Raw genomic sequence first — 144,179 nt, 5'->3', positions numbered from 1 at the left:
CGCTATTGTTTTTCTTGTGGAAAGTTATTAGATTGTTTGTGCAGACGTTTAGACGTGGCGTGTGCATCTCTAGATAGATACCGTCCGCTCTTCTAAACATCTAAGGAATTCCCACAAGAACAACAAAAGCAAAATAATGAAAATAATTAACACAAAATGGACAAAACATTGTTTATTAGGGACGGAACATTTGATACCGAGGCTTTAAATCTTGTTTCACTTTTGTAACACTGGACTCAGTGTATCGGAGCTTATATTAAAGCAGCATGTGCGGGACTGATGAAGCTTTGGCGCTGTGTTTTATCTCACTCACTATATAAGAGACAATCAAACCAGGGTTACCCACCGTCCTGTAAAATACAGAATCCTTCTTTATTTGGAGACTAAACGCCGCGTTCAGTATTGAACTGATACAGGACGCTTTGTTCCATATTTTTATCAATGGGAGACTGTGGTAATTATATTAAGTAGTGTTCACTTTTATTCTTAGTAACGGTGTGTGTGCGCTGGTTATAGCAGCATAACCTGTTTAATACACCTCTGTATGAGTAGCACAGTGGGCAGAGTGCGTTGTTTTGCCTAAAATATGGTTCTGACTTATTATTATAAAGAATAAAAATAATAAATGTTAAACACCCTAAATAAAACCTTTGTTCTCATGACTGTGTAAGGTGCCCCCCCCCCCCCCCCCCCTTATATAGTGAGTGAGATAAAACACAGCGCCAAAGCTTCATCAGTCCCACACATTCTGCTGCTTTAATATAAGCTCCGATACACTGAGTCCAGTGTTACAAAAGTGAAACAAGCTTTAAAGCCTCGGTATCAAATGTTCCGTCCCTAATAAACAATGTTTTGTCCATTTTGTGTTAATTATTTTCATTATTTTGCTTTTGTTGTTCTTGTGGGAATTCCTTAGATGTTTAGAAGAGCGGACGGTAGATAGAGATGCACACGCCACGTCTAACCGTCTGCACAAACAATCTAATAACTTTCCACAAGAAAAACAATAGCGGATCAACTGGATAAAATGATTTCCACAAACGAGACAAAACCTTGTTTATCGTCACCATCACAAACTCCGTTCACTTTACCGCTGACAAACAGTTTGATTGACAGCTGGTAAGCAACACGCACTTCCGGTTTATTGTCCCTACCTTTTCCGTCAGAAATGTGCAGCCGAGAAGTGCAAAACAAATTTACATTTTAGAAAACAAATTACATATGCCGAAAACAAATTTACAAGTGCTGAAACACTTTTACATATGCCAAAACAAATTTACAAACACTGGGTACCCAACACTTGTAAATTTGTTTTTGCTTTCGTTGTAAATTTGTTTTTGTTTTTTTGTAATTTTGTTTTCTGAAATGTAAATTTGTTTTGCACTTCTCGGCCACCGTAATACATACAGTATATTTGGTCACTATTAAAAATGTACAAATGTATTCACCCAACAAACACAACTAAACGTTAGCCGCTGTTTGGTGATATGCTATGATGGTAACTTTGTGAGAAAGTAAAGCACTAGAAACAAGAAATCAGACTGAATTTATCAACATTTACTGTGATTGATAAACTCTGTGTGTAATGATTGCATCACAGATAATGTGTATTTAATACAGCTTCTCGAATTTTAGGCAGTTTACCATACGGTTAATTTTTTAAAAAGATAAAGGAATGCATGCAGCCATTTTACAGGGACAAAAACATGAAAAAAGTGACTTAAGACAATATTTTAAGAATGAAATATTGTCTATTTTAATAATAATGTTTTAAAATTATGATCTTTTGAGGTCTGCTCTAGAGTTGATTAGCTCTGTTAACCATGGAGCTAAATGTATAAATCAGATTGACTTTTAAACTGGTTTATTTGTTCCTTCTATTTTTATTTGCTCAGTTTGAGTAGTTTTATTTGCACTTATCTACCAAATCAATTACATGCATAAACTCATGACTATTTGGATACTTTTAGTCGTATGATCTTTAAATATGACTAAAGCTGGCTGTACGATAAACTATTATGTAAGCCGTACAATTTACCGGTTAAGTAAAACCTGTTTAATCCGTGGATATGAAAATATTTATTTGTTTTTATATATGTTAAGAGTAAAATAAAGCATGTAAACTAAATCATTGATCTGTAACTATTAATGGCAGATTTATTAAACACTACTGTAATTTAATGTAATCCATGTTTATAATGATAAACTGAATGGCACAATAAAATTTTTTACTGTATATATTTTAATAAAAAATGTTTTGTATCAAAACCACATGAGAGTTACATTTAACAATCACATTGCATGTTCCCCTTGATGAAATCAGTTTTACAGTAATGATCAGTAAAAGTTTGTCTGTTTTAATGAAGCGATGATGAACAATGATAACTGAATCTGGTAATATCTAGTACTGATATCAAGTACAATCAGACATACGTATCTGATACCTTGCACCTGACTTTCTCTTGTTACAACCAGAAAAGTTTAACACTGCCTGCTTTATGATGATATTAAAATAACCCATACTATTGTTTCTAAGGAAAGAGTAGGGGGAAATCCTGATGTCTCCTGTGTCCTGTTAAGCTCAATTTTCTTGTTTCATATACCCATCATTCATGGTGAATGTGTTGAAAATGCTCACCTTATCTGTGTGTAAAAATGTATGTCTAAAATAAACATAACTTCAGATGAATCCGGCATTTCAAGAAATAGCTTGAGCAGTATTTTTATTGCTTCTAGTAACATAGTCTGAACATTTCTAACAACAGTCTAAAACAGATCTATGGCCTAATACATTATGTATTGCGATGAAATAGGAATTTTAATTGTGTCAATACAGACACATTTTATTTAGAAACCGGTTATATTTAATGATAAGCCCAAATTGAAAACCTTCCAACTTCTAAAAAAAATGATATCGAGCAACAAATGAAATTAAGAAGAAATGAGTCTTTACATTCTTTTGAAGAATATTAAACTCTTGTGCATCATATTATTGAGCTAACAAAGTTTGCCAGCTGTTTTGTAGGCAGAACGGTATGAGTGAATGTTTATACATTTCCCTTCTTGAGTTTGAGGTGTAAATATGTTATTTCACTTTTTTTTCTCTTTTCTTTTTTTTTTTGTTAATCTTACAGTTACAATCATGTATTTCACCATAATCTTTTTTATTTCAAGCAAGATTCTAGATATGATAAACTTATTTAGTTAAAAACAATAGATGATACTTTACAAAGTCCGAATTACAAGATCAGTCAGTCTTGTTAATTACTAACTATACATAATTATATGAACAATACATTTTTAAAGTTTATTTGTTCACTGACATCCGCTCTAGCAATTTGCATGTCTTCAGTTGCAATCAGTTTGCATGATCACAAAGTGACCTTATCTGACGAATATGGCCTGTCTTTCTTGACTGTATTTTTCTTTGGTTTTATTGCATACGGCAGTTTGTAAAATGGTTTGTATTTAGTTGCAGCGAGAACTTATAGCTTTATCGGTTGATGTAAAAACATTTAAATAATTATTTAAGACATTTAAACTTAAAGGCCTTTCTTCTACAACATTCTGTGTCAATTCTGTAATACTATGGATGATTATAAATCTAAGTTTTTAATATTTATAAACAATAATAATAACCAAGTGCAATGGACTTAACAAAAAACTTCACAGCATTATTGATAACCTAGTATATGTAGTGAACAATAATTAACTACAATAATTAAACAACATATGTGATGCATGTACTGAGTTTTGTCACTTTAAAAAGTGATCCTGTGTGACTTTTCATACTTTGGATTGTACTACTGCTGTGTTCTGAAGAATATGTTAAAAGTATAACTGTGTCAGCATTAATGTTTCTCATTTTGATGTAAGCAGGAAAATGTGTGCTCTTATGTTAAAGGAATAACCTTATATTATGTACCATTCTATAGCATTAGTGATTACAATGGACAAGAATCTTAAATCATTCCTGTACCAAGAAAAGAACAAAAACAACAAAAAACAATGACTTATGTAAATGTCATTTGAAGAAAGAGATGGAAGAGCAGAACAGAAATTGTGGGAGAGAGTGGGCTCCAGAGTTTGAATGCAGTAGATCTGAAGGACGGATGCACCATCCACATTCGAACAAAGACTGGAAAAGTTTTGGGGCAACAAGCAAAATTTCAGTTGTATTTTAAGTTGTAATTGTTTTAAGTGTAATTACTGGTTGAGCAATACAGCTATAGGTGTATTATGAAGTTATACATGTGTTATACATGTATAAAAAATTTATTTGGTAAATTTTTCATTTTGGGATTAAGTATTTATCTAGTGTGTAGTTCTATAGGTTAATAAGCTAATAAGAAAATGTATGTGGAAGCTTTATCCACATTGTATAAAACTAAATTTGACAGCACAATCACTTGCTAAATCCCAGAACCTGTAGAGGAGGTGGGAGATAGGAGGTTGATAGCCAAGCTGTCATCCATCCTGGACATCACCACACATCCACTACATGAGGAGACCTACCAAGCTCCTTCAGTACCAGACTTCTCCGCCCGCCCCTGTGTAAGAACGAGCACTACCGCAGGTCCTTCATTCCAGCAGCCATCAGGACAACAGTAATAATATATAATAATCTCACTCATACCAAATCTTACATGTTCATGGTGTAATAACAAGTGCAATATGTAATTTATTTACAATAAGTGCAATAACCTAATATATTATGCATATTTCTAATGTATATATTATTGTTAGACACTATGTGTGCAATATTTTAATATTTCTTTCCGTTTTTTCCTGTCTTCATACTGCTGTAACAAGTTAATTTCCCTTTGTTTCACGAACACTAGAACTAACAGTAAAATATCTAAAAAGATTGACCAGTCTGTGTGACATAGGTGTCATAAACCTTTGGAGGCATGTTTGTGTTCACCATTTGTGGGGTGGGGTGTACATCTGTAAGTCTTTTGTAGTAAAGATAAACCCCGGCCTGTCTGCCGGCCTGACTGTTGTTATAAACCCTTAAACATTAACATATATAGATACATTGTTCCTAATTGACCTTTTGATGTTAGAGACCTAGGGGAGCCCTAGCCAGATAAACCCTTGAGGTGTGGGGTGTGTGTGTGTGTGTGTGTGTGTGTGTTTATGCTTGTTGTGTTGGCCTGTGAAAAAAAACTAAGTATCTCATTTATTTGTTTTATTATACATTTAATTTAAAATATAATTTTATATTTAGTTAGCATTAATCAAATGATGTTTGCTTTAAGACACCAACTTAAATCGCTTTTTTGTCTGAGTAGTGGTGGAATGTTGTGGGGTGGTGTAATTGAATGTGGTTGATGTTTCTTTTAACAGACAAAACAGGGTATGTCATGCTACTCTTGTTCAACCCACAAACGTCATAAGCCCAAGAATCAAATAAGTTAATTTAGCTACCTTAAAGTGATCACGATGTCGGCTGTCATATGCATTGACATATCTCGTCTATCTTGGAGCAAAAACCAATTTGGTTTGACTTGACCATTGTTATAAACCTTAAACATTAACATATATAGTGACATCGCACCTAAATGATCTTTTGATGTTAGGGATCTTGGGGAGGCCTGACCAGATAAACCTTGAGGTGTGTGGTTTGTGTGTGTGTGTGTGTGTGTGTGTGTGTGTGTGTTTGTGTGTGTGTGTGTGTGTGTGTGTGTGTGTGTGTGTGTTTATGATTGCTGTGTTGGCCTGTGAAGAAAAACTAAGTATCTCATTTATTTAAAATATAATTTTATATTTAGTTAGTATTAATCAAATGATGTTTGCTTGTGGGTGTGTGTGTGTGTGTGTGTGTGTGGGATGGGGGGGTGTGCTGGGGTGTGGGGTGAGTGGGGTGGGAGAGGTGGGATGGGAGAGGTGGGTGGGATGGGAGAGGTGGGTGGGATGGGAGAGGTGGGTGGGTGGGTTGGGGTCTGTGGTGTTTTGTTGGCCTGTGAAGAAAAACTAAGTATCTCATTTATTGTATTATTATACATCTAATTTTAAATATAATTTTATATTTAGTTAGCATTAATCAAATGATGTTTGCTTTAAGACACCAACTTAAATTGCTTTTGTGTCTGAGTAGTGTGGAGTGTGTGTGTGGGATGGGGGTGTGCTGGGGTGTGCTGGGGTGGGAGAGGTGGGATGGGAGAGGTGGGTGGGTGGGTGTTCCATACCTATGGCAGTCAACATGACCTGTCAATCAAACTACCCAGTCACTCACATTGGGGGTCATAATTCAAGGTCATAAATCATATTTTGACAGATAGTGTATGATACTTACTACTATTGTCTGACATTCGGCATTCCGATCTAAATAAGTGCTTCAAAATACACATAAGACCCACTTGTTTTATTATTTCTTACACGAATAAAAATAGTCAACATACTACAAAAACTATTTTATGTTAATTTTAAGATTACGTCTATTTATCTAAAGAAAGGTTATAATGAAACCGTTTATCAAGCTCCCACTTCATCTAATGAGTTAGGGACCATCATAAAACTAACTGAGAAACGTAAGAGACATTAACTCTGCACTTATCCAGACAAATAAATCCATTTAAATCTTGTATGATTTGATGAATTAATGTCAAACAATTTTTACACAAACACATCAATGTTTCTCACCTATTACACACACCTTATTTTTTGAAATAACATAGTATTTCTTTTACATTACATTTAAATAAAGATCAATAAATCTGTAATAAATTTATATTTCAAATATACAAATTATATATAAAATTTAAATGGATTTATTAGTCTGGATAAGTGCAGAGTTAATGTCTCCTACGTTTCTCAGTTAGTTTTATGACGGTCCCTAACTCATTAGACGAAGTGGGAGCTTGATAAACGGTTTCATTATAACCTTTCTTTAGATAAATAGACGTAATCTTAAAATTAACATAAAATTGTTTTTGTAGTATGTTGACTATTTTTATTCGTGTAAGAAATCATAAAATAAGTGGGTCTTATGTGTTTTTTGAAGCACTTATTTAGATCGGAATGCCGAATGTCAGACAAATGTTGAATAATAATTTATAAACTAAAAAGTTTAGACATTGTTGTTCCTAAAGGAGAATCTTGATCGGCACGACAAGCTGCAAGGTTACACAAGCTACAGCATCATGCATGTGTGCAAACTGTCTCTCCATCAGCAGATACGCTTCCATCAGCTATGCAGCGTCATCTGAGGTAATGAACTTTTCTCGTTATAACGACATCCTTTTCTCATTATAACGACATCTTTTCTCGTTAAAACGACATCCTTTCTCGTTAAAACGACATCCTTTCTCGTTATAACGACATATTTTCTCGTTAAAACAACATACTGATGGCTTTTTATTTTATCTTTGTGGCAGCAATACGCTTCCGTAGATTACATTGTAGTTGACTCTAAATTTAAAGTAAAATCATAATGTCATGTTATTACCAACTCTTTTTTCAAAGCTTGAAATTGTATCCCAAATACAGTTTGCAGGAAGAAATGGGTTTATTTATTTATTTATTTTTAACTGATATATGTATATATACAGTATATTTTAATTGATACATTTATATATTTTTTACTGATACATTTATATATTTTTAACTGATATATTTATATATTTTTAACTAATATATTTATATTTTTAAGTGACTTATTTATATATATTTTAACTGATATATTTATTTATTTTTAACTAATATATTTATATTTTTAAGTGACGTATTTATATATATTTTAACTGATATATTTCTATATTTTTAACTGATATATTTATATATTTATAAGTGATATATTTATATATTTTTAACTGATGTAGTCATGTTCAGGTCGTCAGTGACTCTTTTTTTTTCAGTTTTACCAGACGCTATTACCGTAATGTTTAGTATACGCCAGTGGCGATTTCTGTAAGACTGCAAGGGAAGCTCAGCTTCCCCTAAAATGTCCAAAATTAAATGGTCAAATATGTACAGTTGTGTTAACATTTCATTGACTACAAATGCATTAGAGCACGTATATCTCGAAGACGAGTTCGTTCAGAATCAGCTAATTATCACAAATCGACTCGATTTTCTTAACTTAACTCATACATTCCCGTAGCGTCAATGCATTTGCCCACAGAAGCTGAGCGTCTCTTCACTCCTATGAGACTGCGTTGAGTTTTTTTTTTAATGCTCCGAAACTCGCCGGTCATTGGATAAATGCCTCGATTTTGTCCCGCCCCCCGACGCTGAGCGTCTCTGGGGGTGAATGGAGCTGCAAGATGATTGGAGGATCAGTGGAAAGGCTGAATCCCATTTTGATTGACAGCTCGTTTGAGCGCTACACTGTCACTTCTCAAACTCAAAAGAAGCTTTATTGGCATGACAAATAGGGACATTCGTATTGCCAAAGCAATACACTTCATTAGTCACTTAATCACTGTGAGTGAAGTCGAAAGACAAACTGCAACCCATTTCAGGCCATTTTCTTGTAAAAGGAACAGAGGGCAGAATTTATGTGTAAATAAATTGACAAATTTTATGATGTAAGCCGACAATGAGCTTCCTCTCTTTGAAAGACCAGCAGCCGCCACTGCACATCCTCAGAAACAACATGGGGGCTGATTTGACTGAGCATTTCGAAGTGGAGGCTTGCTTGACTGCAGTCATTTAGCTGTGGGCCAAAGAGACAACTTAAACATGAAAGAAGACAAGTTCAGGTAAGGTTCCACAATATATGTTTTGTTATATATAAATGACTATTGTCAGCAAGAAAATAGGTTTACAGTTAGGCTATGTTTTAATTAGTAGACCAGTTTGGTGTGCTATGCAACAATCATATAAATTAGGATTTACAGTAATCGTATTCTTTGTCTTAAATTTTTCTAAATAAACATAGGATTGATGGTGCCACATGGACATGATTTAAAACCTGCAAGAGGCAAAACACTCCCATTATTTACAGACCCGGAAATAGCAGCCCCTGATTTGCTGAAACTTGCTGTCCAGAAAATGAGAGTGTTTAACAAGGACATGGATGAAGGACCATACGTCGTTTTGTTTCCAGATTGCTCTGAAGTGGTCCATGTGCCTGGAACAGAAAGGCCATTCATATTGGCTGACTATAAAAAGGAAATAGGAAAGACATATTGCAGGATTTGTTTTTTCATATGCCAAGACAAACATTTTAGAGGAGGTTTGTGGATCTGAAGATTTTTTAAAATAATTTAAAACTGTTGTGACACATAATGTAATGCTTTTGTTTCTTTTAACTGCAGTGGATGCTAGATCAGAATCAGACTCTGATTCTGAAATTGTCATCACAACTAGGAGCAGAACTGAATTCAATCAGGCCGACACTGTGGTGAGTTAACATGAAACATAATTTAGGGAAGAGGTACATGGGAGAATTGAGTATATGCGTAATGCTGGCCAGTATTTTGGTTCAACAGTGTGTGTGTGTGTGTGTGCATGCGTGTGCGTGAGTGTGCATGTGTGTGAAAAACGCACCACCAGTTCACTTCCTTGTATCTACACTCTTTGTTCATTTTATCAGCTCCACTGAGTAGAAGCACTTTGTAGTTCTAAAATTACAGTTTGTAGTCCATCTATTTATCTGCATACTTTGTTGCCCTGCTTTTCAAAAGTGAGGACCACCATAGAGCAGAAAAGTGAGGACCACCATATTTAGGTGTTGGATCATTCTCAGCACTGCAATGACACTGACGTGGTGGTGTGTTAGTGTGTGTTGTGCTGGTATGAGTGGATCAGAGTTTTTAAACACCTCATTGTCGCTGTTGGACTGAGAATAGTCCACCAACCAAAAAATACCTTCTCTGTGGGGGTCCTGACCATTAAAGGACAGCACGAAAGGGGACTAACAAAGCAAGCAGAGAAATAGGTAGACTACAGACTGTAATTATAGAACTACAAAGTGCTCCTATATGGTAAACAGAGCTGATAAAATGGACAAAGAGTGGAGATACAAGGAGGTGGTTTTAATGATATATATGTATATCTCATAAGGGAAGAATAATACAGGCTATATAAATTTGTTGAAAATTGTATGTTTTAACCCTCAGGTTTTTAAACCCCAGAACCAAAGTACTCCCAAAAACAAACCCGAAGATGAAGTGTAAGTACTAACATGTAAATTTAGTTTTTTTCTCTGACTAAATTAAGTATGAAATAGTACAAGAATAATGTGAAACATAACAAAACTATCCAGATTATTATGGCTTACCCTGTTGCACTAAGTAAGCAATTTTAACATGTTTTTAGAGATTCAATGGGACATTCTTCCTCTACAATATATGCTGGACAGGTATTGAAGCAGATGTTACCTCCATTTCTTTTCTTTCAGTTTTGTTGTGTTAGACATTTAGGTTCCTTCATGTCCTTCCTTATTTTTTAGATTCTAATATCAGATTCTGAGGATAATCTGGATCCAATCTGGCCAAGTCTCTTTGCTACAGGTAAGCAAAAAAAAAGACTCGCTTAATAGAAACTTTGATTATATAAATTTAGACTAGATGGAAAAGAAACTGATAAATTGTTTCTAAAACATCTGTAGAATTGTTAACCTACAGAAAGCACTTCAGGGATCTACACAAGTTGTAAATCACTTAAAAAGCATGTTTCAGTGTAAAATGGATATAGTACCTTTTTAACACAGGAATGATAATTTCCCTACAGTAAATACACAGACCACGTGCACCATGTGTTGAGGATGAGGAGGATGAAGAGCCTGTTCCTGTCAATGTTCAGAATATACCAGACTTGACCATGTAAGCTGGCAGTTATTGATGGTGGCAATTCAGTTTTTCACACTAAGGCGTTTGAAAACTCCAGCAGCACTGCTAACTGCATAACACCAGTTAAAAAGGTGTTAAGGTATGCCAAGAAACATATTGCCTATACACATTTAAAAAATGTTTTTTAAGGGTTTTTAATAAATGCAGTGGTTATATTTATAATGCTGCATGAGCATGCAGAAGTAGTTTTTCATATTGATGAAGTGTTGTATATGCATGCAAATAATTCACTATTGAACCTTTTGTGAAATACAGCCTGAAACCAAAGAACTCCTAAGTGCATCTATATGGTTTGTTGAGCTAATGAAATAGACAATGATACAAGAATATTGTTTCAATGAAATGGTTGATTACTGTGTGCCCCATTTTTGTCTTTTAGATTGAGAATGCTGCTTCTGGGAAGCTCTGCAAGACTGTACTCTAAGGCACAGCACAATGTTACAGACAGCTGGCTGTCTGAGACATGTGGCTGCTCTTGAAGAAAAGAAAACAGTTGTGTCAGACTATCTCCGATGGTATATTATTGACTGCAACATGTGTGTAATCGACAGGTAACAGCATATCTTGGTCTTTTTGGTTGGTTACCTTCCATGTAATTTTCCAATTTTCGGTTGGTTACCTTCCATGTAAAAAGCAAATATAGTCTGCAATTCAGCTGTTAACTGGTAACTTACAATAAGTACTGATGTCAGTTAAGTATAGCATCAATAATGTACTGGACATAACACTTTTTAAAAAATGTTTCTGGTGATTGTTTTAATGGATAGTCATTTTAGAGAATTTTTATCATATTGTTTATACACATACTGTATGTGTTTGGCATTATACAGCAGTGTAACTGTGTTGTACTCTTTAGATTTAAGGTAGGTCTTTCAGACCTTCAGTTTTTGACTGCACTGCAGCAGTACCCTACATTGCTGGCCCCTGTCCTGTGCTACTCAGAAAAGAAACTTACTGCTCTTGAACTTGAGAGACTCTTCAAACCTGACCTCAGTCCATCAGGGAGCAACAGGAGGCTCAGAGAAGGACAAACCTTGGGTTACTGGGCAGACTATCTCCTTGATTGTGAAGGTGTGCAAAAGATTGCATAATAAATTAAAATTTTTACTACTAGGATGTGCATGATTATTATATTCCTTCACAGAAGGCCAGGCTGCTGTGTGTGTGGAAGATGTTTTAATGTTTGCAACTGGACTAACTTTACTTGGATTGGAACCACTGCCAAAGATCGAGTTCCTGGATGATTCACCATTCCCAATGGCAAATACATGTTCAAACACATTAAAATTACCACTCCTAGATTCTTACAATGTGTTTAAATCACATATGGATTTTGGAATTCAGAATTCCCAAGGATTTAGCTGTTTTTAAAATGTGTGATCAGTTTGTAGATATGAGCTGGGGAAAATCATGTTTGGTTAGTATGTCTATATGCACATGTGTGAACATGTTCTTGTTCATGTTAGGTTACATTTGGACACATTTATTTAAGTCCTGATATCTCAAAGAGGTAATAGGAATAACAAAATACAGATAAAGAGTTAAATGTTTATTTTCCATTTTGACAGTTTAATAAATATTTTGTACTATGTATTGCTGTTACTCAATTTATTTCAAACTTTTTCAACATTTTTTTCTTGTGGTAATTGAGGTCAGATGTGGGAGCTTTTCCAGTAAAACTTAAATCATGGACAGCAAAAGTTAATTTAAAAATGTACTCAGTTAATTTATGTAATTTAAACAATCATAGCTGAGCAATTTCTTTAAGCTGTAAGTATAGTTCTGATGCGGACTCCCAGTTATTTGGCTTCTGTAGTTGACTGCACTCCATAACAAAGTCCAAGTACTCCTGGATGTTTTGGTCACCACATGAATTGACTGACTGTCTTGATTCAGGGAAAACATCCAGTTCTGTTTGTTCAATTCTAAATCCACAGTCTCTGGAGCCAAACCTAGATTGAGGAATGGATCTTATTAGTAGCGTTCATTTACATATGAGCTACAAATAAAACAATAACAGCTACAGGGAAATAGCAGTCCATCACCAATCAATTACCTGTGTGGTAAGTAGTACAGTTCATTGGGCACTCCTCCAGGACATAATGCGGTTCTAGAAGTGCGAATCCTGTGACTGTTCCACAGTGTCACACATTCATCCAGGTCCTTCTGTATGACATCACTGAAGCAAAATCTCAGCAAGCACTGATGTTCATGACTTCCATTGAAGTATCCTGCATCTCGGAGGTCTGCAAATAACTCCATCCAGAACTGAGACCTATAGAAATTAACATTAACGGTCTACAGTGAGGTTAAATATACTGTAAAACAAATGTATTAACCGGTGTGTTTTCACGCACTTAACTATTGAATTTAGGTTCTTTATAGTGAGGTTCATGTCAGTTAATCTATGAGATTATAACTGACACAGCAAAGCGGCAAAAACCTATAGTCTTAACAGTAATTATGAAAACAGAATCTCAAAGGTACATACCTTCCCTTTCTGAATATGGACCACCATGACTCGATGCGTTGATTGTTTAGCCATATGTATGGTTCATCAACCATACATATGGCTAGACGCTCCAGAGTAGTAGTCAGTGTGCTGGTGCCGTAGGGTACACTGAACTGCAGCCATAATGCCGTTCTCCGTGCCACAATCAGTCCTCAATCTCATGGGGACAGCACCAAGGTTTCGCACACAAGTGAGGAAATTGTGAGCAATAACTGACGGATTGTTATTTGTTGGTCCACATACAAGCCACAGTACTTTCCGCGAAAATCTGTCTATGCAAAAGGGCCAAACCGAATGGCTTGAGTTTGTCGTAACCGTCAGCATGCCACATGTAATTCGGCCCCATTGAGTGGTAGGTTCTTCTAATAAACCTTCTGTGTGCTCTCATCTCACATCCTCGAGGATTAAGCTCCCGGAGTAACACCATAACATCACCCCTCTTTACTCGCAAATTGTACTTTTGCATGAGTACTTGCCACATTGTTCGATAGCCAAAGAGCTGTCCAGGTCCACGAAGCTCCAACCTTATAGCATTCCTGACAACGTGTGTAGAAGAATAGCCCTTTCTACGGTACAGTCCAGCCTGTTTAAGTTTAGTTTTAAGAGATCGCAAACTAATGTTTACACCATGTAAAGAGGACATCATGTCAACGATAACATCGTAGGAGTGGCCTTTGTTGAAATATCCTATACACAAATTTATTATGTCTTCTTTCGTCTGCTCTTCTAAAAATTCTAACGATTTACCGTAAGAACAACAAAAGCGGACTAACTGGCTAAAATGATTGCCACAAAATGGACAAAACATCGCTAAGCATTCACCGTCACAACTGCGGACACAACAAGCACTTCCTGTATATTGTACCTACTCTTTCCATCAGATCGGCCGTTTGTAAATTTGTTTCGGCACTGGTAATTTTGTTTTTACCTTTGTAATTTTGTGTTCTAAAATTTTTTTTTTTTTACCTTTGTAATTTTGTTTTTACTTTTGTAATTTTGTTTTCTAAAATGTTAATTTGTTTTGCACTTCTCGGCCACCGTAGGACACAAAGGTGGAGAGATTTTTTTCTTTTTAAAAAACACCTCTTACATATGCACTGGGGCAAATATATTAATAATTTGTAACTCATACCTTTAATATATAGTTTGAATTTACCTGTCCTACTCTCTAATACATATTATATGCCGAGGTCTTCTAACTTTAGAGTTCATCCTAATAGTTTGTATTTGTTGTTCTCTGTTTTATTTGCTTAACTGACAACTGTATTGTGAATTAATTACTAATTCTAATAAACCAGTGTATCTAGTAACCAATGTGTTATATTATTTTGTGCTTAAAGATTAATAGGGTTTCAGTCAGCAGAATATTTCTATATTTTTCCATCACAAAATATTTGATCCTTCTTGTAGGGCTTTTGGCACAGTACTAAGACATCGTCCATTGTGCTCCGGTTGCTATTCAGGAAGCCTAACCGAAACCTTACTGGACAAAACCAGAGAACAGTTCACACCTGTGGTATTATGCAGTTATTAATTAGCCAGGAATTTCTACCAGATGTTCTGTTTTAGCCTGCATACACCTTGTTTGATAGTTAGAGTCATTTTTTAGTTTCTACACCCAAAAACTTGATCTGTAATCTTCCATCAACACATCTTTTAACTTGTATTGTATACCTTCTGCATTTTGAGCAAACTACATCTGCTAATAAACAGACAATGTGTGTGTGTGTGTCCATTCTTTCCAATGTTCTGGTACCTAAAAGGAAACCAAAACAGACCAAAACAATTAAGTTACAGTGATCAGGCAAAAAACGTAACATTGTTAAAAGAAAACGAGATGCAACAACGGTAAAAATGCCCTGCACTCCTATTATGTTGCTGGTGTAAAATTACAGATTAAGCCATGAACAGAGGCACGTTTAGTGCAAAGTTTGTGTAGAGACTGCAGCAGCGGATACTGTGTTTGTTTTGATTTTGAGGTCATACTTTATTAACAAGCTCATCATCGCCTGTTTCATCCGGAATTAAAGCCGTTCTTCTGTGACTACCAGCAGAAGCGCCGGTGAATCCAACATAAACATCATCTCCAACTCATCTTGTAAAGCTAAGTATATTTCTTTGTTATTATGGCCCCAGTAGGAGCGCTGTATCCATGTTCCGAGTGCAACATGTTCAGTTATTCCTTCTCCGTGTTTAGTGATAACTTTACATGTGATAAGTGTAGATTAGTTGTTAGTCTGACGGAGAAGATCTCAGTGTTAGAAGGGCGCATTCGGGCATTAGAACAGACTACTACTAGTGAGTGTTTAGATTCAGCTGTAGCAGTCCCGAATGCCAGCAGTTCAGGTGTAGAACCCCAGACTCCGGCATTAGAGCCCTCACAGCGGGGCGACTGGGTGACGTCTCGGCGACATAGTCGTAGGGCAAAGCACCGACCATCTCAGTTGCACGTGTCCAACAGGTTTTCCCCACTCAGTGAGCCACCCGCTGAGCAGCCTGTTAATGTAAGTGCTCTGGTTATAGGAGATTCTCAGCTCCGACACGTGCGTATTGCAACCCCCATAGAGACACCAGCAACCATAGTCACTTGTATTCCGGGGGCCAGGGCGCCTGACATCAGAGCAAACCTGAAAGTGCTGGCTAATGCTAATCGTAGATTTTCGAAGATTGTTATCCACGTCGGCACTAATGATGTTCGTTTACGGCAGTCTGAGGTTACTAAAAAAAATGTTAAAGAGGTGTGTGAGTTAGCTAGGTCGATGTCTGAGGCAGTAGTGTGCTCTGGCCCCTTACCGATTCGACCCAGTGGCGAAACCTACAGCAGGTTGTTGTCGCTGAACCGCTGGATGTCTAAATGGTGCTCAGAAAACTGCATTGATTTTGTAGATAATTGGTCCACCTTTGAGGGAAGGCCTGGTCTTTTGAAGCGGGATGGTGTCCACCCCACGTGGGAGGGTGCTGCTCGCATTTCTTGCAGCATAGGTGACAGGCTTTACCACCGCGTTAGTGTAGCGGCAGATAGTGTTAAATGACTATCCAGAGCCAAGACCAGGCAGCAGACTAACAGGCCTAACCAACTGTCTGCGAGTCGTCATCGGACGTCACCCGGAATCCTTAGGTCACAAACCATTGAGACTGTGTCTGTTTACCATGGCAGGTGTAAGCCAAAACAAAATCAAAAAGTATGTCATAATAACTTAATTAAAATTAATCTAAATGAGCATCATGAAAACCATAGTAAAGCTAAACTAAGTTAGGACTTCTAAACATCAGGTCACTTGCATGCAAAACAGTAATTGTAAATGAAGTAATTACAGATAATAGTCTTAGTGCACTTTGTTTAACTGAGACCTGGGCTAGACCTGATGAGTATCTAGGTTTAAATGAAGCATCTCCTCCGGGTTACAGTTATGAACATAAGCCACGTCTTAGTGGTCGTGGTGGAGGAATAGCCGCAATTTATGACAAGGACATAGGTCTCACTGTAAAATCAACTCCCATAACAAACTCGTTTGAAGTTCTTATCTCTGACATAGCCAATAAATGTTCATCTGATAAAACTAGTATGTTTAAACTGGTTACTGTTTATCGACCCCCTGGTCCTTACTCAGAATTTCTTAACGAATTTGCCGATTTTCTTTCTAAATTAGTTTTATCAACTAAGAAAGCTTTAATTGTTGGTGACTTTAATATCCATTATGAGGATAAATGTAATCCACTCAAAACTGCGTTTGACTCTATTTTAGAATCTTTAGGCATCACCCAAAATGTAACAGGACCCACTCACCGCTGTAAACATACCTTAGATTTAATACTTACTTATGGTATAAACATAGACAACCTGGAAATTGTACCACAGAATGACTTAATCTCTGATCACTCTCTACTAATTTATGAAGTGTCCCTGTCTAATAAGGTACAGCAACCAAATCGTTTTAAATGTAAGCGCACTATTACATCTGCAACTGCAGCAGCGTTCATAAACTGCCTACCAGAATTACCAAATATATCAGCATCGGAACCTAAGGAACTAGATCAGGCAACTCAAAACCTAGAGACTGTATTGCGCGCAACCTTAGATAACGTAGCCCCACTTAAAACTAAACTGATTAGGGAGAAAAAACTTGCTCCTTGGTACAATGACCACACATGCGCACTTAAACAAGCAGCACGAAAATTAGAACGCAAGTGGCGTCACACTACACTGGAAGTGTATAAGATTGCTTGGAAAGATGCTCTAACTGAGTATAAACATGCACTTATAAAAGCTAAATCTTTATATTATTCGTCCCTAATAGAGAAAAATAAAAACAATCCCAGATTCCTTTTTGAGACAGTGTCCAAATTAACTAAAAACGTCAATGAAACTGAATCTAATATACCGCCTGACTGTACCAGCGATGATTTTTTAAAATTCTTTAATGACAAGATAGAAAAAATACGACTTCAGAGTCAGAGTGTGTCACCTGCCAATGTTAAGTATGGACTCACTCTGAGCAGCATTGGTGATAACAGTGATGATAACAGTAACGAGTTAATCCAACTAAATTCCTTTAATCCAATCTCCCAAAATGAACTAACTGTGTTGATGAAATCATCGAAGTCATCATCGTGTATACTCGATCCTGTTCCAACTCGTTTACTTAAAGATTTACTCCCAGCTATTGTAGAGCCCCTGCTTACATTAATCAATGCATCCCTTAGCCTTGGGTATGTACCTAAATTGTTTAAAAGTGCTGTTATTAAACCCCTGATTAAAAAACCTAATCTTGATCCACATGTTTTATCTAATTATAGGCCAATTTCAAACCTTCCTTTTGTCTCAAAGATATTAGAAAAAGTCGTTTCCAAACAGCTATGTTCTTATTTGAATGAAAATTGTATTCATGAAAAATTTCAATCAGGATTTAGACCCAACCATAGTACCGAAACCGCATTAATTAGAGTAGTTAACGAGTTGTTAATGTCTTCTGATAATGGATGTGTCTCTTTTCTTGTTCTATTAGATCTTAGCGCAGCGTTTGATACGGTCGATCATAACATTTTACTGGAGAGGCTAGAAAATACAGTAGGTGTTAAAGGACTCGCACTCTCTTGGTTCAAATCATATTTGACTGACCGTTCTCATTTCGTTTATGTAAATAATAAATGCTCGGAAACTACAAAAGTAAAGTATGGTGTTCCACAGGGGTCGGTACTGGGACCGCTATTATTTACACTCTATATGCTTCCACTAGGTGAAATTATTCATAAACATGGCATAAACTTTCACTGCTATGCAGATGACACACAGCTGTATATATCAGCCAAACCAAATGATACTGACACAATCAGTAATTTAGAAGATTGTGTAAACGACATAAAAAACTGGACGTCGTGTAATTTTCTTTTACTTAATTCAGATAAAACTGAGGTTTTACTTGTTGGCTCTAAAGCTGCAAGAGACAAGTTGTCTAACCTGGTGCTAAACCTAAACACTTTCTCTGTTACTCCCAGCCCAGATGTAAAAAACTTAGGTGTCACAATAGATTCAGATCTCTCATTTGATACACACGTTAATAATATTACTAGAGTTGCTTTCTATCATTTGCGTAACATTTCTAAAATAAGAAATATACTATCTGTTAATGACGCCGAAAAACTGATCCATGCGTTTATAACTTCTCGGTTAGATTATTGTAATGCTCTTCTAACTGGATGCTCTGGTAGATCCTTAAACAAACTCCAGTTAGTTCAAAATGCAGCAGCTCGAGTGCTAACTAGAACTAAAAAATTTGACCATATTACTCCGGTTCTATCGTCTCTACACTGGCTGCCAGTTAAATTTCGCATTGATTACAAAATACTTTTACTAACTTATAAAGCGCTACATGGTCTGGCTCCACAGTATCTGAGTGAGTTTATTAATTACTACAACCCAGCACGTCCACTTCGTTCACAAAATGCAGGGTTACTTATAGTTCCTAGAATTAAAAAGATCACGGCTGGTGGAAGAGCGTTTTCTTACAAAGCTCCACAACTTTGGAATAATCTTCCTGCCTCTGTTCGGGATTCGGACACAGTCTCAATGTTTAAGTCTAGACTGAAAACATATTTATTTTCTCAGGCTTTTGATTAGTATAGACAAAGGCGCAGAGCTTGGGGGTTCTTGGTCATAGAAACTTGTGGTGATCAGGGATGTTGGGTTGCTGTCGTCCTGCCTCTCTTGTCCGATCACTCAGGTTTGATGACGGTGGGGAGATGGGCGCTGATGTCCTGTGAAAGCCTTCATGACCTTGTTACCTGCTCGCTCTCCCTTTTAGTTATGCTGTAATAATTAGGGCTGCCGGAGTCTAAAACTCTCTGTAAAACTGTTTGTCAACTAGCATTGTACATTATTAACTACGTTCTCTGTTGTTTTACCCCGAGGGCATTCTGATGTTAACCTGTTTACCCGCCGAGGTTAAGGATTAAAGTCGAGACTGCCGGGACAACGATGCTGCTCCTGTCAGATGTGACGGGTCTGGAGTAATTGCAACGACAAGAAATCACTACAGACTTTATTGAAGACTAGAGCGGATAACAACTCTATTATTATTTAATTGTTTATTTATCTATTTATTACCAGTTATGACTTTTAGATCATTTAATTCTGTGTTTGTATGATTTGTGTAAATCGTGTATTTATTTAAAGTACCCTCCAGGCCACCCAAGAAGGATGGGCCCTGCTGAGTCTGGTTCCTCTCAAGGTTTCTTCCTGTAATTTTCAGGGAGTTTTTCCTTGCCACAGTCGCCCTCGGCTTGCTCAACCGGGGTTTTTGTATCTGTTGGTCCTGGATTTTGTAAAGTTGCTTTGAGACAATGTGTATTGTAAAAAGCGCTATATAAATAAAGTTGACTTGACTTGACTTGACGTTTAGCACTGTTTCATCACCTTTCCTATTAATGGATTGGTATATAAATGTGTGTGTGTCCTGTGATAGACTTTGCCCAATAAATTAGATCCACTGCAACCCTGACCAGGATAAAGCAGTGGTAAATAGTGAATAAGATAGTGAATTAATTAATTAATAATTGTTGCAGTTTTGCAAGTGATTTTTTTCCATTCTTTTTTTATTCTTAACAGTCCAAGATCACTATTGTCTAATTCTCCTCTTCATGATGCAACAAATATTTTCAATAAGAGACAGATCTGGAATGCAGGCAGGCCAGTCAAGCACATACATTCTTTGTGTAAAAAGCCATGCTTTTGTAGCACATACAGAATGAGGCTTGGCATTGTCTTGTTGCCTTGATGTTCAAGGCATCACATTCTAAATATAGTTATAAAATACAATGAAGTTGATGAGTGAAAACACTGAAAATCTTTTTTTTTTTTTACCTTTGTCAGTTAAATAAAGATTCAAACGAATTAACAAATCACAACCTATTGCATTTTACAAAATGTCTGCAAATAAGATTTGTGTATACATTATATATTTGCATTCATGGTCAGTGAAATTTGGATAGTTTTTTGTTGCTGTTTTTGTTTTAACAATTTTATGTTACATCTTTTTAAATATATTTTTTCAGAAATAAATCCTTATTCAGCTGCTGCAGGACCCCTCCCCATACCATGACTGATGCTGCAGACTATCACGGTGTCCACAAAGAGCAGTATCGCTGAATTCCATCACTAATGCAGACATCTTGACTAGCCAACAGAGGCTCTAACTGCAGCAGCAGCAATGACGAACACATTCAAACCTTTCTACCTCAGGCCAGTAGCACAGCTGAGGTTTGACCTTGCTTTTAATGCATTAAGGAACTGTATAAACTATGTTCTACTTTTGTCAGAAGGGTTTGAATATGCGGACCTTAGGACAGGTACTTCTGAAGAACACATGTTTTTCATGACCACATATTTGAACAACATGTTGCCTGATCATGCCCATTTTTTGCGTTGCACTGTGAGGATTGTCATGACAGTCTGAATAATTTTCTACCAGAGTGTGTGAGTTGGAGGCTGCTGGGGCTTTACCCAGTGGTACTCACAACATAAACACTGCTTTTGCTGTTAGCAACTGTTGTGTTCTTTTATGAAAGAAAAGACATTTACATTTTCAGCATTTAGCAGAAGCTTTTATCCAAAGCAACTTATGCAGTGAGCAGAACACAATGAGCAATTGAGGGTTAAGGGCCTTGCTCAGGGACCCAACAGTGGCAACTTGGTGGTGGCGGGGCTTGAACCGGCAACCTTCTGTTTACTAGTCCAGTACCTTAACCACTGAGCTATCACTGGCAACACCAACTAAAAAGACCAAAAAGACTCAGATCACCAACTAACAGTTACTTATTTATTCAATATGATGAAAAGATCAAAAGTGTGTTCCCAGCTGGGGACTCTCTATCTTCAACCACCATTAGCACACAAGCATCAGGAAAGTTGAGAAGAGCCACGCCGAACCTTCCTGACAGGAGTTTAAGTATTCTTAACCACACCCACAGTCCATTTGTCCATTTCTTTGTTTCAGTCCATTTCTTCTCGTCACCTCTTCCATGGGCCCGCTGCCAGTTCCAGAATTGTTGTGCCCTTGTTTACACCATATATGGACTTCCTCTGGTATATTGTCAATTCATTATCTTACACAATGTTATCCGACTCCGCTTATCCTATACTGAACATCCTGCACACATCCTGAACATACTGTACATTGAGTTACTTTGAGTGCCCTCAGCTGAGAATGGTATACCATAACAATTTTGATAAAGAAAACACCCATGTAAAGGGTTGAATTGCCACGGTTGACAGTTGGACTTTCAAAACCCCAACAGTTCAAAACCCCAATATTTCAACAGTCCCCCCTTCCATACCATTTATGGTGTGGAAAAATAAATCCCGAATTACGGAGTAAAAGGACACCTAGGTAAATCGTATAATTCTATTGTATGCAGGGTATCTGCAGCAGTGTTAATTTCGTTGACGAATGATTTTCGTCATAGTTTTCGTCAACGAACCTTTTTTTCATGACGAAAACGAGACGATGACTAAATAAAAACTACAAAAAAAGATAAAAACTATGACCAAATGAATCGACACTTTCGTCAACGAATAAAAACGATACGAAAATGTTTGGCAGGGACGACATCCAATAACTGATTTAGTTTTGGGACAAGGTAGGGACAAGTTAGAAAGAGATCCAATCAGAACTACTTTAGCGTATGTGGAGGGGCGGGACAAGCCGATTAGCCATCCAATCAGTACTAATCTTTTGCAGTACCGCGTTAAGAGCACACTCGCACAAGTTTGATCCAAACCCGGGAAGACCAGACTAGCCTGTGAGCTTTCTTTACTCATGGAACTAGGTTAACTCCACAATGTCAACAGGGAGAAAGAGGAGAGCCGATATATGGACACATTTCTCATTTGACGTCGTGAAAAACAAGACGATGTGTAAACCATGTGGGGCGATCTCGGGTAAAAACACAACACATCTGAAACATCTGGCACTGCTGGCAGTATAATGGCAACATAATGTCACAGCTGCTTATATGGTACCCAGTTTTATAAATAATGTAATATGCAATTTGTTATAAACAATGCATACATTTTTCAGGCAGAGCAGACTTACTGGTCATTAATATTTTGTTATTGTTATGCTCAATAAGCAAGGTCAGTTAAATAAAGATGTTTGAAATAAGTTAAATCTGTTTTTGTGTGTATTGCACATTCAAACATTAATAATATTCCATACCTGATTAAAAATGTTTCATTTTGTGTAAGTGTATATAATGACTTAAATAATTTAAGGGAACTGATGAAAAGCATTTACATTTTACACCCTTTATATTTATTTTAGGGCGGCACGGTGGCTAAGTGGGTAGCACTGTCGCCTCACAGCAAGAAGGTCCTGGGTTCGAACCCCAGGTGGGGCGGTCCCGGTCCTTTCTGTGTGGAGTTTGCATGTTCTCCCCGTGTCTGCGTGGATTTCCTCCCACAGTCCAAAGACGTGCAAGTGAGGTGAATTGGAGATACTAAATTTGTCCATGACTGTGTTCGATATAAACTTGTGTAATGAATAATTACCGTTCCTGTCATGAATGTAACCAATGTGTAAAAACATGACGTTAAAATCCTAATAAACAAACAAATATGTATTTTAGTCGACTGAATCGACTGTAGATTTAGTCGACTATATTCTTATGATAATAAGTCGACTAAAACTAGACTAAAACTAAAACAATTCAGATGACTAAATTATGACTAAAACTAAATTACATTTTAGTCAAAAGACTATGACTAAAACTAAATCAAAATTTACTGTCAAAATTAACACTGATCTGCAGGTGTTGGGAAATTTAATTTAAGTCTTTTTAAGACTTTTTAATACCACTCTGAGAAAATTTAAGACCACTGTCGCAGTAACAAAGCAGCAAAAAGCACACATCAACATTATGTTTACAGACTTTATTGTAAGCATGCGAGTGCTGTATTTTCTGTTTAACCAATATTTAATTATTTAAACTTAAATGAACAGTTTTGTATAACCAAAACCATTTATACTTACAGTATATTTTGTATAAACCAAAACCGTCTGTACACTGAAAACGGGGTCTCAATTTTCTCTAATTTTTCAAATACATACACTATATTGCCAAAAGTATTCACTCCAAGCACCTTGGCATGCAGACTGCTTTTACAAACATTTGTGAAAGAATGGGTCGCTCTCAGGAGCTCAGTGAATTCCAGCGTGATACCGTGATAGGATGCCACCTGTGCAACAAGTCCAGTCATGAAATTTCCTCAATACTAAATATTCCACAGTCAACTGTCAGTGGTATAACAAAGTGGGATTGGGAATGACAGCAACTCGGGCTCCGAAGTGGTAGACCACGTAAAGTTACAGAGCGGGGTCGCCAAGTGCTGAGGCGACTGCATAAAAGTCTCGAACGCTCTGCTGTATAACTTGTAGCCTAACTGGGCTTACATTTCTAGCTTAAAAAAAAACAATTAGAAACACAAAAATAATTAAATTGCAGCATTTAGGGCAAGTTTGCATTTAAAAAAACACGTTCTCTGACTTCACTTGATTTCTCCGCTCGGGAATAATCTGTCCTGTTACATGTTAGCATAATTAAACAAGTTTATTGAGCACTGCTTATTTTTTGCATTTTCTATCTGTAGCTCTGTTACAGCTCTCTCTCTCTCTCTCTCTCTCTCTCTCTCTCTGTGTGTGTGCGTGCGCGTGTCTCGCTCGCTCTTTATTATGACTCTCATTATGACTGATTAATTCCCTCTACTGATGTGAAGCTGAATGGATGGATTACAGTCGATAAGAATTGCGCAAAATAAAAAAATACACATAGCAGCTCCCAGAGGCGCGACTCGGTTCCTTTCGTTTATTTTCAAGAGCCGTTCAATAGAATCGGATCGTTCGCGAACGACTCATCACTAAAAGTCACCCACTGTCTCTTCGGACGGGTCACACATGAAAACAGACTGGCAGATCGCAGTCACACACTAACTGTCAGTCGCGAACGAGCTCTTTGAGCCAACTATTTTTTACGTGAACAATGGGAGCCGACTCCCGTCCAAGAGCTGTTACTTTCTTTATTTCCTTTTGTAACTTAAAACAAGGCAGAATGTTAGGGTGATCTTCTCAGTGGCACGGGCAGGCACTCCACAGGCAGAAGTGGTAAAATTGAAGAGCCGTTTTGGGGCAGAAAGAGTCGGCTCTTCTCGGTGAGCTGAGCCCATGGCTGAGCCAAATGGCTCACCAAAAAGAGCCGGAATTCGCATCACTCTTACACACAGGCGCAAGCAAGGCGCAGGCGGAGCAGTTTTCCTTTTAGGCTCTGCGACTTTTTTATTTCTCTAATAAGCGAACTATTCGGTCAGATAGCTATTTGTAGTGAAAGAAATACTGTTACGATTTCAAGCATTTTCAAGCACTATACCCAAAATTCCAGCACTTTTCAAACCTGGAAAATACGACATTAAAATTCAAGCATTTTCAAGGATTTCCAGCACCGGTACGAACCCTGTAATTAAATGTACACTTCCCCATGGCAGCAGTGGCGTTTAGCAAGTAATGAGCGTAAGGTTACCTCAAATTAGCGCCCGTCGGAACCAAGACTGCCGTTGGTTCTGCTTAGTTCAGTCCGCCATTTAAACAGGTAAACTATTTGCATACGAAATCTGGAAATTACGAGATACAATCCGCGAAAATAAAACCAAAATTATATTTACACTCTGTGGCATTTTTAAGACCAGTGGCAGATGAATTTAAGACTTTTTAAGACAAATTAAGGCCTTTTTTTAAGATAAACGAATTTAAGACTTTTTAAGACTTTTTAAGGATCCTCGGACACCCTGTGTATGTTTACTTGGATAAGATTATATGAATATGTGCGTGTGCATGTACGAACTGGGTGCTTCACTCAAGGACATAGGAGGCGAAGGTTTTCGGTAACAGTCCTTTTCTCTCTTAAACCTCAGAAGGGTGTGATACTCTGGCAATTCACCGATCACCCAGCCCCCAATGTGAGATACTCCACCCTCAGGATTCATGATTCATGATTTACTGCAAAGTTAAGCATAAACTATTATGTCTTAGACATCCTCCGGATCAACCTCGTACATTTCAAATCCCTCATTGGTTAATACTGTCACTTTACTGGCCTACAGGGTAATTTTTGTTTTATTGTCACCCCCCTTAATCAATACAGTTTTTAATAAACCTGGTCACCAGAGTCCTAATGCACGGTATGCAACAACAACCACAGACAACTAACAAGGCCGCACTTATGGTGATGGAAGTCAAAACACCCAGGATCAATGACTTGTACTGTCCAAAAGTCTTTGTCAACATCGTGTTAAAAGGATTTTCAATGCCACTATTTTCAGCCAACTCATTGCTCAGAGAAATCAACCCCTCCAATGCTGATGGAACTTTCGGGGGCGGTGTTGTTTGGTATAAAGGTGCAACAGGTATACCCAAACATTTTGCAAACACCCCCCTTTTTGGCTAAAAGGAGATCTAAAGCTATCCTGTTTTTCCAATTCATTAAACTAGTTTTATCCAATTGCTCATGAATGCCTATTACTGCATCTCTAGTGTAATTTACAAACCTTTTTTCCTATCTAGATTATCACTAGTCAACATTTCTGTCCCCATTGGTAGCACGTACAACGGTAGGATCACAGGTACCCCTCCAGTCCTAGGCAATATGGACCTCAGTAGTTTAGGAGCGCACACCCACCAAATATCAGTCCATCCCACCGTTTGGTGAGTGAACCAATCTGCCGAGAAGCCATCAGTGTCTTTGCCAACGTTCATAGAGTCTCCACACCATGGAAGTCAACTCACTTCTGTCTCCCCCGTGGTTCTGGTGAAACACGTATAGTTACCTTTGTAGGGGGTGTATACAGGTGGGATGGCCTTTCCCCAACACCACTGGGAACAGGTAATGCTCACTGGTGCTGCAGTTCTGCTGAATGGGGAAACAACACATTTTAAACCCTCAGGGTCATTAAATCTATTAAACGAGAGAGGCACAGTTCCAAGATGGGGTCTGGCAGAGGAGTATGCGTAGCAATTGCTCAGGTTGGCCTGCTTAGTGGTATACATTATCCAATTTAGTCACTCATTGTGATCCTCTAACCTAGTTTCTATAGCAAAGGTTACTGTTGAAGTAGTTACACTAAATACCTTAATACTTTTTGGGCCAGATTCAGTAGTAATGGCTGGCACACTGTTACCAAATGATTCGGTGGGCCCCATCTTAGGTGTAGATATTACATTTAATCGGAAAACCCAGATATTGTCAGAGCCTGATTGGTGGCTGAAAATATGATGGCCAGTATAATTCCTGCTAATATGGAAAGCACACACAGAGTAATTTCATTGAGGCAAAACCCAGGGGCCTACAAGCCTGTTCAGTTACTTCACTATGGGGATTAAAAGGCATTTCTAAGGTTCAGAGGGAGATTAATTAACAACAGTAAACAAATATATCAATGAGGTTGTTCCTTCGGAGGTAAGGCACCTTTATTCAGTGGGATTAACTTCCACCTCTACTCCAGCAGCCTGATCACAATTTTCAGAATTATCCTTGTTTTGGTTTAGGCTGCTGATGGCCAAATCATTTCTAACCTCCTGGAGTGTCCTGGAGGGTGCAGGTGAGGGTACACAATGGGTTAGGTGGTGCCAATTTGCCCCGTTTTTACCTTTGCGGCGTGGTTCATGACCTCTATCACTTCCCACGGTCCCATCCACCTAGGCTCAGACCACTTTCTCTTGTGGACCTTGATCCTTACCCAATCACCTGCTTTGATGGAACAAGATTGGGTCTCTTCCTCCTTCCTGACCTCTTGCTCACAGTTCTGGACCTGCGTGAACAAAACTCGGGCAAGGTCAGTCAGTACCCCCTTTTTTTTTTTTTTTACTTTGTGAAGCCCCCATGGCCATCAAGGCCAGGGGCAAGTCATCAATCCAGTTAAGTTCCGTGCCATTGCATGCTTTTGCAATTTTACGTTTCAGGGTCTGGTTGCTTCTTTCAACCAGGCCCTGGAAAGCAGGATGGATAAGAATGATTAACAAAGTAAAGCCAGAGCCTCATTGTTTATTATTATTATTAGCATTAACATTGTTCAGATATCTAGCTACCATTTTTGTTTACATTTGAATTTCACTAAATTTGTTTGTAATTAATTCAGTGCAGACGTGAAGACGTGTCCATCATTTTTATAAACATACCTACAGACAAATATTTTCCAGATAACTTCTGTACACCGGCATAGGAGAGATTCATGGTGCTGAGGAAAATGCACGTCTTTAACCCTTTAATGGTCTCAACAAGAACTCAACTTATCCAACTTTTTATGGATGATTTTTCAGATGCTGACTTCAAGTTAACATAAGTTAGAAATGTTTTTTTTTTTAGAGTAAGAATACCAATATTTTTTAGTTTAACACATGCCAATATGGGAGTAGATACGGCCCAAAGAAAGATTTAATACAGCTTACTTTACCCAAATATTTTGATTTAAACTGATGATTGAACAGATCATTAAAGGCTAAAAATGCCACATGTTTGTTAAACTTTCTTGAGTTTTGCTTCAAATGAATTCTATTCTATCTATTCTATTAAATGTTTTTGGTTATTGGGATATATACAGTATCTATGACTTGGATGTAACACCCAAATAAAAATAAGACAGTATAGAATATGCAAATAAAATAGATTCAGTGTTTCTTACATTTACAAATAAAATTTAAACTGGAAAATGTAGGGCTAATCATAAAGGCTAAAAACAAATAAATATGTAAACAGCTGATTATACTCATGAACTGGCACAAATCATGTTCAGATGGAAGGAAGAAATCAGGTTAATTATTAAGGTGGTTTACAGGCTTAAAAGAAAAAATTTTATATTCAAAATGACCGAATCTGTTTATACTAACATAATTTACTTTTACTTCTACTTTTAATATTTAAGTATATTAATCATCAGATACTTCTAAAAGGTGCAAAGGTGGGGGCCAGATGCGCTCTGCTCTCTTTCTTCCTATTTATCTTTAGGTCAGAGGAGTAGGAGAAGCGAGGGTGGAGGCCACCCCTCCCTCCTGCTCTCTGTTTCTGCCACTCTGGCCCATTGAATGTGTGGTGTCAGGGATTTTAACACTTACTGCAATTTCAAGATGCATTAGCAGGTCAATCGCTCAGTCCAATCGAGATTTAGAGCTTCCAATTCTCTTTCTCCTGTTTTCTCCCATTCTGCTTTAGCCAGAGCAAGCTGGCCTTGTTCAAAACTTATTCTAATTCATTCAAACAAAACAACAAACACAATGCAAAATATAATGTAACACATTATTATAAGGGATCAATTATACATATCAACGGGAAAATTACAATACCAAATACTAAGACTATCCCACAGACTGACAGCAGACAAAGTAACTTATACTACCGGTCGTCACCAATAGTACAGTGTTCCAGTTCCACTGCCACACAATGACGCTCATATAGCGATTTTGTCCGTGGTGATATCTCTGTCTTACATACAGTAGACAGGCATCCCAGACGTCTTTACTGTTAATCCTTAAACTACAGGTAAGGTGGAACACACAGCGTCACCTGTTCTAGTACTATAGGTCAGACGGGATCACACAGATTTGTCTGATTCCCACCGGGGTGGAACACACAGCATCACCTAGTACTGATACAACACAGGTACTATAGGTCAGACGGTATCACACAGCGTCGTCTGATTCCCACTGGGGTGGAACACACAGCATCACCTAGTACTGATACAACACAGGTACTATTGGGCAGACGGTATCACACAGCCTCGTCTGATTCCCACCGGGGCGGAACACACAGCATCACCTAGTACTGATACAACACAGGTACTATTGGGCAGACGGTATCACACAGCCTCGTCTGATTCCCACTGGGGTGGAACACACAGCATCACCTAGTACTGATACAACACACTAGTTGACCTTCTCACCCACCTATTCTAAAATTTTAGCCGACTTACCGCGGTACTTATCATCAAACACTCACACCCTACTCTAATTGTTTTCACCTATTCTAGCAGAAATTCGAAAAAACAGGCTTCTGCTTACCTTTTTCAGTTTGGGCGCCCGGTGTGAGTGTCTGAGAATTACCCCCGCGGTTGTCATCTGCACTGTTGTCCAATCTCTTTCATCACGTCCGGGGTCACCAATTGTTGTGTTCTTTTATGAAAGAAAAGACTCAGATCACCAACTAACAGTTACTTATTTATTCAATATGATGAGAAGATCAAAAGTGTGTTCCCAGCTGGGGGCTCTCTATCTTCAACCACCATTAGCACACAAGCATCAGGAAAGTTGAGAAGAGCCGCGCCGAACCTTCCTGACAGGAGTTTAAGTATTCTTAACCACACCCACAGTCCATTTGTCCATTTCTTTGTTTTAGTCCATTTCTTCTCGTCACCTCTTCCATGGGCCCGCTGCCAGTTCCAGAATTGTTGTGCCCTTGTTTACACCATATATGGACTTCCTCTGGTATACTGTATTGTCAAATTCATTATCTTACACAATGTTATCCGACTCCGCTTATCCTATACTGAACATCCTGCCCTAGTACATTGAGTTACTTTGAGTGCTCTCAACTGAGAATGGTATACCATAACAATTTTGATAAAGAAAACACCCATGTAAAGGGTTGAATTGCCACGGTTGACAGTTGGACTTTCAAAACCACAACAGTTCAAAACCCCAATATTTCAACATAACTCTGGAGATGTTAGTGGTCCAAAAAAGGGCAAGTGTCATTACTGTGGTAAAATTGGAGATTGGGTAAAAGAATGCAAAAAGAAACAAATTGATGAGGGTAAATCTAGGGGTAAACTGATGAAGTAAATTTAAAAAATAAGCTTTTAATAAAATAAGTCATTGGAAAAGATCTAAAGAGCCTCTTTTTGGAACTGTTAAACTTAGAATAAAAAAATATTGGAGCCATAAATCTTATGGCCAGCTAACAAAGTTACTCTGTTTGTTAAAATATTAAAAACACCAAACACCTGCAAGGTTAGAAGGGCTGAAGTTACTGTGTTTTTAAAACACAGTTTTTTTTGTAAACAAAAAGAAAAATTAATTAGCATACTTGCTAGTTAAACATAAGTGTGGTCAAATAGGTTAGGAAGATGATGTCAGAAATGGTTTAAATGATAAAGAGCATTTAAATTTAAAGATGAGATGCAAAAGAAAGGTGGGGTGATTCAATTCCCTGCGTAGAAAAAAGTTATAAATAAGTATTTTGTGAGTCTGTACTTTGCAGAATCTTTGGATTGATGCCAAGTTATGATCATATCTGAAATAAAATATGGAGGCTTTTTACTAATTAACTGAATTCAGTCTCTGGAGTTTTTCTTTATTAGTTTTTGTAATAGTTTAATAGTCAAGGTGTAGGAGATTAGTCTCTTGACTACAACATTTTGGTGACCCAAACCGTCAAGCTATCGGCAAGAGCTGACAGGGAAAGCTAAATCCACATGTGCCCAAACAATAAGGTAAGCAGATACCTTTAAAAATTCTGCACAAGTGAAAAAAGGAGTGGTGTATAAATGTTGTGTAAAATGTTAGGAAAAGATGTTAGCAATTAATTAATTGTATCAATAATAAGTCATAATCAATTACGGAGCACCACTGGCATTTTTGAGGGAAAATTACCAGGAAAACCAAATTCATATTAGATCAGTCATTTTCTGATGAAGTAAATTTCGTTAGGTTCATTATTCCTCTTTCCTGAAAATTAAACTCACAGCGCTAAGTTTTGGATTATAATTATAATGTTTATTGAACAAATATAGCATAGACAAAGTGATTAATCAGGGAATAAAACAACTAGGTAAGATGAATGTGTAGGTAATAAATCAATGCTAAGAACTTATAACTGACCTTTACCTTGGTGGGAACATAAAAGCACTAGAGTCTAATTGAGGCGCCGGTTAGCAGTCATCGATAGATGTACGTAAACAAAGCAACAGAACCAAGCCCTTCACGGAGCATCGAAAAATTCTACCTCTTGTAGTAGTCTTTAGAAGCCAGCAATGTTACCTCACCTCGGAACTTTCAAACAGGTCTTAACAGAAGAAGTTGGGTTAAAGTTTTTCCTCCTCTGTCCCAGGTTAATTTCTATGACGCGAAACGTTGAACTTTGGCATATCAGCAGACGGCTTTTTCTCTCCTCTTGGTTGGAGCACAGAGGTTTGTGGTAGGACTCACACAATGCTTCAAGTGAAGAGGTTGAGTTCTGCATGCACATTCAAATTAGGATTGTAGGTTCAAACTCTACCTTGGCCAGGGCAGAGTTTCAGATGCTGACGATTGAGTTCAGTAGAGGCGACCAATTTAGAGTGCATTTACAGTAGATTGCACTAACCCTGACCAATTTACCACGAAAGTAAGATTTGGAAGCCTTTAGAACTAAAGCCTCCAAGTGATGTTTTAGAACGGCACTGATCTGAGTCAATAGTAATATAATATAGTAATATAGTGTAGATCAGGGTTTAAATGTTTATTTAGAGTTGTTATAGTAATATAGTGTAGATCAGGGTTTAAATGTTTATTTAGGGTTGTTATAGTAATGTAGTGTAGACCAGGGTTTAAATGTTTATTTAGCGTTGTTATAGTAATGTAGTGTAGACCAGGATTTAAATGTTTATTTAGCGTTGTTATATTAATGTAGTGTAGACCAGGATTTAAATGTTTATTTAGGATTGTTATAGTAATGTAGTGTAGACCAGGGTTTAAATGTTTATTTAGGGTTGTTATAGTAATGTAGTGTAGACCAGGATTTAAATGTTATTTAAGATTGTTATAGTAATGTAGTGTAGAACAGGGTTTAAATGTTTATTTAGGGTTTTATTATAATATACTCCGCCAATGCCTGTCCCAAGCCCGGATGTAAAAGGAGGAGGGTTGGGTGTCGGGCCAGCAATCTTACCCTGTAAAAAGAAAGAAGGAAAACTCAAACCTCCACTGCCTTGAGGAAAAATCCGGAGCTGGATTCCCTAAATCAGTTCGAGGTTGTTACAACAACGTTCTGGCAACTCCTGCGACGGCTCTGGAACCACGTGTACTGACACTGCCTTTCCAGTGGACCATTTCAGTGCCGTGGAGAGGGGGGACCTACTGCATGGGTAACAGTTTGTCTCTCATATCTTAATACCCAGGCTTTGTGCACTGGAGAGGATACTCCAGCTACGCTTTACAGAGTAGACACAACACGGAAGGAAGCAGTTTACCGGTTATAAGTCCAGTGCTTGATTGGCGTAGAGCTGGACACCATGGGCTACTTTCGACGGTGGGAGAGATCATCGCATCTCATTGGGCCAATAAGGTGCGTTCCGCTTACCTCACAGGGTGCGTGGGGTGTAGGGCAAAATCCGACAAGCGGTTCAACAACTTTGCACCTTTCAACAGGATGAAGAAACAGCACAAATCCTCAGCTTTAAAGCTGGGCACATGGAACATTAGAACAATGACACCAGGCTACTCTGATGACTTGGAAGCAGTTAATGATGCTCGTAAGACAGCGGTCATAGACAAGGAACTGAACAGACTGCAGATGGACATAGTTGCTCTTCAAGAGACCAGACTTCCAGGATCAGGATCTGTAAGGGAAAGAGATTTCTCATTTTTCTGGAAAGGAAAATCGCTGGAAATGTCCAGAGAACATGGAGTAGGGTTTGCTGTCAGAAACAGCTTGCTGGGGTCCATCACCCTATCTACCAAGGGTACTGAGCGAATCCTGTCTCTCCAGCTCCATACCTCAACAGGACCAGTCAGCTTAATTAGCGCCTATGCGACGATCTGAACACCACCATCAAGAACATTCCTGAAGATGAACCTCTTTTCATCCTTGGTGATTTCAACGCCAGAGTGGGTGCTGACTACAACTCTTGGCCTACCTGTTTGGGCCAGTTTGGCATAGGCAAGATGAATGAAAATGGGCAACGTTTGCTGGAATTCTGCTGCCATCAAAGACTCTGCGTCAGCAACACATTCTTCAACACGAAGCCCAACACAGCACTGGTCCAAGCACTGGCATCAGCTTGAACCGCCAATCTTCCGGTTGATAGCCCAAAGCTCTACCCACTAGGCTACCACTGTCCCTGGGCAGTGGTATGCAGCAAGGTGAAATTGTGTGCAAGGAAGCTGCACCGCTCCAAAAAAGAGGGCAGGCCTCGCGTTGACACCAGCAAGACAAGGGACCAGGCAAAAGTAAGAGAGTTTGCACACCTGTTGGAGACCTCACTTCAGGGTTCTTCTGGTACTGATGCCCAAGAAAGATGGGAACACTTCAGGGACACCGTCTACAATGCTGCAATGTCCACCTTTGGCAAGAAAACTAACAAATCAGTGGACTGGTTCGAGGCGCACTCTGATAAAATTACGCCCACCATCGAAGAAAAGAGGCATGCACTGATGGCATACAAAGCTTGCCCCAGTGATAGAAACCTGCAGGCCTTGAGGACTGCTCGTGCCAAGGTCCAGAGATGTGCTAGGCAATGTGCCAATGAATACTGGCTTCAGCTCTGCTCTCAGATCCAGGCTGCATCCAATACAGGTAATGTCAAGGGCATGTATGAGGGGATCAAGCAGGTGCTGGGCCCTATCCAGAGAAAAACTGCTCCTCTGAAGTCTGCCACAGGAGAGGTCATTCAGGATCGAGTACAGCAGATGAAGGTTTGGGTGGAGCACTACTCTGAGCTGTACTCACAGGAAAACATGGTCACCGAAGTTGTCCTGAATGCAATTGAGTGTCTGCCCACTTTGGAGGAGCTTGACAGAGAACCTACCCTCTCGGAACTCGATGATGCCCTCGGTGCCCTCTCTTCCGGAAAGGCCCCAGGAAAAGACGGCATCCCAGTCGAAGTTTTGAAATGCTGCAAGCATCCCATCCTACAAGAGCAACACAATATCCTGTGCCTCTGCTGGAGAGAGGGCAAAGTCCCACAGGACTTGAGAGATGCAAACATAGTCACCTTGTACAAGAACAAAGGAGACAGAAGCGACTTGCACTTAAAAGACTACAAGTCCTCGCGGAGAGAATCTATCCAGAATCGCAGTGCGGGTTTCGTGCAAACAGGTCCACCAATGATATGGTCTTCTTCTTGAGACAGCTGCAGGACAATTGCAGGGAACAAAGACAGCCCCTCTACATAGCTTTCATCAACCTCACAAAGGCCTTCGACCATGTCAGCAGGGACGGTCTCTTCAAAATCCTCCCAAAGATTGGATGTCCTCCAAGGCTCCTCAGCATCATAAGATCCTTCCATGAAAACATGAAGGGCACAGTGGTCTATGACGGTTCCACCTCAAGAGCATTTGACATCCGAAGTGGAGTGAAGCAGGGGTGTGTCCTCTCCCCCCACCCTATTTGGAATCTTCTTTTCCATTCTGCTAAAGCACGCCTTTGGGTCCTCCACTGAAGGCATCTACCTTCGCACCAGAGCAGATGGAAAGCTGTTCAAGCTCTCCAGACTGAGGGCATTGTCTAAGGTGTAGTTAAAATGCCTGCGTGACTTCCTTTTTGCAGACGATGCAGCAATCACCACTCACTCAGAGGGCGACCTTCAGCTGCTCATGAACCACTTCAGTGAGGCTTGCTGCGACTTTGGGCTTACAATCAGCTTAAAGAAAACTCAGGTCATGGATGTGGACCTTCCTCCTAACATCTGCATATCAAAACATGAACTGGAAGTGGTCCGTGACTTTGTGTACCTGGGGTCGACAATCTCAGACTCTCTTTCTCTTGACAGTGAGCTGAACAAGCACATTGGCAAGGCCTCTAAAACCATGTCCAGATTGGCAAAGAGAGTGTGGAACAACAGAAAGCTGACAGGACACACTAAGGTCCAAGTCTACAGAGCATGTGTAGTGAGCACACTCCTGTATGGCAGCGAAACTTGGACTCTACAAGCCAGACAAGAACAGCAGCTCAACACCTTTCACATGCGCTGTCTTCACTGGATCTTCAACATCACCTGGCAGGACAGGGTGCCCAATACCACAGTCCTCGAGAGGGCTGGCACCCCCAGCATGTTCACCCTAGTGAAACAACGATGGCTGCGCTGGCTTGGACACGTTGTTTGGATGGATGAGAGGCGCATTCCTAGAGCCCTCTTGTATGGAGAGCTAGCCGAATAAAAGCATCCCACAGGCAGGCTTCAGCTACGCTACAAGGATGTCTGTAAAAGAGACCTGAAAGCCTTGGACATCAACCTCAACACGTGGGAAGCCCTGGCCACCGAGCGATCATCCTGGAAGCATACAGTGCAGAAGGGTCTCTCCAGAAGAGGAAAGCGCTATTGCAGCTGAGAGACCAGCACCAAGCTTTATTTGGCAAGATGTTGAAGAGACTGTCATTCCCGTATAGGCCTAACAAGCCACAACCAAGAGATGAGGAAGAGTGCCCTTAGGGTGTGTCTCTCCGCATGCAATGCTAGGTGGCGCCAAACTCATCAATATGCGGGTGGCAAAAATGCATCCGGCTGCTGCCCATGTTTCGGAGGGGATATGGGTTAGCTTCGATCTCCTCGGTCAGGGCAGGGTTTGGCATAGACAGAGAGGAAGCACGATGCAAATTGAACAATTGGATGCGCTAAAAGGGGGAGAAAAAAAAGGGGGGAAAAAAAAAGACTGCAAACACTGAGATCTTCAAAGACCTCTAAGAAGGAGCAAACAACTCCCTCTAAAACTCAGAATGGTTTTGGGTGAACATAACCAATGAGCAATAAAGGCCTTTTGGAAGCATGTGATGAAATTCGGTATCTTTCTGGTTGCCCACCACGGAGATTAATGACCCGTGGTCAATAGGTGGCGCCACAGGTTCAGCCTCAACATGAACAATCTAAGTTGGCACACAAAAAAAACCATTCAATTATAAAAGTTAATTCTAAATACAAACTGCTTCAAGCTCTACTCTTAATAACAAGACAGATCTAAACACCAGATAGATTCAACAGCTTAGCATACAAAGTCCATTACAACAAACACACTGTCCATTAGGTGAATAACAACTTAATACATGATGCAAGCATGCAATACAACTAAAGTTTAAATTAACATATATTCATTGGGGATAATAATGCACAAGTGTCCGTTTTTCTTTGTCCTGGTAAAAGGGGTTATAAACAGAAGATGAAAGGTTTGAGAAATGCAGGCACAAGATTTAGACCCCAATCTTCAGGAGATAATAACACTTTAAAGATAAGGAGCTGTAAAATATTCCTAATTTATAATGTCCAAAGGATGGGTGAAGCCCTTTCCACTACATAAAAATGAAAATAATTTTGCAAAAAAAACAGTACTACAAATAAAATAACTTTATATAAATCGTGTATAAAACTGAAAATAATCTTATAAAGACAGTGCTATAACAGTGAAAATAACTGTAGAAAAAACCAGGTCTTATAAAAAAGTAAACAGAGTGAAGAGAAAAAAAGCATGCAGAAGAGAGAAAAAAGAGCTCAAAGAAAAATTAGAGACAGAGAAAAAATAAGAGGAAGTAAGAAGAGAAGAACAGATAAATAAGAAAATAAGATAAGTGACGATAAAGAAAAAAGCTTGCTAAAGGATAGATGTTAAGTGTTTGTTTGTGAATGTATGTTTGTCTGTGTCTGTCTATATGTGGCCATAATAAATTAAGCCGTTCGGGGACAAATTGAACTCAATATTTATAAGGTGCACTGCATTGGTTATGCCGTTAAGACATTCCGAGCAGGTTGTAATCAGAATTTTGACAATAATTTTAAAACATAAAAAATAACTGAACAAGAGTTGGAAGTAACTGGGTACTAATAGAGATTAAAATATATCCTGTTGTGGGATTGGTCCTATCAGATGAAACATGTTTAATATCATTAGCATACTTGTGAAAACAGTGGAAATATTTTCTTTGTACTCTTGTCAATATAATGATGGCGAAGCTAGAAGCTAGGGCAGTGGTAGCTCAACTGTATAGAGGTAGATGGTAGTTAAGTCAAATTTATTTGTATAAAGCTTTTTACAATAGGCATTGTCTCAAAGCAACTTTACAGCATCCAGGACCGACAAACCAAAAACCCCTGTTGAGGAAGCCGAGGGCAACAGTGGCAACGAAGAACTCCCTTAAAATGACAATAAAGAAACCTTGTGAGGAACCAGACTCAACATCTCTCTTGGGTGGCCTGGAGGACAGTTTGAATCAATTAGAATTAAACAAACCATATACAGTGGTGTTCAAAAAAAATAGCAGTCCAACACCATTAACCTGATAAATCACTGTTTTTAGTAGAAATGCTATTTCTACATAGCAAAAACTTTACTTGAAAGTGTAGCAGAGTAATGAAAACAAAACAAACCCAACAATTAGGACATGCATGTCGCTCATTCTGAGTAATCGAAGCATTGATTGAAAGGGGGTTGTTCAAAATAATAGCAGTGAGGAGTTCAATTGATGAAGTCATTCATTCTGCAGAAGAACGGGTGTCAATTTTGGCCCTTAATTAAGGTAGGAGGGTGGCAAATGTTGCACAGGTTGGTCATAGCACATTTCCTTTTGAAATACTGGGTAAAATGGGTTGTTCCAGACAACATCCAGAAGAACTGTGGAATGTAGTCTAATCATTATGGATACCTGTTCAGAGGTTCAGAGGTCTACTCCATGCAACACAGATCTCGGAAACAATTGTTATGCCACTAAATATTAGTTCAGTAATTTAAAGTAAAGTGAAACCTCAAACATTTTTTTCAGTTTATAGATCATTTTTTTGAGTTTTTAAAGAAAAATGCTGGCACAGCTATTTTTTGAACAGCCTAATATTCATTTTTCTTAATTTTCTGTAAAGGATTAACACAAACTGGCTAAATGTTGTGAATGTTTTGATTTAGAATTTAAAGTGTAGTATTTTCAGTGCAGTTGCATTTATGGAAATAAAAGTTATTATAATGAATTTGTGCTTTATTCACTTTTTTAAAATCACTGCTATTTTTTTGAACACCACTGTATGTAAAATAAAATGATTTCTAACAAAAGTTTTAACAAGTGAAAAGCATGGGGAATTTGATGATCTTTCAGTCCAGTCTGTGATAGAGTGATCCCCATCATTCCCAGATTCACATCATATCCAGCACAAACTGCATTGTTGGCATGGTAGCCTCAAACTTGGGTTTGGCTGATAAATACAATTGTGTGTTTTCTTCATAGCAGTGGAAATTGACTTCATGTTCATAAATAATTTTTCCTCATGAAAAAATGTTCAAATAACTGAGGTTCCAACACTGACTCCTGAGGAACACCATACTTTACTTTTGTAGTTTCCAAGCATTTATTATTTACATGAACAAATTGGAAGCGGTTAGTCAGATAACATTTAAACCAAGAAAGTACAAGTCCTTTAATACCTACTGTATTTTCTAGCCTATCCAATAAAACATTATGATCTACAGTATCAAACTTTTCACTAAGATCTAATACAACAAAAGAAAAGAGACAAATCTGTTTGTAAGTGGACATTAATAGATCATTAACTACCCTAATTAATACAATTTTAGTACTACGATTGGGTCTTAATTCTGATTGAAATGTTTGATGAATACTGTTTCTGTGTAAATAAGAGCATAATTGTTGGGAAACTGCTTATTCTAGAGTTTTGAAAGCAAAGAGTTTGAAATTGGTCTATAATTAGACAGCACACATGAATCAAGATTAGGTTTTTTAAAAAGTGGTTTAATAACTGCACATTTAAACCATTTTGGCACATATTCAAGGCTAAGAGATGTATTTATTAAGGTAAGCTAGTGCTCTACAATAGCAGGGAGTAAATATTTAAGTATGCAGATTAAAATAGGGTCAAGTATGCATGATGACTGGTTATTCAATCAATGCAGTTAGCTCATGAGATTAGATTAAAGGAACTTAATTGGATGGCATCATTGGATAAGCCACGATCATCACTCATGCTGCTTCAGGTAAATTGTTGCCTAGGCAAGGAGGCACACTTTAAATTTTAAGTCATATTTTTCTATCTTGTCATTAAAGATTTTTTTTTTAGAAATTGTCTCTAGTACAGTCAGATGGTATATTAGATCAATTTCTGTGCCATTACTAGTAAATTTGAATACTGTCTCAAAAAGGAGTCAAACCCCAAATCAGAAAAAAGTTACTGTTATATACAGTATGAACCCAACATGTTTCATTTTTGGTGTGGTCAACTTAATTATTTAATTTACATTAATGTTTGCATTTCAAGCCTGCAAAACATTCCAAAAAAATTGAGACGGGCGCCACTCGCTGTTAGCTTACTTACAGAATTGCTGAGACAAACAATTAGTGTTGGTGTGCTTTATACCTGCACGGTGCACCATGTCAAATTTGAAGGACTGTAAATCTTCCAGCTTTAGTTTCAGTTATAATAAAAAATACTGAAGTCATTCCGAGTTCATTAAAAGATTACACACAGAGAATGCCTTATTGCCATTTTCTGATTGTAAATGTAATTACCTTAGGCATTTGTTTAAAAATTATAAAAAAAAACATCTTATTGTCTCTCACGTCCTGTTGTGTTTTACAGCGGTCATGTGTCTACTAAAACTATTAATGAAACCGTATTTAAGAAATAATTAAAAAAACAATTACGTAAAATTATTGCAATGCTTCCCTCACTCTCACACATATCTTTTCCCATGATAGGCCTTGTAGCCAACATAGACCACCACCATGCCCACCATCCTATCTCTGTCACACACACAGGCCCCAGACCATTTAAATCTTAAGTTAGCACTGAAATGCGAAAAATTGTTCCACTGTTTACTACTATTTAATTATAAAACTATAATAAATACCTTAAACAATTAAATTAAACTTTTGTGATATTTTCCTAACAAAGATATCTTCCCCATGTTCAACACCTCTCTCACCTCTTCTAAACTACATCTTCACACATTCACACTCACACAGCTAAAATTTGTATTGATGATGGTTATGGTGATCCAAAATTATTATTTTGTGCGTCTAGGTTTGACTTTTTGGTTAAATGTAAAATCCACTTGGGATAAATGTCAAAACAAAAGAGCTAACCGTTGTGGTTCCTACGGCACCTAAATTGTACATGATCTTACAACAGCGGTTTTACTGTCACTTAGTACTAATCCAGCTCTACCATTTCATGTTCAAAGAGATAAGAAAAAGATTGCATTCAACCTCTATGAGTATCTGACATTTTGACTCTGTTTTGATCTCATAGGAAACCCACAGTTTGTGCAAAATCTTAAGGATTTAACAGCACTCTTAAATGACTGGTCTGGATTTCTACAAAGTTTTATTGCACACTATGGGAGAGGGTGTCACTGAAGCTCAATTGATGGATGAAGTACCCCCTTTATGTCAGTGTAATGATTTTTCATACAGTAATGTTCAAAAAAATAGCAGTGACTTAAAAAAAAGTGAATAAAGCACAAAATCATTATAATAACTTTTATTTCCATAAATGCAAACGCACTGAAAATACTACACTTTCAATTCTAAATCAAAACATTAACTAAATGTAGCCAGTTTGTGTTAATCCTTTACAGAAAGTTAAGAAAAATGAATATTAGGCTGTTCAAAAAAATAGCAGTGCCAGCATTTTTCTTTAAAAACTAAAAAAAATGTATCTATAACATGAAAAAATGTTTGAGGTTTCACTTTACTTTAAATTACTGAACTAATATTCAGTGGCATAACAATTGTTTCCGAGATCTGTGTTGCATGGAGTCGACCAACTTCTGGCACATCTGAACAGGTATTCCAGTCCAGGATGATTAGACTACATTCCACAGTTCTTCTGCAATGTTGGGTTTTGCCTCAAAAAAACGTGTTTCAGACGTCAGCCCACAAGTTCTCTCTGGGATTGAAATCAGGGGATTGGGTTGGTCACTCTATTACCTCAATCTTGTTTGTCTGTAACCAAGATGTTTTGGGTCATTGTCATGTTGAAACACCCATTTTAAGGACATTTCTTCATCGACATAGGGCAACATGATCTCCTCAAGTATTCTGATATATTTAAATTGATCCATGATCCCTCGTATGTGATAAATAGGCGTAACACCATGGTATGAAAAACATCCCCATATTATAATTTTGTACCACCATGCTTTACTGTCTTCACAGTGTACTGTGGCTTGAATTCAGTGCTCGAGGGTCGTCTGACATACTGTCTACGGCCACTAGACCCAAAAAGAAAAATTTTGCTTTCATCAGTCCACAAATGTTGAGCTATTTCTCTTTGGACCAGTCAATGTGTTCCTTGGCAAATTTGAACCCATTCAGGACACGTCTTTATCTTAACAACGGGACTTTGCAGGAGTTTTTGCTGGTAAATTGGCTTCACTTAATCATCTTCTGTACTTACTGGTAACTTCAGATGTTCCTTGATCTTTCTGGTGGTGATCATTGGCTGAGCCTTTGCCATTCTGGCTATTCTCTGATCCATTCGAACAGTAGTTCTACGCTTCCTTCTGCGTCTTTCAGGTTTTGGTTGTCACTTTAAGGCATTTTAGCTGAGCAGCCAATAATTTGCTGCACTTCTCTGTATGTTTTTTCCCTCTACAATCAACTTTTTAATCAAAGTACGCTGTTCATCAGAACAATGTCTGGAACAACCCATTTTACCCAGTATTTCAAAAGGAAATGTGCTATGACCAAGCTGTGCAACATTTGCCACCCTCCTACCTTAAATAAGGGCCAAAATTGACACCCGTTCTTCTGCAGAATGAATGACTTCACCAATTGAACTCCTCACTGCTATTATTTTGAACAACCCCCTTTCAATCAATGCTTCAATTACTCAGAATGAGTGGGATGCATGTCCTAATTGTTGGGTTCGTTTTGTTTTCATTACTCTACTACACTTTCAAGTGAATTTTTTGCTATGTAGAAATATCACTTCTACTAAAAACAGTGATTTATCAAGTTAATGGTGTTGGACTGCTATTTTTTTGAACACCACTGTATAAATCATTTTCATTCCTGCATTTCAGGTCTGCAACACATTCCAAAAAAGTTGGGACAGTAAAGCATTTACCACTTTGTAATGGTGTGGCACTTTGTAGTGGGTAGCACTGTTGCCTCAGAGCAAGAAGGTCCTGGCTGTGATCCCCAGGTGGGGCAGTCCGGGTCCTTTCTGTGTGGAGTTTACATGTTCTCCCCATGTCTGCATGGGTTTTCTCCCACAGTCCAAAAACATGCAAGTGAGGTAACTTGTCCATGACTGTGTTTGATATAACCCTGATCCTAATAAACAAACAAACAAACCATTTTGTAATGTTGCCATTCCTTTTCACCACACTTAAAAGACGTTTTGGCAGCAAGGATATCAAGCGATTTAGTGTTTCAGGTTTTATTTTGTCCCATTCTTTCTGCAAACACGTCTTAAGATGTGCAACAGTACGGGGTCGTCGTTGTCACATTTTTCGTTTCAAAATTCTCCACACATTCTCTATTGGGGACAGGTCAGGACTGCAGGCAGGACAGTCCAGTACCCGTACCCTCTTCTTCCACAGCCATGCCTTTGTAACGTGTGCAGCATGTGGTTTTGCATTGTCTTGTTGAAAAATGCATGGACGTCCCTGGAAAAGATGACGTCTTGAAGGCAGCATATGTTGCTCTCGATGATCTCAATGTACTTTTCTGCATTAATGCTGCCATCACAGAAGTGTAAATGACCTTTGCCAAAGGCACTGACACAGCCCCATACCATGCCAGACCCTGGCTTTTGGACTTGATGATTGCTGATAACAGTCTGGATGGTCCTTTTTGTTTTTGGCCCGGAGCACACAACGTCAATTATTTCCAAAAAAAAGACCTGGAATGCTGATTCATCTGACCATAATACATGTTTCCACTGTGTGATGGTCCATTCTAGATGCCTCAGAGCCCAGAGAAGTCGACGCCGCTTCTGGACATGATTACAATAATAATTTTCTGCACAGTAAAGTTTTAAGTGACATTTGTGCATGTAACTCCACATTGTAATGCTTGACAAAGGTTTGCCAAAGTAATCCCTTGTCCATGTGGTTATATCAGCTATTGTTGAGTGGCAGTTCTCAATGCAGTGCTGTCTGAGGGATGGAAGATCACGGGTGTTTAGGTTAAGCTTGCACCCTTGGCCTTTATGCACTGAAATTCCTTGAAGCGTTTAATGAAATTATGCCCTGTAGAGGGTGAAATATGCAAATCCCTTCTAATCTTTCTTTGAGGTACATTGTTTTTAAACATTTCAAAAATGTTCTCACACATTTGTTGATAAACTGGAGATCCTCTGGCCATCTTTGCTCATCAAAGACTCAGCCTTTCCTGGATGCTGCTTTTGTACCAAACCATGATTACAATCACTTGTTGACATCACCTGTTTGGAATCGCATCATTATTTAGTTTTTTCACCTCATTACTAGCCCTAAATTGCCCCTGTCCCAACTTTTTTTGGAATGATTTGCAGGTCTGAAATGAAGGAATGGAGGTATATTAACAAATGAAATGAAGTTGAACGGACTTGGGTTCAAACTGTCTGCAATCAAATAAAAGTCAAAGCAAATGTAAGGAACACTGCATTTTAATTTTATTTGCATTTTCCATACTGTCCCAACTTTTTCTGATTTAGGGTTGTAATTAATAAATTTCACATGATGCTGTAATTATACTTGCAAAGAATAAACTACATAAATATTTATTCAGTGTACTTACAGATGGAGCTTAAATAGTAACCTGTGTAAACTGCATTAGATAAATGCTTTTAAAAATAACTACTAACAACTAATCAGGTGTCTCCCTGTGTTTCACCTAATGAGCTCTGGGTTAAACTTTAGCACCCCCATGACCATAATTATAATAAGAATCAGTATTGGGACCTCTATTTACACTACATATGCTACCATTAGGAAGTATTCATTAGTATGGCATCAGTTTTTACAGCTATGTAGATGACACACAGCTGTATATATCAGCCAAACCCAATGACATTAACACAACCAGTAAAATTGAAGATTGTGTAAACGACATAAAAGACTGGATGAACTTTCTTTTACTTAATTTAGATAAAACAGAGGTATTACTTGTTGGATCTAAAGCAGCGAGAGACAAGTTGCCTAAAGTGGTGATAAATCTTAACACTTTCTCTTTTTCTTCCAGCTCAGAAGTAATAAATTTGGGTGTCACAATACAGTAGATTCAAATCTTATGTCTGATGACTCGCATGTGACTCACTTCTGATCTTAATCTATCGGACATTCAATCTCATGCTTCTGCACAGAAAAATGCTGTTTGGAAAAATGCTGGCTGTGTTCAATGATGGAGTTTGAAAATTCCCAGGAGGAAAACCATGTTTGCCAAAAGATCTGTTCCCATATTATGCCAAACTGACACACGGGAGGGACCAATTGTCAAAAGGAGGCATGATTGCAGCACTAACAAAACACAATTTATGCACAAAATATTTTGCAACAAATGTCTAGTGTGCATCACTAACAATGTGGAAAGAGGCTTAAAGGTCACTAGAGCTGGACACCCCATTCCTGAAAAACCCTTTGATCATGTACAAATGGACTTAATTGAATTGACACCCAGTGAAGTAAAAAGAAAAGTCTGGTCATAGTTGGCACACCTACCTGGGCTCTATCATCAGCAGCAACCTGTCGCTTGACAGAGAAATCGACAAGCTCATTGCAAAGGCTGCCGGTGTGATGTCCAAACTGAGCAAACGAGTGTGGGACAACAATCTGCTGACTCTAAACACCAAACTCAGGGTGTAATAGGCCTGCATCCTCAGTACCATGCTGTATGGCAGTGAATCCTGGATGACCTACGCCAGGCAGGAGAACCGCCTCGAAAGCTTTAATCTCCGCTGCCCACGGCAAATCCCCGGCATAATGTGGAGAGACAAACACACCAACACCACTGTCCTGGAGCAAACTGGCTCACAGAGCATGCATCTCCTCCTCCGTCTGTGCCGACTGCAATGGCTGGGTCATGTGCACCCAATGAAAGATGTCATGTACGGTGAACTGGCCACAGGACGTCATCCAGTAGGCCGCCCGGCACTACGATTTGGATATGGATGCCAATGAATTGTTAACAATATGACCCACAATTTAAAAAAAAAAAAATGAACTTGGATAAATTAAGTTTGTGAAATTAAGTTTCATTTATAAGAGAGAATTGATGGAGGTTCTTTACTGCCAAAAAAAACTTCATGAGCAAAATAGTTTAACATTTTAGAAACGACCTTTCTTAGTGCAAAACTGAATTCTTATTCTGAGAATTCTCTGTGCTTAAAGATGCAAGGCCAAACAATACTGAAAGCCTGTGACCTGGCCTATGAAACACAGTTGTTGTCTTTATTTTCTCAACAATTACTGAATGTTGGCAAAAAAACGTGACAAAATGACATAACACAATGGTAAATATGCCCCTGGTCCAACTTTATTACTTGAGATTTTTTGTATATATGGTCATTTAAAAATTGATGGTTGATACACATTTCAATAAAGTTGAGTAGTTAAACCTTTAAATAGCTTGTATTTACTGTTTTCAACTGAATGCAGTTCTGTTTTTTAGACAGGTCAGCAAAGCTGTCAAGACTGTAGGTTGGCAATTTTTATGGATCCCAGGATATTCTCTGCTGCTTTTTAATTTCTTCATAACAGATTATTTTATCCCCAGCTTTGAACTCAATCAACTTGTCCAAAGACAGACCACACTCCAAACCAGTCTTCACAACATGCACATCATCTTTATGATGTTTTAGAGCAGTCAGAGATCCTAGAAATAAACATGTCTATTAATTAATCAAACAATAAAATCTTTTTGCTTAAGGTAAATCAACATTATTATAAGCTGTTTGCTTCTACCTTTAAAAAATAGTATGATGTATACCTGTCCAAAGAACCTCTTTGCCTCTGATAAGTCTAAATTTCATCTTCTTGTCCAGCTGACCCTTCTGGACTTTACAGCCAGCCACAGGGACTTTCTTCTTTCCTACTGTCACATCAAATGTAGCCAGCACAGAGGCCTCTCCTAGTAGTGCATGCACACACATGCACAAATGGGGGAAGAGAATAAGAGAATACAACAAAGTAAAAACAAAAACTGGAAGGGAAAAAAACAACACAAATAGTGGTACTTGCTATACAGAACAACATTAAACAACAGAACAAGCAGTACTACTGACAGAATTTAAAACTATGTATTGTAAATAACCTTAAGATACATTTTTGGGTATTAAAATCTGGATTGAAAATTCTGAAAATATGCTATTTTAATTAATAAAGAAATTACTAATTATACTTTAATTAACCAATAGAGTTATTATTAGTTGTGATTGCAGAATGTAGTAGCACTATTGTTATCCTAGTCTTATCCTAGTATGATTGCAGTAGTTTTTTTTTCCATTCAGGAGTCCCATTCACTTCTATGAATTTTTTGAAAGACACAACGATCTATACTTTTGCTCAACCAATTCCGGATATACAGTGCCTTGCAAAAGTATTCAGCCCCCTTGAACTTTTCAACCTTTTGCCACATTTCAGGCTTCAAACATAACGATATGAAATTGTAATTTTTTGTGAAGAATCAACAACAAGTGGGACACAATCGTGAAGTAGAACGAAATTTATTGGATATTTTAAACTTTTTTTAGAAATAAAAAACTAAAAAGTGGGGCGTGCAATATTATTCAGCCCCTTTACTTTCAGTGCAGCAAACTCACTCCAGAAGTTCAGTGAGGATCTCTGAATGATCCAATGTTGACCTAAATGACTGATGGTGATAAATAGAATCCACCTGTGTGTAATCAAGTCTCCGTATAAATGCACCTGCTCTGTGACAGTCTCAGAGTTCTGTTTAAAGCGCAGAGAGCATCATGAAGACCAAGGAACACACCAGGCAGGTCCGAGATACTGTTGTGGAGAAGTTTAAAGCCGGATTTGGATACAAAAAGATTTCCCAAGCTTTAAACATCTCAAGGAGCACTGTGCAAGCGATCATATTGAAATGGAAGGAGTATCAGACCACTGCAAATCTACCAAGACCCGGCCGTCCCTCTAAACTTTCAGCTCAAACAAGGAGAAGACTGATCAGAGATGCAGCCAAGAGGCCCATGATCACTCTGAATGAACTGCAGAGATCTACAGCTGAGGTGGGAGACTCTGTCCATAGGACAACAATCAGTCGTACACTGCACAAATCTGGCCTTTATGGAAGAGTGGCAAGAAGAAAGCCATTTCTCAAAGATATCCATAAAAAGTCACCTGGGAGACACACCAAACATGTGGAAGAAGGTGCTCTGGTCAGATGAAACCAAAATCGAACTTTTTGGCCACAATGCAAAACGTTATGTTTGGCGTAAAAGCAACACAGCTCATCACCCTGAACACACCATCCCCACTGTCAAACATGGTGGTGGCAGCATCATGGTTTGGGCCTGCTTTTCTTCAGCAGGGACAGGGAAGATGGTTAAAATTGATGGGAAGATGGATGGAGCCAAATACAGGACCATTCTGGAAGAAAACCTGTTGCAGTCTGCAAAAGACCTGAGACTGGGACGGAGATTTATCTTCCAACAAGACAATGATCCAAAACATAAAGCAAAATCTACAATGGAATGGTTCACAAATAAACGTATCCAGGTGTTAGAATGGCCAAGTCAAAGTCCAGACCTGAATCCCATCGAGAATCTGTGGAAAGAGCTGAAAACTGCTGTTCACAAACGCTCTCCATCCAACCTCACTGAGCTCGAGCTGTTTTGCAAGGAAGAATGGGCAAAAATTTCTGTCTCTCGATGTGCAAAACTGATAGAGACATATCCCAAGCGACTTGCAGCTGTAATCGCAGCAAAAGGTGGCGCTACAAAGTATTAACGCAAGGGGGCTGAATAATATTGCACGCCCCACTTTTCAGTTTTTTATTTCTAAAAAAAGTTTAAAATATCCAATACATTTCGTTCCACTTCACGATTGTGTCCCACTTGTTGTTGATTCTTCACAAAAAATTACAATTTCATATCGTTATGTTTGAAGCCTGAAATGTGGCAAAAGGTTGAAAAGTTCAAGGGGGCTGAATACTTTTGCAAGGCACTGTATTATCTCAGGGCAGGCCTAAAACCATAAAGTTGTTTAGAGCCTAACTCGATTATTTCTCTTTTTTCCCCTCTCATTCCTCGTTGCTCCCATTTATTCCTATTCATTTTTACCCCTACCAAAATTCATGCACAAATTTAGTGCAGGTCAAGTTCTAATTCACAAACCAAACTAACCTCCACACCTCTTTTTCTCCTTATTTCCCATCCTTTGTTCCTCCTATTCATTTTCATCCATGCTCAAGCCCTAGATATTAATTCACCTGATAACCACCAAACTGGATGTAGTCGTTCAGTGTAAATCAACAAGCTCTAATACACAGACATACTGACCTCATTTTTCATTTACACAATTACATGCCTAAGCAAAAGTATTTACAACCCCACCAAATATGTGCTTGAACACAGTCACACAACTGTAGAAAGTATTTACACCCCTCATCCCACATACATACTTACATACACCATAGCAACCACCAGAAAGCACCCTAGTAACCAACTAGCAACATCTTAGCAACCATCTAACAACACCTCAGCAACCACTTGATTTACCTTGGCAACTGCCAAGCAACACCTTAACAACCACCTAGCAACAGCTTAGCAAGCCCTTACCAAATAACCTTTTAACAAAGCAACTGCCTAGCAACAACCTAGCAACCTCAGGACTCTTCGGCACACTGCATAGAAAAACAATTAACCCACTACCAAAACAACCTCATAAAACACCTTAACAACCATGGAGTACATATTGGCAACCTCTTCAGGAAGTTAACTTATGTAGTTATTTTTCAGTAGGCATTCACACTACTGTTATTCTATAGACTTATTAGTGTCATTGCATTATAAAATCACACAAAAGGAAAAATAAATAAAACTATTAAATAACAATTATGATAGTCTAATGCAATGACGTTAATAATTAGACTATCGAATAACAAGTGTGATTGCATTAGACAATCCCACAACTGTTATCTGATAGTCTTATTATTAATATTATTAGTGTGATTCATTCATCCCTCCTTCCTCCTATTTACTCCCATTTATTTACCCTAGCAACCACCTAAAATATCTTAGTAACCACACACAAACACTTGACTGAGCTAAAGTATTTACATTCCCACACTAACTACATGCTTACACATACACTCACCTGTCTGTGTGTCTGTGCAAGCACGCAGTTGGTGTAGGTGCAAATACTTTTTCTCAATCACCTTTGGATGTGAATAAAGTGCTTTTATTTTTGTATATTTGTTATGCCAAATGGTTCTAGACCATTTTACAACATGTAAAACAAGAAAAGGAAAACAGTTTTAAATGAACATTTTGTATTTTGTATTTTTTGAATGATAATGGATTTGAGAAACTTATCACTTATGTAAAACATTAATCCCACTCCTTAACTGGCAGTACCACCTTTAACTGCAACAGATGAAACCAAACACTTCTGGTAGCTCATTAGCCTTTAATATCTCTGTGTTTGTAAGATTGGATGGCTTTTAAGCATTAATCACCCATTTAAAGTCATGCCAATGCATAAGTCTGTTTTAAATCAGACCTTTGACTAGGCCTATTCAGAACCTAAACTTTGCTTATGTTTGGAGTCTTGCAATTCAGGTCACAGACTGATAATAGGACATTTTTTTAGACAGCAGAATTTATAATAGGGTCAAGTTACACAGGCCCTTATGGCATCACACTAACATGGTTGCAAACTCTATTTACAAATTCTACTACAAAGAATAGTATGTAGTGATAATGTCAAATAATGTAGTGAAAATCGCCACATGGGCTCAAGAAAACTTAGGAAAACCATTGTCACACAATCTACCACTGCATCAAGAAATGCAACCTGAAACCAGTAATGCCAAAATGTCACGTTTCCATCAACTACATTTATGCAAAAAAATTTTTTACATGACACGTCAACGCACAACGGTTTTTGCTTTAAGTGGAATTATATTTACAACCATTTGCCATCTTTTTATGGTTATGTTGTTTGCAGCTAAGAGACGTAGGGCAGAACGAGCAATGGCCCATCAAATGTGGGCTCAAATCTCCATGCCATAGCGACGTTCACCTCACATCTGGGAACGTAAACGCACTAAACAATTTTGGGAGCACATTGTGCAGAACCATTTTTCAGACGAGCTTTGGATCAAGAATTTCAGAATGTCAAAATCAGCCTTTGATAAGCTATGCACCATGATCGACCCGATCATGGTGCATGGTGCATCTGTAGAGCCAAAAGTTTACAGTCACCGGCCACCCGTGCCAACTGAAAAGAGGATTGCTATTGCCTTGTACAAGCTGGCCACTTGTGCGGAGTACAGGGTAGTGGGCAAGACGTTCGGCGTAAGCGTAACAACAGTTCACCGTAGTGTATACTCTGTATGCCAAGCAATAACATCAAAGCTAATGAAACATTAAGTCGTATTACCAAATGCGCAGGAGGCAGAGGAAATAGCACAGCGTAATTATGCAGCGCACCACATACCACAAGTGTACGGTGCACTGGATGGTACACACATTCCAATCCGGCCTCCAGCAGTCGGGTACAGGGACTATGAAACGTCATGGTTTATTCGCAAAACCCATTTCCATCCCCTTTTTTCACATGTCGGCGATGCGATATTCTAACTTTTCCACTAGTTCAAGCGTGAAAACTTTTTTTGCGATATTTGGGTCTTTTTTCGAATTTTGAGCTTTTCCATCCAGGTTTTTTAATGCGCATTTTCAAAATTCGCAAAAAGTTGGTGGATGGAAAACCCTCTAAAGAGAAAGCCATATATCAGTCCTATGCAGAAACACTGTTTTCTGGGTCCAGACTCATTTCCGGTGAACTAAAAGACAGTGGCAACATCACATTTTCGCTTGTTTTCAGTAGCTTTCCACTTGGACTCGGCGGGTACTTATGCTAGAATAGTTTGTTTGTTTGTTTATTAGGATTTTAACGTCAGGAAACGGTAGTTTATCTTCACACAAGGTTCATCAGTTCACAAGGTTATATCGAACACAGTCATGGACAATTTAGTGTCTCCAATTTACCTCACTTGCATGTTTTTGGACTGTGGGAGGAAACCGGAGCTACCAGAGTAAACCCACGCAGACACGGGGAGAACATGCAAACTCCACACAGAAAGGACCCAGACCGCCCCACCTGGGGATTGAACCCAGGACCTTCTTGCTGTGAGGCGACAGTGCTACCCACTTAGCCACCGTGCCGCCCTGCTAGAATAGTACATCTACGTCAGACGTCATTTCCGGTAGTGTGCTGTAAACTGTAAACTGGTTGTTTGTAGCTATTAGCAGCCAGCAAGCTAAGTAATTTTTCAAACTTAAAATTTATATTGCACTTGTGAATGGAAATTTTATATTTTATTAGTTATTTGCATCAAACTTATACGTTTCTGCTTTCTTAGTTCAATTAGCAGAGGTAGAAGAGACTTTTGGAAGGTTACTTAGGGGCAGAGATATGTTGACCTTGGCATGGGCTTCTTGCTTCCGTGGGAATGCATGGGTGTCAGGATGGTGTGTGCGGGGGTGCACGCGCAGTTTTGATACGGGTGCATTCTTGTGGAGGTACGCCATGTTTCTAACAAACTGACTTGGATGATAAGCAAGTTTGATGTGGAAAGTTGACCTTGAGTTGGGTCGCTGAGAAGAGTTAGCCTGAAGGGGCAGTAAAGTGGGGTATAAATACTGTGATAGGGCAGACAGGAGTGGTCCTCTCTCTCTGTAAAGCTGTGTGAGCGGTTTGCATTGAGGTTGGCCCTCAGCTGAGTAATAAATTGATTATTTGCTTTTATCACTATCCCGGTTGTCTGTGTCAATCTTTAAGGGTTATTTTGAATTCCCACAACACACTGGTAATTAATATTATAACGTTTTTAAATATATGGTGTTTTACTCCATTATATTAAAGTAGAGCCTGTGTGTTTTGACATAAATTCCTATACGTATTTATGTAATATGTAGATTAGTATTTAATCTGACAGAGAACATTTTAGTGTTAAAAGGGCACATTTGGGCTTTAGAAAAGTTATAGTGGGAAATGCTTAGAAACAACGTTAGCAGACCTGATTGCCACTTGTTCACAGGTAGAGCTCCCAATTCCAGCATTAAAGCCCTTACATTGGTGAGGCTGGGTGATGGAACATAGATTTTTAACAATTTTTATTTATGTCTGCACTAATAATATACATTTAACACAATCTGAAGTTACAAAGAGTAATGTTAAAGGAGTGTGTAAGTTAGCTAGTAAAATGTTCAAGGCAGTTGTATTCTTTGGCCCCTTACCAATTAGGTGCACTGGCAAAATCTACAGCAGGTTATTGTTGCTGAACTGCTGGACGTCTAAATGGTGCTCAGAAAACAACATTGCTTTCGTATTTTGTATCTCCAATTCACCTCACTTGCATATCTTTGGACTGTGTGAGGAAACCGGAGCACCAGGAGAAAACCCACGCAGACACGGGGAGAACATGCAAACTCCACACAGAAAGGACCTGGACCGCCACCTGGGGATCGAACCCAGGACCTTCTTGCTGTGAGGCAAATATAACAGTACCAACTTACTGCTGTAAACATAACTAATGACATTCTTAATATCACCCCTTGGTATTGACACAGACAACCACGTTGTTTACCACAAAATGATGATCTCAGATCACTCTCTCCTAATATATGAAGTATGTTTATCTAATGATATTCAGCTAAATCGCTTTTAAGTGCACTATTACATCTGTAACTTTGGGTGCTAACTAGAACTGGAAAGTTTGATCATATTAGCCCTGTTCCATCATCTCTGCAATGGCTGAAAAATTCCACATTAATTACGAAATACTTTTATTATACTTTTACTAACCTATAAAGCCCTACATGGCCTGGCTCCACTGTATTTGAGTGGATTGAGCACTACAACCCTTTACTTCGTTCACAGGGTGCAGGGTTTCTTACATAGCCCCACAACTTTGCCTGCCTCTGTTCGTGATTCAGACACAGTCTAAATGTATTTATTTACTCAGTCTCTCTTTACTTACTTACTCTTTACTTTCTTTACTTAGTCTTTTGATGAGTCTTGCCAGGGATGTTTGGCTTCAATTCTGGGGGTCTGGGTCTGGGCAGTCTGGTGCTCTTATGTTTTGTTACTTTTGCTGGCCAATACATGTTAGCTTCTGGCTGTGCCTGGTTTCGACCCCTAGGACAAGAACAGCCCACCCCAACTACAGTGAGGAAGTAAGTATTTGATCCCCTGCTGATTTTGTAAGTTTACCCCCTTACAAAGACTTGAACAGTCTATAATTTTTATGGAAGGTTTATTTTAACAGAGAGAGACAGAATATCAACAAAAAATCCAGAAAAAAAACATTAAATAAAAGTTATAAATTAATTTGTATTTAATTAAGGGAAATAAGTATTTGATCCCCTACCAACCAGCAAGAATTCTGACCCCCACAGACCGGTTATGTGCCCATGAGGCACACAAATTAGTCCTGTCCCTGTATAAAAGACACCTGTCACAGAATCAGTTTCTTCCGTTCAAATCTCTCGACCACCATGGGCAAGACCAAAGAGCTATCAAAGGACGTCAGGGACAAGATTGTAGACCTGCACAAGGCTGGAATGGGTTACAAGACCATCAGCAAGAAGCTTGGTGAGAAAGAGACCACTGTTGGGTGCTATAATTCGAAAATAGAAGAAATACAAGATCACGGTCAATCGCCCTTGCTCTGGAGCTCCATGCAAGATCTCACCTCGTGGGGTAAGAATGATTCTGAGAAAGGTGAGGTCAGCCCAGAATTACATGGGAGGAGCTTGTCAATGATCTCAAGGGAGCTGGGAGCAGAGAAATGCTGGATATGACCCCAAGAACACCATCCCCACTGGGCATTTCTCTGCCTCCAAACACGGCGAGTGGAGTTGATGCCAAAGAGCTCAATTTTGGTCTCATCTGACCATATCACATTCTCCCAAGCTTTCTCTGAATCATTCAGGTGTTCATTGGCAAACTTCAGACGGGCCTGTACATGAGCCTTCGTGAGCAAAGGGACTTTGCGGGCACTGCAGGATCTCAATCCATTACGGCGAAGTGTGTTACTAATGGTTTTCTTGGTGACTGTGCTCCCAGCTCCCTTGAGATCATTGACAAGCTCCTCCCGTGTAATTCTGGGCTGACCTCACCTTTCTCAGAATCATTCTTACCCCACGAGGTGAGACCTTGCATGGAGCTCCACAGCGAGGGCGATTGACTGTGATCTTGTATTTCTTCCATTTTCGAATTATCGCACCAACAGTGGTCTCTTTCTCACCAAGCATCTTGCTGATGGTCTTGTAGCCCATTCCAGCCTTGTGCAGGTCTACAATCTTGTCCCTGACGTCCTTTGATAGCTCTTTGGTCTTGCCCATGGTGGTCGAGAGATTTGAATGGAAGAAACTGATTCTGTGACGGGTGTCTTTTATACAGGGACAGGACTAATTTGTGTGCCTTTTGTGCACATAACCGGTCTGTGGGGGTCAGAATTCTTGCTGATTGATAGTGGATCAAATACTTATTTCCCTTAATTAAATACAAATTAATTTATAACTTTTATTTAATGTTTTTTTTCTGGATTTTTTGTTGATATTCTGTCTCTCTCTGTTAAAATAAACCTTCCATAAAAATTACAGACTGTTCAAGTCTTTGTAAGGGGGTAAACTTACAAAATCAGCAGGGGATCAAATACTTATTTTCCCCACTGTATATACAAAGGCACAGAGTTTGGGGGTTCTAGGTCATAGAGATTTGTGGTGATCAGTTATGTTGGATTGTTGTCATTTTGCCTCTCGTCCAATCACTCAGGTTTGTAGACAGTGGGGGAGGTGGGCACTGCTGTCCTTTGAAAGCCCTCATGACTGTTTTACCTCCTAGTTCTTCCTTTCAGTTATGCTGTAATAATTAGGGGTGCCGGTGTCTTATGCAGTTCTCTCTTATCACATTTTAACTACATCTTCTGTTTTGTACCCCAAGGTGATTTTGACGGGAACCTGTTTACACACTTGAGGTTTAAAGCCTTTGCAAGTTTGTTGTAACAATGCTGCTTCTGCTAGCTATTACGAGATGTGACCTATTACAGATTGGACTGAATAATAAAAAAAACTCAATTTTTTTCCTTTTCACTAGTCATAAATTTTTTGTTTAAATTATTTTGTGTACGAGTTGTTTAAATAAAATTTATTTTAATCATCCTCCAGGCCACCCAAGAAGGATGGACCCAAGAAATTTAGCACAGGTACTCAAAAAAATAGCAGTCCAACACCATTAACCTGATAAATCACTGTTTTTAGTAGAAATGCTATTTCTACATAGCAAATAATTTACTTGAAAGTGTAGTAGAGTAATGAAAACAAAACAAACCCAACAATTAGGACATGCATGCCACTCATTCTGAGTAATTGAAGCATTGATTGAAAGGGGCTTGTTCAAAATAATAGCAGTGAGGAGTTCAATTGGTGAAATCATTCATTCTGCAGAAGAACGTGTGTCAAATTTGGCCCTTATTTAATTTAGGAGGGTGGCAAATGTTGCACAGCTTGGTCATAGCGCGTTTCCTTCTGAAATATTGGGTAAAATGGGTTGTTCCAGACATTGTTCTGATGAACAGCATACTTTGATTAAAAAGTTGATAGTAGAGGGAAAAACATACAGAGAAGTGCAGCAAATTATCGGCTGCTCAGCTAAAATGATCTCAAATGCCTTGAAGTGAAAACCAACACCTGAAAGACGCAGAAGGAAGCGTGGAACTACTGTTCAAATGGATCGAAGAATAGCCAAAATGGCAAAGGCTCAGCCAATGATCACCTCCAGAAAGAATTAGGAACATCTGAAGTTACCAGTGAGTACAGAAGATGATTAAGTGAAGCCAATTTACCAGCAAGAACTCCTTGCAAAGTCCCGTTGTTAAGAAAAAGACATGTCCTGAATGGGTTAACATTTGCCAAGAACACATTGACTGGTCCAAAGAGAAACGGCTCAACATTTTGTGGACTGGTGTAAGCAAAATTGTTCTTTTTGGGTCTAGTGGCTGTAGACAGTATGTCAGACGACCATCGAGCACTGAATTCGAGCCAAAGTTCACTGTGAAGACAGTAAAGCATGGTGGAACAAAATGATGATATGGGATGTTTCTCATACCATGGTGTTATGCCTATTTATCACATACGAGGGATCATGGATCAGTTTAAATATATCAGAATACTTGAGGAGATCATGTTGCCCTATGTCGAAGAAGAAATGTCCTTAAAATGGGTGTTTCAACATGACAATGACCTAAAACATCTTGGTTACAGACAAACAAGACTGAGGTAATAGAGTGATCAGCCCAATCCCCTGACTTCAATCCCATAGAGAACTTGTGCGCTGATATCTGAAGCGCGTTTTTTTGAGGCAAAACCCAAAATTGCAGAAGAACTGTGGAATGTAGTCTAATCATCCTGGACTGGAATACCTGTTCAGAGGTGCCAGAAGTTGATCGACTCCATGCCACACAGATCTCAGGAACAATTGTTTTGCCACTAAATATTAGTTCAGTAATTTAAAGTAAAGTAAAACCTCAAACATTTTTTCAAGTTATAGATAATTTTTTTGAGTTTTTAATGAAAAATGCTGGCACTGCTATTTTTTTGAACAGCCTAATATTCATTTTTCTTAACTTTCTGTAAAGAATGAACACAAACTGGCAAAATTTTGTTAATCTTTTGATTTAGAATTGAAAGTGTAGTATTTTCAGTGCATTTGCATTTATGGAAATAAAAGTTATTATAATGATTTTGTGCTTTATTCACTTTTTTAAAATCACTGCTATTTTTTTTAACACTACTGTATGTATAGTTTGGGTCACCTGGCAATAGAAAAAAACACTAAATGCGGGATCACAGATTCAAAAATGGACTGTATCAAGCTTTGCTGTGTCTCCCAGCACAGTCTTAAGAACAATAAATTAACTTTAGGCCACAGGTTGTTACACAAGAGAGCTGGACAGGGCCGTAGAAGGGCAACAACCCAGGAGCAGGACTAAAGCAATTTAAATTAATTTACACCTGCTGATTATCTGTGGTAATAAAAAGTTTACACAACCCTATTACAAAGGTTTTTGTGATGTAAAAAATAACACCAAGGCGAATCAAAACTTTTTCAGCTTTTAACGTGAACTATAATCTGTACAATTAAATTGAAAAAAAACAAACTAAAATATTTAAGGGGAAAAACAAAAAATCCAGTAATGTGGTTGCACAAATATGCACAACCTTAAACTAATACTTTGTAGAAGCTAATACTTTGTTGATTTTTTGACAGCATTAAAATCTGGCTAGAAATCTATCAGCATGGCACATCTTGACTTGGCAATCTTTGCTCACTCTTCCTTGCAAAAGTGCTCCTAATCTGTCAAAATGCGAGGGCTTTTCATCTGCACAGCCCTTTTCAGGTCACCACACAAATTTTCAATTGGATTCAGGCCCAAAAGTTTTGTGACAAACTTGACTGATATTTTGAACTGTTTATACTCCCTTCAACCTTGACTAAAGCCCCAGTTTCCAGCTAAGAAAAACAGGTCTAAAGCATAATGCTGGCAGCACCATACTTTATTTTGTGATGCACAGAATTGTTTTTGCACCAAACTTACCTTTTAAAGTAATGGCCAAATATTTCAGCCTTGGTCTAATCAGACCATATCATTTTTCTACATGCTTTTGGCAGACAATGTAGGTTGTTGCAAAACATTGCTGGGCTTGAATGAATATTAAATATCTTATAGCCAGTATAATAAAATAGTTTGTAAATCCAAAGAAAGTCACAGAACTAATAATCGCTTACAAACAATAATATGGAACGTGAAAAATAAAGAAAGTAAAGATGGAATCAACAGTGAACATGAATCCGAAAATGGAGGAGAGGCTCACGTTACTCAACCAGATCAGTATTTAAATAATTTACATAAAAAAAGTTTTGTGCTTTTAGGACCAACATAATAACCATATAAAAAAGGAACTTGTCCCTCAAACAAAAACTTAACCAGCAATTAGCTAAAATCTTACAAGATTTAAAAGCAACAACACACAGGCTAAATGACGCAAAAAAAAAAGAAAAAAACGTTTTATGAATATAGAAACGTGGGACATCAAAGTGAGAGATACACTTGTTGAAGTTTTGAAAGTTTTTAGCAGCAAGAACTAAAGAACAAACTGACAGATTTTGATTTAAAGATAGAAAGAGCACATAGAGTGCTTGCTCCAAAACCTCAAGGCAGCATTCAACCAAGATCAACTGTGATTAATTTTCTTAAATATCAAACCAAAGAGTGAATTCTCTATGTCATCTGGAAATCCAAGTAAAGGATAAAAAACTGTTTTTTTGAATGGAGGTGATTCAGAAAAGGAAAAAATATTACAATATTAAAAGTGGTATAAAAGAAAGGGGCTTTCAGATTTCGTTTTCTTTTTAAACTGAGACAAAAACTGCGCAAAAAAACAGACAGGATTGCGTCCAAACACATTCGAGAGAAATTCAAGGGCTTTTACCAAACCACAGACTAAACATGGAGATCTGAATCACCTGCCTACAACAACAGCTTACTACAAAATATCTACCTATTTTACATGGGTACAAGGCAGCACATAACACTTTGTGGATTTTGATTTGATTTCTGTTTTGTAATGGCGAGGCCCTTAACCAGGCATATCCCCTCAATTAAAGACCACAATATGTGCCTCTATTATGTAAATTTAATTTAAAGTTCAGTTCTGCATTATTCTTATTATATTCTTATTCTGTACTGTCATATCTTGTTACAGTCACCAGGAAACAAACAGCAATGTCAGTAAGAATCCACAAAAGAACAATTTCTGAAATATGTTGACCTCCCTTGGTGGGAGAAGAACAAAACAAACAAGTATCTGCAAAGATCACAAAGAATGAAATCGAACATAATTACTTTTCAATAGTTTTAATTGGACACTTAAAAAGCTAATTAAAAATAAGGGTTTAAAAGGCAGGCTAAATTATTAAAATGGATAACATATGATCCAGACTTTAAACTGCCTCTAATAGGTGTTTTAGGGTATGGGCAGAAACTTGTCTAACTGCTTGTCTTACACAAAGCATAAGAAAAATGATTGAGGGCGCATTCACAAGAGAAGCATTTTGCGCTTCGCTCACCGCGAGCGACGCAAATCGCCGCGTTGCTTAGAACTTGGCTTGAGCAGTGCATTGAAATGTCATCAAAGTGTTCCACAACACAAATACACATTTATGTAAAAATAAAAACAAACATTAAATCCACTTTGAAAGCATCCACATACATCTGTGTTTAGCTGTATTTTCCTTACTGTTTTACTGTTTTAAATTTGTGTTATAGCCCGGGCTGCTGAGAAATGTTGAAAATCAGCTTTTTCAAGAGACTCTAAAGCTTGTTCTAAAAAAGGTTTAATGTACTAAAAGAACGACATAGGGACACTAAACTTCTGTCAGTTATTACTGGTCATAAGTTCTCTCTACAAATGAAATTTCTTGGTCGTTGTTTTAGTACTATAAGTCACATTAGGCTTTGTTCACATTAAGCACTGTTCATACTGCCTGAGTCGCTTTTACCACATCATAGCCATCATAACAGTTTGTCTCATTGGAGGTGCTTTAAAAAGGTCAGCAACAAACTGGGTCAAAGTTCAATCAAAAGAACTGAGCGGCACAGCAAGCACAAAAATTTGCTGCGCAATGCAGCAAAGGTACACAGTGCGAGACGCTCAGGGAAGTGCAGCGGCAAGCTACGCAGCACCGCCACACTCCATAGGAAACAATGGCACAGCCGGTGCAAAAGCGGTTTTGCTGCTTCTCTTGTTAATGCACCCTATCCCTGGGTCCACTGCACCAGTGTAAGGTCTGACAGTGGCGAAGATTATTATCCCGGTACCTAACAGCAGTCAGGTTACCGTTGGCCATCACATGAAGCTTTGTGCAACCTTCCAAGGATATGCCTTCCCAGAGGCACCTCCTTCCACCATCGAACTGGTCATGCTGGATGACGCTGCAGGCAACAACGATTTAATTGGGATGAGATCAGGCTCATTGCTGGTTACGACGGGCATGACCAATGCCCTTCATGTCTTGGATTGGATCACCTTTGTGAAGCCTTGGTGAATCCATGCATGGATGTGCGATTATTCCATTAGACCGCTGCCGAGAACGGTTGGCAGGGCTAGAGATTGGGTGCCAGGCTGCGTTACCAGCGCCTCAGCGCGGCACGAGCAACACTGCAAAGCGGCCCTCGGAGGGACCAGGGCCTATGCAGAAGAAAAAGAGACGGTCCATGGCGCTGTTGGAACGCATGGGCTCGTTCTCCGATGAGTTGTCACAGTTGAAGTTGTTATTTATGGAGCTTAGTGACAAACTAGATGCTCGTAGTATTCCAGAGCCTGAGTTACCTAAAGATCCTGATAGGGCTTCATAAAAAGCGGATGACGCACTTTCTACAGTAGCATCAAATGCTGAATTCTTTCAGGATTTTCTACAGCCAGGTGGTTCCCCGCAGACTGCTTCAAGCTTGGTCCGAAGCCTATGCTCCGACGACCACCCCTGCGCACGCTGCTCAAGTGCACAGCACCTTAAAGTTGGCCTTGGCCAAACTAGGACTTGATGCCCCAACTCCAACAGCCCCAAAAACTAGTAAGTTCTTTATGCAGACTGTCCCACCCGATAACTTCTCTGTTCCTGCCGGAGAAGATTTTACAGCCGAATTCACAGCTGGATTCCACACGAGTAACCAGTGTTCGCGAGCAAGTGCCGCAGAGCTAGCACTAGCATCCATGGCAGATGCTGCTTCCATGGGACTGAGCCAAATGCCAGCGGTGGACGCTTGTGTGGCGTCTAAGGTGGTGTCTGCTGATGAAGCTTTACGCCCAGACCCACGTTGTCCCAGTGCTGAGTGTAGACGCACTGATGGGTTGTTATCTAAGGCACATGACACTGCCACTAGGATGGCGAAAATAGTCAACTCTCTCTCTCTTCTACTTAGCTCTTAAATACAGCCCTACAGTCTGTCGGCTACTTGGCCCGGAGCCACGGAAGGCTGATAGGGACACTGATTCATGGACGCCGTCAAGTGTCGCTGGCCCAATCATCGCTTTCTGAAGCCTGTAGGACAACAATCAGGTCACTGCACCTGGTGCCAGGGTATGTTTTTGGCCCTCCAGTCAAAGAAGCCTTTGAACACCGCTCAGCCTTTTCAGAGACCTCTAGAACTGAAGCTTCTCGTGGTTTTCACCACTTTCGTCACTCGGAAGCATCAAACCGCGCCCCACCGCGCACATACTCGCGGGGCTCAGAGCCACAGTCAAGACCTAAGGTGCAGAACGTGCCACACCAGACAAAACCATCTGTTCGTGGGTCCAGGTCAACGCCACGCCACCCCTATTCCAAGGGGAGCGCCGCCCATAACCGTCATTGACGGGCTTCAGCCGGTGGAGGAACCCCTCAGTTCCTCGCCAAGGGTAACTTCAGTGGCAAACAAAGTTCATGCCTCCACTCTCTCTCAGGAAGTTTGTTCTCTCCTGAGGAGAGGAGCAAGAGAGGTTGTAGACCCTCATGTTCAACCAGAGGGCTTCTATTCGACATATTTTGTAGTAGGACGGAGGCTTCCGACCAATTCCGTCGGTTCAATTCTTACCTGAAGATTCTTCCCTTTCGAATGCTACACACAGCGACTGTTCTTTGCAGTGTACAAAAATGCGAATTGTTCACCCTAGTGGATTTACGTGATGCGTATTTCCACGTTCCAATAGCACCAGAACACATACGGTTCCTGCGGTTTGCATTTCAAGGCAGGGTGTTCAGTTCAAAGTTCTACCCTTCGAGTTATCTCTGGCACCAAGAACATTTTCCAAGTGCATGCAAGCAGCTCTGGCACCCCTCATGGAGCAAGGATTAAAAATCCTCCCTTATCTAGACGATTGGCTTGTGTGTGCCAGAGCACAGGCACTCATGGACACACAGCGGCTGCTGAGTCACATCCAGGCGCTTGGCCTGGCAGTAAATTGGGAGAAGAGCATCCTCCTCCCAGTCCAGAAGATCCAGTTTATTGGCATGGTGTTAGACTCCCTTTTAATGACAGCCTCGCTTCCCAGAACCCGCGCACAAGCAATTTTGTCTCGTGTGTGCCGCCTGAAACTCAGCATGAGAGTTCCGTTCTTAAGGCTACTGCGTCTCCAAGGCCTCCTCACGGCAGCTGCACAGGTTGACTCCACATCAGGCCTTTTTAGATATGGCTCACTTCTCTCAAACTGGGTCCTGTACGCCACAGACGTGTGTTGGTCCGCATTTCAGAAGAGGCTCTTGAACCATGGCGCTTTTCAAAGTTCATCTTGTCAGGGGTAAACATGGGGGCAAATACCCACACGCAAGGAAGTGGTGACGACAGATGCGTCAGCTTCCAGCTGGGGGGCCGTGTGGAAGCACAGGTGGGTTCAGGGCATTTGGTCAGCGAGCCAAGCTCGAGAACACATCAATTTTCAAGAACTATGTGGCGTGAAACTTGCCTTGGAATCCCGGGCGCTCTTGAATCTGGCAAAGGAGCTGTGGACATGGGCGCATCCGAAGTTTCTCTCTCTGCAGGCTATTCACCTGGCATGGACGGCCAATGGGACAGCGGACAGTCTCTTAAGGCAGTCTCTGAGCCCCAGTCATTGGAGACTTCACCCGGAGGTAGTTCATTTAATATGAGAGAAGTTTGGCCAGGCACGGGTGGATCTGTTCGCTTCATCGGACACAACTCATTGTCCACTATGGTTCTCGGAACACCAGTGGGACAGCCCACTCGGTCAGGATGCATTAGTCAACGACTGGCCGAGAGAATTGCTGTTTGCGTTCCCTCCGCTCCCTCTCCTGCCGGCACTGCTGGGCAGGGTTCGGGAGGAAGACCACAAGGTTCTTCTGGTAGCCCCACGATGGCCAAGTCAGCCGTGGTTTCCCTGGCTACTGTCTTTACTTCGGGGTGCTCCGTGGAAGCTCCCCCTAAGAAAGGACCTCCTCTCACAGCTGAAGGGTCAAGTGTGGCATCCACGACCAGAATTTCTCCAGCTTTGGCTGTGGCCCTCAGGGCCGACAATGAACTCTCCTCATGTCTTCCTGGGGTGCAAAACACTATCCTAAATGCTAGAGCAGCATCTACTCAAGCTTTGTATGATGGTAGATGGCAGTCATTTGTGAACTGGTGCACGGAACAGTTGGTTGATCCTCTCTCCTGTTTGGTGGAAACGCGTTAGCTGAAGTAGGAGCTTGATTAGCGGTTTCATTTTAAGCTTTCTTTAAATTAATGTCATCTTAAAATTACCATAAGTATGTTGTAGTATGTTGCCTATTTTTATCTGTGTAAGAAATTATAAATAAAGTAGGTGTTAGGTGTTTTTTTAACCATTTTTATAGATCGGAATGGCGAATGAACAAACAAATGTTGAATATTAAACTTCACCGCAGTTAGATACTGTCCTGTTTGTACTTATCACATTTACAACATTTTAGAACAAATCATGTTTATTATCAGTTATGTACAATTTAAAAAAAAGCTGTGATGTACAGGGACGTTTTAGTGACACGCACTGAAGCGTCTCTCCACGTTCCTCTCAATCATTGTGAAAATATGAAGTTTTCTTTAGCTTTTCTTGTAGGTTTTTTCATTATTATTATTTTGGGGTAAAACCCGCATCTCGCTCAGTGTAGTAGCTGCGCATGCGTAGCTCGCTTGTCTCAGCGTTATGCGCACAATATAAAACTCCGCACCCAGACCAGATCAGAGCTTATATAAACATCCAACATTTCTGTTTTTAACATTTTATGTTCAGTTTTATCATTTTCAAATCTACATCAATGCAAGTGCCATTGATTCAAAAAGAGCAGCAACACAAATATATATTTTTAGATGGAGCTCTAAAGTTACTATAGTACTAGGGGTGTAACGATACATCGTTTCACGATGCATCGCGATGCAAAAATGTAGCGATGTGCATCGTGGACATCTGCGCAATTGTACGAGTGCACGTGCGTTCTGTAATTTATTAGTGATGGGTCGGTCGCGAACAATCCGGCTCTAAGAGTCGGCTCTTTAAAATGAACGGCAGGATCCGGAGCCGATTCGGTTTTTTTTTTTTTCCGTTAAAGCCGCACGTGATTGGTCAAGATGCGTGGTGACGTTTGTGAGTTTACACTGAGCAGGAGGGGCGGGGTTACATACATGCACACACACACACACACACACACACGGACAGCGAGCACATGAACAGGAGGGAGTGAGAGAGAGAGAAAGAGAGAGAGAGCACTTGATGAAGTTTTACATTGCGCTTTACGTAGCCAGACATTACACGCTGGAAAGGTGAGGAAAATGAGTGACAGGAAACAGTAAAGTTTGGACACGAGGAACCACTTTAACAGAGAAGTTCAGACCCACTGAGACCCACATCTTATACATGTCACTGTGTATTGTAGCAACATCTGTCCCCTCAGAGAGAATCTTTTCCAAAACAGGGCAGATCATAACAGAAAGGAGAAACAATCAACCCCTCAAAGATGAGCTCGGTTTTTCTGAATGCCAATCTTCACTAAATACTTACAAATACTGTCACCTGGATGCTGCTTTTTCTTTTGCACATTTTCATTTATATTTTGTTGAGTGATGCTTTGTTGATGTGCTCTTTCACTCTAGATGCAAATTTACAAGTAATATACACAATCAGACCTTTTGGTCTAATTGAGATGGGTCTTTGTTTTTGTATTTTATAATTTATTGTTGTAGCACTCTGTTCCATGTTGAGTATATAAATAAAGCCATTTAAATAATAAACATTTGGTACAATGTTTTTTTTTTACATTAGTAATTCATTTTACATGTAATTTGTTAATACATTAGTTCAAGCAACAAAGAAAATTTGTTTAAAGACTCAGCTCAGCTCAATGAGCTTGTTTGATTACTTTGATTTTCAATTTAAGATGGCAATAAGTAACTTACATTTGGTAAACCTGTTAGGTTACAGTAAAGTACTCTATTCTTGGTAATTACCTTTAATTGCAAGGGACTGAAGTTTTTTTTTTGTTTAAAAAATGTACAAGAAAATGTGCATTGTTTTGCACTGTTAACACTTCAAAAAAAAAACGTGAGAAAATCGAATCGTGAGCTCAGTATCGTGAATCGAATCGAATCGTGAGCAGAGTGTATCGTTACACACCTATATAGTACTATTTAAGAACATGCCCTGCGGGCGACTCACGCGGTCCCTGCGGGTGACCAGGTGCCCGCAGGCACCGTGTTGGTGACCCCTGTTTTACACACTTTGCTTACATTTATGACAGGACAGGTAATTACTCGTTACACCAGATTCATCAGTTCAAGTCTCCAATTTCACCTCACTTGCATGTCTTTGGACTGTGGGAGGAAACCGGAGCTCCCGGAGGAAACCCACGCAGACACAGAAAGAACATGCAAACTCCACACAGAAAGGAAAAGCCCAAAACTTTGTCCACTGAGCAATCTTATTAGGACAAAGAAAGGCCACCATGTTACTGCAAAAGACTTACAGTATGACCTGATAAAGGCTGGGACAAATGTGTCAGTGGCAACTACAGTATTAGATGATCAAGTAACGACCAAGAAATTAATGGCCAGACTCCACAATGCAAGCCACTTTTGACCAAAAAGCACAACGTCATCTGGGTATGCTAGATGGATTTTGAATAGGTCTGCAGAGTTCTGGGGGACAGTTTTATAGTGTGACCAATTAAAACCTTTGATTAAAAACGGATCTCTTTGGTCATATGAATCAGAGGTTTGACTGGTGCAAGGAAAACAAAACTTAGGTCAATAAACTATTAAAAAATAAAAAAATGCATTAACACACCCTCACTAAACCCTCACTTTACCTTTATTTTCAAATGTCTTAACAGTCATAACTAAAGATTTAAGAAGATTTAAGAATTTGCATCTTTGCTCACATGCTTACACTACAAGCCTCAAAATGTATATGAATAAGATACATGAAAATATGGTCCCTGTACCATGTCCTTTGAAGAAGTGGTCTACATTTTTAAAGCCATCTATCTTTAATTTACATAAACCATGACAGCATAAAAGATTATTCCTGACGACTTCTTTGCATTAACAACACTAGATGGTCAGTAAATCTTAATAAATTGTTTTTGCAAAGTTTAAAAACATTATATAAGAGGTAACAAAAGCTTACCTAGAATAATTTCCTCAGTGGTTGGTGGCAGTTTATTGCTAAGTTCCTCTTTCAGGTCATCTATCAAATGATAGATGACGCTGTGACTTTTTAGAGTAATACCTTTTTTTTCAGCCATATCCTGAATGGACTTATTAGCTGCAACATTGAACCCATATATTGTGCCTAAAGCAAAAATACAGAAAAAAGGGGAAGACATGATCTACAGTACAATACAATCAGCATCTCTGCCATACCTAATGTGCTAGTATCCATTTCCAATTGCACAGGGGTACATGTAAAAGTAGAAGATGGCTATGACACCATTTTCCACTAGACACTGAGAGCAAATACAACCCTAACTGCAAACAATAACAAAAGCAACAACAGAATAATTCTTGGTTCGCCCTTTGTGGTTTAAGTTTAAATAGTTTTTACATTAATGATTTAATAAAATCTATTGCAGTTGTAAAAATTTTTGTATGCTTTTAAAATATCTATGTTGCCAAATAGTTTGCATGGAATTATTCTAAACATGGACACACACCTACAGTATCTGATTTTGAATTTAAGATTCTTAGTACATTTACAGGGTTGTAGTTGTTTGGAATGTTTTATTAGATGGTGATTTAATAGACATCCTAAAATAGATACTGAAGATCCAATGCAACAATAACTTGCCATGTTAACTAACATGTTAATTTAGCATAATTTTGCAGTTAAATAATTGCGGTAGAAGCATCCCTCCAAAACTGCAATCAACTGATTTTAAGTAGAAGAGGACTCTGGGTTTGGACACTTCACTACTATTCTCATACCAAAATTGAAGATAAAAATGAAATTTGTTTTAGCAATAAAGATGTACTACTGTTTAAAAATATATTATACTTGCCTGGCTCAGAAAATCAAATTGACATCAAACTTAAAGTTGTATCAAACATATAAAGGTGTGTAAAGTTGCACCCTTATTACCAAAATTGCAATAGATAGTAGTACTGAGAAGGCACCTGCGAATGTCTCAGCCAAGTTAATGTCATTCTCTGAGATGTCTCCAACACCAAAATGTAGCATATTTAAAGAGCACTGATCATCTGCATCATAACTTCCAAGAATGTTTATAATGGCCTCCACTGAACCATCAACATCACCTAGGATTGTACAGGTACATTTAGAAGTTAAACAAAAAAGAAATTCTAAACTATTTCTACACAATACCAGAAGAGATTTACCTTTAACAATGAGATGTAAACTGGGTTTCTCAGTCTCAGTTCTCTCACTGGATCTGAGGGCCATGTGGTGCTTGTTAGCTTGGTATAAAGCAGCTTTTCTCTGCTTCCAGTTGAGATGAGCCAGGCTTTCCCTTTCTTTTTGATAGCTCTCTTGGTGCTGCTTCTGCTTGGCCTCAATAGCTTGCTGATCCTCCTTTAGCTTGTTTTGCTCATCCATACATGCCCGCCACTCCACCACCTCTCTAGCCCGTTGCTGAGAACACAAAGACTTTAGTGAGCTTAGTCCTAAAATTTTACTTTCATCAAATTCACTGACTAAATATTTTTGTCACTATTTGTAGATCTTTCACAAACACAATTACAAAATATGTTATGTGAAAATGTAAAAAAAACCCAGCATTTATACTTTTTTACCTGTATTAAATTAAATTAATAAATGAACACTTTTTAATAGTTTGATGTTTTATCTTATAGAACTACATTTTGTGTGTACAGTGGATTCAGGTATTCAGACCCTTGTTGCAATTAATTAATTTATTTATTTTAAGCTACAATCTGCATTTGGAACTACAAAACAAAATGTGTTTGTAGGGTTCTTACAAAAATCTACAAAAATATATGTTCTTTGTGCTGTTTTTGGTTAAATGCCTGTAAAAGACAAATCACTGCTTTCTGCTGTTTCTTGCATTTTTCCTATTGTCTTAACTTTTGGGGAAATGGGATTCTGCAATCTTGAGTAAAGTCGTAGTAAATATAGCCCAATGACACAATGTAAATGTACAAGAAATGTAAAGAATCTATATGTAACCTCTGACTCCACTTCCAGAATTTCCTCCCCAGCAGACGGTAGTTGCTTCCATCCAACAATTTCCACAGGAATTCCAGGCTTTGCCTCTGATACTGTTTGGCTGTTCTCATCAAAAAGCAAGCGTACTTTTCCCCATGCTTTACCTGCCACCAGCATACATCCTTTTTTAAGCGTGCCCCGTTTTATTATTGCTGTGGTTACAGGTCTGCAACACAACAGATTCCACTGCCTTTAATTGGACTGTTAATGACTGGTGTAAAACAATGAGCATGTTCAACAAATAAACACATTTACATTTACACAAGTATGTATTTGTGGTAAATGCATTCGTGGTAACCTTGGCAGGTTGACTGTAGGCACTATGCAACATTTTACAGCCTTTCAAGTACCTTTCTTAAAAAAGGAAGAAAAAAAAAAAAAGAAAAAAAAACATGCAGTACTACTCTCAACAAAAATGAAACTGAAGTTTAAAAAGAATAAAAACATACACTATCAAAACTGACCTGTCTAGAAAGATCAAAAACAAATATACTACATTTGTATTATATCCTGTTAATAAAAAACACCAGGTGCTCCCACACTCCCACATTTGCTGGGAAATGACCCAAGTAACTGTGCAACCTGAATAGGCTGCAGATACTGCCTCCTGCTACCAGTAGTGACGAGGACACTAGCAAAAGGCAAAACTAGAGAAGAATTAGTTAGGAAAGATAAAGAAAGATTAATTGTCTGTGGCCTTTTTGGGGATTGTCATGCTGATGTCTCTTCAGTACACCTGTTGTCATTGTCATTTGCCCCGAAGTAAACTTTAATGATGCTTTCTAACTGGCCCGATAAATATCCCTAAAGTTTAATAAGCTTGATGTTATAGTTTGATGATTAAGTGTTCCCCTAATTTTTGAGCAGTGTATGATTGTTTAAAAGAGGAATGTTCCAGGGAGCCTGAACTTTGTCAATAGGTTGTTCATGGTGCCCAGGTGGCGCATCGGGATATTCCGCTAGCATACCAACCCCGAGATTCTGAACTCCTCGGTTCGAAACTCGGGGTTGCCACCGGTCGGCTGAGCGCCATCTGGCGGGCACAATTGGCAGTGCCTTCAGCAGATACTAATTGGCCAGTGTATCTGCAGGGTGGGGGCCAGACTATGTGTGGGGTAGGATCTTAATACGCTGTGTAAGGACCCTGATTGGCGGAAGAGACGTCTGTGCAGAATGCAGGGGCGAGAAGAGGAGGGCATGTGTGCACGTGTCGGAAGAGGCATGTACAGCGACGTGCTTTCCTCGGATGCAATTGGGTATCCCTCAGCAGTGGAAGACAAATTGATGTTCTAAATCCGGAGGAAAATGGGGAAAAAATGGGGAGAAAATGCAACAAAAAAAAAAAAAAATAGGTTATTCATAACTAAACTGACATGATAACAGGCTCTTGGGACACAAGTGGTGGAAGACCTTCTTTACAAGACACAGATTCACTGAATTTTCTTGTTTATAAAGATATACTACAAAGCTTAACTCTTATTCAGTCCATTCCTAAATCTTCAATGTGTACATTTGTATATGTCTTTTTAACTTTTGTCCTATCACTTAAATAGTAGTTATACATTTTGTTGTATGATACACCTTTTGATAAAAACATAGTGTGCTGTCCACCTCTCTTTTATATTGGGTGGTTTTATGCCACTATTTGTTTAATGGTTTGTTACCATCCACCATTCTCTCTTGACCACATTCTAGAGGTTCTCAAAGAGGTTAAGGTCTGGAGATTGGGATGGCATGACAAATCTTGATCTGGTGGTCCTCCATCCATACCTTAACTGACCAGGCTATGTCACATGAAACATTGTCCAGCTAGAAAAAAATATCCTTAGAGTTGGGACAGATTGTCAAAGCAGTACTTTTGAGCTAGCCTTTTACCTAATTTGATTCTGTGACCTGTGAAAAGTTCCCCCCTTAGCCTTGCTGAAGCAGATCATTACAAATCTTTACGCACATTTTACAGTGGGTGCGAGACACTGGTCTCTGTGTGCGCCTCTCCAGGTCTCTGTCCAACAATTGAAGAACACGTTTTGAGCTAAACGTTGGACTTATCAGATAGTCCAAGATAGTCCACTCCTTTTGGAAAAAAAAGAAAAAAAATCTTCTTCTTTGCCATTCAGTGATAAAGGGCTTTTTGCTAATTTTTTTTTTTACTTTAGCCCTGCCACTAGGAGCCTTGTCATGCACTTCCCCCAGCTGCTATTGGCCATTCTTGTTGCATTTCATGACAATGGAATGAGTCAATCATCCTCGTCCATTGAAAGTAATTTTCTGCCAATGTCCGCTGCTTGAACTTGTTTTTATTTACTACAGTCTTTCAAATTTTAATGATGGAAACAATCGTATGTTAGTATGCCCTCTGCCAGTAAACCAGAAATGAACCTATGTTTCCTCACTTAAAACTTTACTTTTCCACTTCGTCAGCATTGTTCTATACACAATAACCTCAGAAATCATGTTTATACAATGTAAGCATATAATTCAAGTTTCAGGTTTAAAACTAAAATATATGATTGTTATGTGGGTACTTACCCTTTACCCCTATCTGTGTGACTTTCAATGACAGTTCCTTCTACTAAACCTGTGGGGTCAGCTTTTAGTTCCAGCATCTCAGCAAGTGCTACTATGGCTTCAGTCAGTTCCAACAAATTTTCTTCCTATAAATACATAATTTACACTTTACTTACAGCAAAACTTCCTTGTTTAGACTCTATCTACTTTAATGTTTACACACAGTAACAACTAACAGCTGATGTTCAACAATGTAGAACAACAATCTTTGTATTTAGCAAGGGTGTTCACACCACCACACACAAAGTGAAAAAAATTTATGCAAAGATACACATACTGCACACACACACACAAATACACACACACACCTTTAAAGCAGACATGTGGATAGCCTGGACATCTCCTCCTAACTCTTCACACACAACATTATGGGCCAACAGGTCATGTTTCACCTTCTGGGGATCTGCTTGAGGCTTATCACATTTATTCACTGCTAGAATTATAGGCACTAAAAAATAATAAATAAAAAAAAAAACATTGGCACAGGTATGGTATAGACAGTACCTAAACAAATTCTTGTGCTTTAATTAGTAACAAAGAAATAACAAACTGAAAGGTCAATCGCATGAGGACAACCAACAATTTGATTTACAGAAAATAAGTTGTTAGATTTTTTAATTACCTTTAGCTTTCTTGGCATGTTCTATAGACTCAATAGTCTGGTTCATCACTCCATCATCAGCTGCAACAACTAGAATTATAATGTCTGTAACCAGTGCTCCACGGGCCCTCATAGCTGAAAATGCAGCATGTCCAGGGGTGTCCAGAAATGTAATCAGGTCCCCAGAGACCAGCTTAACTGAATAGTAAACAAACTGAAAGCTTATTATTAAAGCAAACTACGAACCCCATTTCCAAAAAAAGTTGTGATGTTTTGAAAAAGGTAATAAAAAGAAGAATTTGTGATTGGTTAATTCTCTTTATTTAACTGATAAAAATAAAAAGAAAAAAATTTCAGTAATTTTACTGATCAACTACATTGTACTGTACTTTGTAAATAGAAATACATGCATCAGTGCCCATGGCATGGAGGACTTACATATGTGTAAAAGTACCATTGACACAAGTGTATATTTGAATAATAGCAAGACACATGCTGCCTTTAAGGCAAGACGATGCCAGGCCTTACTCTCTATAGACTATAACAGTGTGGTTTTGTAGACACAATATGTGTGCTTGACTGACCTGCCTGCAGTCAAGATATTTCTTCTATTGTAAACATATAGTGCAGAATAAATTAGATGAAGTCAACCACGAACTGTTAACTATGCTAGAATGGACTAACATTTAATTTGCAAAACTGCAACAATTAGTGTCCTCAGTTCCCAAACCATTAAAAGGTCTAATAAATGGAAACGGTGATGGAACACAGTGCTGAACACATCTCTGTCCCAATTTTGTTTTTTTGTTTATACTGACAAACTACAATGAAGTGAAAACACTGAAAACGTTTCTTTCACGTTTTCTCAGTTAAATAAAGATTCAAGAGAATGGAAGAATATACAAGGGTAGGTATTTCGACTTGATCACAACAAACAACATACTTTTATAAGATGCAATTTTTGTAAGGCTTGAACAACTGTTAAATGCTGTTACCCAAAAAAGCACCAATGTGTTGAGTGATGCCACCAGCCTCTTGCACAGCAATCTGGCTCTTTCTTAAGTTGTTTAGCAGTGTGGTCTTCCCATGATCCACATGTCCCATAATGGTTACAACTGGAGGCCTATTTACTAAACAAGCAGGACATGGTGGGGGTCTGTTGTGAAAAATAACATGACGGATAAATCTTTACAAAGAAAATCTATTAACATAATGCTTAAAATAATAAAGAAGAGAAAAAACTATATAGAACATAACAGTAATAGTTTTGTCGACATATTGAAGCTATAAAATGAAATTAGATTGTTTTTTTTCCAAGACAAAAAGTTTAGTTATAGGAATAAATAACATAGGATAAAGGAGAAAATGCTTTTGGAAACAGCAAAATGATAGACACACAGCAAAGTCGACAAAAAAGAATATAAAGCCACTATCAGCTTAGGTTGGTATATGTACACAGTTGCAATATAAATTTAACGTTCAAAGAAAATAAAGCTAAATCTAACTATAAAAAACAGAATACATCTTTAAGTATTATATAAGTATAAAATAATACAGCAAATAACCAAAGAAAAGGAATGATGTAATGTTTTAAAGTAGCAGGATATATTGTTAATACTGCCGCAATTATTCAACTCCCACATAATATTGCTGTAGGAAAAGAAGTCTGTATAACCTAAAGTTCAGTTACAGAATTAAACAACCGGGAACTTAACAACAAATATTAACTTATGACCATATGAATCAGCTGTTTGTCTGGCACAATAAAAAGACTAGAAGAATACAAGCATGAAAGCATGGAGATGGGTCAGTCACAATTTTGACTGTGAGAATAGGTCATGGATTCAAAGTAATTCAGAGTAATTTTGAACAGGAATGTTAAGCTTTCTGTTGTAAAACTGAAATTGGACTTTCCAAGTGAGACAGTAATCCCACACAAACTTTCAAATCAACCAAAGCTTGGTTAAGGAATCAGTCTTGGAATATCAGGGATGTTTGTAGCCCTAAAAATTAAATCCCAAAGAAAACCTTTGGTGTAATTAAAAGAAGGTAGTTGCAGCATGAAGACCATCAAACCTCAAAGGGCTGAAAGCTTTTAAGTTAAGCTTATAACTTAAAATCACTCATTAGTGGTTATCAGGGCAAAATGATGCTCTACCAATTACTGAGGCTGAGGGTTAAATAATAATGCACATAGACATTTGTCAAAAAAACTAGGTGTTTTACATTTCAACTTAACATTACATCAACTTATGTGTTATTAAAATTGCTTGTATTTATTAATGTATGTATAAATAAACACTCTTTCACTGTAAACTATTACTTCTTGTCTCATGCCTTTTTGTTGTGTTTTTTCATTTCATTCTATACAAATTACCATAATACCTTAAGGTGGGGCAGTGCGGAATATGTGTGTGTATGCATTAATAGTGAATCCAATAACATCTTACTGTCTCTGAATGTCTTTGTTTTCTGTGACATTGGTCTCCTCAACCTTTGCCCATTTGTAATTCATACCACATCTTTTTATTGCCTCCTTTAGAAACCTCTCATCCAAGACTGTGTCTGGCTCCAGATTATTTGGATTTACAGCTGTGTTCAGTAGGGCCTCATATACATCATCTGGTAAGAAGCAACAAGACATAGAATAGTCTTAACATAACAGTTATGTTTTTTTATAGAAAAAATCCCAAATTCATACATTCAATTATTAATTTTTACTTTATCTGTTTTCTCTCTCTTTTGCTCTGTTACAGTCACTGCAAATAACTTATTTTAGTTTCTTTTATAAAATAGGCCAAGCATGCATATTTACCTACAAAAAAGTTATTTGGACAAGTTTAATTAAGGTTCTATAGCAGTCTGTCAAACATTGCTTGTTTCTTGTTAACTGGACATTTTGTTCATGTGTATTGGCTTAGAAGGCTTAGCGCGTGGTTGCAGGTACGGCCAATATATGATTGTTTTGGAGGTTTTACAGAAAATGCCGGTAATATTAGCCTTCATATATATGCCCCCCTAGGGAATAATGTTTCCTTTTTTAATAAATTTTTCTCAATTTTTCCAAATATGGACAGCCATTACATAATTATAGGGGGCAACCTTAATCAGGTCCTAGATCCAATACAGGTCGGCATCTACACTTTCACCCTGTCCAAATCTGCCAGTATTATATGAAATAATATAGTCAATAATTTTTGCCCGTAATGACTTTCAGAAGGATCTTAATCATGTCATCGCATGATCAATGCTATTCACACCCCTATGGTGAACTCCTGTAAGTAAACATGGGAGCGAGAAATTGGAACTACCATAACAGATGAACAGTGGCATCAAATATTATGTGGAGTCCACTCGTCCTGTATTTGTGCCAGACACGCTCAATAAAACTCAATAAAAAGAAAGGAACAAAAATAAAAAAGCACATAAACATTTGCACCCACCTATGTCTTTGTTCATAGCTTCAGCAAGTTCAGACACTGTCATAGACTGTTTGATCGCCACTTCCTGCTTTTTCAGTTTCTCAATTTTTGCCGGTTTTGGGTTAAACTTCTGACCAGCGCTATGTCTTTTATTCTAGAAAAAGCAACACAATTACAAATAGTCAATTAGCCACTATCACAACTTATTTATGAAAACCACACTCAGGTACACCCTAAAATTACTGAGAGAATCGATCTGGCCTGGTTGCAAGTAAACCCTAGCTTGGTTTGTATGATTTGTCTTAAATGCAGTAAGTAAACCAAAAGGGCTGTGTATTAGCTGGTTGACATTTTTCATTCAAATATTTATTGCATTTAAATTTACAGTAGAGGCGCCCAGGTGGCGCAGCGGGATATTCCACTAGCACACCAGCGCAGAGATTCTGATCTCGTCGATACGAAACTCTGCGTTGCCACCAGTCGGCTGGGCACCATCTAGCGGGCCAGAAAGGGGCCATACTCAGCACAAAGGGGCCAAAAATACACTTTATGGCCAAAAGAATTTGGACATCTGATTGTAAGCCTGTTGGACACCTCATGTCAAAAATATATTAAATTAAAGTGACTTATGTGATCTTTTTAGCTATAGCAGTCACTCTTCCGAGAAGGCTTCATACAAGACTTTAAAATACGTCTGTGAGAATTAAAGCATTTGTATGGCTGAGCACTCATGTTGGTCAATAAAGCCTCAACTGATTATCCAGTTCATTCCAAGATGTTCAGTGGGGCTGAGGTCAAAACTTTGTGCAGGCCACTGGAGTTTTTCTAAATCAAACCTCTTTTCTTGTCTTTATAGATCTTGCTTTGAGCAAATTAGCACAGTCGTGATTAAACGATAAAAAACCTTCCCTTAACTGTTGCAGCAAAGTTGGAAGCATAATTTCCTTCATATAACTGATATATTACACTTGTTAGCAACTGTTGCAGCTTGAACACATTAATTCAATAATTACAAGGGGTGTCCCAATACTTTTATCCACATAGTGTATGTTCTACATTCAGGAGTAGGCGGCATGGTGGCTCAGTGGTTAGCACTGTTGCCTCACAGCAAGATGGTCCTGGGTTCAATCCCCAGGTGGAGCGGTCCGGGTCCTTTCTGTGTGTAGATTGCATGTTCTACCCGTGTCTGCATGGGTTTCTCCTGGGTGCTCCGGTTTCCTCCCACAGTTCAAAGACATGCAAGTGAGGTGAATTGGAGATTGATTGATTGATTAGTTTTAGCGCTGTACCGACACGCTGGGGTCATTTATACGGCGGTACTCAAGTTGCTTCTTCACTTTGTGTCATTTAAAACGAATTATAAAAGATGTTTTAGATTTAAATATGTTAAAAAATTATTTATTTTCCCTGGTGCTGTAGATTTAAGCACATTTCGTGTTTCGTTTTCATTAAAAAACCTCTTTCTAAGTTAGTGTTTTGCAGTCTATCAGTATGTGTTAAATTGTTAGTCTCTCTTTACATCGATGGCAGGTTGGAGCATCTTCCCTAGTGAGGAGATGCTTGTGTGTTGGCTTAGTGTGTCCGATACGGCATCTTGTGAGGATGGTTTGATTTAGTCGACTGTCCATTCTAGTGTAGGTTTGTCCTACTTTTGGCTCTATTTTGTACAGTTTGTTTTGTGGTTTACTGTTCTGCCATTTGTTTTTAAAGAATGAGAAGATATTTGGAAAGACGTCTCTGGGGGGAATGGGTCGTGTGGTGATCGTGTCTGCAGTGGATGTTCTGGCGATCAGATCTGCTCGTTCATTTCCTGGGATTCCAATATGGCTTGTGATCCAGCAGTAGACTACATTATATTCCTGTTCTTGTAATTCTTTATCTTTTCTCAGTATTTCGGAAATAATGGGGTGATCTGTGTCAAGGTGTTCCAAGGTTTTTAGGCATGATTTTGAGTCTGTAAAAATAAGGAATTTTTTATGGTTGCTTGTTTGGATATATTCTAGGGCTAATAATAGAGCATAGCCTTCTGCGGAAAATATGGAACTGTAGTTTGGTAATTGTATGCTGTGTTGGTAGTTTGCGGACGTGATTGCTGCTGTGACTCTTCATGTGGTGGTATTCATTTGTGTGGGTGTTTTGCTTTTGTTTTTCTGCCAGATTCAGTATGATTTTTGGTGTTTTATTGTCCCAGGGGGGGTTTTAGCTGATGGGTCTGATTCAGTGAATCCATGTGGAGTTCTAGGGCTTCCAAGTCCGGTTTAATACGGAGTCCCAGTGGTCGGATTTGTGTCGGTTTAGCCTCGTATTGATTTTCGAAGTGATTTCTAAATATGGCTTGGTGGACTGAATTTGATCTATTCCCGTAGATTTTGATAGTATATTTCAGTGCCAGAGTTTGTCGTCGTAGATGAAGTGGTGGCTCATTTGCTTCCACGTATAGGCTTTCTATGGGAGATGTTCTGTACACACCTAGGGCCATTCTTAGTCCTTGATGGTGAATTGTGTTTATAGGTTGTAGGTATGTTGGTTCTGGTTGCTCCGTATATGATACTGCCATAGTCCAGTCTGGGTTGTACAAGTGTTTGAGCAGGTGGAAATTTGTTTCCCATCTAGTATTGGCTAGTACTCTTATGATGTTTAGTGTTTTTTGGCATTTGTTTTTTATGTACTGGATGTGGTGTTTAAAGGAGAGTTTTTGATCTAGGAATATCCCTAGAAACTTTGTCTCTTTCTCTGTTTTGATGGCTTCTCCGTCCAGGTACAATGTTGGTTCTGGATAAAGTGATTTTAGTTGACAGAAGTGGTTGCATGTTGTTTTGGATTTGGAGATCTTGAATCCATTTTGGGTAGTACACCGCAGGATGTTATTTATGGCAAGTTGAAGTTTCCTTCCAATAGCTGGCATGTATTTCCCTTTGTAGCATATACATACAGTAGATCATCAACATAAAGAGAGCACATGATGTCAGGGTCTATTACTTCAGTTACTTGGTTGATTTTGATGTTGAACAAGATTACAGATAGTATGCTACCTTGTGGTACGTGAATTGGAGATACAAAATTGTCCATGACTGAGATCAATATAACCTTGTGAATTGATGAATCTTGTGTAACGAGTAACTACCGTTTCTGTCATGAATGTAACCAAAGAGTGTAAAACATGACGTTGAAATCCAAATAAACAAACAAGCATTCAGGAGTACTTCTTTGGTCAGTGAGTTTACACATATTTAACCAATAATATCTTGTTTGCTGTTGGGTTCATGGCCTTGCGTAATACAAAGGACACTTATGCAGTAAATATATGAGCTTGTTAGACATCCCATTTCAAAACCATGGGCATTTTTTATTGTTCTTATTTCTTTGTAGCTTTAAAATCATCCACTCATTTGGGAAGCCTTACTACAAGACTCTACAAGAGTGTGTCTTGGAAATTTGAGCCAATTCAGTCAATAGAGTCACTGAGGTCAGGCATTGAAGAGAAGGCCAGGCTCACAATCCAAGCTTATTTTATCCCAGGAGTGTTTAGCTGGATTGAGATCAGGGCTCTGTGCAGACAGCTGGAGCTTCCTTGCACTCAACTAGTCAAACCATGCCTTTATAGACCTTGCTTTTTGCTCAGAGACATAATCATGCTGAAAGACAAAGGAGTTTTCCCCAGACTGTTGCCACAACGTTAAAAGCATATCTACCTTATATAATTTTCATCTACATTTTAGCAATGAATGTGGCAGAAAAAACTACATTCAGTCATTAGGAGGGCTGCCCACATACTTTTGGCCATCATGTACCAGGCAAGTAACAAATACAGTATATCACCATCAACAACTCCAACAAATGGGTAAGGATGACATTGTGAAGTTTTTTTTTCCTTTTTGGAAGAAAGAATAAACCTCTATGCTCTCTAGCACCATGTATATAAGGGCAGCAATAATTGTGTATTTTGTCTTACCTGCTTAGCAGCAAGGTGCTTTGCATGACAGGAAGTGTACGAAGGAACAACAAGCCATTGGGCTGATACAGCCCTTCCAATCAAGGGGGAAATCCGCTTAAACATGACACTAAAAGTAAGCATAGAAAACACAAAAGACTAAATGTGTAGGCTTAATACAAATTTCAAGAATTTAATATAAACAATCCTTATGATTTCATTTCCATATATGGTAACAGAATAATGGAGTATCACAAACAATGGGGTACAAAGGTCACAAGATTACAGCTACATTAAGTGTGTGGACACCTCATCCGAGTTCGTAATTCAGCCAACCAAGAAAATCAAAACGTCTAACAACTCAGACAATGCCACTAAACTCTCTTTATAGTGCTCTGCTATGTGTTTATTTACAAAAATAAACTACCAAGGAGTTGTACATGTCCAGGCAAGGGGAAAAAAGCAGCTTCATGTTAAAAGACCTTCGGATACTTTCTAAAAATGCAATCAACACTTACAACTGTAATTTGTTAAATAGCTTTAACTTTTATTGGGAAAAGTTGGATCATTTTTTGTGAACTTTTTGAAGGGAAATTGTTTTTTTAAATTGAATCTAGTTTCATAGGGATTTCTAAACAGAATGATTTATTTTAAAGACAAAAAATGTGATGAGGTGCAATATTTTGTAAAAAAATAAAAAAAATAAAAAAAAATAAAACCATATACATAGAATATAAGAACATGCTCACCTAGTCCCCTTATCCCACCCTCCCTGTCTTCATCCACTTTCCTTTAACCCAAACTATTGTCAGGCAAGGTCCCCCCTGATGTGAAGGGCCCCCACCTTGCCTGACAATTCTCCTGTACAGCAGCTTATTCAGTATCCATAGAATATTTTTCATCCTCTGGATCCAGTGTGTCTATGTTATCTAGGGTTGCACGATTATTTTCTTTATTGATTAATCTAACTATGATTTTTTTTTTAATTAATCTAATAACGTATTTAATGATTATTCTAAAGGGGTTTATGTGTGCGCTCAATTAAAATAATTTACCCAAAATAATAAAAAAACATAACTCATCTTAATGTTCCAATATTTTCTCCAATCTTCTCTTAACACAATATGCACTTTAGGGCATTATTCTGCAAAAATACCTGTGTTAAAAGATACTTTTATTGTAATGTTAAACATAAAATCTCCCATAAAATTAAAGCAAAAGCTTGTAAGATTCAAGTAAAGAAATATAGAATGCCTTTATTTGTCATATATACATATACAGATGTAAAGTACAACAAAATTATTTCTTCACATATCCCAGCTTGTTTAAAAGCTGGGGTCAGAATGCAGGGTCAGCTATTGTATGGCACCCCTGGAGCAGAGAGGGTTAAGGGCCTTGCTCAAGGGCCCAACAAAGGCTGCATGGCAGAGCTGGGATTCAAAGTCTTACCTATTACATTTAACAACAACAATGTAAAGTCACTTTTAAGATGAATATCACCAGTCCAAAATAAAATTGTTTTACAGTCAAAATTGGTGCAGTTTAGGTAATACTCTTTTTGTCTTAACAATCAACTAAAAGATGCTGTCAGAAAGCTCAGCAGCCATCTGGGTAAGCACGGGTTTCTTTTGTGGAAAAAGTTCTCCACACTTCTTAAAAAGAGATACATAAAGCATGTCAGAATAACAATGATAGTATTATAATCACTACTTTGTTGTCAGATTAGGGCTGGGCGATATATCGAGATTTTACAATATATCGATATATTTTCATACGTGATATAAGATAAGACAATATCGCATATATCGATATAGATGTTGCGTTCCAATTAGATCCGACAGTTCGTCTTTCTCTTCTCCCAGTTTGTCTCTGCACATGTTCACCTGCCCCGCCTCTCTCCCTCACTGAACACAACTCGCCCCTCCCCACCGCTTCACCAGTAAGTCCTGCAGGCAGCGATAGCATGGAGACGGATAAAGACATGACAGAAGCTATCGAAGAGGAGCTGGTTAGTAAAAAGAATAATAATGGCTCAATTATTTGGAGATGGTTCGGATTCAAAGTGTCAGATGAGCAGCAGAATAATGTATTCTGTAGAGAAAGCCGAAAACAAGTCCAGACAAAATCTTCGAGCTCCGTGTACCATTCGTTTTTCACTTCAAATCCCAAAGTTGAAAAACAAGAAAACGAGTCGTTATTCGTTTCAAAAACCAATATAAACATACAAGCGCATGCACGGGCTGACATGCATGTTAGTTTATACTGGGTGATATCCCGATCGTCCGAGACTCATTTATTTATTTACAAGTCGGGGTTTCATCAGTGGGCTTTACAATATACAGTTGGAACGGCGTTGATATCTCAAACTTTCAAAAAATGAATGGAAGTGAATGGGGCTCTCATAGGTTAAATAAAGGTTATAGAAATAACCATTCAACAACCATTCAAAAAAATGAATGGAAGTCAATGGGACAAAAATCAGTATAAAAGCGGGTGAACGGGTGGACGGATCAAAAATCTTTCTTCAACAATTGACGTCAATAACGGGCCGGACGATTTAGAGTTGGAACGGCGTCGATATCTCAAAATATTTCGAAAACGAATGGAAGTCTATGGGAAAATATTTTCGGGAAAATATTTTAGGAAAAACGGCCGTGGCGGGCGAACGGGCGGGCGGATCGAAAACCTGTATACAAGCGATCTATTCCCGTATGGGCCGGACGATTTGCCGCTGGAACGGGGTCGATATCTCGAAAACTGAGGACGAAGAAACGCGGACAAAAACGGGCGGAATAATAATAATAATATGACTTTCGGATAACAATAGTGTGATTGCCTTACTGCAATCACACTAATAATATGACTTTCGGATAACAACAGTGTGATTGCCTTACTGCAATCACACTAATTAAACAACAAATAAAGCTGTTAAATAATGATAAAGTGCATGAAGCAGAACGCTGATTAAAATGCATGAAATGTTGTAATAGTTACACAGTAACATGTACGATTAGTTCTGCCTGGATTACAGAACTGAGTTCTATACAGTAAAAGAAAATATTAATGTAAATGTTAATGTTGTGGCGACTGATGTAAAACAATGTATAAAGTCCAAACATGTGAGGGGGTTTAACGAGAACGCTACTTTTAATGTCATACAAGCTCAGTGCAAAACACGCAAGCTCACACAAGCACAGCCGGAAACGGTCAATTTCTGTTATCTTCCCTACACACTCGCTCCCTGCGCCATGTAGTGCACTTAACATTCTTAAAGGGCCAGACAATATATTTGTAATTCACAATACACGACAGGTGAGACGTCAGAAAACAACAAACTTTTTCTTACAATAGTTCTTTTTTTTCTTAAGGAAAAATAGTTATTGTGTAAATCTTCCCCAGCATGAACATTAATAAAAGTGCCTGTAAAAAATTTGGAACATGTAGCTTTGTCTCAGAAGTGTCTTGTTGTTATTACCTTATGGGATGAAAAAATATCGAGATATATATCGTATATCGCCATTCAGCTAAAAAATATCGAGATATAATTTTTGATCCATATCGCCCAGCCCTATGTCAGATGTCTCATTAGAAAAACATGAGATCTCAAATTCAAATTGCTGTGACAACTTTATTTATCACTGTATGTCACAGCAACTCTTTACCTGAAATATAGAATCAACATTCTACTTAAAAACTAGACTTTAAACTTAAAATGGTTATAACTGGGAATTACTTCATTCTGGTGTAATATGTAATTAAGGTAATCATTGGTAAATATATTTTTACATTGATAAAGTGCAAGGAAAATAAATAAAACGAGTTACATGCTGTAGCAACAGGCTGTAATGTAAGTTTCAGCTTTTCTCTCCCTCCAACACGCCTTTAAAGTAAGCAGAGAAAAATATATATTGGCTGAATAACAATCTTACATAATGCCTGGTGCTACATTACGTTACCGCAACAGCAACGGTGCAGAAATTACTTTGTTAATTGCTAAATTTACTTCACTAACATGGAGCGATGAAGACAGTTAGAAAATCAACTTTATAGTTACTAGTACTACTAACATAAGCACCTTACCTACACTTGTTATTACCCTAATATATAATGCTAGGGTAAAGAAGTAAATGTAAACAGAACTTACGGTTGTTTTTTGCTGCTGTATTGAAACACTTTGGGATGCTTGCACTTCATGCATAGCAGTCAAACTGCTGTGATGAACCATTTTCACTTTTGCGAAGTTTACAGAGCAGCATATTGTTGGGTCTTTATCAAAAACACATCCACACTACCATCTGGCGGGCATAATTGGTAGTGCCTGCAGCAGATACTAATTGGCAATCGTATCTGCAGGGTGGGGGCCGGACTATGTGTGGGTGGGATCTTCATACGCTGTGTAAGGACCCTGACTGGCAGAAGAGACGCCTGTGCAGAATGCAGAGGCGAGAAGAGGAGGGCATGTGTGCACATGTTGGAAGAGGTGTGTACAGCGACTGCTCTCTACCAATCGGGTATCCCTCAGCAGCGGAAGACAAATTGAGTGCGCTAAATCAGGAGGAAAATGGGGAGAAAATGCATTAAAAAAAAACTTCCACACTTAATGTGGAGTTTTTTAGCCACAGCTTCCCCAGAGAAATCCATGTTTTCAGTGGGCATGGCCATCTTTGCGATGCATCAAAGCATGTTTTTTCAAACCGACGTATTTTCGTAATCAATTACGTCCACGCGTTGCCCCACCCTTAATCTTATCCTTAATATAGTCAAGAATAGGGCCCCATATTTTATAAAAGAAGTCAAGAGATCCCTTCAAGTAAAAACTTTTCCAATTTAACATAAGTCAAAACTTCTTTAACCCATGCATCATATGTTGGTTGGAGACTATGGCTGCATCCGAAATCGCATACTTCCATACTGAAAAGTACACGCAAGCAGTACACGAGAGCGGGTAGTGTGTGCGAATACGTAGTATTCATTAAACAGTACGTGAAAAGTATCCCGATGACCTACTGCATGGGCGGCCATTTTTTAGTATGCAAACAATGCACACTTGTGATCCGATAATCTATCCCATAATTCAACAGGAGCTGCAAAGGCAATCGCAGCAAAGAAGAAAGATGGCGAAAAGCACAGTAAGACAAACATTATTTGTTTGTTTGTTTGGATTTATTGCCATATCAGCAACGTATTGGCTAATTTATGGCAAGAACAGGTATTTGAACTGTAAAATATTACATGTTCATATTAATTGTTTTAAATTTAGACTTCCTAAAAAATTAACAATTTTAACTGGAGGAATCCTCTCAAACAGTACTTTTATATTCTCGACGCTGTAAAAATGTCTCTGAAAGTAGAAACTGTAGCGCATTCTAATAAAATATGTTTAACTGTTAGGGGGTTAGCACAGAATTGACAAACTGGTGCCTGCTCGCCAACCAGGAGGTGTCGGTGGGTGAGGGCAGTATGGCCTATTCGGCAACGGGTTATAATCGTCTGGTCTCGTATTTAAAAAGTCTCAATTGTGTGAAATACAGATGTTGGGAGTTATTTCATGTAGTTTATTTAAACAAACATTAAAAATGTTATGATTAAATGCAACCCAGGATAACATTATGAGTAGCTTTGTGTAGAACATCAGAATTAATTTTGTCTGATTTTAAAACTGTGGCGATGAAAGAGCGTACTGCTTTACTGGCTGAGCAGTGCGCATTGCCTCAAATTTAGTATGTACCGTTTAATATGCGATTTCATACGCAGCTTAAGTTTCCATTTAAGCAGAACAGTGCGTCTAGCCAACAATGTGGTGAAGGCAAGAACCTTTTGTGAAGCGCCTGATATTGATGCCCCTGGACGCCAACAAGGGCTGTTAAAGGATTAGAATCAATATCCAGGTTTAGCGCCTGTTTCAAAGTGTAGAAAATTTGTAAACCAAAAATCCACCAACTTAGTGGTGCAAATGATCCGCGGGACATTGTTTGTACCGCAAACACGCATCACTCCTATCAGGGAAGATATGTGTTAGTCTCTCATTTTTATGCCGTACATTGTGAATCACCTTACATTGCAATAAACCATGTCTCACACAGATAGAGGACGAGTGAACTCCCCTTAGTATTAGGCGCCATTGTTTATCTGTGATGGTAGCCCCCATGTCTCATTCCCACATTTCCTTACATGAGTCCACCACAGGTGATTAAATGGCATTAATCATGCCATTAAAGACTTCTGTACCTGGTCGAGGGAAGGAATTTGAATTCTGCACCACTACCCTTTAAAAAGAACTACACTAAACCATATCCTGTATGATGACAGAGGATTCATCTAGCAGTCCTTGTAAGAGAAAGTGGAAAATGGAACACATTTAATGCGCCTGGATTTGATGTGCACACAGGGTTGAACACACACAGGGTTCTAGAGTGCGACACATGCGACCTAATTTCTCAATGGCGCGACTGAAAAGAATCTGAGGTCGCACCGGTGCGACCAGCTGTTCGAGGGGGAAAAAAGTCTCTGTGATTGAAAGTCTCCGGTGCAACAACAGACACACATTAGGCCCATATCTAATCATATCTATATGTCTAAACCAATCAGAGATAGTGAAGGGCGGGACCAGCGTCATCAACGGTGGGCGTTACACAGCGAAAGTTAAGAGTAGTAATATCATGGCGGAGTGTGTAGGATATGTGCGAGCATTTGTGCTGCTGTTACAGATGTTGGTTTTTATGTAAAAACATCAAACAAATATCGGTGATTAGAAGACGTGACGTGTTTCTCAGTTGTTGTTTTCTTTAGTTCATTGACGTGAGAAGAGTTTTGCGCTTTGCTTTCACCGTGACTCTCGATGTAAATAACCGATTTGCTCAGCGCTCGACTCGATAGATAAAACATCATTAAAGTTCCATGATACAAACATCCATCTGTGTGAAATAACCATCAAATCCAGTCTAACAGCTCCACATGTATCTGTGTTTAACTGGATTTACTTCACGTTAAGCGTTGTTCGTTCTGTCCGGGTCACTTTTACCACGTCATATCACACAGTTCATCTTTTTTTTAAGGCACTTTAAAAATACGGAGTGTCTATTTGCACCCGGGTACACATAGCATTCCCCACACAGTACAGCTATTCGTACCCCAAAAAGAAAAAGAGCAAACAAACTCAACTGCGCATGTCTACCAACAATATAGCATTCCTCACACAGTACAGCTATTCATACCCCAAAAAGAAAAAGAGCAAACAAACTCAACTGCGCATGTCTACCAACAATATATAAACACTATACATGGACATGCTAAAGGTCAAGGGATAGCAGTAAATTGATCATGAAGTGGCGTTATCTGAGGACGGCTTGGAAATGCCCATATCTGTATAAGTTGTGAGGTATTATCTTGTGAGTAAGGCTGACCACTGGTGCTCATGGCAAGGCGATGCAAATTATTGGCGTTTGAGTGAGGCAATATTGTGGGTACCAGACAGGTGGGACATTTAACATTCCTTAATCCAGTGTCACATGTACTGGGAATATGTCATAGAGGGACCAGAGATCCTGCACCTACAAATACCACTGACCTGTGGGTGGGTATCCAGATGGCACGGGTCAACACCCCTCCAGATATTTCCGTCCACTTGTGGAACCAATGCCTGCTGCACTTAGCCAGGCTAAAGGGGTACCTAACATGATACTAGTTCCTGTACCAAGACTTTTGGCATGTCAGTATATATTGCTATTTTACACCTGGGTGTAGATAATGTATAATGTAAATAATACAATCTGAAAATATTATACAATCTGAAAATAATATAAAAAAGTGAAATTAGCCGCTCAGGTGGCGCAGCGGTAAAAGAGACGCGCTGCAACCAGGGCTGGATTCAAATACCTGGTATCGAATCCAGCTTTGCTTTGCCGGTTTGAAGCTGAGTGGCTATATGAGCAACGATTGGCCGGTTGCTCATGAGGGGGGTGGGACAAAGAACCGGATGTGGGTCTCTCTCTGTCAGAATGCGATTACGTTCTCTGCCGGCTGATTGGAGGCGCTTGCACAGGGATGGGAGAGGGTGCCCTTAGGGTGTGTCTCTCCGCATGCAACGCTAGGTGGCGCCAAACTCATCAATGTGTGGGTGGCAAAGATGCATCTGGCTGCTGGTCGTGTTACGGAGGGGATACGGGTTAGCTTCAATCACCTCCGTCAGGGCAGGGTTCGGCATAGACAGAGAGAAAGCATGATGCTAATTGAACAATTGGATGCGCTAAAAGGGGAGAAAAGGGGTAAAAAAAAAAAAAAAAAAAAAAAAAAAAAAAAAAAAGGGAAATTATTTGTAATCTTGTGATATTTACACCTGGGTGTAAATAGTATAAATTGCTGTTTACACCAGGGTGTAAATTGTACACTTTGCTGCTTACACCAGGGTGCAAATAGCATCTGCCTTAAAAATATCAGCAGCAAACTGACTCAAAATGTAATAGTCATGTCATGTAGCCTATGTCAATAATATGCGTCTCGTTACTGCATTAACCATATGTAATATTCTTTCATTAAATGAGATGTGCAGTTTGAAGCCCTCAAAACACTTGCACTTTTAATTTACATTTTCTTTTTATTTCATTTATCTTAAATTTCAGCTCAGTGAAGCACTTTAAGCACCAACACTTTTTCAGTAAGTTACCTTTCTTGTAGAATTGTGCTTCAAATAAAGAACTTTATGTTGACCAGATTGTTAGTTAATCATTTACAACTCAATATTGCCTATAAGGACAGCGATTAAAAAAAAAAAGTGAACCTGTAAAACTGGTGTGTTGAATGCGATGCGGTCGAAAATTTGGGTGCACCTAAGAAAAAAAGTTAGGCACACCAGTGCAACCAGTGCAAAAAGTTAGTCTAGAGCCCTGACACGTTGCTTACCACACCAATCTGTATTCATGCACAAAACTAGCCCATCAGAGACTGAGTTGTTGACTACCCTACTAATAATGGGTGTGTTCATTTTCCCAGCCACAAAGGATTACTGGCATCACACTTTACATTTGACTGATCTACTCCACAATATTGTTTATGCAATTATTTATTCATTTATTGTCTGTTGTACCACCGCTTTAGCCTGGTCAGGGTCGAGGTTGGTGCAATTCACTGGGCAAAAAGGTAGGAATCACCCTGGACAGGTCGCCACTCCATCACAGGGCAAACAAACACACACAGGGCAATAATCGCCAGTTATCCTGACTGCATGTCTTTGGACCGCTCCCCCTGGGAATCAAACCTAGGCCCTTCTTGCTGTAAGGTGACAGTACTACCCACCGAGTCACTGTGACGCCATCTACAATATTGTATTTGATGTATTTTTATAGATAAAATTGCTTTGTTGGACTAATACAGATAAGCAGGTGTTTTTATTCCAGTTTTAATTTTATTTTGCTAAGTGGGTAGCACTGTCGCCTCACAGCAAGAAGGTCCTGGGTTCGATCCAAAGTCTTTTATTGTTCTGTGCAATGGTATCCTAAATAAAACAATAAAAGAAGAGGTCTAAGTTCACATAAAATAAATACAGCTTCAATGAAAAACACCATGTCCACCATGATACATAAGAAGGCTTAATGATGTTTGGGTGGTGACTTAGTGGGTAGCACTGTCGCCTCACAGCAAGAAGGTCCTAGGTTCGATCCCCAGGTGGGGCGGTCCGGGTCCTTTCTGTAGAGTTTGCATGTTCTCCCAGTGTCTGCGTGGGTTTACTCCGGGTGCCCCGGTTTCCTCCCACAGTCCAAAGACATGCAAGTGAGGTAAATTGGAGATACTAAATTGTCCATGACTGTGTTCGACATAATCTTGTGTGAACTGATGAACCTTGTGTAATGAGTAACTACCGTTCCTGTCATGAATGTAACCAAAGTGTAAAACATGACGTTAAAATCCTAATAAAAGGGCCGCTCAGGTGGCGCAGCGGTAAAAAGAAACGCGCTGCAACCAGGGCTGGATTCTGAGAAGCGTGGTATCGAATCCAGCCTTGCTTTACCGGTTCGAAGCTGAGTGGCTATATGAGCAACGATTGGCAATAAAAGTGCTCATGTGGGGGGTGGGACAAAGAACCGGATGTGGGTCTCTCTCTGTCAGAATGCGATTGCGTTCTCTGCCGGCTGATTGGAGGCGCTTACACAGAGATGGGAGAGGGTGCCCTTAGGGTGTGTCTCTCCGCATGCAACGCTAGGTGGCGCCAAACTCGTCAATGTGTGGGTGGCAAAGATGCATCTGGCTGCTGCTCGTGTTTCGGAGGGGATACGGGTTAGCTTCAATCACCTCCGTCAGGGCAGGGTTCGGCATAGACAGGGTTCGGCTAATTGAACAATTGGATGCGCTAAAAGGGGAGAAAAAAATAAAATAAAATAAATAAATAAATAAAAAAATCTAATAAAATAAATGAAGAAATTTTCACGATGCATCGCGATGCAAAAATGTAGCGATGTGCATCGTGGACATCTTCGCGATTGCACATGCGTTCTGTAATTTATTAGTGATGGGTCGGTCGCGGACAATCTGGCTCTTTTTTTCTGTTAAAGCCGCACGTGATTCATTTACACTGAGCAGGAGGGGAGGGGTTACATACACACACACACGGACAGCGAGCACACGAACAGGAGAGAGAGAGAGAGAGAGAGAGAGAGAGAGAGAGAGAGAGAGAGAGAGAGAGAGAGAGAGAGAGAACTTGATTTACAGAGCGTAGTTTTACAGAAAAAAGTTTTACAGAGCGCTTTACATAGCCAGACATTACACGCTGGAAAGGTGAGGAAAATGAGTGACAGGAAACAGTTCAGACCCACTGAGCTGGTGGGAGACCAAGTGTTCAGTCTACCCACATCTTATACATGTCACTGTGTACTGTAGCAACATCTGTCCCCTCAGATAGAATCTTTTCTAAAACAGGGCAGATCATAACAGAAAGGAGAAACAAGATCAACCCCTTAAAGATGAGCTGCTTGGTTTTTCTGAATGCCAATCTTCACTAAATACTTACAAATACTGTCACCTGGATGCTGCTTTTTGTTTTGCACATTTTCATTTATATTTTGTTGAGTGATGCTTTGTTGTTCCACTGTAGATGCAAATTTACAAATAATATACACAATCAGACCTTTTTGTCTAATTGAGATGGGTCTTTTTTGTATTTTATAATTTATTGTTGTGGCACTCTGTTCCATGTTAAGTATATAAATAAAGCCATTTAAATAATAAACATTTAATAAAATGTTTTTTACATTAGTATTTCATTATACATGTAATTTGTAATAAATTAGTTTAAACAACAACAAAAAATCTGTTTAGACTCAGCTCAGCTCAATGAGCATGTTTGATTACTTTGATTTTCAATTTAAGATGGCGATAAGTAATTTTAAATTTGGTAAACCTGTTAGTAGGTTACAGTAAAAAACTGTTCTTGGTAATTACCTTTAAAAAATTTTTTTGCTTAAAAATGTACAAGATAATGTGCATTGTTTTGCACTGTTTACACTTCAGAAAAAATCGTGAGAAAATCGAATCGTGAACTCAGAATCGTGAATCGAATCGAATCGAATCGTGAGCAGAGTGTATCGTTACACCCCTAATTATGACCTCTGCTGGCTGATTGATGGCGCCTGCACAGAGTCGAGAAATAATATGGATCAGGGTGTGTCTCTCCGTACACAAAGCTGATCCATATATGAACTCGCCACGTGCAGGTGAAAAGATGCAGTCGTCTACTGCATGTGTCGGAGGGGGCGTGTGATAGTCTTGGCTCTCCTCAACCAGGGTGGAGATCAACATCGGTAGAGAGGAAGCGTAATGCTATGGGGTGTTTGTATATGACAAGATTAGGACAACAATTGGGGAAAAAAAACAAAAAGAAATTGTTTTAATATATTAATACTAAATTAATTCCAACAAAATTTAGTGGAACGTTGTATCTGATACAAACAAAACCAAAAATGTTAGCTAGATATCTTAATGCTACTTTTTAGAAATAAAAAATAAGATGCTGAGGCTTAATTTTGTTAATCATTTTTAACTTACATCAGTTTGTTTCTTGAGGTTGGATGGGGAGTAGGGTTGGGCGATATTGCCGCGGACAAACTTTACAGTGTACACCAGGGGTCGGCAACCTTTTTTGTACACTGTGCCAATAAAAAAAAATTAATTGAAAATGAAGTACTCAGTGTGCCATGGAATACATTAGTCATATAACACAAACAGTCGATGTGTATGTGACATAAACCAATTAATCAGCTAATTAAACTTACATGTCAGTGTGATCCTTGTCCCTGACTTTCTCTGCAAAGATGATCTATCTGTGGTGTATATGAGGTGACTTTGAGCTGAACACAGTTCTCAGAGTGGTCTGCAGTAAGCCTGCTTCGTGAGGGGTTGAGGATGGAATTCATGTGTGAGAAGATATGCTCACACAGATATGTTGATCCAAAGACTGACAGCATCGCCAATGCAACCTTCTTCAAACAGTCATATTTTTCTGGCAGTGATGTCCAACACATGAACAGGGACTGTGCATTTTCTTTAGATGTTTCAAGTGAAGTCCGCAGTTCACAGAACTTCATTGTCCACAGAGATGAGCTCTGAAAGTCAATCAGCTGCATTTCAAAACCATCAATGCCTATCCATTGGAAAATTGACAAGTCCATGTCTTTCACACTAAGTTTGTCCGGATGAATGAGAAAGGAAAACATTGGTCCATGTGTCTGGAAATCTTGGAATATCCTGGCAAATTCCAACTCAAGTTCTCTCATGTACATGGAAATGTTGGCTGTTCTGACTGAATTTCGAGTGGAGATCTCTCTCAAGTGTTTGAAATAGCGAAATGTCCCCTTTTCTACAGTATATCTTCTGCAAAAACTTTAAGCTTGGATGTGAATGACTTCCATGTCTCAAACAGCCCCATGACTGTTTGTCCAGCTCCCTGCATGCAAACATTGAGTTCATTCAAGTGTGATGTAATATCAGTCAAAAACATAAGTTTCTCAAGCCATCTCACATCTTCCAGCTCTGGGTAATTCTGGTCCTTGTCAACAAGAAATGCTTTGATTGCATCAATGCAGTTCACAAAACTCTCAAGCACTTTTCCACTACTCAGCCACCGGACACTGGAGTGAAGCGGGATGTCTTTGTATGCACAATCCATTTCATCAAGCAGTGCTTGGAACTGCCTGTGAGTTAAGGCAGAGCGAGCTCACAGAAAATTCACGATTTTCACAACCGTTGCCACCACTGTGTTAAGATCAGAATTCGACATCTTTGCACACAGATTTTCCTGGTGTATTATGCAGTGAAATTTAAGAACAGGGTGCCCAATTTTGTCTTCAATTATTTTGACGAATCCTTTTTGCTTTCCCACCATTGCGGGGGCGCCATCAGTGGTGATTGCAACGATTTTTTGAATATCAACGGCAATCCTTTCAAAATATTCAACAAAGGTTTTAGCCAAGTCCTCACCTTTTGTGGTGCCGTACATGGGTTTTAAACAGCATAACTCCTCTCGTACTCCAACAGAGTCACAGAATCTGGCCACAACTGCCAAACGAGGCAAATCATTAATATCCACGCTTTCATCAAGCGCAACGCTAAACACAGCGCAGTCCTTCCGTCCGGTCACCTGCTGCTCCCTGATATTACCCGCCATATCTGTGATACGACGCTCAACTGTTCTTGCTGAAACAGGCACGTCTTTAATCCTAGCAATGATAGTGTTTTTGTTCGTCAAACAAATCACTTGCTGCACAAAAGGCTTCTTTAATGTATTCTCCATCAGTAAATGGCTTTCCACGTTTAGCAATGCACTGAGCTATCTTGTAACTTGCAAGTGTGGCATAACTTTTACCATGGCTTAAATTTTTAAGAACACTCGTCTGTTTATAGTACCTTGAAATTGCTCGTTTGATTGATTCGTTTTTTTCAGCATCATCCCTAAATGAGCTTTGGTGCTTTGTTTCAAAATGACGGCGCACACTTGATGTGCGACTAACGACGCTTTCACAGCATATGGCACATACAGCCCGGTCTTTTTGTTGAATAAATCCATACAAATCTGTCCAGTCTTGTTGAAATGAACGAACATCCACTTTTGCGCGTTTAGCAGCCATATTATACTAAAGTTCGCATTGAAAGCCGACTCACTCCGACACCTTGATTACCTTAAACAAGCATAAATCATTCCACCTTAATTGGCCATAGGAGGAGGTGGCGAATGGAGTTAAGGTGGAGTAATTTATGCTTGTTAAGGTTAATCAAGAGGTAGGGAACGAGGCATAAAGTGTAGGGACGGATCCAACTAATAACTCGCAGCCCTGCACATAAAATACACTTTTTATGTGCAGGGCTGCGAGCGTGCCAGGCAAACGTGTATCGCGTGCCAGCTTTGGCACACGCCTTAGGTTGCCGACCCCTGGTGTACACACGAGTGTAATTACAATATTTCAATATTTTATTATAAAAAGATTTAACAATCTGAACGTCAAACATTGCTTATCTTGTCTGATCTATAATAAATACGCATAAGTATAAATGCATGTGTATCAATTACACTTTAACACAAACATTAACACATAACATTTTGGCATTGTAATCTCTCTCTGCCCACACAAAACAGAATAACAGCAGGCTAAACACTTCAATATATTTCAAAAGTTAACTGCGTACTTTATAGTTACAGATATTTCTTAAAAGTGTATGAACGTGTACGATTAGTTATGCCTGTAATCTAGAATTAAGTTCTATATCGTAACAAAAAATATGAATGTAAATGTTCATGTTGCAATGACGGTGATGTAAAATAATGTTAAAATAATTCAAAGTCCAAACATTTGAGTGGTTAACGAGAACGCTACTTTAAATGTCACACAAGCTCCGTGCAAAACACGAACACGGAAACGGTACAAATCCGATCTCTTCCCTACACACTCGCTCCCTACGCCCTATAGTGCGCTTAACTTTCTTAAAGGGCCAGACAATATATTTTATAACTCACATTACACGAAAGGTGAGACGTTCTTTTTTCTTAATATAGCGCTTTTATTTAGGAAAAAATAGTTCTTACATAGGCAGGAAAATCTATGGCAGACAAGAGTCAGAACAGCGGATTGGGCGTAACGTTATTATTACTGTTTGCTCCTTTTTCTCAACACTTGTGCTCGATTTACACTGAAGATATACTATTTAGTAAATAAGTACATGTCCGCGCATGCACGCGCTTGTGTTCATTTCCGGTTGAACTGATAAAAAATGTTGATTTTGAAAAATTAAAAGACGAGCCGTTTTTTAGTTTCTGCTTGTTAGCTCACAGCTAACGCTAGCCAGTGTGGCTCTTCACTCGTCTCTCTGTGTTATCAGCTTACACCAGTGAGAACCCCACAGCCAATCAGCGACCTCCAACCGCCTACCCCTCCCACCCCTCCCTCACTGTGGATGTGAGCATGTCCTAAAGTCTCAGTTTTCAAGGTAAACCTGAAGCAGAAATTTGGCGCTTCACATTTAAAAAATACCGTCACCATTTTTGAATACCGTCACCATTTTTCAATACCGCGGTATACGGTAATATCGTCATACCGCCCAACCCTAATGGGGAGTTCTGAAATGCCAACATTTCCGTATGTTTGGGTAGATTTATCCAATACGAAGAAACTTTTACTCCGACATATGAAAACATTTCTTGTAAATATGGCCATGGGTGTTCTCGCCAGTCACTACACATGTTGCTGCTAGGATCTGACAGAGAACTTGTTTGCACCTGTGCATTAATATGCTTAACCATTGATCTAACTTACAAGCGCAGTTCAGAGATTCGTCGCACATCTAACATCATTTAGCTACCAAACTGCCATTTTATTTTGTAGTAATGAGTATCAAATTTGCATAAAGAAAATGTATCGGAGTAAAAGTATACTTTTTATTTAGGAAATGTAGTGGAGTAAAAGTAAATGGAAATTTTAAAACTCAAGTAAGGTAGAGATAATCAAAAAAAATACTTAAGTAATGTAACAAATTATTATTACTTCGTTACATTACATCAGATATCTTTTATCCCCCCCTCCAGAACTCTTTCCACTAAACATGCTAAAGCTTCCATTCTACGATCACAATGTTTCTTCTATGAATATGGGGAGAAAAAGTGGTTTAGTACACCAGTTAGGAAGGCAAGCTGCTTTCAGATTAACATACCACATTAAAGACACTCTTGGAAACCCAGTGGCCCATCGTAGAGACATTAGTAAGGTTTTTAAAAGTTATTACTCCTTACTCTACACATCAGATGGCCCAATCAACGCTACTGCTTTAAACTCATTCATGGATAAACTTAAATTCTTTTAGACCCCGCACAGACTATAGAACTAGACTGTCGCATCACCTCAGATGAACTCACTGAAGCAATTAGGTCTCTAAAGAGCGGAAAATCCCCTGGACCCAATGGGTTTGGGATAGATTTTTTAAAGGAATTCAACAACCTGCTATCCCCTCTCTTATTGGAGGTATTCAATGAATCTCTGAGGTCGCCTACGTCCTTTCCTAATCCAGGCCACTATTGGACTACTTTGTGATGAACATAACATTTTAGCTAAGATTTTGATGAGACGGATAGAAGACATCCATAACACGCTGATCCTTTCGTGGATCCTTTGCACCTTCCATTCTCATTTTTTTCAGCTGCTCATAGTGCTGGACAATAATTCGATATCGATATATATCGCGATAGAAAATGTTTCAATAACGGTGATATGATTTTTAAACAAATTCGATCGATATGCATACGTCAGTGCGCTTTGCCCGTGTTACTTTTTTGCGGAAGCATTTTTGCACGCAGGTGTTCCCACAGGGACGCAATTCAACAGCGCACCTCAAGCGAGTAGTTCTCCATCAAAACAGTGCAGTTACACACTCAACATAAATGTCAACCACCAACACAATTACAGAAGAAGTACTAGTACTGAGTACTGATACCAGTTATTAATATTACTTCGTATTAGTTGTGGCGCGCTACGAATAAAGGCACCAACGGGATATTCGCGTTCCACTGTTGCCAGATTGGGCGGTTTTCCTCCTAATTGGAAAAAACAATTTAATAGCAGTTAAATAACACTTCTATTGAAAGTAGAATATTCAGTTTTAAGAAGCCCCAGCATTGTAGAAGGCTATTAAAAGTAAAGTCAATTTTCAATGCTGATTTGGCTTAATAGTGTTGGTCAGAATGTATCATATTCTTGAAAGAAAATTTAAATTTGTTTTCCATGCATTCACACTGGCATGTTCTGGGGTTCAAATGAGTCTCATCAGTACACACAAGTTTGCAATCACATGATCAAGTATTGCAAAGGAATATCTTTGAAATTCTGTTAAGGTTATAGGCTATATTTTAGTTTTTCACAGGGAAAATGAGAAAAAATAAAAAGCTTATTATGCTAGGCTTGATGTAATTCTACATGGTACTCACTGCCTGTATAGGTAAACGAGTGAGTGACCAAAACACTACTAGATCAACAGCTACTAGCCACATACAAAAATAAGGTATCAGACAGTTTCTGTGCCACCCCTGTGTGAGCAATGGTCTCAGTCTGGCCACCCCTATGGAAATTGTCTGGCTCCACCACTGTCCACAGCTGACAAAGAAGCAGATGAAATAGCTGATAAGAGATGAAGAACTAATTCAGTGGTGTATTCAGCTTGTATTTCTTGCCAGAAAACAGAAAAGAGGTATCGATATCGGAATTATATCGTATCGACCGAAATTAGGAGTTATATCGTGATATAAATTTTAGCCTTATCGTCCAGCCCTAGCTGCTCACATATTTAGGGGTCACCACAGTAGATCTAGTCTGCATACCAGACTTGGCACAGTTGGCATGCCAAATGCCCTTCCTGAAGCAACCGTCCTATTTATTCGAGCTTTGGGTCAGCACTGAGAACGCAGTGACAAGTGCACATCCCAACACCAGATCCCTGGATCTCAAAGGTACAGGGTTAGTGTACCGCTGCACCCTGATTTTGAACTTAATCTACCCTGCATTATTCTTCTAGCAGAGGACAACTCCAAGGTTGACTTGCAATCACTGCATGAATGATTGATAATTAAGCATAGCTGACTTCGAGGATGATTGTTAATGTGTAGTTACTGAAGTGTTTACTATTGATTGGTTACATGGTTAATCATATATATATATATATATATATATATATATATATATATATATACAGTGTATCACAAAAGTGAGTACACCCCTCACATTTCTGCAAATATTTTATTATATCTTTTCATGGGACAACACTATAGACATGAAACTTGGATATAACTTAGAGTAGTCAGTGTACAGCTTGTATAGCAGTGTAGATTTACTGTCTTCTGAAAATAACTCAACACACAGCCATTAATGTCTAAATGGCTGGCAACATAAGTGAGTACACCCCACAGTGAACATGTCCAAATTGTGCCCAAAGTGTCAATATTTTGTGTGACCACCATTATTATCCAGCACTGCCTTAACCCTCCTGGGCATGGAATTCACCAGAGCTGCACAGGTTGCTACTGGAATCCTCTTCCACTCCTCCATGATGACATCACGGAGCTGGTGGATGTTAGACACCTTGAACTCCTCCACCTTCCACTTGAGGATGCGCCACAGGTGCTCAATTGGGTTTAGTCCATCACCTTTACCTTCAGCTTCCTCAGCAAGGCAGTTGTCATCTTGGAGGTTGTGTTTGGGGTCGTTATCCTGTTGGAAAACTGCCATGAGGCCCAGTTTTCGAAGGGAGGGGATCATGCTCTGTTTCAGAATGTCACAGTACATGTTGGAATTCATGTTTCCCTCAATGAACTGCAGCTCCCCAGTGCCAGCAACACTCATGCAGCCCAAGACCATGATGCTACCACCACCATGCTTGACTGTAGGCAAGATACAGTTGTCTTGGTACTTCTCACCAGGGCGCCGCCACACATGCTGGACACCATCTGAGCCAAACAAGTTTATCTTGGTCTCGTCAGACCACAGGGCATTCCAGTAATCCATGTTCTTGGACTGCTTGTCTTCAGCAAACTGTTTGCGGGCTTTCTTGTGCGTCAGCTTCCTTCTGGGATGACGACCATGCAGACCGAGTTGATGCAGTGTGCGGCGTATGGTCTGAGCACTGACAGGCTGACCTCCCACGTCTTCAACCTCTGCAGCAATGCTGGCAGCACTCATGTGTCTATTTTTTAAAGCCAACCTCTGGATATGACGCCGAACACGTGGACTCAACTTCTTTGGTCGACCCTGGCGAAGCCTGTTCCGAGTGGAACCTGTCCTGGAAAACCGCTGTATGACCTTGGCCACCATGCTGTAGCTCAGTTTCAGGGTGTTAGCAATCTTCTTATAGCCCAGGCCATCTTTGTGGAGAGCAACAATTCTATTTCTCACATCCTCAGAGAGTTCTTTGCCATGAGGTGCCATGTTGAATATCCAGTGGCCAGTATGAGAGAATTGTACCCAAAACACCAAATTTAACAGCCCTGCTCCCCATTTACACCTGGGACCTTGACACATGACAGCAGGGAGGGACAACTACACATTTGGGCACAATTTGGACATGTTCACTGTGGGGTGTACTCACTTATGTTGCCAGCTATTTAGACATTAATGGCTGTGTGTTGAGTTATTTTCAGAAGACAGTAAATCTACACTGCTATACAAGTTGTACACTGACTACTCTAAGTTATATCCAAGTTTCATGTCTATAGTGTTGTCCCATGAAAAGATATAATGAAATATTTGCAGAAATGTGAGGGGTGTACTCACTTTTGTGATACACTGTATATGTATATACGTATATATACAGTGTATCACAAAAGTGAGTACACCCCTCACATTTCAGCAGATATTTAAGTATATCTTTTCATGGGACAACACTTACAAAATGACACTTTGACACAATGAAAAGTAGTCTGTGTGCAGCTTATATAACAGTGTAAATTTATTCTTCCCTTAAAATAACTCAATATACAGCCATTAATGTCTAAACCACCGGCAACAAAAGTGAGTACACCCCTTAGTGAAAGTTCCTGAAGTGTCAATATTTTGTGTGGCCACCATTATTTCCCAGAACTGCCTTAACTCTCCTGGGCATGGAGTTTACCAGAGCGTCACAGATTGCCACTGGAATGCTTTTCCACTCCTCCATGACGACATCACGGAGCTGGCGGATATTCGAGACTTTGCGCTCCTCCACCTTCCGCTTGAGGATGCCCCAAAGATGTTCTATTGGGTTTAGGTCTGGAGACATGCTTGGCCAGTCCATCACCTTTACCCTCAGCCTCTTCAATAAAGCAGTGGTCGTCTTAGAGGTGTGTTTGGGGTCATTATCATGCTGGAACACTGCCCTGCGACCCAGTTTCCGGAGGGAGGGGATCATGCTCTGCTTCAGTATTTCACAGTACATATTGGAGTTCATGTGTCCCTCAATGAAATGTAACTCCCCAACACCTGCTGCACTCATGCAGCCCCAGACCATGGCATTCCCACCACCATGCTTGACTGTAGGCATGACACACTTATCTTTGTACTCCTCACCTGATTGCCGCCACACATGCTTGAGACCATCTGAACCAAACAAATTAATCTTGGTCTCATCAGACCATAGGACATGGTTCCAGTAATCCATGTCCTTTGTTGACATGTCTTCAGCAAACTGTTTGCGGGCTTACTTGTGTAGAGACTTCAGAAGAGGCTTCCTTCTGGGGTGACAGCCATGCAGACCAATTTGATGTAGTGTGCGGCTTATGGTCTGAGCACCGACAGGCTGACCCCCCACCTTTTCAATCTCTACAGCAATGCTGACAGCCCTCCTGCGCCTATCTTTCAAAGACAGCAGTTGGATGTGACGCTGAGCACGTGCACTTCTTTGGACGACCAACGCGAGGTCTGTTCTGAGTGGACCCTGCTCTTTTAAAACGCTGGATGATCTTGGCCACTGTGCTGCAGCTCAGTTTCAGGGTGTTGGCAATCTTCTTGTAGCCTTGGCCATCTTCATGTAGCGCAACAATTCGTCTTTTAAGATCCTCAGAGAGTTCTTTGCCATGAGGTGCCATGTTGGAACTTTCAGTGACCAGTATGAGAGAGTGTGAGAGCTGTACTACTAAATTGAACACACCTGCTCCCTATGCACACCTGAGACCTAGTAACACTAACAAATCACATGACATTTTGGAGGGAAAATGACAAGCAGTGCTCAATTTGGACATTTAGGGGTGTAGTCTCTTAGGGCTGTACTCACTTTTGTTGCCGGTGGTTTAGACATTAATGGCTGTATATTGAGTTATTTTGAGGGAAGAATAAATTTACACTGTTATATAAGCTGCACACAGACTACTTTTCATTGTGTCAAAGTGTCATTTTGTCAGTGTTGTCCCATGAAAAGATATACTTAATTATCTGCAGAAATGTGAGGGGTGTACTCACTTTTGTGATACACTGTGTGTATATATATATATATATATATATATATATATATATATATATATATATATATATATATATATATATATATATATAATCATTTGTCAATATGTCATTTTAGGTGATACCCACAACTGAGTCTGTTGAAGTGCTTGGCATCGAAAAAAGTGAAAACATTAGTTGTTTCATATTTCCAATAAGAAATGTGTTACGGTAATGAATGTATTTACTCACAACGTCTCTAAAATTTAAAATGTAAATTGTAATTATAAACAAATTTTAAATTGGTGCCACTTAAAACACACCCAAAAAGTAGAGGCAGGGGTTAAAGGAGGAGTGAAAAGTATAATGGATATCTAAATTACACTGTGTTGAAACATTCCACTATAAGGTGAATTTAGGGCTGGACGATAAGGCTAAAATTTATATCACGATATAACTCCTAATTTCGGTCGATACGATATAATTCCGATATAGCCTATAACCTTAACAGAATTTCAAAGATATTCCTTTGCAATACTTGATCATTTGATTGCAAACTTGTGTGTACTGATGAGACTCATTTGAACCCCAGAACATGCTAGTGTGAATGCATGGAAAACAAATTTTAATTTTCTTTCAAGAATATGATACATTCTGACCAACACTATTAAGCCAAATCAGCATTGAAAATTGACTTTACTTTTAATAGCCTTCTACAATGCTGGGGCATGTTAAAATTGAATATTCTATTTTCAATAGAAGTGTTATTTAACTGCTATTAAATTGTTTTTGAAAAAAAAAAAACGCCCAATTAGGAGGAAAACCGCCCAATCTGGCAACAGTGGAACGCGAATATCCCGTTGGTGCCTTTATTCGTAGCGCGCCACAACTAATACGAAGTAATATTAATAACTGGTATCAGTACTCAGTACTAGTACTTCTTCTGTAATTGTGTTGGTGGTTGACATTTATGTTGAGTGTGTAACTGCACTGTTTTGATGGAGAACTACTCGCTTGAGGTGCGCTGTTGAATTGCGTCCCTGTGGGAACACCTGCGTGCAGAAATCCTTCCGCAAAAAAGTAACACGGGCAAAGCGCACTGACGTAATGCATATCGATCTAATTTGTTTAAAAATCATATCACCGTTATTGAAACATTTTCTATCGCGATATATATCGATATCGAATTATTGTCCAGCACTAGGTGAATTGGTAACGGATGAAACCACATAGTTCCTGCAGTGATACTGTTTAAAACATTGATATTGAAATAGGAATACTATTAGAGCATGTATGTTAAACATGTAATCTTAGTAAAGGCGTTACAGAGGTCAGCAACGTCGAGGTTTTACCAGTATTATAAAAAGTGACTTGCAATGCAATTTCGACAGTCTGGTTATGAAATTGTGCCTATAAAGCTTAAAAAATAATTTACCGTTAGACTCCGCGGCGCAGTAAACCGTCTTCAAAACGTGGACATAAAAACAGACAATTAAAAATTTTACAACTGTCGTCTTAAACTATACTACTTAGAAATGTGTTCTGTGAAACGAGCAACCATAACGGAATTAATTTTTGGTTAATCGGGGAAGCTTCTTCAAAATAAAAGTTCACATAACACAGTTGAGGCTCAAGGATGGCGCAAGAGCTCTATTACGATGGCCCACCTTTGATAAATCTGGGATCAAATCTCAGCAGGTGGTATCACACTGTCGGGCACCTACACAGACATGATTTGCTGTGTCTGGGGGACGGATAGAGAAAGCCAATCAATGGATTGGCACCCGGGTTGGGGTGTATTTCTTTCTTTTGTCCGGTGTTTCCGGTAAAAATGTGACCCTGACCCAGAATAAACAGTGGTAAAATAAAATTTACTGTTTACTGGCATACTGTTTAACTATATTATTTTTACATAGTTTTATGGACAGTAAGTGATAGTTTTTGTCTTGCATGTTTGGTGTAAGTTTAGAACTTAGTGTTTAAAAAGTCCTAATTTATGCTTTTTATTCTTAAGGGCAACTAATTAAATTTTAAAATAGTCTATGTGCTAACTGAAATTCTTGATGATAATCACTTCATAGGATTTTTATATAGGCCGTCACTAGAGTTGACACAGAATGGGGGAAAATAAACTCAAACAACATCCAGTGAGTTAAAGTTCTGCTACCACAAATGCATTGCTGTAGAAGCAGAGGGAGAAATCATACTGGTTTAAGCTAAAAGAAAGACTATGGTAACTCAACTAATTATGAGTATAAAAATAAGACACCCATCACCTTTAGGTGGAACAGCAGAAGACCACATCAGTACTCTTATCAAATACAAAAGCAGCAACAACTGAAGGAAAAGGAAAAAAGGGGGGAAAATGTATGGTCTAATAATTCTCAGTTTCCTGAAATGAGGATTAAATCAGAACAATAGTCAAAAAACCTTTTGGTAATATTTTACACTTCGGAATAAAATCAGCTGTTCCTCAGTGAATCCACTACTGGTAGGTAGTACAACCTGAAATCAGAAAAAAGTTATTATAAATTTAAATAATGCAGTGTTTCTTACATTTACCTTGATTTTTATTTAATTGCAGACATTATGATCAACAACTTCATTTCATTTGTTAATATACATCTATTCCTACATTTCAGGCCTGCAACACATTTTAAAAACAGTAAATAAAGCATTTACCATTTTGTTATATTACCATTCATTAACACAACACTTCAAATATGTTTTTGCACCAAGGACACCAAGCATTGAAGTGTTTCAGGTGTTATTTTGTTTCATTTTTCCTGCAAACACATTTCAAGGTGTGCAGCAGTACAGGGCTGGCAATGTTGCATTTTTCATATGTGTAAGACCAGTCCAGTACCCATATTCTCTTCTTACTCTAACACTTTGTTATGTGTGCAGCATGTAGTTTGTACTGTTTTGTTAAAAATGCATGGACTTCCAGGCTTCAACCTCGGGAGGGTAAACAGATTTCTGTCAGAACCACCTTGGGGTAAACAAAAAAAGATGGGATTAAAATGTGAAGTCATTGACAGTAGAATGTCAGTAGCATGAGACTCTGGCACCCCTAATTATTACAGCATAACTAAATGGGAGCGCTAGCAGGTAACAGTCAGTAAAGACTTTCACATGATGTCAGCACCAATCTCCCCCACCATCAACAAGCCTGAGGGATCGAACAAGAGAGGCAGAACGACAGCAACCCAATATCCCAGATCACCACAAGTTTCTATGACCTAGAACCCCCAAACTCTGCACCTTTGTCTATAATCGGGGTGGGCAGCTCTGGTCCTAGGGCTCAGAAATCAGGTGCAGCCAGAAGCCAGCACGCAGTGTCAGCAAATCCAACAAACATGAGAGCACCAGACCCCCAGAATCGGAGCAAAACACCCCTAGTTTGGAAAGATTAATCAAAAGCCTGAATAAATAAACATGTTTTTAATCTGGACTTAAACAGTGAGACTGTGTCTGAATCCTGAACAGAGGCTGGAAGATTATTCCAGCTGTGGAGAGATGTAAGAAAACACCAGCTGTTTTTTTTATTCTAGGAACTATAAGTAACTATGTACCTTGTGAACAAAGTGAACATGCTGGGTTGTAGTGCTCAATAAGTTCACCCAGATATTGTGGAGCCAGGCCATGTAGCGCTTTATTGGTTAGTAAAAGTATTATGTAATTAATGCGGAATTCAATTGTCAGCCAGTGTAGAGATAATAGAATCAGAATCAGGCTTTATTGGCCAAGTATGCTCACACATACAAGGAATTTGTTTTTGGTTACATGGAAGCTCGCTTCTGGTTTTTATGTGGCTGAAGCTTCGGCATGATGGATGGCACTGAAACAGGTTATGACCAGGGTGAAACGGGTCAGTGATGATTTTCCCTGGGCGCTTCCTGGTTCTGGAGGCATGCAGATCCAGCAATGTGGGCAGGTTTACACCAATGGTCCTTTCTGCATGGGTTTGGGTGTAGTTTGGAAAGTTGTCACTTAGCACAGTCTGTCAATGCATCAAGAAATGCAACCTGAAACTCTTCAACACAAAGAGAAAGCCAAACATTAATTCTACGTAGAAACGCTGAGAGTTCTCTGGATCTATGGTTCTGTGGTCAGATAAGTCCACGTTCAGCTTGTTTTGTGAAAAAAAAGAGTTCCCTGTTCCAAAAACAAAAAGGACCATCTAGACCAGGGGTCGGCAACCTTTTTTGTACACTGTGCCAATAAAAAAAAATTAATTGAAAATGAAGTACTCAGTGTGCCATGGAATACATTAGTCATATAACACAAACAGTTGATGTGTATGTGACATAAACCAATTAATCAGCTAATTAAACTTACATGTCAGTGTGATCCTTGTCCCTGACTTTCTCTGCAAAGATGATCTATCTGTGGTGTATATGAGGTGACTTTGAGCTGAACACAGTTCTCAGAGTGGTCTGCAGTAAGCCTGCTTCGTGAGGGGTTGAGGATGGAATTCATGTGTGAGAAGATCTGCTCACACAGATATGTTGATCCAAAGACTGACAGCATCGCCAATGCAACCTTCTTCAAACAGTCATATTTTTCTGGCAGTGATGTCCAACACATGAACAGGGACTGTGCATTTTCTTTAGATGTTTCAAGTGAAGTCCGCAGTTCACAGAACTTCATTGTCCACAGAGATGAGCTCTGAAAGTCAATCAGCTGCATTTCAAAACCATCAATGCCTATCCATTGGAAAATTGACAAGTCCATGTCTTTCACACTAAGTTTGTCCGGATGAATGAGAAAGGAAAACATTGGTCCATGTGTCTGGAAATCTTGGAATATCCTGGCAAATTCCAACTCAAGTTCTCTCATGTACATGGAAATGTTGGCTGTTCTGACTGAATTTCGAGTGGAGATCTCTCTCAAGTGTTTGAAATAGCGAAATGTCCCCTTTTCTATATCTTCTGCAAAAACTTTAAGCTTGGATGTGAATGACTTCCATGTCTCAAACAGCCCCATGACTGTTTGTCCAGCTCCCTGCATGCAAACATTGAGTTCATTCAAGTGTGATGTAATATCAGTCAAAAACATAAGTTTCTCAAGCCATCTGACATCTTCCAGCTCTGGGTAATTCTGGTCCTTGTCAACAAGAAATGCTTTGATTGCATCAATGCAGTTCACAAAACTCTCAAGCACTTTTCCACTACTCAGCCACCGGACACTGGAGTGAAGCGGGATGTCTTTGTATGCACAATCCATTTCATCAAGCAGTGCTTGGAACTGCCTGTGAGTTAAGGCAGAGCGAGCTCGCAGAAAATTCACGATTTTCACAACCGTTGCCATCACTGTGTTAAGATCAGAATTCGACATCTTTGCACACAGATTTTCCTGGTGTATTATGCAGTGAAATTTAAGAACAGGGTGCCCAATTTTGTCTTCAATTATTTTGACGAATCCTTTTTGCTTTCCCACCATTGCGGGGGCGCCATCAGTGGTGATTGCAACGATTTTTTGAATATCAACGGCAATCCTTTCAAAATATTCAACAAAGGTTTTAGCCAAGTCCTCACCTTTTGTGGTGCCGTACATGGGTTTTAAACAGCATAACTCCTCTCGTACTCCAACAGAGTCACAGAATCTGGCCACAACTGCCAAACGAGGCAAATCATTAATATCCACGCTTTCATCAAGCGCAACGCTAAACACAGCGCAGTCCTTCAGTCCGGTCACCTGCTGCTCCCTGATATTACCCGCCATATCTGTGATACGACGCTCAACTGTTCTTGCTGAAACAGGCACGTCTTTAATCCTAGCAATGATAGTGTTTTTGTTCGTCAAACCGTCAAACAAATCACTTGCTGCACAAAAGGCTTCTTTAATGTATTCTCCATCAGTAAATGGCTTTCCACGTTTAGCAATGCACTGAGCTATCTTGTAACTTGCAAGTGTGGCATAACTTTTACCATGGCTTAAATTTTTAAGAACACTCGTCTGTTTATAGTACCTTGAAATTGCTCGTTTGATTGATTCGTTTTTTTCAGCATCATCCCTAAATGAGCTTTGGTGCTTTGTCTCAAAATGACGGCGCACACTTGATGTGCGACTAACGACGCTTTCACAGCATATGGCACATACAGCCCGGTCATTTTGTTGAATAAATCCATACAAATCTGTCCAGTCTTGTTGAAATGAACGAACATCCACTTTTGCGCGTTTAGCAGCCATATTATACTAAAGTTCGCATTGAAAGCCGACTCACTCCGACACCTTGATTACCTTAAACAAGCATAAATCATTCCACCTTAATTGGCCATAGGAGGAGGTGGCGAATGGTGTTAAGGTGGAGTAATTTATGCTTGTTAAGGTTAATCAAGAGGTAGGGAACGAGGCATAAAGTGTAGGGACGGATCCAACTAATAACTCGCAGCCCTGCACATAAAATACACTTTTTATGTGCAGGGCTGCGAGCGTGCCAGGCAAACGTGTATCGCGTGCCAGCTTTGGCACGCGTGCCTTAGGTTGCCGACCCCTGATCTAGACTGTTATTAGTAAAAGGTGCAAAACATCTGTTATGGCAAGGGGGTGCATTAGTGTCAACAGCAAGGGTGACATGCATATGTGCAAGGTAGCATTCACGCAAATGCATATATTGTAATTTTACAGAGACACATGCTGCCATCCAGGTGACATCTTTTCCAGGAAAGTCTGTCTTTATTTCAGCAAGACAATGCCAGGCCTCATTCTGCATGCGCTACAACCAAGCGGCTTTGTAGCCACATAGTACATGTCACATGTCACATATCACAAAAGTGAGTACACCCCTCACATTTCTGCAAATATTTCATTATATCTTTTCATGGGACAACACTATAGACATGAAACTTGGATATAACTTAGAGTAGTCAGTGTACAGCTTGTATAGCAGTGTAGATTTACTGTCTTCTGAAAATAACTCAACACACAGCCATTAATGTCTAAATAGCTGGCAACATAAGTGAGTACACCCCACAGTAAACATGTCCAAATTGTGCCCAAATGTGTCGTTGTCCCTCCCTGGTGTCATGTGTCAAGGTCCCAGGTGTAAATGGGGAGCAGGGCTGTTAAATTTGGTGTTTTGGGTACAATTCTCTCATACTGGCCACTGGATATTCAACATGGCACCTCATGGCAAAGAACTCTCTGAGGATGTGAGAAATAGAATTGTTGCTCTCCACAAAGATGGCCTGGGCTATAAGAAGATTGCTAACACCCTGAAACTGAGCTACAGCATGGTGGCCAAGGTCATACAGCGGTTTTCCAGGACAGGTTCCACTCGGAACAGGCTTCGCCAGGGTCGACCAAAGAAGTTGAGTCCACGTGTTCGGCGTCATATCCAGAGGTTGGCTTTAAAAAATAGACACATGAGTGCTGCCAGCATTGCTGCAGAGGTTGAAGACGTGGGAGGTCAGCCTGTCAGTGCTCAGACCATAAGCCGCACACTGCATCAACTCGGTCTGCATGGTCGTCATCCCAGAAGGAAGCTGACGCACAAGAAAGCCCGCAAACAGTTTGCTGAAGACAAGCAGTCCAAGAACATGGATTACGGGAATGCCCTGTGGTCTGACGAGACCAAGATAAACTTGTTTGGCTCAGATGGTGTCCAGCATGTGTGGCGGCGCCCTGGTGAGAAGTACCAAGACAACTGTATCTTGCCTACAGTCAAGCATGGTGGTGGTAGCATCATGGTCTTGGGCTGCATGAGTGTTGCTGGCACTGGGGAGCTGCAGTTCATTGAGGGAAACATGAATTCCAACATGTACTGTGACATTCTGAAACAGAGCATGATCCCCTCCCTTCGAAAACTGGGCCTCATGGCAGTTTTCCAACAGGATAACGACCCCAAACACAACCTCCAAGATGACAACTGCCTTGCTGAGGAAGCTGAAGGTAAAGGTGATGGACTAAACCCAATTGAGCACCTGTGGCACATCCTCAAGTGGAAGGTGGAGGAGTTCAAGGTGTCTAACATCCACCAGCTCCGTGATGTCATCATGGAGGAGTGGAAGAGGATTCCAGTAGCAACCTGTGCAGCTCTGGTGAATTCCATGCCCAGGAGGGTTAAGGCAGTGCTGGATAATAATGGTGGTCACACAAAATATTGACACTTTGGGCACAATTTGGACATGTTCACTGTGGGGTGTACTCACTTACAGTGCCTTGCAAAAGTATTCAGCCCCCTTGAACTTTTCAACCTTTTGCCACATTTCAGGCTTCAAACATAACGATATGAAATTGTAATTTTTTGTGAAGAATCAACAACAAGTGGGACACAATCGTGAAGTAGAACGAAATTTATTGGATATTTTAAACTTTTTTTAGAAATAAAAAACTAAAAAGTGGGGCGTGCAATATTATTCAGCCCCTTTACTTTCAGTGCAGCAAACTCACTCCAGAAGTTCAGTGAGGATCTCTGAATGATCCAATGTTGACCTAAATGACTGATGGTGATAAATAGAATCCACCTGTGTGTAATCAAGTCTCCGTATAAATGCACCTGCTCTGTGACAGTCTCAGAGTTCTGTTTAAAGCGCAGAGAGCATCATGAAGACCAAGGAACACACCAGGCAGGTCCGAGATACTGTTGTGGAGAAGTTTAAAGCCGGATTTGGATACAAAAAGATTTCCCAAGCTTTAAACATCTCAAGGAGCACTGTGCAAGCGATCATATTGAAATGGAAGGAGTATCAGACCACTGCAAATCTACCAAGACCCGGCCGTCCCTCTAAACTTTCAGCTCAAACAAGGAGAAGACTGATCAGAGATGCAGCCAAGAGGCCCATGATCACTCTGAATGAACTGCAGAGATCTACAGCTGAGGTGGGAGACTCTGTCCATAGGACACAATCAGTCGTACACTGCACAAATCTGGCCTTTATGGAAGAGTGGCAAGAAGAAAGCCATTTCTCAAAGATATCTATAAAAAGTCACCTGGGAGACACACCAAACATGTGGAAGAAGGTGATCTGGTCAGATGAAACCAAAATCGAACTTTTTGGCCACAATGCAAAACGTTATGTTTGGCGTAAAAGCAGCACAGCTCATCACCCTGAACACACCATCCCCACTGTCAAACATGGTGGTGGCAGCATCATGGTTTGGGCCTGCTTTTCTTCAGCAGGGACAGGGAAGATGGTTAAAATTGATGGGAAGATGGATGGAGCCAAATACAGGACCATTCTGGAAGAAAACCTGTTGCAGTCTGCAAAAGACCTGAGACTGGGACGGAGATTTATCTTCCAACAAGACAATGATCCAAGACATAAAGCAAAATCTACAATGGAATGGTTCACAAATAAACTTATCCAGGTGTTAGAATGGCCAAGTCAAAGTCCAGACCTGAATCCCATCGAGAATCTGTGGAAAGAGCTGAAAACTGCTGTTCACAAACACTCTCCATCCAACCTCACTGAGCTCGAGCTGTTTTGCAAGGAAGAATGGGCAAAAATTTCTGTCTCTCGATGTGCAAAACTGATAGAGACATACCCCAAGCGACTTGCAGCTGTAATCGCAGCAAAAGGTGGCGCTACAAAGTATTAACGCAAGGGGGCTGAATAATATTGCACGCCCCACTTTTCAGTTTTTTATTTCTAAAAAAAGTTTAAAATATCCAATAAATTTCGTTCCACTTCACGATTGTGTCCCACTTGTTGTTGATTCTTCACAAAAAATTACAATTTCATATCGTTATGTTTGAAGCCTGAAATGTGGCAAAAGGTTGAAAAGTTCAAGGGGGCTGAATACTTTTGCAAGGCACTGTATGTTGCCAGCCATTTAGACATTAATGGCTGTGTGTTGAGTTATTTTCAGAAGACAGTAAATCTACACTGCTATACAAGTTGTACACTGACTACTCTAAGTTATATCCAAGTTTTATTTCTATAGTGTTGTCCCATGAAAAGATATAATAAAATATTTGCAGAAATGTGAGGGGTGTACTCACTTTTGTGATACACTGTATGCTGCATTATAAAGTGCAAAATCAGACAATGGCAAACACAGACTGTTGATCAGCTAAAGTTTTTATATTAAGCAAGAATGAAAAACAATTCTACCTGCAAAACAATTTGGATCCTTAGTTTCCAAACCATTAAAAGGTCTTGTTAATAGAAAAGATAATAGAACACAGTGCTAAACATGCCCGTCATTACTTTTTTGAGAGTGTTGAAGGCATCAAATTCTAAATATGTTTATATTTACAATCTACAATAAAAGTGAATAATGAAAACATTGAAGATCTTTTTATTTTTGTTTGTTAAATAAAGATTCAAGAAAACTAACAAATCGCAGATTCATTTATTTTATTTTCTAAATGAACCAGCTTTTCTACAGCAGTGGGTAAAGTGTGGGACTGCTGACCAGTTCTGTGATGACGTGACTGACTTCACAAAGATTGTTTAATCTCGAACTGCTTTAACTTGAGCATGTCCCATTAGCATAGCATGCTTTGTGGCACTTTCAGTCTGGTTAGCGGTTGTAATTGCCTTTTTAATGAGTCAAATTTGGTTTAAGTCAAAGTCTATTACAATTTTTGACTCTAAAAGTTTTCAAAAAGCTCAAACAATGAAGAAGTATGTCAGGCCAGTCATCCCCCAAAGCATGTATGGGTACAGGTAGTAGCCACAGCAGGTAACTGCCAAATGGCTAGTAATTATCAAACATGCACAATCACATGTTGAACGGTAGTGCAGGCTCTTCTGGACACTGAAGAAATAACATAGGAAATGGAAAGACACAGCAGACATCTCACCATATTGCAGTCTACACATAGCAAACAAAATAGTTACCTTTGTTGCCACTATTAATTTGACTGGGTAGTGAAGGATGCCTAAAGTAATAATAATAATGGAAATGTCTTATCTAGTCAACCATTTGGACATCAACACATTCTATGTCACACAGTTTTCAAAAACAGTAAAAAAGAAGGCAGCAATCCAATACTCAAAAATGCACTTAATGGTTGGCAGAAACAATGCATTGAACACAACAATTATATTTCAGAAGCTTTTGATATAGATGACAGACAAAGAAAATTGCATTTAAAATGTAACTACATAGCAGTTATAATAAATAATGGCAGAGCTGGGATTTAAACTCTTAACCCTTCAGTTGATAGCCCAACTAGGCTTCCCTCTAGGCTACCAATAATTGAATGTTTGTCGTGATTCAAGCCTTGTCTAACATCAGTGCCTGGACTCACCGTTGCGGCTAACTGGGCACAATGAGTTGTACTGCTTTGAACTCCAGTCCAGGTGACGGCGACATTGCATCAATTAGCTGGCATGCACACGGCGAATAAATTGCAAACGAGGGTTAAAATAAGATTTACTGTGTAGACAAGCAATGAAAGCAATTATTCAAAGAGTCTCCAAAGCCAGCGTAACAGGTAATACTTATACTGGAGTTATACGTAATCTGAAATTACGATGTTTAAACCTGTTATATCTGTTTGTTATTCGCAATCGAGTTACAAAAACAACGAATATAGGTCAAGACTACTAAACTATAGTGGACTAACAAAACTATCAGGAATGGCACAGCAACCACATGTTCATTAACGTCATGTATTAATAAAAGAGCTTTGACAAATAGCAAGTTGACGTTTAAAAGAAAATGAACCAATTTAATCTAGAGAAGGAAAAGCGACCACGAGGCCAATATAACGCTTGATGGAGCCAAATATAGACAGTGGTTTTCCTTTCAGTAGGACAAGTATGAATCCTGCCAAGACTAGATTTAAAAATTGTTTACCAACAATCTCTATCTCTGAAGTAATTTTGCCAGGTTTACTTCTGAACATTTGTTTAAGGAACTACATCTTTAAAGCTACAGTATCCATTATTGCTGGATAGCCATTTCATTATGTGGCATTACCTTAATGTCATTAACAACAAATGGTAAAAATTTTAGGTATATATGTGGTGCTAAATAACCAATGTCAGATGCGGTTACATTTGGTTAAAAAAATATAAGTAAAAATTTTTTTGTCTATACCATTGTCTTTCTAGAGTTACTGTAAATAAGGGTCAGTGAACATTGCCATGTTTTTTGCTTGTGTATTTTCATAACAGTTGGCAAAGAACAGATCAGTTCTATTGGCAGAGGCCTTTGTGTTTTACTTGGGATTTCAGCCGAGGACACGCAGAATGATGCTGACTACATGTAAGTACCTCCATGTGTTGTAAATAGAACTGGGTAATATTAACAGTTTTATAAATGATTGTCGATTATTCGGACAATTTATTTAAAAGGTAATATCATAAAAATAGCTTTGGAAATTGTACAAATTGTGCATAATTGTTAACAAACAACCATCTATAGTCGTTAAATACTGCAATCGGTGACTTAGGATTGCACATGCACAACAGATTGTAGACACATTTTACAGCTAAAAAAGTTTTTTTTTAAAATATCTAAACTAATATCCATTACAAAATTTGTGCTTAAATGAGCAGTGTACATGACTGAGTCCAAGCAACTCACTTCTTGGGTTGATATGTTTTAAACATAAAAGCTTATTTAACAATTTCCAAAGCATTGTTTTGGTGGAAGAGGATGAGCAGTGAGCAAGTTTGCAAGATGGTCATAACACAAAATGAATTAACCACGTCCTGCAAGTTAAGTTTTCTTAAGCATGTGATTAGGCATCCACATGTCAGCATTGAATTCAGTGTTACGACAGGACTTGATAAAAACATAAAAGTTGCAGGGATCGAGAATAAGCTTGACTGACATCATTACAACGTGGGTTGCATTATTAGGGCCTAGTCTGCTTCAAGTGACACGAGCATTGGAGGAAGCTATGCATAGCTAACCATCGCGAAGGGATGATGGCGTAGTTATGTGATGTGATAACACTGTGTGTGTATGTGTGACAGAAAAAAGGACAGGTTGTATTTAAATCATGGTAAGAATCTGCCAAGTTTTTTAACAAACAAATTAATCATATTATTGTTCTGCTATAGTTATACAAATTTATTAGAAATTTGTAATAACATTTCACAAGATATATTTATGTGTGTGTGTTTACTAGAATGCGCAAGATCCTAAACCTTCGTTTATTTGAGGATGACAATGGCCGTGCCTGGAGCAAAAGTGTAATGGAAAAGGAGCTAGAGGTGCTGTGTGTGAGTCAGTTTACACTGCAGTGTGTTCTTAAAGGCAACAAGCCTGATTTTCATTTGGCCATGTCTGCTGATTTTGCCCAAGCCTTTTACAACAACATTCTAGAACAGATGAGGACCACATACAAACCAGAGCTTATTAAAGGTAAGGCTAATCTAAACTTTCTTAAAACACTTACACAAAGTTATTGGTAATAACTCCCCAAGACACCTTTGTCATAAAACACTTGGTTGTATTTAAACAAAGTTAAAAATAATGATGCTTTTGGTGTCCACCATTTTTTCTATTTCATATTCACATTTAATAGAACAAACTATGTTTTTCACCTATTGGCTGGCTGGACACCTACTCCGATATGATTGGCTATGCCTGAGCCTGCGATGGATTGGCCTTATGACCAGGTAGTTCCTGTGTTGTGCCCAGTGTTCCCCAGTGGAACAAGGCCTGCTGCGCCCTGACCAGGATAAAGTGGTTAATTAACATAAAATGAAATTCTGCATTTGATTTCTTGACCTTTAATCGGGAGCTTTTCCTAGCTCTACATTATATATTTGAATCCTTCTCATATGAGCAAACTGTGCCAGTTTTCTAAATATTCATTGGTGACTTCTCCTAACTGTACAGTCAAGCTGGAAAGTCTGCACACCCCTTTCACCTTCTCCATGTTTTATTAGGCTACTCATTCTATAATAGACTGTTATTTTTTTGCCTCAAACATCTACACACAATCACCAATATTTATGAAGTGAAAACAGGGTTTAGAAAATATGCAAATTTATTGTACGTACTGACAAAAATGGTTTATTTAGGGGTTATCTGTACACACCCTAAGCCTAATACTTGGTTGATGCACCTTTGGCAGCAATTACAGCTACAACTACAGGCGTATTGGGAAAGAAGCTACGAGCTTGGCACACTTGTTTCTGGACATTTTTGCCCATTCCTCTTGGCATATCCTTGCAAGCTCCATCAGGTTGGATGGGTAGCGTTGGCACACAGCCATTTTCAGCTCGTTCCACAGATGTTTGGATTCAGGTCTGGGCTCTGGCTGGGCCACTCAAAGACATTCACATACTTTGTCTGAAGCCACTCCTTTGTTCTCTTGGCTGTGTGCTTCAGGTTATTGTCATGTTGAAAGTTAAACCTTCACCCCAGTCTGAGGTCCAGAGTGCTCTGGAGCAGGTTTTCTTCAAGGATCTCTGTGTACTTGGCTGCATTCATCTTTCCCTCTATCAGGACTAGTCGCCCCAGTCCCACTGCTGAAAAACATACCCGCACTGTAGGGTTGGCATTTCCTCCAGATGTGATGCTTAGTATTCATGCCAAAAAGTTCAACTTCGGTTTCATCAGTCCAGAGAATTTAGTTTCTTATGGTTTGAGAGTCCTTTAGGTGCCTTATTTTGTGCCTTTTACTAAGGAGTGGCTTCCGCCTGGCCACTCTACCATGAAGGTGTGATTTTTGGAGTGCTGCCTGGATCTTCTGATAGGTTCTCCCATCTCCACAAGGATATGCTGGAGCTCTGTCAGAGTGACCCTCGGGTTCCTGCTTACCTCCCTGGCCAAGGCCCGTCTTCCCCGATTGCTCAGTTTTGCCGGGCGGCCAGGTCTAGGAAGATTTTTGGTGGTTCCAAACTCTTTCCATTTACGAATGATGGTGGCCACTGTGCTCTTTGGTACCTGTAAAGCTGCAGCAATTTTTCTGTATCCTTCTGCAATAAGATAATTCCTTTGACCCCATTGCTTGGAGTTTGCTCTGGTATGCACTGTCAGCTGTGGGGCCTTATATAGGCAAGTGTTGGGAATCTCCAATCATGTCCAATCAATTGAATTTACCACAGGTGGACTCCAATTAAACTGTAGAAATATCTCAAGCAGTATCAGTGAAACCAAAATGCACCTCAGCTCACTTTTGGGTGTCATATCAAAGGGTGTGCACACTTGTGTACATATGATATTTTACATTTAAATTTTTAATAAATTAGCCCATTAGCACCTGCTTTAACTTTGTCAGTGTGGGCTATTTTCTGTAGAATTTTGTGACAAAACTTGAACTCAATCACTTTTAGAATGAGTCTTTAATGTAATAAATCAGATATAGATTGACACTCAGTAAAAGTTATAATGCTTAAGGTTTTGTGACTAAGACATAGCTTTCTAATACTGGACTGGATTTTTTTCTCAAAATTCATTGTCTTTTATTGTTCTGTGCTATGGTATCCTAAATAAAACAATAAATTAAGAGGTCTAAGTTCACATAAAATAAATACAGCATCAATGAAAAACGGCATGTCCACCATGATACATAAGAAGGCTTAATGATGTTTGGGCGGTGACTCGTTGGGTAGCACGGTCACCTCACAGCAAGAAGGTCCTGGGTTCGATCCCCTGGTGGGGCGGTCTGGGTCCTTTCTGTGTGGAGTTGGCATGCTCTCCCTGTGTCTGTGTGGGTTTCCTCTGGGAGCTCCGGTTTCCTCCCACATTCCAAAGACGTGCAAGTTAGGTGAATTGGAGACACAAAATTGTCCATGACTGTGTTTGACATTAAACTTGTGAACTGATAAATTTTGTGTAACGAGTAACTACCGTTTCCATCATGAATGTAACCAAAGTTTGTAGAACATAAAATCATATGTAATCAGCTTTATTTCAGTGTGCTGTGTCCGCAGGCTATGGGTCTAAGAGCAGGGTAGTGATTTAATACACGGGTGTCAAACTTATTTTCTCTGAGGGGCCACATTACTAAATTTACAGTTTGCTGGGAGCCATAGCCTCAAATAAAATAAAAAAATACACTTGTTAATTAAAAAAGATAACACATGCATTCTATTTAATATTTTTAACTTACTATGTACAGTGGAGTAAAATTCCAAAAACATGAGTTGCTCTAAATTGTAAGAGAGTGTGTTCTTTATAGAATAGTTATAGCTGTTTGTATACTACCTATCATATTTAAAAATAAAAAAGTAGTTTTTCTGTTTGATACTATAGTTTTTTTTAGGATTACCAACTAAAATGTCCTGTGTTTTGGCAGTTTTGCAAACAGGGTTCACAACTCTGGCCCAGGGGCTTGGGGTTTGGTGTAATCTTTTCATTGCTATTCCTGCTGAAGTTCTGGTTTTGAGATTCTGCTCTACCCACATTGGACAAAACTGCCCATATTGGGGTAAAAAACTTGTAAATTAGAAGAAAGACAAAATTGATGCCCGGCTATATTGTTACTAATTTGGCAGGAAAGGTTGGTGCTCTTTATGGCAATTTTATTGTCTTCTTTTACTGATTTTCCAAGAGTACTCGTAAAAATTGTTTTGAGATACTAATTTTGAGATACTACTACTGTTTCTAATATATGGTAAACAAGATTGAAAATGGCACAGTTGTAAAACAGACTAACCCTTACTATAATGTGGGGGGTTGCATATTCCCGATTGCTACTGTATCTGTAAGATGATATGGGTCTATATTCATTTTCATTTTATTGTTACAACATGGCTTGTCAAACATGCTTTAGATATGGTGTTACAATGTTTACAATGTTGAATTTTAAAAATAAAAACCACAACTCAATTCAAGATAATCAATTTTAAAAAGAACAAACTGACCTTCACTAATTTATAAGACTGCATCTAAGACGTTATCCTGCTTTTAACAATTTCTACTCACTAATTATTGCATAGGTGGGTGGACATTTAGGGCAGAATGTGTTTGTCCATTGTTGTACATGCAACTACTTAATTAAATCGCCATTTGAAAACCTGTTATTTTGCTTTTTTTTTTATTTAGATGGCCAGTTTGGTGCCTGTATGCAAGTGCAAATCCATAATGATGGACCTGTCACCATCTGTTTAGAGTCTCCTTGTGGGCCCACAGATGCTAAACAGGTATCACACTTTACATTTAGCATTACTGCAAACATTTTTAAGTAAGGAGTTGTAAGGCAAGTAAGTGTGCTTTGTAGTCGGTGCAAAGATTATTTTAAGTATGTCCATATTTATGTGCTAGATTCATAATCCTATTCCTTTTTTGTCATGTATGTAAGATGTCCAAGCAAGAAAAGCAACAGCAGCGTAAAGAAAAAACCTCCAAAGGCAACTTGGAGTCTGGTAGGGATAAAGGTGCCTTAACTTCTACAGTGGACTTTAATGCTAGTAATGAGGCAGAAGGAGATGTGTTTTCTGGAAGGGATTTATAGTTTAAAGGTAAGTTAAAAACTTAACACACCTTTTTATTACTAACCTGTAATATTTATTTATTTTACTGTCTCTGATTAGAAGTTGGAAGTGATATGTCTACCCTTACGCAACAATTTGATAAAAATCCTTGTTTCCATGCATGATACAAGTAATTCGATCCAAAATGACATGCATATGTAAAGTACCACTTAGTGTCCATGTTACTATGACAACAAGTATCACAGGAGTCCAGTCAGAGGAGCAGCAGTATGTAACCTGAGTTATCAGTTGGTGTGTACTTAACATTCATTTATTAAAAGAAGGGGTGGTTCAGTGGGTAGCACTGTCGCCTCACAGAAAGAAAGGTCCTGGTTTCGATCCCCAGGTGGGGCGGTCCAGGTCCTTTATGTGTGGAGTTTAGGGTTGGGCGATTTTGCAAAAAAAAAAAATCTAGATTATTTTTAAATTATTACCGATTCTCGATTAAGATTTTTTTGTTCTTGTATAATGCAATTGAAAAAAGACTCAAATTTCTTTTTATTTTTTTTAACATTTTAATTTAAAAGACTGCAGAAGTGCAAAAAAAGTAACAGCACCACCTATAATTATCCTTTCAAGGAACTCAAACTTTATAACAATAACTGTATAATAATAATTAACAATAATTCAAACAAAATAGAAATCTTAATTAGCTATATCCTTTATAAGAATAACTCACAAACAACTCACTTTAAATAATGTGCAGCAGAACCTCCTTACATTAAGAAAAGTGCACAACCACAAACAGTTCTTTACAGTTTTCTTAAAAGGAACACGAGCCTGTTTACTGTTTCCACCACTGAAGTGAGTCTGTATCAGTATCTACACTGGGGGGGGCATCAAGTAAGCGCTCAGCTTTGATTTTGTCCTCTTGTGACTGGGGGGTGGATGGAGGTCTTAAGATCTGCTTCTAACAATATAGACTCCCACGGACTGTCACGTGATTATCACATGTCCCCGGTCAGCCAATCCTGACCGGGGACATGGCTCCGGCTCATCGGCTCCGGAGTTTTGATTCATTTCAGCTGTGTTAGATTCAGTGAATTTTAATTAAACTCTTCTGTTCGTGTGTCTCGTTTTGCCGATCGTGTTTGCGCTCCTTATTACTGAATCTAACCGTTACCGTGTATGACACTTGTTGTCTTCCGTTTACTGTTTTAGTTTTCGCTGATTTTGTACACTCTTTTTGCCTTTTTGATATTAAACTTTCCTTGATATACAGTCATGTGAAAAAGTTAGGACACCCCTTGAGAACCTTTGTGTTTTTGAACATATTTAAACATATGAACATTTGAGCTTCATTTGGACTACTGAGAAATGGAGCTTATATCATCAAATAAATAAAACTGAAAAAAATACTTTTAAACTCAAGTTGTAAAATGTAATGAACAAAAATGGAAATTTATTGTGAGGAAAAAGGACACCCTATGCCCTAATAGCTGGTATTTCCCCTTGGCTGAAATAACCTAAATTAGACGTTTCCTATAACCATCTTCCAGTCTCTGACCGACTGAGAGAAAGTTTTTCCCACTCCTACATGCAGAATTCTTTCAGCTGTGTGAGGTTTGCGGGGTTTCTTGCATGCACAGCCCCTTTCAAATCACCGCACAGCATCTCAATAGGATTTATTCCTTGGTGGATTTACTGAAATGTTTGGGGTCGTTGGCATGTTGCATGGTCCACCTCCGCTCCAGCTTCAGTTTTTGGAAAGATGGTCTTACATTTTCCTCAAGCACCCTCTGATACAGTGAAGAATTCATCGTGGATTCTATAACGGAGAGCTTGCCAGGCTCTGCTGCTGCAAAGCAGCCCCAAACCATGACATTTCCACCTCCATGCTTCACAGTTGGTTTGAGGTTCTTGTGCTCAAATGCTGTGTTTGGTTTGCACCAAATATGTCTTCTGTTATTGTGCCCAAACAATTTAGCTTTGGATTCATCTGTCCAAAGCACATTGTTCCAGAAGTCCTGGTCTTTGTCTAGGTGTTCTCTGGCAAACTTTAGTCTTGCCCTGGTGTTTTTTTTGACAGCAAGGGTTTCCTCCTTGCACAACTCCCATGAAAATCAAACTTGTGCAGTCTCTTTCTGGTGGTAGATGCATGTACCTTGCTATCAACTGTGGCAAGAGCTACCTGTAGGTCCTGTGATGACATTGTAGGATTATTGGAGACTTCTTTATGAGTCTTGCCATCTGCTCTTGGGCTGAACTTGCTAGGACAGCCTGACCTGACCATGTTGGCAGTTGTTTTAAATGTTCTCCACTTGTAAATTATTTTCTGGACAGTGGAATGGCTGATTTCTAATTGTTTTGAGATCTTCTTAAACCCTTTCCCAGACTCATATGCATCTACAACCTTCTTTCTGAAGACCTCAGAGAGCTCTTTAGATCTCACCATGGTGATAACACTCACTTCAACAATCAAGAGCAAACCAAACTAATGTCTGAGGTTTAAATAAAACTCCAATGTCCTCTAATGATGGTCTAATCATTGCAGCTGATGTGGTGCACCGGATTCTAATTTTAGACATTTTAAGTAGTAATAAATGTGGGGGTGTCCTAACTTTTTCCTCACAATATATTTCCATTTTTGTTCATTACATTTTACAACTTGTGTTTAAAAGTAATTTTTAACATTTTTGTTGTTTAGTTATGTAAGCTCAATCTCTCAGTATTGTTCAAATGAAGCTCAATGTCCATATGTTTAAATATGTTAAAAAAGACAAAGGTTTTCATGGGGTGTCCTAACTTTTTCACATGACTGTATATTCCGCGAGCGTCTGCTCAGTTTCTGCCTCGTGACATGTTAGTATTTTAATTAAAATATAAAGTATGTAAACAATCGCGATTGTCACATTTCTAACATCGGGTGAAAACGTTCATTCGAATTAACCGAATTAATCGTGAAAATCGCCCAGCCCTAGTGGAGTTTGCATGTTCTTCCCGTGTCTGTGTGGGTTACGGTATTCCAAAATCAAGCATCTCCACGAAGCATGAGGAAACAATAAAGTAGAGGTAAAGTGGAGGTTTTATTGTATTTGTTTATTGATTTTTAGTTGTTTTCTTTGTTTAAAAAAAAAATATATATTTTTTTTTAAAGACATTACAAGCAAGACACATCAAAGATTTTCTTAACATTTTCTAACAATGCCTTTAGCTTTTTCATTTTATTTTTTTTAAATGAACACATAACTGTACATTCAGGGAATATCTTGCATTCTCAATAATAATACACACACACAAAAAAAATAGATAAATGAATACAGACTAAAATAAATAAGTAGAGTCTAAAATAAACTGTTATGCCTTTAAAGTCCATTGTGAGCCACAAACTATAATCCATTCAACTGTCATTGTCTAAACACATTGTTTCCATTACATCTGGCCTCATCTCTGCTAAATACTGCATCCATCCATTCCAATGATTTTTAAATACATCCATTTTAATATTTATTGAAAAAGTTATCCTCTCCATTGCATATATTTCTTTAGTTAGTTCAATCCAATCATCTATAGTTGGTCCTTCTAATTGTAACCATTTCCTGGTCAATGCCTTTTTACTGGCTGCTAAAAGCACTGCCATTAAATATTCATCTATTTGTCCCATAACAGGGTAGATACATCCCAAATATAATACCTTACTACACATGGGCACAACTTTTCTAAATATATGCTGCAGTGCTTCCCTTATGTCTTCCCAAAACTTTCTAATATTTGGACATTCCCAAAAAATGTGATAATGATTTGCTTCTTGGCATCCACATTTCCTCCAACACACTGGGGCAGTAGCATTCATGTGAGCTGTCTGCTGGGGTGTAATAAAATACCCAATAATATTTTTCCAGCAAAATTCCTTCCATTTCAAAGATCTGGTACTTTTCCATTGAAATCTCCATATACTTGTCCATTCCTCTTCTGTAATTATCATTACTCCTTCCTTTTCCCATTTTTGCATGACATAATCTGTTGAATGTATATTCATGCTTAAAAGGGCTTTATAAATCTTAGAGATTGTTCTATAACAAGTTTCATCTTTAGATGCATATGCTTTAATTAGTAGTTCTACTATACCATTATGTTTAATCCTACATCCCTTCTTCACTTTCTGATCAAAATAATTTCTTATTTGAAGATACCTGTAAAAATCCTGGTTCTCTAATTGGAAATGTTCTTTTAGTTTTTGGAAGCTCATGATTTCTCCTCCCTCAACTATAGTACACATAGCTGTTATTCCTTTCGTCACCCAAGTTCTAAATCTACAGGGGTTGGACAAAATAACTGAAACACCTGTCATTTTAGTGTGGGAGGTTTCATGGCTAAATTGGACCAGTCTGGTGGCCAATCTTCATTAATTGCACATTGCACCAGTAAGAGCAGAGTGTGAAGGTTCAATTAGCAGGGTAAGAGCACAGTTTTGCTCAAAATATTGCAATGCACACAACATTATGGGTGACATACCAGAGTTCAAAAGAGGACAAATTGTTGGTGCACGTCTTGCTGGCGCATCTGTGACCAAGACAGCAAGTCTTTGTGATGTATCAAGAGCCACGGTATCCAGGGTAATGTCAGCATACCACCAAGAAGGACAAACCACATCCAACAGGATTAACTGTGGACGCAAGAGGAAGCTGTCTGAAAGGGATGTTCCAAAAAAGGGATTGTATCCAAAAAACATAAAACCACGGCTGCCCAAATCACGGCAGAATTAAATGTGCACCTCAACTCTCCTGTTTCCACCAGAACTGTCCGTCGGGAGCTCCACAGGGTCAATATACACGGCCGGGCTGCTATAGCCAAACCTTTGGTCACTCGTGCCAATGCCAAACGTCGGTTTCAATGGTGCAAGGAGCGCAAATCTTGGGCTGTGGACAATGTGAAACATGTATTGTTCTCTGATGAGTCCACCTTTACTGTTTTCCCCACATCCGGGAGAGTTACGGTGTGGAGAAGCCCCAAAGAAGCGTACCACCCAGACTGTTGCATGCCCAGAGTGAAGCATGGGGGTGGATCAGTGATGGTTTGGGCTGCCATATCATGGCATTCCCTTGGCCCAATACTTGTGCTAGATGGGCGCGTCACTGCCAAGGACTACCGAACCATTCTGGAGGACCATGTGCATCCAATGGCGGTGCCGTGTATCAGGATGACAATGCACCAATACACACAGCAAGACTGGTGAAAGATTGGTTTGATGAACATGAAAGTGAAGTTGAACATCTCCCATGGCCTGCACAGTCACCAGATCTAAATATTATTGAGCCACTTTGGGGTGTTTTGGAGAAGCGAGTCAGGAAACGTTTTCCTCCACCAGCATCACGTAGTGACCTGGCCACTATCCTGCAAGAAGAATGGCTTAAAATCCCTCTGACCACTGTGCAGGACTTGTATATGTCATTTCCAAGACGAATTGACGCTGTATTGGCCGCAAAAGGAGGCCCTACACCATACTAATAAATTATTGTGGTCTAAAACCAGGTGTTTCAGTTATTTTGTCCAACCCCTGTATTATCCAATCTATTTGGTGGAAATTCCGAATCATATGCTCAAATTATATTCTCTAATAACGTTTTTCCACACTTTCAGTGTGGATTTTACCCATGGGTTATTGATTTCATCTATATATTTTTGTATCTCTTTATCTGTCATTATTGCTTGTAAAGGAGTATCATGTACCGTAAAGTTCTCTATTGATTTCCACTGTGCCTGATGATTTGGATTTCACCAGCACACTATTGCTCGAATTTGTGCTGCTTGATAATTATTTCTCAGTGATGGTAGAGCCCAACCCCCCTCCTCCTTTAATAGCTGTAATGTTTTAAAACGTACTCTAGGCTTTTTCCCCTGCCAAATAAATCGTGAAAGCATTCTATCCCATTCCGTGAAAAATTTCAATTTCAAATTGTCAATTTCAATCGGAAGGGTTTGGAACAAGTACAGAAATCTTGGTAATACATTCATTTTGATTGAGTTCATTCTTGAGCCGAGACCAAAAAAAGGGATGAGACTCCACCTTTTTAAATCCTCCCGAATCTTTGTCTGAAATGGTCCATAATTCTTTTCCCAGAGTTTGGAAATTGTCTTCGTCAAATTAACCCCCAAATATTTAATTGATTTTGTATTCCATTTTAAGGGATACTTATCGGTAATATATGTGGTTGGTTTATAATTATATGCAAGGATTTCTGTTTTACTTATATTTATCTTATACCCAGATAAGGGCCCAAACTCCTGAAACTGATTCATAAGTTCAGGTAAACAGTTAGTGGGGTTAGTCAAATAAACCAAAACATCATCTGCATAACAAGCAATCTTGTGTTCCACTTGGTTTATAGTAATACCTTGTATATTTTTATTTTGTCTAATACTTTGGACTAGAGGCTCCAAATACAGTGCAAATAGTAAAGGAGACCAGGCACAACCTTGTCTAGTACCCCTCTCCAAAGTAAAAGATTCTGTTAAATGTCCATTAATTTTAATCCTTGCTGTTGGATTATAATAAAGCGCCTGTATACTTTTAATTATCGTTTCATGAAAATTAAATTTTTCCAAAACCTTATATAAATAGGTCCATCTCACACAATCAAATGCCTTTTCAGCATCTAAACTTAGAATAATTGCCTTTACTTTGTTCTGCTGAATATTATGCATAATATGTAATGTACGCCGGATATTGTCCTGTGTTTGTCGTTGAAGTATAAATCCTGTTTGATCATTATGAATTAGATTCGGTAGGAATTTATCCAATCTTCTAGCCATTATTGATGTATAAAGGCGGTAATCCACATTCAATACTGATATACAGGGGTTGGACAAAATAACTGAAACACCTATCATTTTAGTGTGGGAGGTTTCATGGCTAAATTGGACCAGTCTGGTGGCCAATCTTCATTAATTGCACATTGCACCAGTAAGAGCAGAGTGTGAAGGTTCAATTAGCAGGGTAAGAGCACAGTTTTGCTCAAAATATTGCAATGCACACAACATTATGGGTGACATACCAGAGTTCAAAAGAGGACAAATTGTTGGTGCACGTCTTGCTGGCGCATCTGTGACCAAGACAGCAAGTCTTTGTGATGTATCAAGAGCCACGGTATGCAGGGTAATGTCAGCATACCACCAAGAAGGACAAACCACATCCAACAGGATTAACTGTGGACGCAAGAGGAAGCTGTCTGAAAGGGATGTTCGGGTGCTAACCCGGATTGTATCCAAAAAACATAAAACCACGGCTGCCCAAATCACGGCAGAATTAAATGTGCACCTCAACTCTCCTGTTTCCACCAGAACTGTCTGTCGGGAGCTCCACAGGGTCAATATACACGGCCGGGCTGCTATAGCCAAACCTTTGGTCACTCGTGCCAATGCCAAACGTCGGTTTCAATGGTGCAAGTAGCGCAAATCTTGGGCTGTGGACAATGTGAAACATGTATTGTTCTCTGATGAGTCCACCTTTACTGTTTTCCCCACATCCGAGAGAGTTACGGTGTGGAGAAGCCCCAAAGAAGCGTACCACCCAGACTGTTGCATGCCCAGAGTGAAGCATGGGGGTGGATCAGTGATGGCTTGGGCTGCCATATCATGGCATTCCCTTGGCCCAATACTTGTGCTAGATGGGCACGCCACTGCCAAGGACTACCGAACCATTCTGGAGGACCATGTGCATCCAATGGCGGTGCCGTGTATCAGGATGACAATGCACCAATACACACAGCAAGACTGGTGAAAGATTGGTTTGATGAACATGAAAGTGAAGTTGAACATCTCCCATGGCCTGCACAGTCACCAGATCTAAATATTATTGAGCCACTTTGGGGTGTTTTGGAGAAGCGAGTCAGGAAACGTTTTCCTCCACCAGCATCACGTAGTGACCTGGCCACTATCCTGCAAGAAGAATGGCTTATAATCCCTCTGACCACTGTGCAGGACTTGTATATGTCATTTCCAAGACGAATTGACGCTGTATTGGCCGCAAAAGGAGGCCCTACACCATACTAATAAATGATTGTGGTCTAAAACCAGGTGTTTCAGTTATTTTGTCCAACCCCTGTAGGTCTATACGATCCACACTCCAATCTATCCTTACCCTCCTTCGGTATGACTGATATTATAGCTTCTCTCCAGGAGGGGGGGGGTCTCAGCCTTGTTTAGTGTCCAATTAAAAGTGGATAGCAAAATAGGGGTCAATTCCTTTTGAAAAACTTTATAAAACTCTTGAGAATCCATCAGTGCCTGGAGACTTATTTCCCTTCAACCTACCAATAGCAATCTTAATCTCTTCCATAGTTATTTCCGAAATCATTGCATTGTTTTGGCCTTCAGTCAAGGCAGGCAAGTCCACTGCATCCAAGAATGTATCAATGTCTGATTCCCTCCTGCCTGGAGTATAATTTGTAGTAAAATTTTTCTAATGCTTTTTGAATATTTTCTTGTTTATTTTGTGTAACATTATTTTCAGGATCCCTGATCTTATGAATCGAACTATTGGTTTGTTGCTTTCTTAATTGTCTAGATCAGGGGTCGGCAACCTAAGGCACGCGTGCCAAAGCTGGCACGCGATACACGTTTGCCTGGCACGCTCGCAGCCCTGCACATAAAAAGTGTATTTTATGTGCAGGGCTGCGAGTTATTAGTTGGATCCGTCCCTACACTTTATGCCTCGTTCCCTACCTCTTGATTAACCTTAACAAGCATAAATTACTCCACCTTAACTCCATTCGCCACCTCCTCCTATGGCCAATTAAGGTGGAATGATTTATGCTTGTTTAAGGTAATCAAGGTGTCGGAGTGAGTCGGCTTTCAATGCGAACTTTAGTATAATATGGCTGCAAAACGCGCAAAAGTGGATGTTCGTTCATTTCAACAAGACTGGACAGATTTGTATGGATTTATTCAACAAAAAGACCGGGCTGTATGTGCCATATGCTGTGAAAGCGTCGTTAGTCGCACATCAAGTGTGCGCCGTCATTTTGAGACAAAGCACCAAAGCTCATTTAGGGATGATGCTGAAAAAAACGAATCAATCAAACGAGCAATTTCAAGGTACTATAAACAGACGAGTGTTCTTCAAAATTTAAGCCATCGTAAAAGTTATGCCACACTTGCAAGTTACAAGATAGCTCAGTGCATTGCTAAACGTGGAAAGCCATTTACTGATGGAGAATACATTAAAGAAGCCTTTTGTGCAGCAAGTGATTTGTTTGACGGTTTGACGAACAAAAACACTATCATTGCTAGGATTAAAGACGTGCCTGTTTCAGCAAGAACAGTTGAGCGTCGTATCACAGATATGGCGGGTAATATCAGGGAGCAGCAGGTGACCGGACTGAAGGACTGCGCTGTGTTTAGCGTTGCGCTTGATGAAAGCGTGGATATTAATGATTTGCCTCGTTTGGCAGTTGTGGCCAGATTCTGTGACTGTTGGAGTACGAGAGGAGTTATGCTGTTTAAAACCCATGTACGGCACCACAAAAGGTGAGGACTTGGCTAAAACCTTTGTTGAATATTTTGAAAGGATTGCCGTTGATATTCAAAAAATCGTTGCAATCACCACTGATGGCGCCCCCGCAATGGTGGGAAAGCAAAAAGGATTCGTCAAAATAATTGAAGACAAAATTGGGCACCCTGTTCTTAAATTTCACTGCATAATACACCAGGAAAATCTGTGTGCAAAGATGTCGAATTCTGATCTTAACACAGTGATGGCAACGGTTGTGAAAATCGTGAATTTTCTGCGAGCTCGCTCTGCCTTAACTCACAGGCAGTTCCAAGCACTGCTTGATGAAATGGATTGTGCATACAAAGACATCCCGCTTCACTCCAGTGTCCGGTGGCTGAGTAGTGGAAAAGTGCTTGAGAGTTTTGTGAACTGCATTGATGCAATCAAAGCATTTCTTGTTGACAAGGACCAGAATTACCCAGAGCTGGAAGATGTCAGATGGCTTGAGAAACTTATGTTTCTGACTGATATTACATCACACTTGAATGAACTCAATGTTTGCATGCAGGGAGCTGGACAAACAGTCATGGGGCTGTTTGAGACATGGAAGTCATTCACATCCAAGCTTAAAGTTTTTGCAGAAGATATAGAAAAGGGGACATTTCGCTATTTCAAACACTTGAGAGAAATCTCCACTCGAAATTCAGTCAGAACAGCCAACATTTCCATGTACATGAAAGAACTTGAGTTGGAATTTGCCAGGAGATTCCAAGATTTCCAGACACATGGACCAATGTTTTCCTTTCTCATTCATCCGGACAAACTTAGTGTGAAAGACATGGACTTGTCAATTTTCCAATGGATAGGCATTGATGCTTTTGAAATGCAGCTGATTGACTTTCAGAGCTCATCTCTGTGGACAATGAAGTTCTGTGAACTGCGGACTTCACTTGAAACATCTAAAGAAAATGCACAGTCCCTGTTCATGTGTTGGACATCACTGCCAGAAAAATATGACTGTTTGAAGAAGGTTGCATTGGCGATGCTGTCAGTCTTTGGGTCAACATATCTGTGTGAGCAGATCTTCTCACACATGAATTCCATCCTCAGCCCCTCACGAAGCAGGCTTACTGCAGACCACTCTGAGAACTGTGTTCAGCTCAAAGTCACCTCATATACACCACAGATAGATCATCTTTGCAGAGAAAGTCAGGGACAAGGATCACACTGACATGTAAGTTTAATTAGCTGATTAATTGGTTTATGTCACATACACATCAACTGTTTGTGTTATATGACTAATGTATTCCATGGCACACTGAGTACTTCATTTTCAATTAAATTTTTTTTATTGGCACAGTGTACAAAAAAGGTTGCCGACCCCTGGTCTAGGTAATAACTTCAGTGATTTGGGACCACTTTCATAATATCTCTGTTTAGTAAACATCATCTTTTTCTGAATTTCCTGGGTATATATCATATTAATTTCATTTCGTATTTTTCTACTTTGTTCTAAAATAACCTGGCTTTGATTGTTTTTATGCTTTTTCTCTAGTTGTTTTAACTCCTTTTGTAGTTCATTTAATTTTTGTGTTCTCATTCTCTTCTTAAATGAGGCCAAATAAATTATTTTGCCTCTTAAAACTGCTTTAGCGGCATCCCAGACCACATGAGGAGGCACCTCCCCATTATCATTGTCTTTCAAATACCATTGAATTTCCTCCTTAATTCGTGTTACAAAAGACGGATCATTAAGTAAGCCTGAATTAAATGTCCATGTTGTATTTTTAGGTTTACATCCCAAATCCACTGTTAAATAGATTGGAGAGTGGTCACTAAGATCAGCTACGCCTATATCACAGGCATTCACCCTTGTTCTGTCTTTGCTAAACATTATAAAATAATCTATCCTAGTATATACTGAATGTCGCGCTGAAAAATACGTATAGTCCTTGGTGTTGGGGAAAAGATCTCTCCATACATCAATGAGCCCAATGTCCTTCATAAGTAGATTAATTTTCTGAACAAGGGATTTTGGGTGGGGTGTTTTCTTATTTGATAAGTCGATTTTAGGTTGTAGATGTACATTAAGATCTCCCCCACATATCAGTACTTCCTGTGTTTCTGACAAAATAATATCAAATATAGTTTGGAAAAAACTAATCTCACTCCCCAGGGGGGCATATATATTAAGCAGAGTAACCAAAGTATCATTTATCTTTCCCCTTATTAGAACGAACCTTCCTTCTTTATCTTCGCATGTGTGTATTTTTTCAAAAACAATCTTATGAGAAATCAGGATTGCTACTCCTCGTCTATGTCCTGAATGATATGAAGAGAAATAAACCTGATTAAATCCCATTCTACTTAACTTTTTATGCTCACTATCAGATAGATGTGTTTCTTGTAAATATACAATTTGGGCATTTTCTTTTTTCATCTTAGATAATATTTTAGCTCGTTTGACTGGATTTACTAAACCATTGACATTAAAGGAGACGACTTTTATATCTCCACGACCCATTGTAATTGTTTAAGTTTGTCATCATGGCTTAAAAAATAAATCAATTTTATGCAAGTATATTCCCTGTGAAAAAAGTAACTGACCTTGTGGTAACTATAAACATTAACAAAATCTCTTACATATCTTTCTTCCAATGAAGGGGTCTTTGCAAAATGACCCTTAGGCGAACTACTGATGGTCCATAGTTGTGGAGGGAAAACCTTTTCCAAAGGGCCCTCCATCACAACATAGCATTTATAGCGTTACATTCCGACATTCTTTAACTCTTATTGTTGTATAAGAAAGAAAGAAAAAAGAAAAAGAAAAAAAAAAAACCCAGAGAGAGAAACTCAGTTAGTATAATATTCACCACTCTGTCCTGAGAAAAGAAATGGGTCAAACCCGAGTTCAGAAACCACAGCATATATATTAACCTGCACTTCCATGCAGAACAGAAAATATCCCTGTCTTTAATAATTCATAAGTCAAGTTGAGGATAAATAATCATTCGGAGTTGCCAGTCTCCTGTAGTTACGTAGCCTCTCTTTAAAACCCACAGTTTTCGTTGGTCGTTTTTCTCCTTGCTTTTCCGTTTGTCCAATCATCTCCCAGGCATATCGCTGTAATTGCTCCGCTGGGCTTTCTACAGCGGTACTCTTTTTGACCTGAAAACCTTTCGCCTCCATACCCCTCTCGGCTTCTTCAATTGTGTTGTATGACCGTGTCCCATCTTCATAGAACACCCGTAGCCGTGCGGGATAGGGGGTCTGAAACTTTATTTTCCTGTCCTTTAAGACCCGCTTCACCTCTGAGTATTCCTGTCTTTTTTTCATCACCTCCGGGGGGTAATCGTGATCAAAGTAAATTCTCTGTCCATTTACATGAATTTCTTTTTTCAACCAAGCTTTTCGAATGACCTCTTGCTTCATTCTAAACGTAGCGAATCTCACTATGATAGATCTCGGCTTGTCGTGCCTCACCGGCTGCGACACAAGCGCTCTGTGTGCACGTTCAATCTTCAATTCAGCGATGGGAATGCCGAGTCTATCGTGTATAAGTTGTTCCACAAAAGTACAGACATTACCTGCCTCGGTGTTCTCAGGAATGTTATAGATTCTTATATTCTCCCTTCTTGATCGTCCTTCCTGATCCATCAGCTTTCTTTCCTGTTGAGATTGTATTTTTATCATTCGGCGCAACACATCCTCCATGTTTTGTACTCGTGTTTCTAAAGTTTCGATACGTTCCTCCGCTTTACCAATTCTCTGATTTGTTTTGTTTAACTCCGCTTTAATGTCACCCAGTTGGTGGTTGTTTTCCTTCCTAAAGCTTTGAATCTCTTTCAGGACCGTTTTTAAATTTACTTCACTGTTTTCTGGCTCATCTAGTTGTTGTTGGCCACCATGCTGTTCCTGTGCTGCCATGTCGGCCGCATCTTTCGGTTCGCTTTCAGACATCTCCGTGGCCCCTTTATTTCTGGTTCTCTCTCTGGTCATTGTCGCCCCACTATTTACCGCTATTTTAATTTAAAATCTACTTTAATAATCAACTTTAAATAGGGCAAAATGAAAAGAAATAAAAAAAATGTCGGAGGAGCAACTGAACTACGCCGCCACTCTCGCCATCTTCCGGAAGAATCCCGATTTTTAATTGTTTTCAATTGTATTTCAGTGTTGCTTATATTATATTGTTGTTATGTTCAGTGTATGTGTTAAAAACAACCCCATTATTCTACATTAGTCTAAAATAAATGCATTTCCACAGGATCATGGGACGCATGAACAGATTTCCCATACATCCTAATGGGAAAAAATACCTTGAAACTTAACACCTTTTAAACTCAACGCCTCTTCCAGAACCAATTGACTGAGTTTAATATACCACTGTATTTCAAATCTTTTGATAGGTCAGTAAACTGTTGCACTGTTTTAAACGCTCTAATTCACAAACAAAACTTTAATATATGAAGAAAATTTTAAAATATGCTTACCTTTCTTTTTTCAAGAAGAAATTGGATTTTTTTGTCTCCTTCTTCTACAGTGCAGTGGAAGCTAAGCAGTTAAAGTACTGGACTAGTTATCAGATGCTGGTCAACCTGCAAGTTGCAACTGGGGTAGATCTTACAGCACTTCCGCCTAACTTGGGCCATATATGTCTGTATATGTTTTTCAATTAACTGTTAGATGCAGTTAAATACTATACAACTGTAATCCAACACATATTGTATGCCAAACATAAAATGTAAAGCATTTTACCTTTTACAGTTTGTCAATATAATTTTATCTCTAGTTTACTAATTGTGTCTTCTGTAGCAATTTTGTTTGTTTCCCTATGTACAATCTGAAATCCCATTTTTATTTTAGCCTACAAATGCTTTCTATTCCAAAAGTTTCAAAACATATTTTAAAAACTAAAACTTATTTTATCATTTTCTTATTTTAGCTTGTACCTGTTTGTCTGTTTTCTTCTAATATTTTTGGCCTGCTTTTATTCATATTATTCATATTTTGCCTACTATTCATATTTTTATTATACATTTATTTAATGAAAATCCATTTTCTATCATTGCAATTTTTTACTTCTTATTGCTATTCCCAATTCTGTACTTAAAATAATGATCACTACACAAAGTACTTTCTTAACTTCCCAGATACACTGCCCAGCTAGGATGTACAACCTCCCTATTACCATTAACCCTGTGGTCAACATTATTGGCATCCCCGAATGTTAAGTACACCATGTGAAATATCTCCTGTAATGAAGTGTACAAAATAAATAAATCTTGGCAGGAAAAAAAGGATACAAAGTAAGATACTTTTTATTTTTTTCAGGAGATAGTTTGGTGTACTTAATATTCAGGCGTGTCATTAATGTTGACTACAACTGTACATGTTCTTTGATGAGCAATGTGGTATTCATTCTTATCACTATTATAATAAACATGTTTTACTGTATCCCAGCAAACACACAAGCTCCATGCAACATTGAATTTAAGTTGTGAACAGGTTGAAAGGTTGTAATCAACACTGACATCCCCTTTTCTTACAATGTAAGAATAGTAAGAATATCTTACTTTCAGGTTGGTTAGACCACACATTGACATTGCGTTATAGCTAACTACAGCAACAGTGATAGATAAGACACGATAGGTATAGGGCGGCACGGTGGCTCAGTGGGTAGCACTGTCTCCTCAAAGCAAGAAGGTCCTGGGTTCGATCCCCTGGTGGGGTGATCTGGGTCCTTTCTGTGTGGAGTTTGCATGTTTTCCCTGTGTCTGTGTGGGTATTCCCTGGGTGCTCTGGTTTCCTCCCACATTCAAAAGACATGCATGTGAGGTGAATTGATGAATCTTGTGTAACGAGTAACGTGTGTCTGTCATGAATGTAACCGAAGAGTGTAAAACATGATGTTAAAATCCAAATAAACAAAGCCGATAGGTATATAGTTATTAGAGGTGGGTAGCAAAATGTTGCATTTGTGCTTGTTAGGATTGCTTATGCTGTTCTTAATTTAACATCTATAATTTACAAATAATAAAACATTGCAGGTTACAAATGTAATAATGAATATACACAACTTGCGTAGCAGTTGGCTTCCAGTCTAGCTGTGTCTACACAAATCTGGTAGATAGTAACATTTGCATGCATTCATCTGAACCAGCACCAGTTACAGATCCACATAGCAGAATAGTTTGTTAATTGTACACCAATTAGCCATAACATTAAAACCACTTCCTTGTGTGTTTCTTTGAATCTGTTTCTTTGCATACAGTTTTAGCTTTCACCCTGTTCTTCAATGGTCAGGACCCCCACAGGATCACCACAGAGCAGGTATTATTTAGGTGGTGGATCATTTTTAGCACTGCAGTGACACTGACATGGTTGTGTTGGTGTGTGTTGTGCTGGTATGAGTGGATCAGACACAGCAATGCTGATGGAGTTTTTAAATACCGTGTCCACTCACTGTCCACTCTATTAGACATTCCTACCTAGTTGGTTCACCTTGTAGAAGTCAGAGACGCTCGCTCATCTTTTGCTGCTGTTTAAGTTGGTCATCTTTTAGACCTTCATCAGTGGTCACAGGATGCTGCCCACAGGGCGCTGTTGGCTGAATGTTCTTGGTTGGTGGATATTCTCAGTCCAAAAATGTAGAGAAACTAGGGATGTCTTGATACCACTTTTTAATGTCCGATACCGATACTGCAAATTGAGTATATGCCGATACCAATCCGATATTGTCATTTTTTTTCTCAAACAACTAAGCAGTAATAATACATGTCTCAATGCACCATGGTTAAACTAGCTATCTAAATAACAATGCTCAGACTGTGACACAAATATTCTAAAGGAATAAATACAGAACCTACAACATCACACTAATGCAAAGCTGCTGTTTTTTTTTTTTTTAAATAAAATAATAATAATAATAAATATAAATAATAATAAAATAAAATTTGAAGTGCTTTAAACTTTATCTGTATTTAACAAAAAAAATTTAATTTCAATATAAAATTCTAGATCTGTCGGCTCTTAAGTCAACACCTTAAAGAGGCAGCAAAAAAAAAAAAAATAATAATAATAAAAAAATATTATTTATAAACAATAAAAATGAAACAAATAATAAAAAATAAACAAATGTATCTATCTTGTCCCGGCTTGGAGATCACTCACATCCTCAACAGAATTTAATCCATTAATGTTATGAAATAAAACAAACTACACCGTTTCCCGTTTAGCCACAGATGTACTCTTCAAAATCCAGCAGGGTTTTTTAATAAGCGCTCTTTGGTTTTTATTTTTAATAATCTAAAAACATGACAGAACTTTAACGGAAAATCGCAGCCAAGCACTGTGTCAATTCTAATTGGTCCATTGCATTTGATTGACATCCACATCTTCCAATTGTAGACACTTTATATGACATGCCGTGTTTTTAGATGTGGCAGTTGTAGATGATTTTTTAAAATGCTAAAAGTTTAAGTAGATCAGTGCATTTTGAATAGCCTTATTTACATTAAGTGTTATTTACATTAAGCAACAGTATCGGATCGGATTACACGTTTTTTTACTTTCGATATCTGATCCAGTGATTTGGGCCAATATCGGGCACATTGAGGACAGCATTACTATAGTTTTTGAGATCAGTGTTTTTTGTGCTTTTAATATGATTAAAGTGTGTCTTAATATGTGAATGTTTTGGGGCCATGACATTTGACCTGGCTTAGGTGAAGTTGTGCTTTTAGATTAATCCACAAGGAACATTTGAATCTTGTCTGCTATCAGGTGTGTTAAAGATTTTAACAGTCTTTAAAGATTAAAGACTTTAACCTCCCTACTGACAAACCTATCAGTCTGGCTTCAAGGCAGCACACTCCACAGAAACAGCTCTTGTGGCTGTTACTGAGAAGCTTCATGCAGCCAAACTGTCATTGGTCCTCATTCTGCTTGACCTCTCTGCACTCTTTCAACTGGTGTTCCCCAGGGCTCTGTAGTTGGTCCGGTCTTGGTAAGGTCAAAGCCTCACATAGCTTATCTTACCTCTCCTATGCAGATGATACCCAGTTAATTCTGTCATTTCCTCCTTCAGACACACAAGTCTCAGCTCGCATCTCAGCATGAGATATCTCACTGTGGATGTCAGCTCATCATCTAAAACTTAATCCCAGCAAGACAGAGCTGTTACTTATTCCTGGAGATCAATCTCCAACCCAAGACCTAGTCATCTCTCTTGATGACTCCCAGATTAGACCATCTGTTGATGCACGAAACCTTGGTGTTGTCCTGGATAACCAGATGACCTTATCTCCCTATGTAGCCACCATGACGAGATTGTGTTGGTTCCCTTTTCTACAACATCAAGAACATCCATACATTTCTCTCCATGAAATCCACTCAGATTCTTGTCCAGTCACAGTTGGATTACTGCAACTCCCTCCTGGCAGGTGCTCCTATGTCCACTATTAAACCCCTACAACTCTTCCAAAATGCAGCTGCTCCACTGGTTTTTAACCAACCTAAACACTGTCCCACCACCCCACTGCTGTGTTCTCTTCACTGGCTTCCTGTAGCTGCACGCATTCAGTTTAAACACTGATGCTTGCCCACAAAGCCAAAAATGGACCAGCCCCAAGCTACTTTCGAGGTCTAATAATATCCAGCTCTGTACCACGCAACCTCTAAGCCACTAGTCTTGCTCGACTTGATCCTTCACCCAGAACTCAAGGAAAACAGGCTCTTCTCTGTACTTGCACCCAAGTGGTGGAATGAACTTCCATTGTCTGTCCGAACATCTGAGTTTCTTCACTGTCTTCAAAAGACGATTAAAAACCCACCTCTTTACTAAGCACTTAAGCTGACATATACTTACTAATGCTCTTATTAATTTCTTGCATTTAAAAAAACTTTGGTTCTAACAGGGTTTTCAGCAGATTTGTATTTTTGGACTGTTGTCCACTCAAACTAGAGTAAGGTAATGTTCACTATGGAAGCACTTTTGTAAGTCATTCTGGATAGGAGTGTCTGCTAAATGCCAAAAATGTAGAAATGTAAATGTAATGATGTGAAAACAGCGGTGCATCAGTGGCTAAGCGATCAACCAATGACATTTTTTGCTGATAGCAAGTTGTGTTCAAAATAATAGCACTGTGAATAAAGCTCAAAGTTCTTATAATAGCTTTTATTTTCATACACACAAAAGCATTGAAAACACTGCACATTCTATTCCAAATCAAAACATGAATTAAAATTGATCATATTTGTTATTACTTTACAGAAAGTGAAGAAAAGGGAATATTAGACTGTTCAAAAAAATAGCAGTCTGCATTTTTCTTTACAAACTCAAACATTTACTGTATAAACTGAAAAATGCTTGAATATTTAGCTTTCCTGTAAATCACTAAACTAATATTTAGTTGTATAAACACTGTTTCTGATAACTGCTTCACATCTGTGTTTCATGGCGTCAACCAACTTCTGGCACCTGTGAACAGGTATTCCAGCCCAGGACGATTGGACTACATTCCACAATTCCTCTGCATTTCTTGGTTTTGCCTCAGAAACAGCATTTCCACAAGTTTTCTATTGGATTAAGGTCTGGAGATTGGGCTGGCCACTCCATAACGTTAATCTTTTGGTTTGGAACCAAGATGTTGCACACTTATTGGTGTGTTTGGGGTCATTGTCTTGTTGAAACACCAATTTCAAGGGCATTTCCTCTTTGGCATGAGGCAACATGACCTCTTCAAGTATTTTGATGTATTCAAACTGATCCATGATCTCTGGTATGCGATAAATAGGCCTGACACCATAGTATGAGAAACATCCCCATATCATGATGCTTGCGCCACTATGCTTTACTGTCTTCACAGTGTACTGTGGCTTGAATTTAGTGTTCTGGGTCGTCTGACAAACTGTCTGCGGCCCCTAGACCCAAAAAGAACAATCTTGCTTTAATCAGTCCACAGAATGTTGCGCCATCTCTCTTTAGGCCAGTCAATGTGATCTTTAGCAAATTGTAACCTTTTCGGCACATGTCGTTTTTGCAACAATGGGACTTTGTGGGGGGTTCTGCTTCTGCAGATCATTGACGAGCTCCTCCCGTGTAATTCTGGACTGACCTCACCTTTCTCAGAATCATTCTTACCCCACCAGGTGAGATCTTGCATGGAGCTCCAGAGTGAGGGTGATTGACTGTGATCTTGTATTTCTTCCATTTTCGAAGTATCGCACCAACAGTGGTCTCTTTCTCACCAAGCTTCTTGCTGATGGTCTTGTAGCCCATTCCAGCCTTGTGCAGGTCTACAATCTTGTCCCTGACGTCCTTTGATAGCTCTTTGGTCTTGCCCATGGTGGTCGAGAGATTTGAACGGAAGAAACTGATTCTGTGACAGGCGTCTTTTATACAGGGACAGGACTAATTTGTGTGCCTCATGGGCACATAACCGGTCTGTGGGGGTCAGAATTCTTGCTGGTTGGTAGGGGATCAAATACTTATTTCCCTTAATTAAATACAAATTAATTAATAACTTTTATTTAATGTTTTTTTTCTGGATTTTTTGTTGATATTCTGTCTCTCTCTGTTAAAATAAACCTTCCATAAAAATTATAGACTGTTCAAGTCTTTGTAAGGGGGTAAACTTACAAAATCAGCAGGGGATCAAATACTTATTTTCCCCACTGTGTGTATATACAGTGTATCACAAAAGTGAGTACACCCCTCACATTTCAGCAAATATTTTATTATATCTTTTCATGGGACAACACTATAGAAATAAAACTTGGATATAACTTAGAGTAGTCAGTGTACAACTTGTATAGCAGTGTAGATTTACTGTCTTTTGAAAATAACTCAACACACAGCCATTAATGTCTAAATGGCTGGCAACATAAGTGAGTACACCCCACAGTGAACATGTCCAAATTGTGCCCAAAGTGTCAATATTTTGTGTGACCACCATTATTATCCAGCACTGCCTTAACCCTCCTGGGCATGGAATTCACCAGAGCTGCACAGGTTGCTACTGGAATCCTCTTCCACTCCTCCATGATGACATCACGGAGCTGGTGGATGTTAGACACCTTGAACTCCTCCACCTTCCACTTGAGGATGCGCCACAGGTGCTCAATTGGGTTTAGTCCATCACCTTTACCTTCAGCTTCCTCAGCAAGGCAGTTGTCATCTTGGAGGTTGTGTTTGGGGTCGTTATCCTGTTGGAAAACTGCCATGAGGCCCAGTTTTCGAAGGGAGGGGATCATGCTCTGTTTCAGAATGTCACAGTACATGTTGGAATTCATGTTTCCCTCAATGAACTGCAGCTCCCCAGTGCCAGCAACACTCATGCAGCCCAAGACCATGATACTACCACCACCATGCTTGACTGTAGGCAAGATACAGTTGTCTTGGTACTTCTCACCAGGGCGCCGCCACACATGCTGGACACCATCTGAGCCAAACAAGTTTATCTTGGTCTCGTCAGACCACAGGGCATTCCAGTAATCCATGTTCTTGGACTGCTTGTCTTCAGCAAACTGTTTGCGGGCTTTCTTGTGCGTCAGCTTCCTTCTGGGATGACGACCATGCAGACCGAGTTGATGCAGTGTGCGGCGTATGGTCTGAGCACTGACAGGCTGACCTCCCACGTCTTCAACCTCTGCAGCAATGCTGGCAGCACTCGTGTCTATTTTTTAAAGCCAACCTCTGGATATGACGCCGAACACGTGGACTCAACTTCTTTGGTCGACCCTGGCGAAGCCTGTTCCGAGTGGAACCTGTCCTGGAAAACCGCTGTATGACCTTGGCCACCATGCTGTAGCTCAGTTTCAGGGTGTTAGCAATCTTCTTATAGCCCAGGCCATCTTTGTGGAGAGCAACAATTCTATTTCTCACATCCTCAGAGAGTTCTTTGACATGAGGTGCCATGTTGAATATCCAGTGGCCAGTATGAGAGAATTGTACCCAAAACACCAAATTTAACAGCCTTGCTCCCCATTTACACCTGGGACCTTGACACATGACACCAGGGAGGGACAACGACACATTTGGGCACAATTTGGACATGTTCACTGTGGGGTGTACTCACTTATGTTGCCAGCTATTTAGACATTAATGGCTGTGTGTTGAGTTATTTTCAGAAGACAGTAAATCTACACTGCTATACAAGCTGTACACTGACTACTCTAAGTTATATCCAAGTTTCATGTCTATAGTGTTGTCCCATGAAAAGATATAATGAAATATTTGCAGAAATGTGAGGGGTGTACTCACTTTTGTGATACACTGTGTGTATATATATATATATATATATATATATATATATATATATATATACACATACACACATACATACATACATACATACATACATACATACATACATACACACATACACACATACATACACACACACAGTGGTGGTAAAAAAAATAGCAGTCCAACATCATTAACTTGATAAATCACTGTTTTTAGTGTTTTTAGTGTTATATATATATATACAGTATATATATATATATATATATATATTATAGTATTATAACAAAGTGGAAGCGATTGGGAACGACAGCAACTCGGCCACAAAGTGGTAGGCCACGTAAAATGACAGAGCGGGTTCAGCGGATACTGAGACGCATAGTGCGCAGAGGTCACCAATTTTCTGCAGAGTCAATCGCTACAGACCTCCAAACTTCATGGGGCCTTCAGATTAGCTCAAGAACAGTGCGTAGAGAGCTTCATGGAATGGGTTTCCATGGCCGAGCAGCTGCATCCAAGCCCTACATCACCAAGCGTGATGCAAAGTGTCAGATGCAGTGGTGTAAAGCACACCGCCACTGGACTCTAGAGCAGTGGAGACGTGTTCTTTGGAGTGACGAATCATGCTTCTCTTTCTGGTAATTTGATGGACGAGTCTGGGTTTGGTGGTTGCCAGGAGAACGGTACTTGCCTAACTGCAAGTGTACAGTTTGGTGGAGGGGGGATTATGGTGTGGGGTTGTTTTTCAGGAGTTGGGCTCCAACTTCCAGTGAAAGGAACTCTTAATGCTTCAGTATACCAAGAGATTTTGTGGGAACAGTTTGGGGATGGCCCCTTCCTGTTCCAACATGACTGCGCACCAGTGCACAAAGCAAGGTTCATAAAGACATGGATGAGCGAGTTTGGTGTGGAAGAACTTGACTGGCCTGCACAGAATCCTGACCTCAACCCGATAGAACACCTTTGGGATGAATTGGAGTGGAGACTGCGAGCCAGGCCTTCTCGTCCAACATTAGTGTCTGACCTCACAAATGCGCTTGTGGAAGAATAGTCAAAAATTCCCATAAACACACTTTTAAACCTTGTGGAAAGCCTTCCCAGAAGAGTTGAAGCCGTTATAGAATGGGATGTCACTCAAGTTTATATGCATGTGGAGGCAGGCGAGCGAATACTTTTGGCAATATAATGTGTGTATGTATATGTATGTGTATATATATATATATATATATATATATATATATATATATATACACACACACAGGGTGGGCCATTTATATGGATACACCTAAATAAAATGGGAAGGTTGGTGATATTCACTTCCTGTTAATGGCACATTAGTATATGGGAGGGGAAAAACTTTTCAAGATGGGTGGTGACCATGGCGGCCATTTTGAAGTCGGCCATTTTGGATCCAACTTTAGTTTTTTCAATGGGAAGAGGGTCATGTGACACATCAACCTTATTGAGAATTTCACAAGAAAAACAATGGTGTGCTTGGTTTTAACGTAACTTTATTCTTTCATGAGTTATTTACAAGCTTCTCTTTGTTTACAGCCATTGACATGTCGCAGAGGTTAACATGTGAGGAGCGGATAGAAATTGTGTTGATGTCTGGTGAACGCAGTACCCGGGTCATTGCAGCAGATTTCAATGCAAGACACCCTACGAGACCACCCATCTCCCATGCTACAGTTAGCAAATTGCTTGCCAAGTTTCGTGAAACTGGTTCAGTGTTGGATTTGCCAAAATGTGGACGCATGAAAACTGTCACTAATGAAGAAACATCAGTGGCTGTCCTAGCTTCATTCAGCAAGAGCCCACAGCGTAGCACTCGCCGCATGTCACTGGAGAGTGGCATCAGTCGAACATCCCTTCGGCGGATATTAGCTACTCACAAATGGCACCCTTACAAACTCCAGCTGCTGCAGCATCTCAACGAGGATGACCCAGATCGGCGCACTGAATTTGCAGAATGGGCAAAACAAAAATTGGAACAGGACCCTCAGTTTACACAGAACATTTTGTTCAGTGATGAGGCAAACTTTTATGTGAATGATGAAGTTAACAAACAAAACCACCGCTATTGGTCTGACACTAACCCACATTGGATAGATCCCTCCAAGACTGTTGGAACACAAAAATTTATGGTATGGTGTGGTATATGGGGTACAAAGATAGTGGGGCCATTCTTCATCAATGGAAACCTCAAGGCCACTGGATATTTGAAATTGCTACATGATGATGTGTTTCCCTCTTTATGCACTGAAGCTGGCACGTTCCCTGAGTTTTTCCAGCAAGATGGTGCACCACCACATTATGGGTGTCAGGTCCGAGCATTCCTAGATGAACAGTTTCCTGGAAAGTGGATTGGTCGTCGTGGGCCAGTTGAATTGCCCCCAAGGTCTCCCGATCTGACCCCCTTAGACTTTTATCTTTGGGGTCATCTGAAGGCAATTGTCTATGCTGTGAAGATACGAGATGTGCAGCACCTGAAACTACGGATACTGGAAGCCTGTGCTAGCATTTCTTCTGCGGTGTTGCTATCAGTGTGTGAAGAGTGGGAGATAAGGGTTGCATTGACAATCCAACACAATGGGCAGCACTTTGAACACATTTTATAAGTGGTCAGAAACTTGTAAATAACTAATGAAAGAATGAAGTTATGTTAAAACCAAGCACACCATTGTTTTTCTTGTGAAATTATATATATATATATATATATATATATATATATACAGTATATATTCTCCGTCATCGTGGATGACGGACGCACTGTTCCCTCCTCCCCTATCTTCCCTGCTTGGCTTCTCCTGTATTGTATTGTCTCGTCTACTCAACTGTACAGACTTTTTCTTAGCACTGCTCCTCAAAGAACAAATTATGGAATTGGTTAAATGGTCTCTGAATGCTATTGACACCATCTTCTCATCGAGAAGTTCGGGTTCGGGGGAACCCACATGCCCCAATGGAACGCAGATGGCAGGATACGCGATGGACTCGTGGGGGAAGTGGAGGGTCGTGTGCCTGGCACCTCTTTCGTTGGAGGACGTAGAGGATGTTTATCTATTCGGAATTTTGATTGTGGGGTTTTTGCTGATTGGATTAGGCTTTGCCCTGCTGTATCGGGAAATTAAAAGAGTTGGGTCAGTTGTCAAAGGTCCCCAGAAACTGCCCAATTTGATTGAGATGGTGGGCAGAGCCGTTGGAACTCAGACTGTGAATATTAGTCGCAATATGGATTCAATCTTGGAGAAACTTACGGTTTTGCGAAATGAGATGAACCAGAGACGCATTCATTCTGAGAGTTTGTGTTAAATTTTTATTAGTGCTCAGACAAAACAACAGTCATTTCTGCTCTTGGCTCCCCTGTTATCAGCTACGGCCTCGCTGATAAGTAAATTCCTCAAGTCAAGTCAACTTTATTTATATAGCGCTTTTTACAATATACATTGTCTCAAAGCAACTTTACAAAATCCAGGACCAACAGATACAAAAACCCCTGTTGAGCAAGCCGAGGGCGACTGTGGCAAGGAAAAACTCCCTGAAAATTACAGGAAGAAACCTTGAGAGGAACCAGACTCAGCAGGGCCCATCCTTCTTGGGTGGCCTGGAGGATACTTTAAATAAATACACGATTTACACAAATCATACAAACACAGAATTAAATGATCTAAAAGTCATAACTGGTAATAAATAGATAAATAAACACTCCGCTCTAGTCTTCAATAAAGTCTGTAGTGATTTCTTGTCGTTGCAATTACTCCAGACCCGTCACATCTGACAGGAGCAGCATCGTTGTCCCGGCAGTCTCGACTTTAATCCTTAACCTTGGCGGGTAAACAGGTTAACATCAGAATGCCCTCGGGGTAAAACAACAGAGAATGTAGTTAATAATGTACAATGCTAGTTGACAAACAGTTTTACAGAGAGTTTTAGACTCCGGCAGCCCTAATTATTACAGCATAACTAAAAGGGAGAGCAAGC

At 39.2% G+C, this 144,179-nt stretch overlaps 2 protein-coding genes and 1 long non-coding RNA gene across 3 annotated transcripts; 2 read left to right on the top strand and 1 right to left on the bottom strand.

The window, feature by feature from the left end:
* The first annotated feature begins 9,295 nt into the window (after nt 1–9,295).
* On the top strand, nt 9,296–10,291 carry LOC134316852 (uncharacterized). Its single transcript, XR_010013133.1, has 3 exons — nt 9,296–9,349; nt 10,068–10,120; nt 10,267–10,291. It is a non-coding gene; the product is annotated as an uncharacterized LOC134316852 (long non-coding RNA).
* A 35,956-nt stretch (nt 10,292–46,247) lies between these two features.
* mtif2 (mitochondrial translational initiation factor 2) lies at nt 46,248–102,715 on the bottom strand. Its single transcript, XM_062996774.1, has 14 exons — nt 102,612–102,715; nt 79,773–79,881; nt 75,842–75,974; nt 74,849–75,020; nt 73,394–73,554; nt 72,420–72,596; nt 72,106–72,245; nt 71,759–71,883; nt 69,191–69,395; nt 68,383–68,635; nt 68,161–68,301; nt 67,175–67,339; nt 46,723–46,863; nt 46,248–46,608 (listed from the first exon to the last, which is right to left on the bottom strand). The coding sequence occupies exons 2-14, from the start codon at nt 79,875–79,877 to the stop codon at nt 46,445–46,447; spliced, it is 2,082 nt and encodes a 693-aa protein (XP_062852844.1). The 5' UTR covers nt 79,878–79,881; nt 102,612–102,715; the 3' UTR covers nt 46,248–46,444.
* A 9,767-nt stretch (nt 102,716–112,482) lies between these two features.
* dtd1 (D-aminoacyl-tRNA deacylase 1) lies at nt 112,483–132,744 on the top strand. Its single transcript, XM_062996773.1, has 6 exons — nt 112,483–112,568; nt 113,254–113,344; nt 114,216–114,451; nt 118,088–118,185; nt 118,344–118,503; nt 132,492–132,744. The coding sequence occupies exons 1-5, from the start codon at nt 112,526–112,528 to the stop codon at nt 118,494–118,496; spliced, it is 621 nt and encodes a 206-aa protein (XP_062852843.1). The 5' UTR covers nt 112,483–112,525; the 3' UTR covers nt 118,497–118,503; nt 132,492–132,744.
* Nucleotides 132,745–144,179: the final 11,435 nt, after the last annotated feature.

The sequence above is a fragment of the Trichomycterus rosablanca genome, chromosome 6 (genome assembly GCF_030014385.1).
Source record: "Trichomycterus rosablanca isolate fTriRos1 chromosome 6, fTriRos1.hap1, whole genome shotgun sequence".
Classification (NCBI taxonomy): domain Eukaryota; kingdom Metazoa; phylum Chordata; class Actinopteri; order Siluriformes; family Trichomycteridae; genus Trichomycterus; species Trichomycterus rosablanca.
Note: the sequence above shows the minus strand (reverse complement) of the source record. Positions and strands in the feature narration are given on the sequence as shown.

Coding starts and splice junctions, on each gene's coding strand:
- mtif2 (XM_062996774.1), bottom strand. CDS start 79,877: ATGTTTAAGCGGATTTCCCCCTTGATTGGAAGGGCTGTATCAGCCCAA. Junction 75,021..75,841: donor AGCTATGAACAAAGACATAG/GTGGGTGCAAAT, acceptor GCTTCTTACCAG/ATGATGTATATGAGGCCCTA. Junction 69,396..71,758: donor CACACAGATAGGGGTAAAGG/GTAAGTACCCAC, acceptor GTTGTGTTGCAG/ACCTGTAACCACAGCAATAA.
- dtd1 (XM_062996773.1), top strand. CDS start 112,526: ATGAAAGCAATTATTCAAAGAGTCTCCAAAGCCAGCGTAACAG. Junction 113,345..114,215: donor CAGAATGATGCTGACTACAT/GTAAGTACCTCC, acceptor TGTGTTTACTAG/AATGCGCAAGATCCTAAACC. Junction 118,186..118,343: donor GGCCCACAGATGCTAAACAG/GTATCACACTTT, acceptor CATGTATGTAAG/ATGTCCAAGCAAGAAAAGCA.